Raw genomic sequence first — 131,002 nt, forward strand, 5'->3', positions numbered from 1 at the left:
CTTTTGCACACTTGTTGAATGCCCAAATTGGTAGTTCTTTCTTTGATTCTGTTATGGTTATTATTTTATCAGCATGCCCGGAAGAAAATGAATCTCAGGATTAGATATGTTGATATATATGTACTTTGATAATAAATTAACTTTGAACTTTGATTAACAGCATTTTGTTTACCAACTTGGACAGACATCTTCAATAACTAGAAAGACATCTTTCAGCACTATATTTAACTAATATCTCTTTAGTTATTTCTCCTGAATTTGCAGCTGATAGCGTCAGAGATCATGAGTGAAGCTTCCCAGTCAATTCTAGATGATTGGAATCCTCAGTTATGTCCATGAAGCATGAATTTCAGATAGGAGGTTTGGAAATCTGAGCTGATATTTAGCAGCCTTTATTTCCTTCCAACTCTCCACCAATGATTGTAGGAATTATTTATTATTGTATCTGTTAGGGATTATTTGGGACATCTTCCAAGGAATGAAATAGAAAGGGGGTGACTTAATTCCTCAAAACAGACTGTTCACAACTTAATTTCCATTGATATTGCCATCGAAACTACTTATATGGTGGGGAACATTCTGATTCTGTATCACTGTAAATAATTAATGACAAGGAATATTGAAGTTCTGGTTGGGATAAAGGAGGCATAGGTTGGGTATGGGCAGCAAGATGAACCTATAAGGGATAAAAAAGAACACCTCAGAAGTGAAAACAGGAGATGAAACATCTTTGGTGGATAAAACAGAATTCCAAGAAATTCTATGCAGCCTAAGAGCAAAAGGGTAACTAGGGAGAGAATAGCACCCCCCCCACACCACTTCCTCCCAGGATCAATGTGGCTGTCTATATCTGGAGCCACAAGAGATGGCTGAGGTCTTAATTGAATCACCAAGCAACTTGCTCAGTCTTCAGCTAAATGTGAAATCCATTGGTGGTTCAGTTAATAGAGCTGTTGCCCTACAGCTCCATTGAGTTGGGTTTGATCCTGATATCTGTTTTGTCCAACTGGAATTCGTACGTTCTTCCTGAGACCAAGCACAGTTCCACAGTGTACTCCTGTTTGCTTCCACAATTTACCCTAAAAACCCACGCTACTGGTGGGTTAATTAGCTTCTGTAAATTGATCCTAGTATGTAGGTGAATGTTACAATATGTGGGAACGTTGAAGGAAATGCGTGGATAACTGCAGGAAAACCAGTGGGAATGGGAATTCTCTATGAGCCAGTGTAGACTCAATGGGCCAAAATACTTCTTCTGTATTACAGTATAAGGAAAAACAAAATTATGGAGGAAATATATAGTAAGACAGCCCCTGGTCCTGCCATTTCGCTTGGGAAAACTGCAGTCTCCTGTGTACCCAAGATAACCATTCTAGATACGTCTCCTCTTCGATTCCAGATGGGTCCCACCTTCACTCGAGGCATCCTCCTGTTGTTCATGTATGTGTAGAACACCTTGGTGTTTTCCTTAATCCTATGCACCAAGGCTTCCTCATGGCCCCTTCTGGCTCTAAGTCCATTCTTCAGCTCCTTCCTGGCTACCTTCTAACTCTCTAGAGCCCTGAATGATTCTTGCTTCCTAAACCCAATATAAACTTCCTTCTTCCTCTTGACGAGATGCTCCACATCTCTTGTCAACCATGGTTCCTTCACGCTACCTCCCTTTCTCTGCCTCAATGGGACAAACATATCCTAAAGCCCATGCAAGTGTTCCCTAAACAACATCCACATTTCCATTGTGTGTTTCCCTAGAAACATCCATTCCCAATTTGTGCTCGCAAGTTCCTGCCTAATAGCACCATAATTCTTCCTCCCCCAATGAAATACTTCGCCATACTGTCTAATCCTAACAAGTCTAAGGCCATGGTAAAGGTCAGGGAGTTGTGGTCACTGTTTCAGGAATGCTCACCCAGAGAGAGATCTGCACATTTGACCTGGTTCATTGCCTAATACCAAATCAAGTATTGCTTCTCCTGTACTCGGTCTGTCTATATATTGTGTCATGGATCGTTCCTGGGCACACCAAACAAATATTGCCCCACCTAATCCTTTTGAACTAAGGAGGTGACAATCAATATTAGCAATGTTGAATTCACTCATGGAAACAGCCTTAATGGCCTTTCTGAAATCCTCCTCCCGATCTGTTCCTCACTGTCTTTGTTGCTTTGAGAAGTCTATAGAATCTCCCCAGTTGAGTGGCTTCTTGTTTCTGGATTCCATCATTTTGACTCAGTAGACAATCCCTCTCCAAAGTCTTCCCTTTCTGCAGATGTGATACTATCCCTGATTAGCAATGCTACTCCACACCTCTCTTACCTACCTCCACCTAAACCCCGAAATAGTCAGCAGCCATTGCTACCCTTATGACAGCCAAGTCTCCATAACGACCTCAACATTTGACTCCCGAGTTCAGGCACAACCCGTACTTTTTGTACAAGTCATACCTGCCCTAGAAGATATTTCAATGATCCACTAATCTGAAATCCTGTCCCCTATACCAAATTTTTCAGCCACACAATCAACCTATTCTTACCCTCACTGGTGTGTGGCACAAGCAGCAACCCAGAGATTATCACCCTCGAGGTTTTGCTTTTCAACTTCTTCCCTAACTCTCTATATTTTCTCTTCGGGGCCTCCTCCATTTTCCTACCTATGTCATTGGTACCAATATGTATAATAACATCTGTCTGCTCACCCTCTCTTTTACAATGCTCTGGATCCACTCTGAGACAATCCTGACTCTGGCACATGGGAGACAACATACTATCCAGGTATCTCCTTCATGGCAACAGAATCTCCTGGCTGTTCCCCTAACTATTGAATCCCCTATCACCAGGGCACTCCTCTTCTTCTCCCCCCCTCCCCCCACCCCTTCCTTCTGAGCCGCATAGCTAGACTCAGTGCCAGAGATCTGCAGCTTTTCCCTGGTAGGTCATCCAAAGCAGTGTACAGGTTATTGAGGGAATGGCCACTGAGGTGCTTTACACTATTTCCTTTTCTTCTCCTGACAGGCACACACTACCTGCCTCCTGCAACTTAGAAGCTATAGGAATGTAGTCATAGAGACATAGAAAACCTACGGCACAATACAGGCCTTTCGGCCCACAAAGCTGTGCTGAACGTGTCCTTACTTTAGAAATTACTCAGGGTTACCCACAGCCCTCTATTTTTCTGAGCACCATGTACCTATCCAGGAGTCTCTTAACAGACTCTGTCATATCTGCCTCCACCACCGTCACTGGCAGCCCATTCCATGCACTCACCACTCTCTGCATAAAAAACATACCCTGACACCTCCTCTGTACCTAAGATAGATAGTCATCACTATCTATCACCTCTTCTTTTTCCTGTAGGAGCCAAAGGTCATCCAGCTGCAGCTCCAGTTCCCTAAAATGCCCTGTAAAGATCTGAAGCTGGATGCAATACTCCCATGTCTGACATGAAGAACATACAGTCCCTGGACCTATTTTCACTGCACTAGCAGACAGTAATAGAAAAAGAAAGAAACTTACCAGAAACCTATCAGCCTCCACCTCACCTCAACAAAGCCTCAAACCACTCTAACTGTCCCATTCTCAATGATGTCCTCTCTGCTTAAACCTCTTTTTGTTGGTCCTTGTCAAATGCTTGATTGCTCAACCAAGTTTGCTGAATGACCTGAATGGCTCTACTGTTTATTTTTCAGAACTCAAAATCTTAAGGCCAATAACTCTGCCGATTGCAAGATTACTGAATGACCTGACTAGTCCACTATTTTTTTCAAAGATCACACTCAAAATCCACAGGCCAATGGTTCAGCAAATTTAAAAAGTGCCGAGTAAACCAATTGGCTTGGCTGTCTTTCTTTCAAACCTCGCACTCAAAATTCACAGGCCAACAGCTCTACCGATTGCTATACTTTTGATCAAATATCAAAGCATTGAGGAAAGATGAGAAAGGGGTAAACAGGTAATTTTAAGTAACATTATCATATCAATTTTCTTTGGAGCTATGATTGAGAAGTGATGAGATCCAAACTTACAGAATAAATGAGGGTTTTGGATAGAGTGGACAATTTAACAGATCTGGAAGTTGTAAGATAACTATTGTGAGGGTGAAGAATGTAATTGTTTTCCTCATGTCCTGCCATTAAATAGAAGGAATTTTTAATGAGGAACTTAAAACTGTTTTTAAAAATGAGCCAGAAATCTGTATAATAAAAGTTATTTTGTCTTTTACGTCATTCAATAAGAACTTGGGAAAATAATAAGGTGGGTTGTGAGAAGAGTCGCCCAGCAGGTCGGCTCTCAGCAGGCAAACCAGAGGTAAAGTCAGCGGCATTCAATGGCTAGAGATTACCTTTCACCACACAAGAAGCATTCAGTATTGATTTGTTAAAAAGTGAAATAATTTACCACTTAGGTTATGAAATAAATACTAAAAATCTTGTTTGGAATATTGGTCATAAAGTGAGGGCAGCACAGAATGCAATGAGCAGAGAAACTGCCTTACAGTTCCGGGGATTTCGGTTCAATCCTTACGTCAGGTGTGGAGTTTGCATGACCTCCCTGATACCCTATGAGTTTCTCTGGTTTCCTCCCGCACCTCAAAGATGTGCAGATTGGCAGGCTGCTTTGTAACACTCTTCTGAAGACCCTGTATAAGTGAGAGAGAGTTTGAGAGAGTGAGAGCGAGAGAGAGTGTGTGCAGAAGATAAATAGTTTTTTTAAGTTCTCAGTCTTCTTAAGTACAAATTCTTCACAACAAAAGTCTGTAGAACCTGAGGAATCTGAAAGAAAAACAGAAAATGAAGGCTGCACTCACCCAGTCACATTGATTTGAGGAGTCATAGTTGCTTTAGCACAATGAGACCACCCCAATCATCAAATGACTATGTATGTCAATCCCTCATGAGTCCCATTTTTATTCTCTCCACATACCCTTCGACCCTTTTAGCTACTACTCACCTACACAGTGGAGAATTTACAGTGACCAATTAACCGAGCACCCTGTACGTGATTGGAATGTAGAAGGAAACGGGAGGAAACCCACGTGATTATAGGAAGAAAGTGTGTCAGAGATAACAGTCTTGTTAAGTTTCCAGTCTTCTTTGGTACAAATTCTTCACAACAAAAAAAATCAGCAAACGGTAAAATTCTGAAAGAAAAACAGTAATGATGGATATGCTCAGCAGGTTAGGCAGCTTCTGCAGAGAAACCAAGTTAACATTTCATCAGATCTATGAAATGCTAGAAATCAATTTTGTTTTTAAGTTTCAGAGAGGTGGGTGAGGGTGGGGGGTTGTGTGGAAGGAAACAAAGAAACCACCTCGGATAGGGATGAGATCATAAGAACCTAGATGAAAACAGATGGTGGTGCTAATTGAAGGAGAGTGACAGATATTTCTAGGTACAATTGATCTGCCTGGAGGAGTAAATGGAAGGAGATGAATGAGAGCAGAGAGAGAAACAAAGCTGGAACTCTGCAACTCTGCTTTAAATCTAACAATATCCATGTGGCTATCAATCACCACTTTGTTACGGCAGTCTGTAGAATATTAATTCACATCCAGCCTGCTACCATTCTGATGAAACACAACACATGGACAGAATGGACAAGCAGACACAAGATACTGCAGAATCTAAAATTTTGACTATGAAACAGATGGTAGAAGAACCCAGCAGGTCCTGTAGCATCTGTGGAAGCAAAGGTATGAGGGGTAGGGTGAGCAAGGAGCCCAAACAGCTTTTCTTAGATAAGGGGTCCACAGCTGCTCACAATTCTCTATGTGGTCCAACCAAGGCCTTATAAAGCCTCACCAACACATCCTTGTTCTTACAGTGTAGTCCTCTCATGCTAACTTTGCATAAATGCTAACATTGCATTTGCCTTGCCTACCATCGAATCAACCTGCACGTTAACCTTTAGGAAATCCTGCACAAGGACTCCCAAGTCCTTTGTACTTCTGGTTCTTAAATTTCCTCCCATTAGTCTATGCCTTTATTCCTTCTACCAAAGTGCATGACAATATAGCTCTCCACACTATATTCCATCTGCCACTTCTTTAATGATTCTCTTAATCTGTCCAAGACCTTCTGCAGAACCCCTTCTTCCTCAACAGTATTTGCCCCTCTAACTATCATTGTATTGTCTGCAAACTTGGTCACAAAGCCATCAATTCCATATCCAAATCATTGACGTAAAACGTGCAAAGAAGTACTCTCAATATAGACCCCTGCGGAACACCACTAGTCACTGGCAGCCAACCAGAAAAGTATCCATTTATTCCAATTCACTGTAACCTACCAATCAGCCAATGTTCTAGCCATGCTAGTAAATTTCCTGTAATACCATGGGCTCTTTACTTGGTAAGCAGCCTCATGTGTGGCACCTTGTCAAAGACCTTCTGAAAATCCAAATGTACAACATCCACTACATTCCCTTTATCTATCCTACTTGTAATCTCCTCAAAGAATTCCAACAAGTTCATCAGGCAACATTTTCCCTTGAAGAAACCATGCTAACTTTGTCCTATCTTGTCCTGTGTCACCAAGTACTCCATAACCTCATCCTTAACAATTGACTCCAACATCTTCCCAACCACTGAGTTCAGGCTAACCTGTCTATAATTTCCTTTCTGCGGCCTCCCTCCTTTCTTAAAGAATGGTGTGACATTTACAATTTTCATATTTCATCTTTCCCTCCTAATGGTTCTTTTAGTTGCTTTCCGTAGGTTTTTAAAAGTCCTCTGGGACCATGCCAGAGTCCAATGATTCTTTAAAGATCATTACTAATGACTTCACAATCTCTGCCACTACCTCGTTCAGAACCCTAGGGTGCAGTTCATCTGGTACAGGTGACTTATGTACCTTCAGGTCTTTCAGCTTTTTGAACACCTTCTCCCTTGTAATAGTAACTGAACTCCCTTCTCTTCCCTCACACCCTTTAACACCCGGCAGACTGAAAGTGTCTTCCACAGTGAAGACTGATGCCATCTCCTTGTCCCCCATTATTATTTCTCTGGCCTCATTTTCTAGAGGTCCTATATCCACTGTCATCATTTATTTTTTCTGTACTCGAAAAAGGTTTTTCTATCCACCTTGATATTGTTTGCTGGCTTGCTTTCATATTTCATTTTTCCCTCCTAATGATTCCCTCCTAAAGACCCTGGAGAGACTTGTTCTGGAGCTGCTCCAGCCTATGGTCAGGCCACACTTAGATCCCCTCCAGTTCGCCTACCAACCCCGACTAGGAGTTGAGGATGCCATCGTCTACCTGCTGAACCGTGTCTACGCCCACCTGGACAAGCCAGTGAGCACTGTGAGGGTCATGTTTTTTGACTTCTCCAGTGTGTTCAACACCATCCACCCTGCTCCGCTGGGGGAGAAGCTGACAGCGATGCAGGTGGATGCTTCCCTGGTGTCATGGATTCTTGATTACCTGACTGGCAGACCACAGTACGTGTGCTTGCAACACTGTGTGTCCGACAGAGTGATCAGCAGCACTGGGGCTCCATAGGGGACTGTTTTGTCTCCCTTTCTCTTCACCATTTACACCTCGGACTTCAACGATTGCACAGCGTCTTGTCATCTTCAGAAGTTTTCGGATGACTCTGCCATAGTTGGATGCATCAGCAAGGGAGATGAGGCTGAGTGCAGGGCTACGGTAGGAAACTTTGTCACATGGTGTGAGCAGAATTATCTGCAGCTTAATGTGAAAAAGACTAAGGAGCTGGTGGTAGACCTGAGGAGAGCTAAGGTACCGGTGACCCCTGTTTCCATCCAGGGGGTCAGTGTGGACATGGTGGAGGATTACAAATACCTGGGGATACGAATTGACAATAAACTGGACTGGTCAAAGAACACTGAGGCTGTCTACAAGAAGGGTCAGAGCAGTCTCTATTTCCTGAGGAGACTGAGGTCCTTTAACATCTGCCGGATGATGCTGAGGATGTTCTACGAGTCTGTGGTGGCCAGTGCTATCATGTTTGCTGTTGTGTGCTGGGGCAGCAGGCTGAGGGTAGCAGACACCAACAGAATCAACAAACTCATCCGTAAGGTCAGTGATGTTGTGGGGATGGAACTGGACTCTCTCACGGTGGTGTCTGAAAAGAGGATGCTGTCGAAGTTGCATGCCATCTTGGTCAATGTCTCCCGTCCACTACATAATGTACTGGTTGGGCACAGGAGTACATTCAACAAGTGAATCATTCCACCGAGATGCAGCACTGAGCGTCATAGGAAGTCATTCCTGCCTGTGGCCATCAAACTTTACAACTCCTCCCCGGAGGGTCAGACACCCTGAGCCAATAGGCTGGTCCTAGACTTATTTCATAATTTACTGGCATAATTTACATATTACTATTTAACTATTTATGGTTCTATTACTATTTATTATTTATGGAGCAACTGTGACGAAAACCAATTTCCCCCGGGATTAATAAAGTATGACTATACTATACTATACTGTACTATTTTAGTTGCTTTCCATTGGTTTTTAAAAGTGTTGTAATCCTCTATCTTCCTGCTGATTTTTGCTTTATTTTATGCCCTCTCCTTTGCTTTTATATGAGGTTTTACCTCCCTTGCTTACGAGGACAATTGCACCTGACAGTGACTCCTCTGTTTGCATCTTCAGGGTACTAACATTCAACCGTCATTCATCCTTTGGGGCACTCCTGTGTTTCCATAGATGTTTGTGAAGAAAAAGAATTTCAATATGTGATATTGTATACATTTCTCTTGACATTAAATGTACCTATTGAAACCTTGACAGCCACAGTTGTACTATTTTGTAATTTGAGTATTTCTGTTTTTGAAATACATCTATCCTGCACCGTTCTCATTTTTCCCAGAAAGTCAAGCCATTGCTGCTCTGCTGTCATCCCTGCCGGCATCTCCTTCCAATTTACCTTGGCCAATTCCTCTCTCATACCACTGTAATTTCCTTTACTCCACTGAAATACAGCTATGACATCTCCTTATCAAATTTCAAGCTGAACTCAATCATATCGTGATCACTGGCTTCTAAGGGCTCTTTTACCCTAAGCTCCCAAATCGTCTCCGGTTCATTACATAACACTCAATCCAGTATAGTTGATCCCCTAGTAGGCTCAATGACAAACTGCTCTAAAAAGCTATCTCTTAAGGATTCAACAAATCCACTCTCTTGAGATCCATTACCAACATGATTTCCCCAGTCTACCTGCTTGTTAAAATCTCCCACGACTATCATTCCGGTTGTAATCTGTAATACACATCCCAGCTACTGTTGGGAGGCCTGTATATAACTGCCATCAGGGTCCTTTTACCCTTGCAATTTCTTAACTCAACCCACAAGGATTCAACATCTTCCAATCCTATGTCACATCTTTCTAATGATTTGATTTCATTCTTTACCAGCAGAGCCCCTTTGCCTGACTTCCTATCCCTCTGATACAATATGTAACATTGGACATTCGGCTCCCAACCACAACCATCCTTCAGCCACGATTCAGTGATGGCCACAACATTATATCTGATGATCTGTAAATATGCAACGAGATCATCCACCTTATTTGTTATACTCCGTGCATTGAGATCTAACACTTCGAGTACTGTATTTGCTACCCCTTTTGATTCTGCATCCATAATGCACTGATAATCATCCTGCTGGCTGCAATTTTGTCCTATCGTCTGCCTGCCCTTCCAAAAGTCTGACTGCATGCTAACTTTGCTTTTTCACTATCCATCCAAGTACCCCAAAACTTCTCTCTATACTAATGGACAGCAACATCTTCCCAGCCACTGAAGTTAGGCCTATTGGCCTACAATTTCCTTTGTTCTGCCTCCCTCCCTTCTTAAACAGTGGAGTGACATTTGCAACTTTCCAGTCCTCTGCAATGATTCCAGAACCCAGTAATTCTTGAAAGATCATCACTAACGCCTCCACAATCTCTTCAGCTACTTCTTTCCATCTGATCCAGGTGACCTATCTACCTTCAGAGCTTTCAGCTTCCTAAACTACTTCTCTTTAGTAATTGCAACTAAACTTACTTTTTCCTCCTGATGTTCTTGAATTTCTGGCATACTACTAGTGTCTCCCACAGCGAAGACTGTTGCTTAATAAGTTCATCCGACATTACGTTGTCCCCATTACAACCATTCCAATGTCATTTTCCAATGGTCTAATATCCAATCTCACCTATTACTTTTTATATATCTGAAAAAGCTTTTGGTACCCTCTGATATTATTGGCTAGCATATTTTCACAGGTGCCATGGTAGTATAACAGTTAGCAGACTCTATTACAGCTGGAGATTGGAGGTCAATCACAGCGTCCTCTCTGTGGAATGTGTGGGTTTTCCCCAGGTGCTCCGGATTCCTGCCAGTCCAAAGACATACCGCATAGGTTAACTGGTTGATTTAAGTTATCCTGCGATCAGGTTAGGTTATAATTGGAGCTGTCGGGGGTTGCTGAGGCGGTGCAACACAAAGGGCGGCAAGGGCCTACTCTGCACTGCAGCACTAAGTAAATAAATATTTCATCTTTTCTCTCCTTACGGGTTTTTTAGTTTTCTTCTGTTAATTTTAAAAGTTTCCCAATCCTCTAACTTCCTACTAATTTCATTGCTTTTGCCTTTAGGCTGTCTTTGATTTCCTTTGTCAGCCATGGTTTGCCTCATCCTCCCTTTAGAATACTTGTTCACTTTTCTGATGTATCTATCCTTTGCCTTCATAACTGCTCCCAGGAACTCCAGCCATTGCTGTTCTGCCATCATCCCTACCAGTGTCCCATTCCAATTAACTTTGGCCAGTTTCTCTCTCATGCCTCGGTGATTCCTTTTAATCCACTGTAATACTGATACAGCTGATTTATCTCCTCCCTCTCAAACTGCATGGTGATTTCCATCATATTATGATCACCTTCTCCTAAAGGTTCCTTTACTGTAAGTTCCCTAATAAAATAAGATTCATTACACAACACCCAATCCAGAATTGTGATTCCCCCATTGAGCTCTACCAAAAGCTGTTCTAAAAAGCTATCCTGTAGGCATTCTACAAATTCCAGCACCAACCCAATTTTCTCAATCTACCTGCATCTTGAAATCCCCAATGACCATTGTAACATTGCCCTTATTACATGGCTTTTCTATTTCTATTTCCCATTGAAATTTATATCCCACATCATGGCTAAAGCTTGGGGGCTTGTATATAACTCCCATCAGGGTCTTTTTACCCTTGCAGTTTCTTAACTCTTCTGACAAGAACTCCACATCTTCTGATCCTAAGTCACCTCTCTCCAGGGATTTGATTTCATTTTTTTTACCATCAGATCGACCTCACCCTCTAGCTACCTGCCTGTCTTTTAGAACAATAGTGTATCTTTGGATGATGAGCTCCCAACTATGGCCTCCTTTCACCCACAACTCAGGGATGCCCACATCACATCTGCCACTCTCTAACTGCACTGCAAAATCATGTACTTTATACAGAATGCATTCAAATATATCACCTTCAGTCCTGTATTCATCACCCTCTTTGGTTTTTGCCTCCATGTCACACTTCAATTCATCCCACTGACTACAATTTTGCCCTATCTTCTGCCTCACAGTCCCACAATACACTGTATCAACTTGGTATGTCAATTGTCTTATCCTCAGCCCTATCACTCTGGTTCCCATATCCCTCCCAACTTAGTTTAAACCCTCCCAACAGCTCTAGCAAACCTACTGGCAAGGATTTCAATCCTACTCAGGTTCAGGTGTAACCAGTCTTTTTTATACAGGTCATATCTTCTCCAGAGGAGATCCCAATGATCCAGAAATCTGAAACCTTGCCCCATGCACCACTCCCTCAGCCACTCATTTATCTGTACTATCTCCTCCTGCCCTGACTAGCATGCAATACTGGCAGTAAACCAGATACAGTATTACTACCTTAGAGGTCCTGCTCTTCATCCTTTTCTGTAACTCCCTAAACACACTGTGCAGGACCTCTTCTCCCTTTCTAGCTACGTCATTAGTGCCAACGTGCACCACGACCTCTGGCTTTTTACCTTCTGTCTTAAAAATCTTCTGCAGCCATCTGAGTCAGCTAGGATGCTCACACCTGGGAGGCGACACACCATCTTGGCTTCTTTCTCATGGCCTCAAAATCTGCAGGCCATACCCCTTATCATTATCCCTTTGCTTGACTTTACCCTTTCCTACTGAGCCTCAGACACAGTCACAATGCCACTGGCCTAGCTGCTGCTGCTGTGCCCTGATAGGTCATCTTCCCCCACCCCACCCCATCAATATTATCCAAAAATGTATACACTCCTGAGGGGAATGGCCACAGAGGCACCCTGCACTGACTGCTTACAGTCTCCTGGTGTTCACTCATTTACTATCAGAAGCCTGCACTCTGGGTGTGACCACCTCAGTAAAAGTCTCATCTATGAAGTTTTCAGCATCCTAGATAGTCGAGTACATCCAGCTCCAGTTCCTTGGCACTGCCAGTAGGAGCTGTTGTTGGGTGCACTTCCTGCTGATGTAGTCATTAGAGAAATGTTAGGGTCCCTGAAATCCAACAAGAGCATTCTTTTGCCTGAACTACCACCCTGCCTACACTTGTTATACCACTAACTTCTCAAGCTTAAGTTTTAGCCTGTGCCTGTTCTCACCCAAAGCCTGACCACCCTAACACTGTGCGGTCATACAATGGCTGCTCTGCTTAAACCTCACTTCATTTTATTGGCCCTTGCTAAGTTACTTTAATCCAAACAATCTCCTGCTCCATAGAGAAGATCCAACTGGACCCATTCGCTTTTTAAAACTGCCACATAAGTTCCACAGGGAATGATGTCCAATTCACTCTGAAATCTTCCACTTCGCAGGCCACCCTCTGTATAAAAAAGTTACCCCTTAATTTCCTATTGACTCTTTCTCCTTTCATCTTAAACATATGCCCTCCCGACTGTGATTCCCCATCACAGGGAAAAAGACTGTGCGCATTACAATGGTTACAAGCAGAATTTGTGATGTCTTTTTCCATTACTTCATTTACGAAACAACTGAGAGCAATTAATCTGTGCCCCTCATGATTTTATACACCTCTATAAGATTAGCTTTCAATATGTCATGCAAGCAAGGAAAATAATCATAGCCTATGTAAACTCTCCCAAAACACAATCCTTCAAGTCCTGGCAAGATCCTTTTAAAACTTCTACAGCTTTTCCAGCTCAATAACATCTTGCCTATAATAGGGTGACCAAAAGTGCGTTGCTGGGAAAAGTAGTTTGTTGGAGAGAGGGTTGGAAATAGTGACAGGGGCCAGTAAGTTTCATGTGGAGACAACAAAAGGCCGCAATGGTGGATTCTGATAAGAGAACAAGATATGAATGGAAGCAGATAAGGGAGAGATGGTAGGAACAGACGGGGTAGGAGATAGGAGACAAAATATGTTGAGCATGTTGGTAACAGCAGATGGAAGTAGGTGGAGGGATGGGAAAATGAATGGCAGTAATGAAAAGCATTCAGGACACACAAGGTATAAGGGATTATATGGGGACAGCAGTGATACTCTGAGGCAATGGATCAATGATTGCATTGACAGAGTATAGTAGCAAAGGGCCAAATGGCTCTTATGATTCAGTTATTTCTATGTTTCTAGAAACAGTTTGGCATTTAGTTTAATAGTGCAATTCTGCAGATAACCAAACCTTGACAGGCTCCACTCTGGTTTCTGCAGTTTTGATTTTAAAAGAAATGTTGACCACCACCCTTACCTGCCCCCAGATTCTATAGCAATGGAGACACTGGGGACAGCAGAAGCCGGAATTTGGAGCAACAAGGGAAGTCTGGAGGAATTTAGTGGGTCGGGCAAAATCCTTAGATGGAATTGGATAGTCAATATTTTGGGTCAAGAGACTAACTATGATTTCAGTTTGAAGGGCATGGCTTTGGAGATGAAGGCAAACCAATGATATTTCTCATAAAGCTCCCTCTAGCCTTAGGTATGAACATGACTTTAGGTTACCAGTTAACCCATAATGTCCTCTGAGTTAACTGATAACTGGAAATCTAAGACCAGTGCTGTCCAAGAGTGTGAGTATTTAACAGGACAAAATGCCAGCACAGAGCAAGGCATTGCCATGTAATAAGAATATTTAATGACATGTCAGCCACCTTACAAAGATATTCCCAACCATGGGTACAGTAAAATGAAACACAATTATCAGAGACAAACCCCGACCTACAGTACATCCATAATTTGTGTATCCAATGATCAACTCTCTGCAAGCCAGCTGCAGAGCAACTCCCCGATATCCTGTGAAGATACCTGATATCGGGCAGACATGAGGTAAAATTACGTGTTCTCACAGCTAGAATGGATCTGAGCTTGCACATTTAACAGCCAAGACTCCTGTTCACACCTGTGTTGCTGTGATTTGCAGGTTAGTTTGACCTATTGGCCAAATAAAATAACTGAGAGACCAAGGGCTGACTAGTTCCTTCACATTGCCCAAAAATTAATCATTAAACGAGATGAAGTAAAGAGGACATGATCAAGTATTTGAGCTCTCCTTAGCCTTGGCGTCCCATAGCTTCAGCCTGGCTCAGGAGTCTTCAGCAGGTCAGAGGTCAGAGTTAGAGACTCTGCGATGTCAAATCAAAGCATGATAAAAACGCAACTCTGAAGCACTTACACAGAGTGCTGTGACAAGACCATGGACGGGTTTGGAATTAAACAGTTACCATTTGAGAACTAAGTAACAAACACAGCTTGTAAATAGGCAAAGCCCTGTGCTAAGCTGCTTACTTGACTGGTCCAAGAACGAACACAAAGGTCTCAATCGTATGCAGTTCTTACCCCAAGGCCACCCTGTTCTCTCCCACAGGTTATGCCAATCTTTGATGTGGCTCCTAAGGCAGAAAATCTGACTGTTGAAAGCCCAGCCATCAGTCAAGATGACTGTTGCAGACATGCAATGTGGCAGTGCTCTGCACTGTCAACTAAATTCCATGGATGTGGTCAGCTAAAATACGATGGCGTGATTCTCTTAGAGAACCTTTGATGCCAGGAAGAACAATCATGCAAATGAGCTGGTTAATGCAGCATGTTGGTGACTGATTTATTGCTGTTCACTAAAGCAGGACCAGAATGCGAGAGTTCCCTCAAGTCCTGAATCTAAACGAACTTCAAAAGGAGCATTAATTGCCCAAATAACAATAGCATTTATAGCAGATACACACTATCCAAATTTCTCACAGCACTCTTCCAGATCCCAGCTCTCTATGATCCAGTGGATGCTCCCAAGATGTACAAACACCATTATAACTACTGCCTGTGCGCACACTACAAACTAGCCTCACCCTGCTAAAATACCAGAGGGAACAGATTACAAAGGCATTGTAGTCAGGGCTCTTTACTCCAAGATTCAATGCAGAACTCCCCGAATAACTAGTCTTCCTTTGGCGTTGGTGGTGGGTGGTGTGTACTATTAGCCTGACCCTGGAAGAGATACCATGGGACTGGGTGAAAAGATTATTTTGCTTATAAATGAACCATTGATCTAGCAGAGTGTGAATCAGCTTTATTTTTGATGCAGTCAGTTTCTAAACAGGTGAAGTTTATTCTCATTTATTAAGATTCTTAGGAATTTCAGCCAGAAACTTGGATCTTTAACAGTTGTTCAAGACAGAACACTTATTCCAGTAACATTTAAGATTGCTGTTGGAAGGTTGTGGGTGATGCCTGTCGCCTTGCGTAGGTGTGAAAGAAGGGTAAGCAAAAGGGTTAATGAACTAAGTAGTTGCATTTTTCAATTTGAACGTTGTAGCCCAATGAACTTTTGTAAACCAATGTCCTAAACTTAGACCTGCAGACAGCAGACAAGTCTTCCAGAATCAGGATTCGGGCACTGGGTGTAGATGGCCGAAAAGAGGGTCACACACTCATGTGATTTAGTCACTTGTCTATTCTATGGTTAAAAATTACTTGCTCCTGGTCATAAATATATGCTTATTCATCAGTATGATATATGCCAAAATTGCTCTGTAACTACAGGCTTTCCATGATATCAATGTGAATAAAGGTATCACCACTTGAAGTCTGGTCTTTAGAGTCATTTTACTTCAATAGTACGGCTTCTAGCACTTTCTCTTGACCCACAGGGTGTAGTCATCTGCATTTAATCCACTACAAACCTAATTGAAATCTTGAGAATGAAATGGGATTGTAAGTAACCAAAATGTCTTGTCAATGTGGCTGTGCAGAAATTCATTCTTGGACCAGCATAAGCTCCTCTGCATAGATTACAATAGCATGTCAATTTGAATAAAAGATCTAAGAGAAGTTATTCAAGAGGTGGAAATAAAGAAGGAATCAAATCTCATATTCCCACTAACAAAAGAATTGTTTTACACCAAATGTCTACAATACATCTCTAAAACTTTGAGCATTTATCTAGCCATCACATTCACTCACCCTTCAAATTTAGTCTCAAATTTAGGCTCAATATCTAGTCAAAAATATAATATTTGTCCTAAAGGTATCTCTAAAATTGGGTGAAAAATAAGCCCTGAAATTCTATAAAAAGAATTTCTATAATTTAAAATCAAAAATAAATTCACATCCCCTATAATTTGATTTTTCACCCTAAAGTCTAAATTCAGTAAAAATAGGATTAAGGTCCTTTGTAACCCTGTCACCCCACCTAGCCTCAACACCATGCTAAATCTTTATAAAATCAAGTCATAAAAATAATCTTTCCTTTAATAAATAAATCCCTCATGTGTGTGCATAATATATGTGTTTCCATTATTATCTGTACTCAGGCAACTGCTCTGTCCTTGTCATGCCTAATAAGGCCATTGCACATCCATCCAGGAGATGTTAAATTTACTTAACGCTTCTGAAGAAGGTCCAAGAACCTTCAAGCTTTATCTCTGACAATAAACTGTATTCCTTCAGTGACTGGAAGACAATCAAAATTTCTCCCTAAATTAGGTTATTCAGAAGTTTCTGTTCTCGAGCAGGCTGGCGGATCTGTTGGCAAGTGTTGCTGCGTCTTTGACAAACTTGTAGCCAAACAATTTCATCGCTGGCTCGCACACTTGCTGGACAACTCTGGCAATCTTGAATGGCAGACCGAGTCGCCATTTCTCGAACTGCTCTGAAGAGTTTTTGTGCGTTGAGTAAACATTGTCACTGGCCTTGGAAGCTTGGGTGTTTTCGTAAATCCACTTCTTGACCTCAGGAGTGAAGGGAATGCCAGCAAAGCGGTACATCTCCTGTGCTCTCTTCACGGGTTCTAGGGCAATGTCCTCGTAGCGCATCAGCATGAAGCGATCCTTGAGCCAGGGCGGTTGGCTGATACCAAGTTGTGCTGAGGCACGGAGGTTCTCGCAGTTCCCTCGGAGTTTACCCACCTCCTCGTCATCAGGCACTTCTCCTTCATTGGCCCACTTCTTCCACGCTTCGTACTTACTGGGGAAGGCCACCATCCGAGAAGCTAGCACAGCCCTGGGATCCCTCACCAGCTGAATGATCCTAAGGTTAATCCTAAGGTCCTCCACCAGCGGCCGAAGAAACTCCAGCTGCCTTAGCCGGACAGTCTTCATGGCCACATGCTGCTTCTGGAGGCATGCTTGAGCAGCCAAGGTCATGTTGAGGAGCCCACAATGACGTAAACGACAGGGGAACCTCTCCGTCCCCCCTCTCTTGGCCGGAGTGCAGACTGCTCCCTCACACAAGGACTTGCTTGAGCCTCGCCGGAACAAGAAGCCTGTAATATGGCGGTCGGGCATTGGGAACAGGAAGCTCTCTAACGCGTACAGGTCACACAGCATTAACTGCTGCACCACGTCACGATATATGATGGACGTGGCCACACCATTCATTCCACCTGGTTCAAATGTCACCGTCTTCTCCACGTGCCACAGTGGTTCAAACAGGTAGAATATATTGTTGTTCTGGTTGAAGAATTCACCAACAAAGGAAGAGCCTGTCCTTGTCGTCGCCATCAACAGCAAGTGCTTTCTCTCTACCAAGTCCTTTCTTTCCTCCCTTCTTGGCACAGCCTGCGATGAGGAGCAGTTTCTCTGTGCTTTCAGCAGCTGCCAGAGGGCAGTGTTTGAGCTCGAGAGAAGGGAGTTATTCTCAGTCAAGGCTCTGGCCGAAATTGTGTTGTTTGGCCCCACCAATTCCACGTGAGGTAATTTCAGCGTAAACTTGTCTGACACCCTGAAGAGGAAGAAGGTAACATATTAATAGAATTATCCTCAGTAAATCTAGACTTTAGATTTAATCAGCGGATGTTAGAAGAAAATATGGAAAACATATCAGAAATCGGCATTACAATTTTACCAACAGATCAAAATTGTAAAGAGTAGTTATTGCTGGATGGACACTATGAACTACTATTAATATAAACAATTTGTCAAGGTATAGATACCATAAATGGGGCCAGCAATGGATGGACTTTATACACAGAATCTATTAATGAATCCACCTTATCAGTGGGATCTGTCAATGGATCAACATCATACATAGAACGGACTGTCAACAGACTGACATTCTAATCACAGTCAACTGATGGCTGAGGAGAATAAACAAACTTATATATTTACTCAATAAATCCACATTATAAATAGGATGCGTCCGTGCATTATTACACTGAGAGTTTATCAGTCTGTTTATGCTAAAGAACTAAATGTATAAATCAATCAGGATTAAGTATTATTTATAACACCAGTTTCACTCGCTGCTGGATGGATATCTGGCAGTATTACAGCATTATAATATGTTTCTGGTGCAGTAACTAACCAAAATGAGATCAATCCCAGCAGAGTGTGAAAAGATGGAAACAGAAAACAAAGGAGGCCACATCCACAGGGTGAGAGGCCAGTCTCTACCATGGCTCCCATACTGGTTCACAGCTAATCAGGACCTGCGCTGAAGCAACACACAATAGGAACTTAGCCAGACAAGCAGCATATATGGAGGAGAATAAACATAAGCACTTTGAGCCAAGACCTTGCTTTTGGACCTGCAATGAAACAACCTGTACACTGTGGATACCAAAACACTTCACAAGTTTGGTATATGGTAGCACATATTCCATTTCCTGACAGACTAAACCCTTCCACCACCAATGCAAAAAAAAACAGCACAATTGAATACTACAAACCAGAGAAAATCTGCTGACGCTGGAAATCCAAGCAACACACACAAAAAATGCTGGAGGAACTCAGCAGGCCAGGCAGCATCTATGGAAAAGAGTGCGGTTGATGTTTCAGGCCGAGACCATTCATCAGGACTCTTTTCCATAGATGCTGCCTGGCCTGCCGAGGTACTGGCACCCTGGATAACTACAGAAGGTGCTTTGGAACACCAGTGGATTCAAGGACCCCTGCAACTAAAAATGTCCCTTTATCATCTCGGGGCCAGATCCTTACACTCCCAACACAATCTCTGGAGTATGAGGGTTAGTTAACCCTTGCTGCAGTTTAAGGAAGTGACCATCTATCACGGTTTATTTGCACAATAAATGCTGAGCTTGCTGGTAACAGCCAAATCTCAGTTTATTTATTAAGGAAGTATACAAATAGAACACATCAACAGTTTGGGATTTAAAAACAGAAATGTAGGCAGGATTTATTGAAGGAACAAAGAGTGGAATTGCCATGGACCCAACCTGCTTCCTGAAATCACTGCCCATGCTCCTGCCTGCCCATACCACCCACACTGAGCCAGACGTAACAAACAATAACAGAACATATAGCTACAGCAGTAGACTACTCACCCCATCAAACATAGTCATAGTCATAGTCATACTTTATTGATCCCAGGGGAAACTGGTTTTCATTTCAGTTGCACCATAAATAATAAATAGTAATAGAACCATAAATAGTTAAATAGTAATATGTAAATTATGCCAGTAAATTATTAAATAAGTCCAGGACCAGCCTATTGGCTCAAGGTGGCTGACCCTCCGAAGGAGGAGTCGTAAAGTTTGATGGCCACAGACAGGAATGACTTCCTATGACGCTCTGTGCTGCATCTGAGTGGAATGAGTCTCTGGCTGAATGTACTCCTGTGCCCAGCCAGCAGATTATGCAGTGGATAGGAGACATTGACCAAGATGGCATGCAACTTAGACAGCATCCTCTTTCCAGACATCACCATGAGAGAGTCCAGTTCCATCCCCACAACATCACTAGCCTTACGAATGAGTTTGTTGATTTTGTTGGTGTCTGCTACCCTCAGCCCGCTGCCCCAGCACACAACAGCAAACATAATAGCACTGGCCACCACAGACTTGCAGAACGTCCTCAGTATCGTCCCAGCAAATGTTAAAGGACCTCAGTCTCCTCAGGAAATAGAGACGGCTCTGACCCTTCTTGTACACAGCCTCAGTGTTCTTTGACCAGTCCAGTTTATTGTCAATTCGTATCCCCAGGTATTTGTAATCCTCCACCATGTCCACACTGACCCCCTGGATGGAAACAGGGGTCACCGGTACCTTAGCTCTCCTCAGGTCTACCACCAGCTCCTTAGTCTTTTTCACATTAAGCTGCAGATAATTCTGCTCACACCATGTGACAAAGTTTCCTACTGTAGCCCTGTACTCAGCCTCATCTCCCTTGCTGATGCATCCAACTATGGCAGAGTCATCCGAAAACTTCTGAAGATGACAAGACGCTGTGCAGCAGTCGAAGTCCGAGGTGTAAATGGTGAAGAGAAAGGGAGACAAGACAGCCCCCTGTGGAGCCCCAGTGCTGCTGATCACTCTGTCGGACACACAGTGTTGCAAGCACACGTACTGTGGTCTGCCAGTCAGGTAATCAAGAATCCATGACACCAGGAAAGCATCCACCTGCATCGCTGTCAGCTTCTCCCCCAGCAGAGCAGGGTGGATGGTTTTGAATGCACTGGAGAAGTCAAAAAACATGACCCTCACAGTGCTCGCTGGCTTGACCAGGTGGGCGTAGACACAGTTCAGCAGGTAGACGATGGCATCCTCAACTCCTAGTTGGGGCTGGTAGGCGAACTGGAGGGGATCTAAGTGTGGCCTGACCAGAGGCCGCAGCAGCTCCAGAACAAGTCTCTCCAGGGTCTTCATGACGTGGGAGGTCAATGCCACCGGTCTGTAGTCATTGAGGCCGCTGGGGCGCGGCGTCTTTGGCACAGGGACGAGGCAGGACGTCTTCCACAGCACAGGATCCCTCCAGAGCCTCAGGCTCAGGTTGAAGACATGGCGAAGTACTCCACATAGCTGAGGGGCACAGGCTTTGAGCACCCTGGTACTGACACCATCCGGTCCCGCAGCCATGCTTGGGTTGAGACATTTCAGCTGTCTTCTCACCTGTTCAGCTGTGAAGCTCACCGTGGTGGCTTCATGTGGGGAAGGGGTATAGTCATGAGAGCAGGGTTGGGGACTGTGAGGAGGGGTTGGAGGGGAGAGTGGAATATGTGTTGGTTGGGGGCCGACAACAGATGGCTCATGTGGGGTATGGGCAGGGGCCACAATGTCAACCTTACCCCACCATTCAATATGATGATGGCTGAACTGCCCCAGGTCTTATGAAATCTTCTGTGCCAACACCTTATGGTCATGAAAAAGTTATCTTCCTTCACTTTACATACTCATAAAGATCTAGCCCCCTTGGGGAAGGTAAATCCAGATATTCATCATTCTGCACAGCCTACTTCTGAATGTCCACCCCCTGAACTTCTGGCTAAGTCCCTCATTTGAAACTCATCTCAAGAAATTTTTTTGCCGCCTCTACATCTTGCATGTTTAAATACAATTGTTCATCATTTCTTTGAACTCTGGAAAATGCAGATCTTCTTTAGAAAGGCTAATTAATCTGACACTGCACATGGGACATATGAGGTCTCATGAGGCATCAGCAGAGAGGGGACCTTTGTAGAGCATGCTACTGAGACGACATCCTGAAAGGCTTTGGCAAGGTTTTGAATGCAATTGTGCGGCAGAACACTGTCCCCTCTTAAAATGGGGATTCATGCAGAAGTGAATTATCTCTGCTATTTAAGACTGCAATAAATGTAAATTATTTTAAATTAATAAAATTAATTCAAAACTTGTAAACATTAAGAAATAATTTTAAATGTTACTATAAAATAATTAAAAGATAAATAACATCCCTTTATTTTTCTTATCCTGTGGACAGGAATCCACATCCTGCAAAACAGGGATTCTCTCATCACGGTGCCCAGCAGCTGAGGGAACAACAAATAGAGTCTATTTGTGGAGGTACACAGCATTTCAGCCCACTGAATCCATCCCACGTTGACAGTAATCCCACTGTTTTATCCTTTCCTCACTCTCACCAGTATCCCCCAGTTTCTACCACTCAACCCCGTGCTAGGGACAATTTACAGAGGCCAGTTAATCTGCCAACCTGCACCTTGTTGGGATGAGGGAAGAAAGCAGAGCACTTGACGAAATGCATGTGGTCACAAGAAACTCCACACTGACAGCACCCAAGGTTAGGATTGAAACCAGGTCTTCAGCACTGTGGCAAACATGTTCACTCTCTGATGACGCAGATCTGTGCAAGGCTGGGTTTAAGAGGAGTGACTAAACACTCACAGCTCCCCACTCTCTCCGGAAACAGGCAGCATGGGTTGTTGGTCCAGTTTTATTAACGGAAGGAGTCGTGGATGAACTGGGATTGCATTTGTAAGTGATCCCTAGTTTTGCTTCCTTAAAGAATTTAAACGAGAAGAAATTTGAAACCATGAGCATTTATTAAAGGAAAGAAACAGTCAAGGTTTCAATAGATTTGTAACAGATTAACAATTGACATAGTCTTTCACTTCAGCACAGTTAGTGTGAACTAAAATTATTAAAGCAAAAGTTCTCATGTTCTTTGTCATAAATTTGATGACAATAAACTTGGGATCTTTTATTTTGATGAGCTTCATTCTCCCTCGCCCTGCTGAAGCGAAAGGAAATGCAAATTATTTAGATTAGATTAGATTATTAAATTAGATAATGAGGACACGCAGTCCTCGTTTATTGTCATTTAGTAATGCATGCATAAAGAAATGATGCAATGTTCCTCCAGAATGATATCACAGAAACACAAGACAAACCAAGACTGAAAAAACTGACAGAAACCACATAATTATAACATATAGTTACAACAGTGCAAAGCAATACCGTAATTTGATAAAGAACAGACCATGGGCGCGGTAAACAAAAAATTTCAAAGTCTCGGAAGTCCCATCATCTCACGCAGACGGTAGAAGGAAGAAAAACTCTCCCTGCCATGAACCTCCAGTGCCACAAACTTGCCAATGCAGCACCCTGGAAGCACCCGACCACAGCCAACCCTTGAGTCCGTCCGAAAACTTCGAGCCTCTGACCAGCCCTCTGAAACCGAGCACTGAGCACCATCTCTGCCGAGCACTTTGATCACGGCACCGGCCGCCAAGCAACAGGCAAAGCCGAGGATTCAGGGCCTTCCCCTCCGGAGATTCTCGATTGCACAGTAGCAGCAGCAGCGAAGCAGGCATTTCAATAGTTTCTCCAGATGTTCCTTCGCGCTTCTCACGTCTGTCTCCATCAAATCAGGGTTGTGCACGGCATCCTACTTGACAAATACAGATATCATTCACTGGAGAGGCCGCACTCGCTGTGTCACGCCGCCATCTTCTCCTCCCCTCTTCTGCTATTTATCTGCATTCGCTTAAATTGGAGATGCCGTTTATGGCTGGAAAAGGAGAGAGATGTACCATAGATTCACTGCAGGCTGCAGTCAGCGTAATGTCCACTTGCAAATTAATACAGAAACAGGGAAGAGTATTCAGCCGCTTGAGTACTATCATGAGTGTTTGTACTACCATGGAGGTCTTTGTGTCCTTTTTTTTGGCTCTAAGGCCTTGCTTTTACACAGTCTATTTTATTCAATGTATGGTATTATTTTATGTATAAATTATATTCCACGTCTGGTCTGTACCTACATGCCTGTGATGCTACAAGAGGTCTTTCACCATACTTGTGCACATGACAAGAAGCTCAGCTTGAGTGTGGCCGTAATTTAATTAGATGATTTGCACCTTAACACCATTAATGTAACTGTCCATAATTGGGTAAAACTCCATAGAGCTATTTGTCCAGAGCTGCACCATCCAAATCAAATGGTTAGTGCCAGACCAGACAAGTTTATTTTCATCAAGGTTTAACTCAATAGTTTAACCCAACTATTTGGAGAAGTAGCTTACCTTGAAATTATGTTGTTTTCTTTCTCAATGATCACAAGAGCAACAACAAAAAATAGAATAATTGCATATTTGCTCCTCATTCTCATCGCTACTGGCTTTGAGTCTGGAATGCTGACACAGTCCTGCACGGGAAGTCCCTACGCACTGAAGCGTTCTTCTCAGTGGTCCCTCAGAGATCCTGTCAAACCAGCTTCCGTGCCAGTGCAAGGCCAGTTTGCCAGTGAAGGCATGGGTCACATTAGCATTCTCCTCTTCCCCAGTCGCACCAAACTGTGCTGCAAAGACAAAACAGAGAACGGGTTTATTATTGAGCACACGATTCTCCCTACACAAAACCTGCCCCAGTACTTCCATCAATTCAAGAATGCATTCTTGAAAGGTTAATCTCCTGACCTCTTGCTCACCCTACATACTGACCTATACCTCTCTCAGTGAACATCTGCACCCCCCCCCCACTGAACACATGTACCAAACTCACATCAGTATATCTGGTACTGAGGATCAGTCTTTTACCCCACCATTGGAGACACGTTGGTCGTAATCTTAAACCCCTCCAATTCTTAGTGTCTGTGCTCTCATATGATTATTGCAAAGATATTTGCATCTTTTTCCATCACTTTATAACCACAGAGACATCAAAATGACACCTAATTTTTCAAATGCCATTAACGAAGTCCATGTGAACTGAATACAATTTTTTTTCCTTTTCACATTTGGTCATCGTAGAAATGAACCCCAGGGTGGTCATTGCCTTTTTTTTGTGTTTATTACCTTGGTTAATATACATTGCTATTTTTATTTAAACATTTGGCAATTGGTTATCGGAAGATTGACTGTTGGTACAGGACCCGTCGCTGAGAAAGCAAAAAGAATGGGCAACTAGTGAACGTTTGGGAAAGTTCGGAGAGGCCAGTTGTATACTGGGTAAGAATCGTTATAAGAAGTTTGTGCCCTCAGCTTAGACGTGATCACAGAATTCAGCCTGACTCCACTGTGGTCTACAAATCACCTGAACAATTAACACCCACCGTGTTCCTCCTCTGCTTCCCCAGAACTTGGAGCACACTTTGCGTCCAACCACTCCAGTACCTCTGCATTTTTTAACAATTGTTTCAAGCTTTACAGAGAGCCCGTTTCACCCAGTGCCAACAGCATCACCACAGGGAGGAAGAGCTTTCATTATTGGAGTCTTCTTCCACAATCTCAGGATTTCCCAAATTCTTGCCAGACCAGCAAAGTTCTAGTCCAGTGGTTCCCAAAAAGGGTGGGTGATATTGCCCCCATGGGGGCAGAGGAAGTTTCTAATGGGTGGTGGGAAGCCCTCAGTAGAAAGGGGAGCAGTAGAGAGATTACAGTCTTAAATGAAGAAATGAATTGCTTCTTCTGAGCATTTGATCCTCAGTGCCTCATAATTGATTATGCTGTTTACATAATAATTTGCTAAGCATGCTCTTAAACTTTGCTCGAAGCATGTTATATTACTTATACTTGTCAAAAAGCAACTTTATACTTATACTTTATACTTGTCAAAAAGCAGTGTGACACTTCTGTATTTGGCATATCATGAGAAATATGGGCAGAAGAAACTGTGTTATTTCCAAGTCCAGGCCGAGCATTATTGCTGTTCACTACTGTAGTACACTGTTAGCTAATATGATCCCCATACTCTAATCATGCAGTGACGCAATTCCTGTGTATTGGGGTATGGTGATCAATGGGGTAAAGTTTAGAATATGCCCACTCGAATGGTCTTGAACGCAATTCTCTAGACCACAGCCCAACCAAGATATCACTGCTCCACTTAATGTACCTTCAGGCAGAGAGGTCATAGGGTTCCCCTTTATTGATTGCCGCACTTGAGGTCGGACAAACAATAAGCGATTGACCATGCTTGCCTATTCATAATGGAAATGGCAGAAGCAGACTAAATGAAAAAGTATACTGTGGAGAATCTGAAATATAGAATTATACCAGCACCAAGCAACCGACAGAAGCCAATGGGTCTGCTCTGTGAAAAAGTTTTTTTTCCAAATGAGGCAATGAAACTATCCAGGCTTCTTAACATTTGGAGAGAATATATATTCTGATAAAGCAAACAAGTACTTGGTTTATTTTCAGTCACTTTGTGAAAACTTTCAGAAATGGAAAGCACTTCAAAGTATGTTTGCCAGCTAATAGTGATACGAGGCTGCACATAAGGTGACTACAAGAAATAATAAAGTAAGGTGGAATCTTACTGATTTGGGGAAAAGTAACTGTTTTTGGGTCTGGAGATCCTGGTGTGGATGCTATGTAAAAACAGATATGAAGGGTGGAGGTCAATATTTCAGGTGGTTGAGCAATTTTTCAAAGAGAAGGACATTCCGCTCACCAACATTCTTGCTTGTACAACAGACGGGGCACCATCAATGACAAGACACACCACGGGGTTATTACTTTCTTGAAAAAAGCAGTGCTAACGTATTTACTACTCACTGTGTAATTCACTGAAAACATCTTATTGCAGAAAACCTAAGTGATCGGCAGCACAAATCATTAAATACTGTTACCACAGCAGTAAATAAAATCAAGTCCCATGCTCTCAGTTCTTGACTATTTCAAGAGCTCGGTATTGAGAATGATTAACAGTTTGGACGCTTGCTGTTGCACAGAGAAGTCAAATAGCTCTCAAAAAAGAAACTGCCTCAGATGCTCTTATCCATTCCTGAACACTTGAAATAGGGAATTAACAGGAAGGATGGAAGAAGAACTGATCTCACCACAAAATGACTTTGAGCTGAAGGCAAAGATCATTTTATTGCAGAAATAGATCTCTGAATGCTATCCTGCACTGTGGAAAAAGGTTAAGGTGCTCTTTATTGACCTTCGAACACACTTAGTGGAACGCCTTTTCAGTGCAGTCGCCCAACTTCTTTCAAAGCAACGAAACAGTCTGCAAGTTACTGATCGTGGGGATCTAAGGCTCCTTCTGAGTGACATTCAGCCTGATGTTGAGAAGCTGATATCACTGCACCAAGCCCATCCATCTCATTGAGATGAGAAAAGGCAATGAAGTAGTCAATAGTTAGACCACTCAAGTACTGTCAAAATTGTTGATGAAAATTGTTTTCACTGTAATTACAGAAATAATTTTATTTATAGCTTTAAATAGATTTGAATAACTTTTGCAATTATTTGTCACTGCTTTGAATTTGAAGTTCCTTTTTTTCTTTCACTATGTATCATAAAGCAAAATTACTTATAGTTTTTATGCAATGGCTGGAACGGGAGAGAGATCACTGGGGATGTGGTCTGGAAGCCAAGGGGATAGTAACTCAAACACATTTGTGAATCACTGATCTCATCACTATTGTGCAGAATATGACATTGGGTACAGACAGACCCCAACCAAGGAACATGATAATGAACGATAATAATTATCCCATTATTCTCTCAACAGACTGGAGATATGCACTACCCCTAGATATTCCAGCAGCTGGATTTCCAGCAGGGAGCTGGCAATTCTGCGCAAGTTCTCCTGCGCAGTTGGATTCCATGAGTCATCCCGTGATAGAATGCTCTTCTGTCCATATCCTTTGTGCTGGGATTCCGTAGATGAAGGATACTGCATGAGCCATCAGATGCTTACAGATGTTGGCAGAACATCTGCCTGCTGAAATTTGGGCAGATGTTCATAGTTTAGGGGTTACAAGAGGCTACTTGACATATTTAGCACTGCAGAACTTACGCAAGCTGTTAAACAGGGAGGCAGTTTTCCTACTGCTTACACAGTAACGTGCATTGAGAATCAGACAATACTTACCACCAAGAGAAGTCTAAGAGCGCAATCTCAGAGGAAGATTTCCTGGGCTTCGAACAGTGGCAGCACTGAAGCAGACCAGCACTTGCATAAACAAATACCTTACTGACAGTCAAGTGTAATAGGACACCCTTTCCTAAGATTAATGAGATGAACGGATACGGTGATTGTGAAGCACCATCTCCCAAGGGAGCCTTTAACCCTTCCTTGTTCCCTACAGAGTCCTGAGGCTGTGACGTGATGGAACATATAAGCAGTATGTTGCCTTGCATCTTGGGTCCTGAACTGCCCACCAGAATCAGCTTTATTATCTCTGACATATGTCATGAAATTTGCTGTTTTATTGCAGCAATATAGTGCAAGATGTAAGTCACATAAATAAATAGATAGACAGATGCATAAGTGGTACAAAAATACTGTACGTGGTTTCATAGACCATTCAGAAATCTGATGGCAGAGGGGAAGAAACTGTTCATATAATGTTGAGTGTGTATCTTTACCCCTTCCTTGATGGTAGCAGTGAGAAGGGGGCACATCCTGGATGGTGAGCAACATCCAGGTTGATGCAGCCCGGTTAGATTTAATGCAAAACTCTCTCCCTATAATCTCATCAATGATGGATTAGTTGTCACATTACTCAGCACCTAACCTCTGCCCTGCCTGCCCTGCCTGCCCTGCCAGATTCTATATATTATGGGAAGAAAGTAGTGGTGTGCCTTATTTAACCCTCATCAGCTCCGCAGGGGAAGGGAGAAATGAATCAACTTCAGATTGAGCACTGGGCCTACCTAACACTTCAGATACAGTTTGGCAATCCAGATCCCGTACATAGAAACGATATCCAATTTCAGCCATTTTAATTAGCTTTCTACTTTGTAAGCTTCTAACACTGCTAGCTAGATTTCCAGACAAGTATTTGTGTTTATATTTGTGCTTATGTCAGAATTTAGTTACCATACTAAACAAGTTCTATTTGTTTCAGCTTTAACCATTTTCTCAAGTCAGCACTCTAACAGATACCAACTGCAGTGGAGTTAACAATTTCAGGGAGGCTTCCATTTCCCATTTCAGGTTCCATATCAACTTGAATCACAAATTCTGTAAAGGAGGCATTGTTTGTCCAGCATCTTCCACATTTTCAACCATAGCTTCCTGGAGTTGGGAAATGGGGACGAGACCATTTTTTGTGGTGTTCTGAAGAAATTCTCCACTGGTTTGTCCAGTGTCCAGCCCCAACTCCCATGCACAACAGAACAGCATAAAGAGGCAGACATTTGTAAATGAAAGCACTTTTCAAAATACCCCATCAGCTTGGAACTCACTGGGGGGTATCCCAATGCCTCAAGGACAGCAGCAGTCCAAGAAGGCAGCTCACTACCATCTTTTAATGGGCAACTAAGGATGGGAAATTAAATATTGGTTCAGCCTGTGAAGCTGACACACCTTCAGCAAATAAGTATATATAAAACTGAAGCCTAATACAGTTTGAGAAGTGTCAGTTCTTCAATTAACTGTACAGCTTCTTCAGTAGCAAAACATGGAACTTTGGGAACTGAAATTCAATATCCTCTGTTAGAAACGTCAGCTACGTCCATCAGGGAAGAGGTACAGGGGCCTAAAGATCCATTCCCAATAATTCAGTAACAGCTTCTTCCTCTCTGCCACCAGATTTCTGAACAGTCTTTGAACACTACCTCATTAATCTTTTCTTTGCCTAGCTAACTATTTAGTTTGTAATTTATAGTAATTTTATCTCTTTATACTGTGCTGCTTCCACAGCAAATAAGACAGTGATAATAAATCTGATTTTGAGTGTTTTGAGGCACGGAAGCAAGAGGTTGTTCAGTCCCTCTCACACTGTTCCATCATTCAAATTACTTCAGGGACAACTTGTATCGATCACATTCAAACTGTACTTCTGGCTTAGCACCCAAAGACCCAACACTGCCTTCTGCTGTATCTGGCAGGGATGAAGACCTCATTATTGTCCATTCATGAAGTCTATAATCTAAACCACAAATGTGGAAACTCATTCATCATTAGACCCCTGAGGCACCTTCAGAGTGCTGCGGGTAGCAGGAAAGTTGCTTTCAGATATTAGGGCCTGCTTAACCAGGACAGGTAGTGTGCTAAGTATGTCAAGCTAGACATCGGGTGGTCTCCAGGTGACTTGTGACTACATTCCATCGTTTGCGACTCTCCCACATGTGAAAAGACCTCAACGTCAACCCTGCCAAGACTCCTGAGAATCTTAGATGTTTCAATAAGATCATTCGTCATACTTCAAAACAGCAAATAATACAGACCCAACCTCTTTGGGCTACCTTGATAGTACAATCTTCAACAGGAATCAGCCTGCTATATCTCCTTTGGATTTCCTCCAATGCTACTATATCCTTTCTTTGATAAGGGGACCAAAACTGTTCATGACACTCCAGGCGTGACTCCCTTCAACAACTGTATACTGACAACAATCTTCCTGATTTCTAAACTTCAGCTCTTTTTCCATAAAGCCCTATGTGCCATTTCCCTTCCTACGATCTTGCTGCACCTGCCTGCTAATGTTTTGTTATTCATGCACTAGAACACCTAGATCCCTCTAAACTTCACTTATCTGCTCACTCCCCCCAATTAGACTATAATGTGCCTTTTGATTCCTCTTACCAATGTGCTGAACCTCACACTTCCCCACATTATTCTCGATTTCCTATACTTTTACTCCATCATTCTATCTGTGTCCTGTTGCACAATCACAATGGCCTCATTGCAACATGCCCTTCCGGTCATTGCAGACTCAAATGCCTTAGATTTCATTTCCTTCTGTACAAATAAGAGCCAAGTCATGATGAACTCTGTTACATCCGTCAGAGCTGAACAGCCAGTTATTCCAGCTGTTTGCTTTTTGAGTGGTAATCAATTTTCAGCTCAAGCCAAAAACATGAGTTTTTAAATTTGTGAATCAAAGTATGGCACCGTGTGAAATGCCTTTCAGAAATCTAAATACAACACACATACAGCTAGCTCTTCATTGACGCTTAGTTTAAATAACTCAAGCAAGTTTGCCCAACATGACAAATTTGGACATGTTTGTTCATATGCTATCTTCATGCTTGTCATTTATCATTGATTTATTGCGACCCATCTGTTTTCCTATCTGTCCATTCAGCTCCCTAGCTGCGCCAGGGACTGGAACGCTTTGCTACAGCACGTGTTGGTGAAAATTACTGTAGAAATGCAAGTTCTTTTGTTTCATTGTGCTGTCTAGTCACCCTAACAGAGATTAATTCATAAACAAAAGAGGTAAAAAGAGGAAATAATTAATGGAGATGCATAGAGCTTGGACAGATAAATTTTCAGTTTCTAGTACTTAACTTGATGTCAGGAGGTAGGTAATTCAGCCCTGTACCTTGTTTGATCTTTCTGCTATCCAATCTGCTTTGTTATCTTTCTCTCTGTATATAAGTGATACAATTCTCATTTGAAGCTAATTATTGACCCTGTCTCCATCACCTTTTTGAGTAGCAGGTTCTTGAACATTCTCCACTCCGGACCTTCCTGCTGATTAATTAATTCTTTGTCCCCAGTTGCTGATTCTCCTGTTGGTGGATGCAGCTTCTCCTTAATTACCCCACTGAAACCCACCATGATTCTGAATGCCCCTATTGAAGCCCTGCTCTTGAGGGCAATTGACATCAGTTCCACTCAAAGCATTTTTGTTCCAATGAAAATCAAACCAGTTTGCTGTCAACTGAAGTAAGCATAATAGCAAGCCATTGACATCAATCCAAATAGTCATAGTCATAGTCATAGTAGTCATAGTCATACTTTATTGATCCCATATGCAGCAACTTTAAAGAGGACCCTATGAAAGTTGAATAGACAAGTACATCGTTGAGCTCCTTCAACTGCCATAGCTTGGAGGTCTTCCTAAAAGCAACGATACAAGCACTTCTTAGAATGAATTAGAATGACCAGCATGTGGTCTCCTCTGCTTCTGGAGTTTCTCTGAAATGGACAGTATTCTCATTGAAGCCAGTACTTCTGCATGTCCGGGGAAAACTGGAATTGCTGGTAAATGACACCAAGTATTGCTATTTTAAGAGTCAAATGGAGAAACAAGGCGACATTGAGTTTGATTTATATGCAACCTCTACTCTAACGGTCATACGTGAGAAATCTAGTCCATCATTGGCCTGGTGACACGTGTTAATCATTAGCATTATTTAAGCACCTTTGATAGCTCTTTGTTTGGTGCAGTTTGTCTGTAACCATCTGTAGTGATTTAAAAAAATCTTTTTACTACGCTAATTGCTGCAGAGGCAAACCAGAAGATCTGCTGAGACTGAATAAGTACCACATGTTCTCCTAAATTAAATTGTGCATTTACATCACATTCCCAACAGTCAAACATCCTTGTAACTATGACTTTCATTTTTATGGTTTTTTTTTTACACACTATCCCAAAGCAGTTTGCAGCAAATTAAGTATTCAGGTGTCCCCCGCTTTTCAAACGTTCGCTTTACAAAACCTCACTGTTACAAAAGACCTACATTAGGTACCTGTTTTCGCTAACAGAAGGTGTTCTCACTATTACGGAAAAAATCAGCGTGCGAAAAAAAGCAGCGCATGCCCCGAGCAGCCACTCTACCCCGGATTTGGAAGATGAGTTCTAAGGTAACGGAAAAGCATTAAAGAGCTCATAAGGGTGTTACACTTAGCGTAAGACTAGACAGAATTAAGCGTTTCGATCATGGTGAACGAAGGAAGGACAAAGTGCGTTTGGCTTGTGGAAGTTGATGAAGATGATATTGAAGAGGTTTGGCATCCCATGAACAAGAACTGATAGATAAAGAGCTGATGCAATTGGAAGAGGAAAGGATAACAATCGAAACCGAATGCAGTAGCGAAGTTGTCCAAGAACTGAACGTGAAGCAACTGCGTGAGATTTTCGCTGCAATGATAAAGTACGACTTTAATTTTGAAAAGGTACGTCAGTTTAGGGCATACTTGCAGGATGGTTTGAGTGCTTACAAAGAACAGTATGATCTAAAAATGCGCGAGGCTAATCAGTCAAGCAAGCCTTCCACATCAGCCACTGCAGACAACGAATCTCGACCTTCGACATCGAAGCAGGCAGACATAGAAGAAGATGACCTGCCTGCCCTGATGGACGATGAGATGACACCCCAGTGTCCCACCACCCCAACCCCCGGGCCCCAGACAGATACCGATTCGCGGAGAATGCAGCGGTAGCCGGGAGGCACCCTGCACATCTTTAAGAAAAAAGCCGAAATAAGCAAGCTAATTAATTAGGTGCCGCCCAGCACGTAAATGTCGGGCGGCACCTAATTAATTAGCTTGTTTGTTTCGGCTTTTTTCTTAAAGATGTGCTGGGTGCATCCCGACGGCCGCTGGACCCCTGCATTCTCCGCGGATCGGTATCGGTTCGCTGCCCGGAGGGTGGGGGCCACTGCACCACCCCAACCTCTGACGACTCAGTCTGACACACCATCATCAGTGTGCTTGGTGCTGAACCAATTCCAGTAAGTGAAACTACACTGTACATACATTATTTCTACTTTATATTGGCTGTGTATTTTTACGTGTTATTTGGTATGATTTGGCAGCTTCATAGCTTAAAGGTTACTGGAGAACGTTTACGCTGTCTTTTTGCCGACGGCGCTTGCATGAGATTTTCGCCGAGAACAGTGCAGCAATGATTGTGGAAAAGTATTTCTACTTTATATAGGCTGTGTGTTTATCATATCCATTCCTGCTTTTACTATATGTTACTGTTATTTTAGGTTTTATGTGTTATTTGGCATGATTTGGTAGGTTATTTTTGGGTCTGCAAACACTCACAAATTTTTCCCATATAAATTAATGGTAATTGTTTCTTCACTTTACGACTTTCCGGCTTACGAACCGTTTCATAGGAATGCTCTACCTTTGGATGGTAGGGGAAACCTGTATCTGAAGTATTGTCACCGATGTGTCATGTTGTAAACACAGCAGCCATTTTGTGCTTTGCAAGTTCCCGCATACAGCAATGTGATCACGCCCAGATAATTACTTTCTAAAAATGTTCACTGAGTGATAAGTATTGGCCAACCCACCAAGGGTACAACTAATGCTTGCTGGCCTTCAAATGGTGCCATAGAGGTTTGTATCCAATTGGGAGAGCACGTGGTGCCCGATCTAAGACTCCATGTAAAAGGTATCTCTACCAACAATGTAGCATCCACTCAGTACTGCACTGGAGCAGACTGGTGTACTTGTGAAATTTAGACCGCAATGCAGTTCCAGAGACTGCATTTTACTGCTGCAACCGCAGTCTGGACGTCAGGTTAAACTGAAACCCTACATTTGGAAGTAAAATATTCCAAAAAGACTGTGCAGGTCTCTCCCTGCAACCCGCCCAATATTTACTCTCCAACAACCGATGCTAAAAGGCTACTGCAATCTGGACAAGTGACCAGACATCACAGATGCTTGAATGAAGTAAGAAGAGCTTTTATCAATCTACATATTTGATCATCAGGAAACACAATCTACTTCAGGTTTACAGAAGAGGTTTAGCAGGATGTTGCCTGGTTTAGAGGGCATGGGCTATAAGAAGAGGTTGGATAAACTTGGGTTGTTTTGTCTGAAATGGTAGAAATGGACAAGATGGTGCCAGAAACCAATGGTGACAGTTTGCAGACAGCTCACAAAACTGCTAGATACTCTAGCATCTGAAAGTGATTTCTGTAGTCTGCAGCCTATAACTTCCCTTTTAAGGATATTCCAACTAAACAATCTGGCGCTTTTGTGATTTTCTGGGAGATTTGGCAAGCTGGACTCTCGAGAGTGCAGGTACGGCTGGGTGGGCCATCACTGAGGATGGACATTCTATCAAGACCTGACGGCAAAAGACTAACCCGTGGTCAGCTCCATTACTTTGCACCAATTAAAGAATCGAACAAGATTAAAATAATCGAGGACAAGGATGAAAAATGAACAGGTGTTCAGCGCCATCTGCCTGCATTTGACCGGTCTCCCTCTCTTCCCACTACTGGTGGGAGGTTCATGAGCCTTTGGTCCCACACTGCCAGGTTCAGAAGCAGTTGTTGCCGTGTGACCATCCGGCTCCAGGGCGGCTTCATTTGCCTTAGCGCTTAACGTGCTCCACAGCTGTGGACTCTGCAGGTAATGTCCATTATGTTATTTGTTTACTTTTTTAATGTTTGCATGCTTTGCTCTTTTATTGTACATTATATGTTTGAGTTTTTATGTGTTTTTTTGTTTCTTTGTTTTGTGGCTGCCTGCAAGAAGATGAATCTCAAAGTTGTACACAGTATACATACCTTGATAATAAATGTACTTTAAACTTTGAGGGGAAACTTGAATGGAGTTAATAAGATTATGAGGGGCATAGATAGAGAACTAATATCTTTTTCTTAGGATCAAAATACCTAACAGAAGGTGAGCAGTGGTAAGTCCAAAGGAGATATGTGGGGCCAGATTTTTTTTACAGAGTGATAGGTGCCTGTAATGCACTGCCAGGGATGGTGCCGGAGCCAAACACAATATGCAGAGAATGCTGGAATATGGACCCATCTAGGCAAAAAGACTACTTTAGCAGGCTTTTAATAGCAAGTTTACTTAGTTTGCCTCAACATTGTGGACTGCATGGCCTGCTTCTGTACCACACAGTTCTCTCTTCTGTGTGGAATCCTTTTTGTAAAGTTGGCAGCAACTTGCAAGAAAGAAATTGGCAATCTTTAGAATTAGCAGCTCCCTAAATGTAAATGTCATTATTACCATCCTGATCAAGGGTCTCAGCCTAAAATGTCGCCTGTTCATTCATTTCCATAGATGTTTCCTGACTTGTTGAGCTCCTCCAGAATTTTGGATGTGTTGCTCTAGATTTCTACAGGACCTCTTGTGGTCATTATCACCTTGCCACCTGTACATTCAACCATTCTCACACATTTTGTTTGGTATGGTTTACAATCCCAACCCACCATCCCTAACTACACAACCCCCCAAACACCGGCACCTCAAGGAACTTCTGTACATTATGAAACCACATGAAACATTTAGTAGTCTAGCAGAATGAGTTCATTGCTGCCAACAACTGAGGATGTTATGTTTCTCTCACTGGTGTTGAAGTTGCTGGAGGGTGTGAGCGGGAAGTGTGACAGTAGGTCACTGATGACCCACCTAGGAATACATTTTCATATATTTGCACAGTGTCCCTGTCAGCACGTGCTCATGGACTGACATTGGCACAGTCCAGCATATTAGAGCTCAGTCAACATATAAGCCCTGCTTTGGTGGAGTAATCCTTTCCTCAACCTCAAACATTCTCCTGGAGTTCCTGTCCTTCCACCGTTGCTGTCCCATTTATCTTCCCCAGTCTTCCAAGATCTACAAACTCTTCCAACTGTATCTGCACTCCTTATTTCCCTCACTGCACCTGTGATAACTGTCCCTTCAGCTGCCTTTGTCTTGAGCTCTCAAATTCTATCATTAACACTCTATTTCAACAATCGCTTTAACAATAATTCTATAAAATAGTGTATACCACCAACAAAATTTTGGTCGCCAGTCATATTACAGCTTGTGAAGCTGTATCTTTGTCCCTTTGAGCCTTTGGACATCTTATAGAATTGAAAGCACTAGATATATGTAGGCTGTTTAGGCATGAGCCAGAAAAGAACATTGGGCAAAACCTAAAGGATAAAACCAAATTCCGCTAAGACCTCTTCAGTCAGTGCCACTGTGCAGTGGTCAGAGGCTCATGTTCAAACTGTTGAATCTTTTCAGCAGCACCTGGCATTCTCTAGAATCTTCTCTCCCTAAATCAGGAACACCACTAATGCTGCTGGCTAAATCCTGCTCCTTGTCAGTCGAGCTGCATATTAGATCATATGTCAACAAACGATGCTACTAATCAACCAGGACAGTCCCTCAGTGAGTTTACCATCATTTAAAGTTTTTCATACCCTATGTCTGATAGTGAAAGGAGGCAACAATGTTTTCCTATTTTTGGGTCCCATTGCTAATACAGGTCCAGTGGAGTGATACCTGCACACAAACTAAAATACCAGGTTATCTTCTCTTAACTTGATTCCAGCAAAGTGCCCCTAACACAAGTTTATATCAAGCAGTAGTAAATTAAGGGAACAGGACCTGCTGTGCTGTCTATAAGACATTTTGCCACTTACCCGAGAGGCTTCTCCAGTTCTGATCCAGGGTGGGTAGTTTTCCAGCTTAGAAACTCTGTGAGTTGTTTAAAGGGATCGCAATCACATGTGAGTCGTTAAGAGCTGTGGCAGTAATGAGAGGGTCATTAGTCTTACCTTTGCATGAACGGAACTGTTGTGGAGACGCCGGGGTAGAGATGTTAGGACTGCATTGCAAGTAGCTGATAGGTGGTGTTGTACTCCACCCCCTCTGTTCAGGGATGGGTTTTCTAGTTCTTTAACCCCTCTTTCAAACCACCTGTGCTCCCTGACCAAAGTGTGCCTGTTGTTATCATCAAAGGAGTGTCCCTTGTCCTTTAGGTGTAGATATACAGCCAAGTCTCGACCTGAGATGTTAGCCCTCCTATGCTGGGCCATCTGTTTGTGAAGTGATTGTTTTGTCTCACGGATACACAAATCTGTGCAGTTCTCATTGCCTTTGAACATCTCACAGAGTTTACAAGCTGGAAAGCTACCTGAGGGATCAGAACTGAAGAAGCCTCTCAGATGAGTGGCGAAGCGACTTCTAGACAACACAAGTCCAGCTGCCCTGATTTACTACTGCTTGATATACAATGACCTGGATGATTGAGACCTAACCACATCTGTGTCACTCTTCCTTTCAGATTAATCGACACTAACTTCGTCATTTTGTGTCAAAGAATGTCCATTTTCTGTTGCAGTTCACTGCCCATAGACACTGATTCAAAGTTACTATGATGTTGTAAATTTTTGATTTAAGAGAATTCAGACATCATCTCCCTGGCATGGAAGCGAAGCTCGTTCACTAATTGAAAGGCTGTTAATTAAACTAGACCTTAAAGTTACAGCTCGAAGGTTGAAGCTTGAATGCACTCCATTGTTCACTGTGGTGTCAAGTTACCCATTAATAAAGTTTACTATGCTGACAGCTTCCCCTTAGTGGAATGGAAGAGTACTGGAATGTTAGATATTTCATTTGTCTCACTCTTCACACTATGGAGATCTGTTTTACAATTTGTTACCAATGCAAGATCTTCCATAAGAGACTGGATCTTGTCATGAGTCATGAAATGTCTTGGGGGATTGCTAATATATTTATAAGTGGGGTATTTTAGTGGTTGCTGGTTGAATATCTCCTGCCTACAATGCAGCTCTTACAATGGAATCGTCAGCCAGATTCAGCATACAACAGTTCATGCTAAAGATTCCCATACAGCCAGTCATAGAATCATAGTACAAGTAAACAGGCCCTTCGTTGCACCAAGTCCACACGGACCATCAATGCTACACAAGTCTCATCTTATTCTTCACATGTTCTCATCAATTTCCCCCTCATTTGACCACTCCCCTGTACATAGGGGAGAGTAATTTACAGTGGCCAAAGTGTTTGTGGAAGGAAACTGGAGCACCCAGAGGAAACCCACACAGTCATAGGGAGAATGTGCAATTTTCGAAGAGGCAGACCCCAAGGTCAACACTGAACCTGGGTCACTGGAGCGGGGAGGCTGTGTCACTGTGCTGCTCACTCCCAAACTGATTCAGAAGCATCAGATTTCTCACTGCCCCTCCTCTATGACTGCGCTGAATCCAACCAGTATCAGGTTTAGCAAACTGGGTCACTGAAGCTGAGAGGCCATGAAAGATGGAACTTTAGAAACAAATGTGTTAGATGGCTCCCCTCACCTTGTAACATACACCAGTTTTGAAGTGTTCGGTCTCCCATTGTTGAAGGCTACCTTTTGTATCACATGTAAAAGCAATAAGCTGGACAATACAGCAAGTCTGTGCATGATACAGTATTGTGCAAAAGTTGTAGGTATATATTTCTATACACAGACATATGTAGCCAGGGTGCTTAAGACCTTTGTACAGTATTGTAGGAATTTTATGTATTGCACTGTACTGCTGCCATAAAAAGAACTAATTTCATGACATATGTGAGTGATGATAAACCTGATTCTGATATGGGTCTTTACTGCGGACTGAAAGTGGGAAGGGGGCAGGGAGAGGGGAATCATGGTCAGGGAAAGGGGAAAGGAGAAGGGAGAGAGTGAGAAGCCACCAGAGAGGCATTGTGTAATGATCAATAAATCAATTGCTTGGAATCAAATGACCTTAACCTGGTGTCCCAGGGCTGGGTGAGTCTGCATTCGCTCCACACCCCCGCCCCTGGCACCTCTCCCTCCTCTCCCACACCCCTCCTGCAGCACTCCCTCAGCGCCGTTTTCAACAGACTTTGCTCCCACCGGATTTACAAACTTGCTCTTCAATCCGCAATAAAAATATAGTACTGCGGAAAAGTCTGAGGTACCTTAGCTATATATATGCACCTCAAACTTTTGCACAGTACTGTACCTGCTAGTGAAGTTTCTTAGAGAGACTTACAGTTATTGCGAGCACTGAGGTATCTTAACTTATATGATATGTTGAGACAGGCATTTTGGTACATCACATGATGAGACAGCAAAACATATGAACTTATCAGAAAACTAATGAATACACAGCCCAATACTTTTGTTTGTTGACGTCCTATTCTTGAAGCTCCACTTTCCTTCACCCCGCATGCAGTCAACAAACACAGCTTCTCTCAGAGATTTCCTTTTGATCTACATCTCTCTCACACTGCACCAGACTTTGTTTTCCTATCTGATGAAACAGTCCATTCCATCCCATAATCCCATGGCCACCAGTCCCACCAATTCTGGGATACAAAGAATGAATCACATTCCTGCGTATTCTCCCAAGACCATTAGCCCTTGAGCTGCCTGTGTGGAGTTTGCACGTTCTATGAGGGTTTGCTCCCACATCCCAAAGAAATGTAGACAGATCCGTTAATTAATCATTGTAAATTGCCTCCAGTATGTAGGTGAGGAGGTAGAGTTGATGGGAATGTGGGGAGAACAGAGTGGGATGAGTGTAGGATCGATGTACATGGGTGATTGACATTCAGCATGCATTTGATGAACAAAAGGCCTTTTTGTGTGCTCTACCTCTCGGAGACTGTGGTCAGCTTTAGCATGCAAACTTTATTAAAGCAAGTCTATGACTCTGACCTACTAGAGATCATTTACAGCAGACAACTATCTTACCAGCCAGCAGTTCTTTGGAATATGGGAGAAACTGGAAAACCCCGAAGAAACCCAATGGATCACAGGAAGAATGTGCAATCTCGATGCAGACGGCACCAGAAGTCAGGATTTAGCCCCTAGCCAGTGGAGCTGGGAGGAAGCAGCTCTTCTAGCTTTTTCATTGTATCACCCATAGCAGTCAATATTAACACATCTAACACAAGATAACCTCCCAGGCCTTGGCTGCCTCAATAATAGATGCTGACAGATAATTCTATGTTCCAGCTATTCCCTGTTAAGATTTAAAGCTTTCTCTTTATTAACTAGTGGTTATCTTCTCATCAATCTGCAGCTGCAATCTTTCATTACCTATCCTTTTTATAACCATTCTTAATTTTAAGGTTCTTTGTCAGATCCGATTTAACCTTCTCATCTCTATAATGTCTGTATAATTAGGGGTCGCATATCTGGCAATATCCTCTTCCACTGCTTCCTTATAATGCAGTGCCCAAAACTTCATATAATGTATCTGAGACAGGACCTTATGTAAATTCAGTCTCTTCTCTGTTCTTTTAGATTTCATGTACAGTATTTTACATTTTCTTATCAGAAAGGAGGAAGTTATTTGGCCCATCACATCCATGCTAGTCTAGGCCAAATATTATAGAGTAATAGAAAAATGCAGCACAGAAACAGGCCCTTCGGCCCATCTATCCTGTGCCCAACCATTACCCTACTCCCATTGACCTGCACCCGGACCATAGCCCTCTATATCCCTACCATCCATGTAACTATCCAAGCTTCTCTTAATTGTTAAAGTTGAGCTTGCTTGCTCCACTTCTGCTGGTACCCCATTTCACATTCTCACGACTTTTTGAGTGAAGAAGTTTTCCCTCATATTCCCTTTAAACTTTTCACCTTTCACCCTTAACCCATGACCTCTAACTGTAATCCCACCCAACCTCAGTGAAAAAGCCTTCTTGCATTTACCCAATTGATATACCCTTCATAATTTTGTATACCACTATCAAATCTCTCAATCTTCTACGTTCCAAGGAATAAGGTCCTAACCTATTCATCTTTCCTTATAATTCAGATCCTCCAGTCCTGGCAACTTCCTTCTAATTTTTTTCTGCATTCTTTCAATCTCATTTACATCTTTCCTGCAGGTAGGTGACCCAAACTGCACACAACACTCTAAATTAGATCTCACCAAAGTCTGAGACATCTTCAGCAGAACATTCCACCTCCTGTACTCAATACTTTGATTTATGAAGGCCAATGTGCCAAAAGTTTTCTTTATGACATTATCTACATGTGCTGCCACTTTCAATGAATTATGGGCCTGTATTCCTAGATCTCTTTGTCCTACTACACTCCTCCGTCCTCTACCACTCAGCGTGTAAGACCTACCCAGGTTGGTTCTACAGAAGGGCAACACCTTGTCTGCATTAAAATCCATCTGCTATTTTTTAGCCCATTTTTCCAGCTGTTCCAGATCCCACTGCAAGTTCAGGTAAATCCTCCATGCTACACCCCCAAACACTGGACAACAAAGATGTTGCTTTCTTAATATTTTCAAGTGTATCTTATGGATTTTTGGCTACTGATCATGAAACTCACAATGAAATTTCTCTATCATGCACCATTTGTTTAAATCGCCTATATTTGTTATTTTACTTCACAATTCAAGTCTGAATAATTCTGCCAAGATTAAGGAAGGTATTTTTGTTGGTCTGCAAACCAAACAGGTCATCAATGACAGGCAAGTCAAAGAACTTCTAGTGGGACTGGAGAAAATTGCATGGAAGGCATTCAAGGATGTTGTTGAAAATTTTCTTGGCATCTACAGAGCACCAAGCTATATGCAGGTGTTGACAACATTCTTCAAGCATACAAATCCAAGAACATGTTACTGAAGGTTCATGATCTGCATTCCCATTTCGAATCTTTCCCTGCAAATCTCAGCACTGTCACAAGCATGGTGAAAGGTTTCACCAGGACATTGCGGTCATGGAGAATCGGTATCAGGACGACTGGTATCCATCAGTGTTGGCTGATTGTTGTTGCACACTAAAGCAAGAAGCTTCAGATACTGAATACAAATGAAAATTATCAAAAAAACATTTTTAGCTTAGTTGAACTTCAGCACCGTCATGAAATTAAATGCATTATATTTAATTTAAGTTAATTTCTTGTTTCCCCAAATTCCTATGTGATGCAGGTAGTCTGAATTTTCATTTGTGTTCAGATTCAAGCAGTCTACCCTGATCAAAACACAAACTGGTGGAAGCAACACTTTTGAAAACATTTGTTGTCCAGTGAAATTTGCTGATCTAGTTAACCACATTATCATCCCGATCATTGAAACAGATTACACACAACAATGGCCCCAGCACTGATACCTGTGGCACTCCACTAGTCACAAGCCTCCAGTTAGAGAGGCAATCACCTAATGCCACTCTCTGACTTCTCCCACAAAGCTAATATTTAATCCAATTTAATACCTCATCTTGAGTGCCAAGCGACTGAACCTTCTTGACCAATCTCCCATATGGGACCTTGTCAAATGCCTTGCTAAAGTCCATGCAGGCAACATCCACTGCCTTGCTCTCATCAACTTTCCTGGTAACTTCCTTGAAAAACTCTATGAAGACTGGTTAGACACAATTTACCAGGCACAAAGCCAAGCTAACTATCCCTGCAACGCACAAAATGCTGGAGGAACTGAGCGGGCCAGGCAGCATCTATGGAAAAAAGTACAGTCAACGTTTTGGGCCAAGACCCTTCGGCAGGACTGTAAAAAGAAGATAAGGAGTAGATTTTACAAGTGGGGGAGGGGAGAGAGAAGCACAAGGTGAAAGGTGAAACCAGGAGGGGGAGGAGTTATATAAAGAGCTGGGAAGTTGATTGGTGAAGGAGATACAGGGCTGGAGAAGGGGGAGTCTGATAGGAGAGAACAGAAGGCCATGGAAGAAAATAAACAGGGGAAAAACAGGGGAAGAGCACCAGAGGGAGGCAATGGGCAGGCAAGGAGATAGGGTGAGAGAGTGAAAAGGGGATAGGGAATGGTGAAGAAGGGTGAGAATGTTACCGCGTTTGAGAAATCGACGTTCATGCCATCAGGTTGGAGACTACCGAGACAGAATATAAGATGTTGTTCCTCCAACCTAAGTGTGGCCTCATTGCAACAGTAGAGGAGGCAATGGACTGACATGTTGGAATGAGAATGGGAGGTGGAATCAAAATTGGTGGCCACTGGGAGATCCCACTTCAGCTGGTGGACGGAGCACAGGTGCTCAGTGAAATGGTCTCCCAACCTACATTGGATCTCACCGATACACAGGAGGCCACACTGGGAGCACCAGACACAGTATATGACCCCAACAGACTCACAGGTGAAGTGTTGCCTCACCTGGAAGGACTGTTTGGGGCCCTAAATGGTAGTGAGGGAGGAGGTGCAAGGGCAGGTGTAGCACTTGTTCTGCTTGCGAGGACAAGTGCCAGGAGGGAGACCAGTGGGGAGGGATGAATGGACAAGAGATTCCCATAGGGAGCGATCCCTGTGGAGAGGAGGGAAAGATGTGTTTGGTGGTGGGATCCCATTGAAGATGGCAGAAGTTCTGGAGAACTATGTGCTTGACATGGAGGCTGGTGGGGTGATAAGTGAGGACAACAGGAACTCTCTCCCTGGTGGGGTGGTGGGAGGATGGGGTAAGTGCAGATGTACATGAAAGGGAAGAGATGTGGTTGAGAGCAGCATTGATGGTGGTGGAAGGGAAGCCTCTTTCTTTGAAAAAGGAAGACATCTCCTTCGTTCTAGAATGAAAATCCTCATCCTGAGAGCAATTGCATGGGGATGGAGGAATTGAGAGAAGGGGATGGTCTTTTTACAAGTAACAGGGTGGGAAGGGGTAGCTGTGAGAGACTATCCCTAATCAGTCCATGTCTATTCAAATACTCATATATCTGGTCCCTTAGAATACCTTCCAATAATTTTTCCACTGCTGGTGTCAGGCTCACCAGCCTATAATTTTCTTGTTTATTTTTAGAGCCTTTCTCAAACAGCGGAAAAACATTAGCAATCCTCCCATTCTCTGGTACCTCACTTGTCACTAAGGATATTTTAAATATTCCTGCTAGGGCCCCTGCAATTTCTGTACTTGCTCCCAAAGGAAGCAAGGGAACACCATGTCAGCCCCAGTGGATTTACCTACCCTAATTTGCCTCAAAACAGCAAACACCTCTTCATCTGTAATCTGTTTGGGGTCTACGACCTCGATGCTGCTTTGCCTCACCGTTGTAGATCCTGTGTGTCTTCTGCGTAAATAGAGATGCAAAAGAATCCTTTTAAGACTATGCATAGATTCCATTCTGATCTTCCAGAGAATAAATTTTGTCCCTTAAAATCCTTTTGCTCTAATGTATCCTCATGCATTTGATTTTTTATGGACCTCTAAAATGGCATTACCAATAGAAAATGATGTGGTTGAAGCTTGTGGCTTCAAAATGCAAAACACTGCAGTTGTGCCAGAGAACAGTGTTCAATAACAGAACACAGCTATTTGTTGCAGTCATATAGTTATGAAAATCATAAAAACTGATTATGAAACAAGAAGCCACCATGTTTATAACCAGGCCACAAGTTTTTGGCAAACAGGGAAAGTAAGATTGCTTGAGGGATACTGATATCCAAAATGAGTCATGGAGTTAAACTGTAAAGATAAAGTTGCAGCTTGGACAGAGGGCAGAAGATCAGGATACAGAAGGCCAGGTCATCAGGCTGACTGCAACACGAATTGTGCAGGGATTTAATAGGTTAATATTTTGTAATCGGTTCCTGGAGAGAGACATATTTAAGTTAGATATATATAGAAAATGCAATGGCATGAGTAGGACTGATCCAGTGCTGCCATTTCTTTCCTTCTGCACATAAGGTGTGTATGTCACTGAATACTGCTCGTCCTATCTCATTATCGTTAGAAATAAATGCTATTGGATTAAAGTCTTTACCGATAACACGAGTCTGCTCTGCAATCCTTAGCATGCAAACCACAGAGTTGGCCCGTAACTTCAATAGTCGAAGTAAAGGAATGAGGAATGCTCGCAAGTAGCTCTGTACAGTGATTTCTTTGAAAACCAGCAAGCAATACTCGATTAATAGTGAGGTAGATTAATTTTGAACAAGTCAAGCAGAGGAGGTGAGGGAAAAGAGAGAAAAAAGTTTCAGAATCCTACCCATTTACTATAGCATGGAAAACAACTGGAAGCAAGGTCCACCACAATTTCAGATCCTCTGTATTCTTTTCCAAAGTCGCAATTGCCCTTTTTGGGATTCGGGGAAAACTTCAGTGAACTGTTAAATAGAAAGGCTGTAAATGGCCAGATTCACACAGAACACGGTCCTGTATTCCTTCACGGTGTTTCTCAGCAACAGCAACAACAACATCATACGCCTATCAATGCACATTCAACAAAGCAAATTCCATCAAATATGCTTCAGAAGCAAGTTGTACACAAAGGGATGGCAAAGAAAGTTAGGAAGTACTAAGGGACAGATTTCTTATATTTTCTCCTTCTGGCATGAGTGCCCTTCAGCCCACCATTCTGGACTGGATCAGAGAGAAGTTAAACTTCCCATTCCTCCACCTAATTCCCTGTAACCTGCTCTCTTTCACATGGTCAGAATGGGGTTGGTGCCAGGATTCAAAGGAGGAAAGAGCAAAATCAGGATGATTTAGGAAGGGAACTCCAAAATTCAGGGGTTTGGCAGCTGAACTGACTGCTGGTGCCACAATTAAATGCAATAATAAGCCACAAGCCAAGAATGAGAGGAGCTCAGACATAGGTTTTCAGCAGCCTTCAGTCATCGCAAGCAGTTGCAAAGGCCAATAAAAAAGAAGTGAGGTGTAAGCAGAGAGGCCATTGTGTGAGAAGGCCAGTGTTAGCAAGTGGTTAGGCTTTGGCTCAAGAGACTTAGGTGAGAAGGGAGGGTGAAGACTCTAAGTAAGTTTCTAGTAAGTTTTTCTTTCTTTGTCTATTAGTACACAGCTAATACAGAATGAACGAGCCCATTGTTAGTCAAATGTTCTTTGTGCGAGATATGGGAACTCCATGATAAAAGCATCTGCACAAGGTGCATCCAGTTGAGGCTCCTTAAGAGACATGTTAAGGAACTGGAGCCGCAGCTGAATGACCTTTGGCTTCTATTGGAGAACGAGGTGGTAGTTAGGATCTATAGGGAGGTAGACACCCCGAAGCTGCAGGAGGCAGATACCCAGATGACTGTCAGGAGAGGGAAAAGGAATAGGCAGCCAGTGTAGAGTACTCCTGTGGCTCTTCCCTTCAATAATAAGTATGCCACTTTGGATACTGTTTGGGGGAGCCACAGTGACTGGCTCTCTGGCACTGGGTCTAGCTCTGTGGCTCAGAAGGGAAGTGGGAAAAAGAGAAGTGTAGTATTGATTGAAGATTCCATTGTGAAGAGACACCCGAATAGTACATTGCCTTCCAAGTGCCAGGGTCATGGATGTCTCAGAATGAGTCCTCAGAATTCTAAAGAGGGAGAGCAAACAGCCTGAAGTAGTGGTACATATTGGTACCAACGACTCAGGTAGGAAAATTGATGGGGTCCTGAAGAGGGAATATGGGGAGTTAGGTAGAAAGCTGAACAGCAGGACCTCAAGGGTAGTAATCTCTGGATTACTAACTGTACCATGAACCAGTGAGGGTAAAAAAGTATGATTTGGCAAAAGAATGTGTGGCTGAGGAATTAGTGCAGGATTTCAGATTTCTGGATCATTGAGATCTCTTCTAGGAAAGGTATGATATGTACATAAGAGTCTCTGTTGGTAAAAAATGAAATCAAATCCTTAGAAAAAGGTGAAATGGGATCGGAAGATGGAGAATCCTTGTGGGTAGAGTTTAGAAAGTGCAAGATTAAGAAGACCCTGCTAGCAGTTATATACAGATATCTGAACAGTAGCTAGGATGTGGGGTACAAGTGGGGAATTGAAAAGACATGTAAAACAGTCAATGTTGTCATGGGGGATTTCAATATGAAAGGAGATTGAGAAAATCAAGTTGATGCTAGATCCCAAAAGAGGGAATTTGTAGAATGCCTGCGATATGGCTTTTTAGATCAGCTTGAGGTCAAGCCCACTAGGGGACAGGCAATTCTGGATTGGGTGTTGTGCTTAAGGAGTGTAAGGTAAAGGAACACTCAGTGATCATAATATAGAATTCACCTTGCAGTTTGACATGAAAAAGATAAAATCAGCTGTATTGGAGCAAAAGGAATTATAGAGGCATGAGAGAGAAACTGGCCAAAGTTGATGGAGGGGGACACTAGCAGGGATGATGGCAGAACAGCAATGGCCGGAGTTTCTAGGAGCAAATCGGAAGACACAGAAGACTTGGAAGATATATCTCAAAGAAGTATTCTAAAGGGAAAATGAAGTAATAGTCACAAGGGAAATCAATGCAAAAGAGGGGGCAAAAATTAGTGGGAATTTAAGCAATGAGAAGCTTTTAAAAGCTAACAGAAGGCAACTTAAAAAGCCATAAGGACAGAAAAGATAAAATATGAAGATAAACTAGCCAATAATATAAAAGAGGATACCAAAAAAAAAAGAGGGAGGAGTAGATATCAGACCACTGGAAAATGACTCTGGAGAGGTAGTAATAGGGACAAAGAAATGGCAGACAAACTTAAGAAATATTTTGCAACAGTCTTCACTGTGGAAGACAACAGAGTATGCCGGAAATTCGAGAGTGGCAGGGAACAGAAGTGAGTGTAGTTCTCACTTCTCAGTGATTTGGATGTCAGAGCTGACAGCTTTGTGGCCAGGTCTGCAGAAACACAAAGGTCATTAGAGGAGCAGGTAGTGTTGAGGAAGCTGGGAATCAGCAAAAGGGCTCAAGGCAGATTAGGAGAATGGCGAAAGAAGCGGCAGGTGGAATACTCTGTAGTGTAGGGAACTGTGTGGTCATGCACTTTGGTAGAAGGAATAAAGACATAGGCTATTGTCTAAATGGTGAGACAATTCAAAAATCAGAGGTGCAAAGGATTTTGGAGTCCCCGTGAAGGTTCCCTAAAAGTTAACTTGCAGGTTGGTAAGGCAGGTAAATGCAATGTTAGCACTCATTTTGAGAGGACTAAAATATAAAAGCAAGGATGTAATGCTGAGGCTTTATAAGCAGTTTGGGGCCCCTTAATCTAAGAAAAGATGTGCTGGCATTGGAGAGGGTCCAGAGGAGGTTCACAAGAATGATTCTGGAAATGAAAGGGTTAATGTATGAGGAGCATTGATGGCTCTGGGCCTGTTCTCACTGTAGCTTAGAGGAATGAGGGGGAATCTCATTGAAACCTATGAAAGACCTAGACAGAGTGGATGTGGAGAGGATATTTCCTATAGTGGGGACTCTCGGACCAGAGGGCACAGCCTCAGAATTGAGGGGTGTCCCTTTACAGCGTAAGGGGTTTCTTCTTTTATGTTACTGCTAAGGCTAATAGAAATGGCTTCTTTGTTATGTTAGAATAAAATAGCTTCTTTGTTATGTTAACTGCTGAGAAAGTGCTTCTCTCTAGCAGCTTGTTTGGGTTATAATTACTGATAACGAGAATTATATTCATTTGCTAACCAATTGGGATAGATGTTATTCTTTCTTGTTGTCTGTAAGCTATTGTTTTTGTGGGCTTTGGGGGAGATGGCGCGATGGGGACAGAGAGAGGAGGCATGATGCTGTAAATTGGGCGACGGAACGGACCCCGAGTGAGAGTCCAAGGCCCAGGGTCTTCGGTGAGGAGAGGAGATGAGGACAGATTCGTGTGGAGCGTCTGGTCAACCACCGTGGTTGGTCCCAGGCGGCGGGTCGAGGAGGTCAGAGGAGATCGAATGGTGGAAAGAAGACTTTGTTAATTGAGCTCCAACGGTTATGTATAGTGTGGCACCTTTTACTTTTCCTTTTATATTGTATCTCTATTAATTACATAGTTCCAGTAAGATTTATAAAGTGTAATCATTTAATCGCATATGGTGTACTGTCTGTTATTTGGCGTAACATCACACAGCACCTACACAAACTGATTACCCAGTCTGGCGGGGCTGAAGGCTGCTCCCCCTAGACGGTAGCGAGCTGAATGAGCCTAAGGCTTACCGGGGGCTGCAACAGCAAAGATAAGGAGGAACCTCTTTAGACAGAGGATGGTGAACCTGTGGTATTCAATGTCATGGATGGCTTTGGAGGCTAAGTCATTGGGTATATTTAAAGCAGAGGTTGATTGGTAAGGATGTCAAAGGTTACAGGAAGAAGGCAGGAGAACTGGATTGAGAGGGATAATAAATCAGCCATGGTGGAATTGCGGAGAAGACTTGATTGTCTTATGGCCTTAATAGAATTTCTGCCAGGATTCTGTACTCCTGCATGCTACAGGCCAGATAACATCACCCACAAGGCAAACCTGCCCCTAACTCACAGCCACCAACACATCTCTGAGATGCACTACCCAGAACACACAGACCCACCAGTTCTGCCCAAGAGGACTAACTCCGCCCAAGATGTGATGATGCATGGATTTTATACCCATCTTTGAGCATATTAATTACCTCTAAACTGCATATTCCTGATGGAACTAACCACTCATTTATTGTAATTTTGGTCTGAATTATCTTTGTTCTCATACTGAAAGCAATAATTTCTACTTTTGGGGTCATGGCCCAATTTGCAAAGATGAGATAATCAGTTAATAGCAAAGTAATACTTTAAGCACCTTTTACTTGAGAATCTAACTGATTCCCAATCAGTACAACAGGATTTCTTTGAGTCAATCTCTTTATTACACAAATAAACAATATTAAAGGGTACAATAGTGTAATGAGTGCTTATAAAAATTTGCTGATATAAAATGATTCTGGTGTCTAAGTGTAATCCTCTTAAGGAAAAGATTGAGATGCACAATCATCTCAGGCACCGGGACGTGGCAGTATTGGTACCTTCCCATGAGCGTAGGTAGCTACTGACTGCAGTCGTGTGTCTATCTAGATTCCCATTACTAACCCAGTACTTTACACCAGCAGGACAGAGTTTCATTCTCTCAAAGCACAGGTCATCTGAAAATCCCCCTGGTGATAACCTCGCTTACAAGAAGGCAAGTGCTCCTCCTGGGAGGACTGCACAGCTGGAGATGTTTAGTAGCTGGCAATGGAGCCTGGGTAACAAGCTCAACCATTAACTTCCCTGGCTCCCTATACCCGTGCACACTCTAACAACAGCAGCTGAGCTCAGATGCGACTCCCACCTTTAACGACATATCGCAGGAGACGTCCCATCTGGACGCATCACGTTTGGTAAAGGCAACTTCTGTGCCCGTGACTGCACGGAACTGCAGAGGGCTGCGGAGACAGCTCAGCGCAGCATGGAAGCCAGCTTGCCGCCCACGGACACTGTCCACACTCCTTCCTACCTCAGTAAAGCAGCTAGTATCAGGGCACCAGGCCCAAGCGCAACCTTTATCCTGCTGTAGTAAGGTTCTTGAACAGACCTCTTAGTCAATAAAACTTACACAATCGACCTTGTCATGGCCTTGGATATTATTGTCTTCCTTCATTATACTGCCCTGCAACTGTAACATTCATTCTGCATTCATTCTATAAGTGCTTGTCCTTTCTTCTAACTTAATGCACTGATACAGTGAATGATCAGTGTGGATGGCACATTTTCCATGATACCTCAGTACATGTGACCATCATAAACTAATAATCAACACAATTGAGCATTTACGGTTTACATTTCGGGAAACGGTGACATAGTTTATTCCCTCCATACTTGCTGCCTGATTTGCTGAGTTCCTCCAGCATGTTGTGTGCGTTGAACAGATGAAGAGCAGCAAGGAGCCCTGGAACCCAATGGATGGAGGAGCCTGGAGAACAAGAGATAGTAAGGGAAAAAAATAATGTCCGGCCTTGGATGTCCCGCTCAACATCTACAACCTCATCTCCCCGCACAGCATGCAAGACAAGCCAGGCTGCACAGGTGATAGGGGATTCACTAACAGGAAATATTCATAAGGACCCTGTACAATACTATTCCCAACACAAACCCAGTGATCCTCACACGGTACGCCCACAATAGCCCCGTGTCTTGTCTGTCTCCAATTCACGACAGGACACGTGTCAGCAGGTATTCAGATCGTCTATATCTGAATAAATGCTAAAGGCACCTTGCGGGCATGTGAAAAGCTGCTACAGTGTACCACATATAATATCTGGCCTTTAGACATGTCAGCCTTGCAAGTTGAGATGCAATTAGAACTAATGAATAATTAAACATGCAGGAGGGCTTCAAATTACCAGTAAGCAGGAAGCCTTTCAGCTGCATAGGCAGATTCACTGAATTGAGTTGCATGGTAATTACATACATTTCAAGCTGATAATGTATTAAGTTGCATGACTGGTCTTGTTAAATGAGAAGGTGGCTAATGAAGGGGTTGCACTTACATCCGAGTCTCACTGAACAAGCACAAAAATTAGCACAGTACGTTCAGTTTTAATCCACCAATCAACCCTACATCACCATGAAACCCCACTGTGACATGGGAATCACGCAGCGCAGCCAATACACTTGGGTATCATTAGAATCTGGAATTATTAGAAGTCTCTATCAGAAAGAAAAAAAAGTTGCATTTACATAGCATTTTCAGAGTGCCTCACAAAAATTTTAAAGTGATTTGCTGTGAAAAGCCAGGAAGCATTTGCACACATTAGGCCTCTGCAATCAGCAACATCAGCCATTTGGACCGAGCGACAAAGATCTCTGTGTCAGTCTGCTCTTTAAGATACTGCCATTGGCCTTTAATCACAGACAGCTTTACTGATCGGATCAGTTTATTATTGTCATGGGTACTGAGATACAGTGAAAAATTGCCTTGTGGGCAGACCAGCAGATTATGCTGCATGTGAGGCAGTAAAACAAATGTAGAATATAGTGTTACAGTGACACAGAAAGTGCAGTAAGGTAGACAAACCAAGTGTGAAGGTGACCAGGTAGAAACCAAGAATTCACCTTGAGTGTATGAAAGATCTGTTGCAGAGTCTGACATCAGTGGAATAAAAGCTGTCCTGGAACTCGATGATACATGCTTTCGTAGTCCAATGGTGGTGGGGTGTGCAGAGCAGAGGGTGAATGAGCTGGGTGAGAAGATTTCTTGATTACATTGTTTTCTTTCCTGAGGCAGTGGGCGTCAATGGAGTGATGAAGTCCGTAGAGAAGAGGCGTGTCGGGTTTGTGTAATGGGCAGGGCTCTGCAATTTTTTTGCAGATCTGAGTAGAGCAAGCTGTAGTGCATCCAGATAGGATTCACATCAGCTCTCTGGATCACATTTTAAACAACCTTCTAATTAAGGGAATCAGATTTCATCCCTCTGGGCCACAGCTGATACTATGTGTTAGAATTTAACAGGCTTCATGGAGAAAGGCTGGAGATTAGTGTTGAAGGTTCTGAGTGGGTACTGTTCATTCGCTGCATGCCTTGGCAAATCATCGACAAGCTGGCTCTCAATCAGCGGTGTTTAATTTGAATGATACAGGGTGAGTTACAATGAGTATTAGAGAAAGGGAATTATATAAGGGAGCAAATTCCCAGGGAAATGGGGAGGATGGGTTAGATCTGGCACAGATACTATGGGTCATCTGGTCTCCTATTATACGACTGGTTCCACTAATCTATGCTTCAACGTCAGGCTTGTTGAGGGTTAGTTTTTCATTATGCGCTGCCGATATGAACCTGACACCCCGAAAGGAGATGTCTGATATTCCGATTTGCATGAACATGGATTTTCCCATGTATGTTCCCAATCGGCCACACTTCCACCGGAACTGCACACTTCAGGAATTATTTCTATATTCTGTCTGGTTTAGTGCAGCATCCTCACACAATACAGGTTGAGCACCCTTTATCCGAAATTACAAGATCCAAACTTTATTTTTGAGCACTAACATGACGTCACAGTAGAAAATTCCACAAGGTGCCGGGAAGTTTCCTGGGTGAAGCTCAGGTCTCTGTGCACCACAGGCAGTTCTGAGAAGTGACCTCACACATGTAATGAACAAAAGTTAATGAAAAATAGAAAAACACTGCATAAAGTGAGAAATAAAGATCTCGACTGTGCATCATCAGCGTCAGAGTGAACATACGCCGCTTTAACGGTATGCTGGTCGTGCAACCGTGTATCACAAGAAAGTGAAAATGGAAAGCAATTGTGAATCTTCAGCAGGCTGGTTGCAGAAATTTAAGAAAAGGCACTGTATTAAATTTTTAAAGAGCCTGCTGATCATGAAAATCTATCACCAAAAATGTCTACAATGCTGATTGCTTTTGTGCCTTACATAACAGCACTAAATTTTTAAAGCATCACTGATGAAAATCTAGCACCAGAGCAAGTCTATAATGCTGATTGTTTTTATAGCTTACGTAAACCTAAAAAAAGTAGCATACAAATACAGTGTACTGAAACCTTTTCATCAAAATACGGCAGCGTAGGTGGAGACTGAAGGCCGGCTGTTGTTTGTTGTCATTCAACAGCTGATTCAGGTATTCTCCTGATGCTGCTATGCTGCTTTTGTTACCCTGCATACATTCTATTTTCATTATATTAATGGCATGTAATAATTTTTACTGTGACTACAAAGGTGTGATGAACAAGTGCAGGACAAAAGACTGCTTACCGCTAGCACAAAAATTCAGTGTCAGAAATGATGGCGATCCCAAGCAATCTCATTATATATTCCAAAATCTGAAAAAAATCCAAAATACAAAACTCTTCTGGCCCCAAGTATTTTGGATAAGGGGTACTCAAACTGTGCACGAAAACTAGAGCAAACTGTCAGGTCAGCAGGACCTGTGTCGCAGACAAAGAAACGGCCAGGAAAATCATTGCGGACGCGACCCATCCTGCAAACTGCCTTTTCCAAATGTTCCCTTCTGGAAAGTGCTATAGAGTCGTAGAGTCATAGAAAAGTACAGCTCATGAAATGGCCCTTCAGCCCATCTATTCCAAGCTGAACCACTTGAACTGCCTACCTTTAATAGGGCTATTAAAAAAAACTTCACTTCACCTTAAAAGTTTCTCCCCCCCACCGTCCCCGAGGCAGTTAATCTAATGAACAATTCTAGGTAGCTCCCCCTAACCCCATCTACCTATTACACACATCCCTGCCCTGCACTATAGACACTTGAAAACACTTTTGCTGTTTACTTTGTAAATACATGCTGGTATTTATGTAGTTGTGCACATTTTATTCTATACCCGTCCTTTAATCTCTAACCTTATTCTATCTATAATTCTTTATAACTGTTGAAAGTTGTTTTTCATTGCACATCACACTCTGACCAACGCACCACAGCAAATCCCTCATGCATGTAAATGTATCTGATGAATAAAGTTGATCTTTGATCCTTGATTCATAAGTAGCTGTTTGGAGGGAGACCTCCCTTGACATGTTATGCACAGCACGAACACAAAAGCTACTGTAAATTAAACCAAAAGCTGTGAAGATGGAAATTTCATGTCAAAATAACAATGAAACATGCTGGCGCAAGATCTGCTTAAAAGTTGGCAGATCATGAGACAAGTTTCTCAGAGACTGTAAGAGTCTTCCTTCCTTCCTTTTAGTATTCTGTGTGGAAGATGAAGAGAGAAGGCGAGATTGACTCATTACTACTGTCTCACAGTTAATTATTGTAGAGTCCTACAGAATGGAAACAGGCCCTTCTGCCCAACACATTCATGCTGACCAAGATGCCCATCTCAGCTAGTCTCACTGGCCAGCATTTGTCCCATATCCAACTGCACTTTTCTTATCCATGTACCTGTCCAAATCTCCTTTAAGTATTATTATACCCGCCTCAACCACTTTGTCTGGCAGCTTATTCCATCTACGCACCACACTCTGTGTGGAGAACTTGCCCCTCAGGTCCCCTTTATATCTTTCCCCTTTCACATTAAATCTATCCCCACTAGTTTATGATTCCTTTTTCCTGAGAAAAAGTCTGTGTGCATTCACCCTATCTATGCCCCCCCCATTAATGATACTCTCCTGAAAGGGCACCCCCTCAGTCTTCTATGCAAGGAAGAAAGCCCATCTTCTCTCCGTAACTCAGGCCTTCGCAACCTGGCAATAATGTTCATCACTTAGACATTTATGGGAACATGTTTGCCAGCACTCTCTTTGTGGCAGAATGGAGAAAGGAAGAGAGTGAGGAGAATTAGGGGCTTGTCTTGTACTGCTGGTAACCATAGAGGTCAGAATATCATTTTGCTCCACTCAGCCATGGCCTCTGGTCTTGAAGGAGCTTAATTTCGTCCACACTCCCTAGGTAGGTTTAATGTTTTACCAGCTATAAGTACTATTGTGATGTGAGTCAGTGTTCAACTGCCAGCAAGACCAGGAATGCCCAGTTACTTCTCTAGAGCAGTGGTCCTCAACCTCCGGGCCACGGAGCATGCAGGGGTGCAGCGGTGGCCAAAACGCACCCAGCACATTTTTAAGAAAAAAGCCGATATAACAAGCTAATTGATTAGGTGCCGCCCGGCACGTAAATGCCAGCCCAGATCAGAGGCGATCGCCAATATTGGTCCGCGGCCCGGAGGTTGGGGACCACTGCTCCAGAGTCTCTTGCAGAGAATTTTTTATTAACATAACTGAAACACAATCCAGGAGCAGAGGATAACAGAGGAATCTTAACTAACATCACTACAGCTTTTCTTTCACCACTCCTGCACTACACTTTAAGCAATAGGTGAAGAGAAGGGAAGACAGTTATTGAGATGATGAGACGCTTCAACTGAACGTGATGGCATAAGCATTGATTTCTCCAGCTTCCGGACCCCACTTCCCCCTGTCCCCCTACTGCCCCGGTTCTTTCTTTTTCCATTCCCCAATTTGGTGGTCCCTGCCTACCAATTCTCTTCCCTTCTCCTGCTCTCATGACTTCCCATCACTTCCCTTTGGGTCCCCACCTCCTCTCCTTCCCTTTATTCTATGGTCTACAGTCCTTTCCCATTAGATTGCTTCTTCTTCAACCTATCCCCTCCCAGATTCTCATATCATTCACAACTGCCCCCCACCCATATACATTCCCCCCATTAAGTAACCATCTCAGGCTGGGGAACTGTCAGAAGCACCAACATGGAATGTGACCAGAGGTGCCCAGTCTGATTTTGCACTTGGTGCAATTTCACTAAGAAATGAACAGTGATGAGATTTATTCATGACAAAGTTGACTTTGGATTGCATGCCCAGGAGAAAAGCACTACTCAAAACAACTCCTGGGCTAACTTGTCAAACTACGCTGAGCTTCATCCAAAGAGCTAAGTCAGAGGCAGCAGCAGTAGAATATAAATGAGAGGAAGTGTAGTTGGGGTGTCCAGTGCTCTGGCCTAGCCGCTCCAGGAATACTGTCTCAATGTCCAGACTGCATACAAAATGAGAAGCTGCTGAAAGCAGAACAAAGGCAGCTCATGACTGGGCTCCTGGGCCAAGAGACTGGGTTATAAAGAAAAGTGGAGCAACTTGGACTTTTCATTCTGAAGGGGAGAACTTTATAATGAAGAGCAGCATCGGAATACTGAAAAATAAATTCAGGTTTAAAGTTGACAGGTTCTTCTTAACATGCAGAGTTTTGAACAGATGCAATTGTTCCTTGCTCGGAAGGGCTGAGACAAAGCACAGAAGAATCGATGTAATCATGTAATGAAGTAAGAACAGAGATATATTTTTACGACGTGATGGTGTTTGGAGATCTGAAGGGGAATTGGGAGGTGATGTGATCTCAATAACTTATAGCTCTTGCATTTCCAACTAAAGGAGATCCTGTGTGTGCGTGAGGTCACACTTTGCAAATTATGCAGTGGATCTGTCAGACTGGATACAGCTCAGAATTGTTGAGGGTGCTGTGTGTGACTGAGCGTTTAAGGTGGTGAACTACCTAATGGAAAGACAGTGAGACAAACAAAGTCTTGTGTCACCAAGCAGTAAATAGTCTTCTTGGACCACTGATCACAGAGGACAGGGAAAGAAAATGCAAAATAAGTGCAGGTGCCAAAAATCTGAAACAAAAACAGAAAATGATGGAAAAGTTTAGCATGTCACTGACCCAAAAATTGACTGTTTCTCTTTCCGCAGTTGCTGCCTGTCGCCTGCTAAGTTTTTCCAGCTCTTTATTTTTGTTTCTGCAAAGGATGAACCCTTGGCCATGAGTTCTCTTCCCAAAGTTAGCCCTGGTCAAAATCCATATGAGTGCCCCTGGAGTTTTTCCTGTTATGGGGCAGCACAGAGTACCAGCAGGCAGTGCTGCTGTCTCTCAGCTCCACTGGCTGTTATTAAAAAGTTACTTGGACTCCACTTGGTAGGCTGATCCAGAAGATTAAGATACACAGGATCAACAGTGACTTGATAGTTTAGATTCAGAATTGTTTGCAATTGAAAAAATATGGTGAAAGGCATCAACAGCTGGGGAGGAGAAAGTGGGCATCAGAGACAAGTGATCACAGTGAGGCAATGATGATGTTTTGGAACATTGTTCGGATATGGAATTGTGCATTCCTTTATGATTTTGTGTCTTTGTACCTGTCCTTTAGAAGCTGTAGCAGAATGGATGCGCCTTTTAAAAAAAACTGGGTGTAGGCTATCAAGCATCCACGTTTTTATTCCATTGTTTAACTTGTTTCCTTGCCAAGGACACAGGTGGAGACCACAACCATTCACAGCTGCACAAATCCACAAACTGGGTCTCAAAGGGAACACACTATACATACGGTCAGCAGCAATGTATTTGCATGGTGCACAGCTGTGACAGCATCTGATTTTAATAGGAGACCCATAAAATGCCATGACAAGTTGCAAACAGTTTTACATCATTAATAAATGAGGCAATGTCACAGTCCCAGATAGAATCCACCTTAAAAGGTTTACTGAACTCTAAATGGTAGGCTGATCCAGAAGATTAAGATGTACGGGATCAACAGTGACTTCGTAATTTGGATTTAGAATTGGTTTGCCTATAGATAAAACAGTGGTGGAAGCTTATTATTCTGGCTGGAGGTCTATGACCAGTGGTGTTCTGTAGGGATCAGTGCTGGGACCTTTGTTGTTTGTAAACTACATACATAACTGATCTGGATGGAAATGTAGACAGGTCGGTTAACAAGTCTGCAGGCTTCACAAAAATTGGTGGAGTTGCAGATAGTAAAGAAGATCGTCAAAATATTCAGCAGGATATACAGTAGGTCAGTTAAAAGCATGGACAAAGAAATGACAGATGCTTATGAAGAGGCATGGACAGAGAAACAGCAGGTGGAGTTGAATACAGGCAAGTTTGAAGTATAGAGTTTGGGAAGTTAAATGCAAGGCAATAGTTTGCAACTAATGGGTGGATCCTTGCAGCACCAATGTACAGATGGATCTTAGAGTCCATCCATAGCTCCCTGAAAGTGCCACCACAGGTTGATGAAGTGAGAATGAAGTAGTATGGCATACTTACCTCCATCAGTCAAGGCACTGAGTATAGGAGTCAGACAATAATGTCACAGCTATGAAACATCAACAATTCCTTTCCTCTCAGAGATGCTGCTTGATCCGTCAAGTTTCTCCAGCAGACTGTCTGATGCATGAAACTTTGGCTAGGCTGCAGTTGGAGTATTGTGTGTGCAGTTCTGGTCACACAGTTACAGAAATGATGTGGACACTTTGGATTGGGTACAGAAGACGTATAAACCTCTATAGTGGGTTGAGGAATTTCATCTATTAAATTAAACCACAAAATTGATGGTGTTCTTAAAAACATAGAAACATAAAAACCCTACAGCACAATACAGGCTCTTCGGCCCACAATGTTGTGCCGAACATGTACTTACTTTAGAAATTACTTAGGGTTACCAATAGCACTCTACTTTTCTGAGCTCCATGTATCTATCCAGGAGCCTCTTAAAAGACCCTATCGTATCCCCCTCCACCAGCATCGCCGGCAGCCCATTCCACGCACTCACCACTCTCTGTGAGAAAAAAACTTACCCCTGACATCTCCCCTGTACCTACAAACGTTTGTACTTCCAAGCACGTTAAAACTGTGCCCACTTGCGTTAGCTATTTCAGCCCTGGGAAAAAGCCTCTGACTATCCACACAATCAATGCCTCTCATTATCTTGTACACCTCTGTCAGGTCACCTTCTCATCGTCCATCGCTCCAAGGAAAAAAGGCTGAGTTCACTCAACTTATTCTCAGAAGGCATGCTTGCCAATCCAGGCAACATCCTTGTAAATCTCCTCTGCATCCTTTCTATAGTTTCCACATCCTTCCTGTAGTGAGGTGACCAGAACTGAGCACAGTACTCCAAGTGGGATCTGACCAGGGTCCTATATAGATGTAACATTACCTCTTGGCTCTTAAACTAAGTCCCACGATTGGTGAAGGCCAATGCACCGTATGCCTTCTTAACCACACAGTCAACCTGTACAGCAGCTTTGAGTGTCCTTTGGACTCGGAGCCTAAGATCCCTCTGATCCTCCACACTGACAAGAGTCTTACCATTAATACTATATTCTGCCATCATGTTTGACCTACCAAAATGAACCACCTCCCACTCACCTGGGTTGAACTCCATCTGCCACTTCTCAGTCCAGTTTTGCATCCTATCGATGTCCCGCTGTAACCTCTGTCAGCCCTCCATACACTATCCACAACACTTCCAACCTTTGTGTTATCAGCAAATTTACTAACCCATCCCTCCACTTTCTCATCCAGGTCATCTATAAAAATCACAAAAAGAAGGGGTCCCAGAACAGATTCCTGAGGCACACCACTGGTCACCAATCTCCGTGCAGAATATGACCCGTCTACAACCACTCTTTGCCTTCTGTGTGCAAGCCAATTCTGAATCAACAAAGCAATGTCCCCCTGGATCCCATGCCTCCTTACTTTCTCAATAAGCCTTGCATGGGGTACCTTATCAAATGCCTTGCTGAAATCCATATACGCTAAATCTACTGCTCTTCCTTCATCAATGTGTTCAGTCACATCTTCAAAAAATTCAATCAGGCTCATAAGGCACGACCTGCCTTTGACAAAGCCATGCTGACTATTCCTACTCATATTATGCCTCTCCGAATGTTCATAAATCCTGCCTCTCAGGATCTTCTCCATCAACTTACTGTTACGTACCCCATAACTGGGTTGCCAAACCAGCAGAAATGGACCACTCTTTGGAGTCTGGATTACTAGGAACTAATAAAGTTTTATTAAAGAACTAAGTAATACAGTACTCTAGTCGTAAGGATATGTGACAGGTTAGCAATGATAATACACACATATACACAGAACTAGGGTAATAGGAATCAACCAAGCTCTATCGCAGTCTAGGGGTAAAATGATCAGTCTCAAGCGACGCAGAGTTCAGTTCAGTTTAGTGCAGTTCGCAGTAATCACTGTTGTACCGTTGTGGGGGGGGGGGATGCAATTTGGTTCAGGCAGACCTTTGATGTCTTCTATCCCGCTGTGGTCACCAACTGTGACCCCTCCGTTCCGGATACGATCGTTCTTCCACGGTGAACCTGGCACCCAGGCAAGGGCAGACACACACACCAGGTTCCCACCAATCGTACCTTTACACCCTGTGAGCCAATGGTCGGTTCCCGCGAACCGGACCTCCAAACTCTCACCACTTGTGGGGGCACACCGCTGTTTCCAGGGTCTCATTGTCTTGTGGTCTCGTGGTGTCCCGTGTCTTAGCGAACCCGCTCTTTTTATCTCCCTGCTGGGGTATCACCTGTCCATCAAACTTCAAACAGTTCAGGTTCAAAGCAACCGGTCTGTCAATATTCTGAATTGTGTTTCTTTTCCGTTAATCCCTCTCTCCTTTCTTATTAGCATTTTGAATGTTTCTCCATTGTCTCTTTTATCTCTCTCATTAGCATCAATCGTCCGATAGCTTGGTTTGGCGTCACATTACCAACCATTGAAATAAGACTCGTTGGTCTATAATTTCCTGGGCTATCTCTACTTCCTTTCTTGAATAAGGGAACAGCATCTACAACCCTCCAATCCTCCGGAACCTCCCCCGTCCCCACTGATGATGATCATTGCCAGAGGCTCAGCAATCTGCTCCCTCACCTCCCGCAGTAGCCTGGGACACATCTCCTCCAGTCCCGGTGACTTACCCAACTTGATGCTTTCCAAAAGCTCCAGCACATCCTCTTTCTTAATGTCTATATGCTCAAGCTTTTCAGTCCACTGCAAGTCATACCTACAATTGCCAAGATCCTTTTCCATAGTGGATACTGAAGCAAAATATTCATTAAGTTCCTCTGCTATTTCCTCCAGTTCCATACACATTTTTCCACTGTCACACTTGATTGGTCCTATTCTCTCATATCTTATCCTCTTGCTCTTCACACACTTGTATAATGCCTTGGGGTTTTCCGTAATCCTGCTTGCAAAGGCCTTCTCATGGCCCCTTCTGGCTCTCCTAATTTCATTTTTAAGCTCCTTCCTGCTAGCCTTATAATTTTCTAGGTCTCCATCATTACCTAGTTCTTTGAACCATTCATAAGCTTTTCTTTTCTTCTTGACTAGATATTCAACTGCCTTTGTACACCACGTTTCCTGTACCCTATCATCCTTTCCCTGGCTCATTGGAATGTACCTATGCAGAATGTCATGCAAATGTCCCCTGAGCATTTGCCACATTTCTGCCATACATTTCACTGAGAACATCTGTTCCCAATTTATGCTTCCAAGTTCCTGTCTGATAGCCTCATATTTCCCCTTACTCCAATTAAACACTTTCCTAACTTGTCTGTTCCTATCTCTCTCCAAAGCTATGGTAAAGAGATAGAATTATGATCACTATCTCCAAAATGCTCTCCCACTGAAAAGACCTGACAACTGACCAGGTTCATTTCCCAATACCAGATCAAGTACAGCCTCTCCTCTTGTAGGTTTATCTGCCTACTGTGTCAGGAAACCTTCCTGAACACACCTAACAAAATTCACCCCATCAAAACCCCTCACTCTAGGGAAATGCCAATCAATATTTCTGCATCATCCCAGAATCTGTCTCCCTATCTGCTCCACGATCTCCCTGTTACTATTGGGTGGTCTATAAAAAACACCCAGTAGAGTTATTGACCCCTTCCTGTTTCTAACTTCCACCCACAGAGACTCAGTAAACAATCCCCCCATGACTTCTTCCTTTTCGACAGCCGTGACACATCTCTGATCAGCAGTGCCACTCCCCTACCTCTTTTGCCTCCTCCCTGTCCTTTCTGAAACATCTAAAGCCTGGCACTCTAAGTAGCCATTCCTGCCCCTGAATCATCCAAGTCTCTGTAATGGCCACAACATCAAGTACTGATCCACACTCTAAGCTCATCCGCTTTGTTCATGATGCTTCTTGCATTAAAATAGACACATCTCAAACCATCAGTCTGAGCTTATACCTTCTCTTTTGTCATTGGAAATTAACCAATTTCCCCCTGGGATCAATAAAGTATGACTATGACTATGACTATGACTCTATCACCTGCCTATCCTCCCTCTCACACTACCTACAAGCTCTCTCTTTATTGTGAGCTAACTGCCCCTTTTTCCATCTCTTCAGTTTGGTTCCCACCCACCAGCAATTCTAGTATAAATTCTCCCCAATAGCCTTAGCAAACCTCCCTTTGGATTCAAGTGCAACCCATTCTTTTTGTACCAGTCATGCCTGCCCCAAAAGAGATCCCAATGATCCAGAAATCTGAATCTCTGCCCCCTGCTCCAATCTCTCAGCCACGCATCTATCCTCCACCTCACTCTATTCCTATACTCACTATCACATGGCACAGGCAGTAATTCCGAGACTACTACCTTTGAGGCCCTGCTTCTCTGCTTCTTTCCTAACTCCCTCTAGTCTGTTTTTAGGACCTCCTCCCTTTTCCTACCTATGTCGTTGGTACCAGGGAAGTGAAGTTTGTGCAGTGAAAATTACAACTGAGAAGGAGCACAGGAGCTTAATGGTCTGAGGGTGGATAAATCTCCTGGACCTGATGGAATGCACCTTCGAGTTTTGAAGGAAGTAGCTGGAGAGATTGCGGAGGCATTAACAATGATCTTTCAAGATTCAATAGACTCTGGCATTGTACCGGATGACTAGAAAATTGCAAATGTTACTCCGCTATTTAAGGATGGGAGGCAGCAGAAAGGAAGCTTTCGACCTGTTAGCTTGACATCAGTGGTTGAGAAGTTGTTGGAATCGATTGTTAGGGACGAGGTTACAGAGTACCTGGAGACACATGACAAGATAGGCCAAAGCCAGCATGGTTTCCTGAAAGGAAAATCCTGCCTGACAAACCTACTGCAATTCTTTGAGGAAATTACAAGCAGATTAGACCAAAGGAGATGCAGTAGACATGGTGTACTTGGATTTTCAGAAGGCCTTTGACAAGGTGCCACACGTGAGGCTGCTTAGCATGATAAGAGCCCATGGAATTACAGGGAAGTTACAAGCATGGGTGGAGCATTGGCTGGATGGCAGAAAACAGAGTGGGAATAAAGGGATTCTATTCTGGCTGGCTGCCGGTTACCAGTGGAGTTTCAAAGGGGTTGGTGTTAGGACCGCTGTTTTTTACGATGTATGTGAATGATTTGGACTACGGTATTAATGGATTTGTGGCTAAATTTGCCGATAATACAAAGATAGGTGGAGTAGCCGATAGTGTTGAGGAAATAGAGAGCCTGCAGAGAGACTTAGATAGAACATACAATAGTACAGCACATTACAGGCCCTTCGGCCCACAATGTTGTGCCGACCCTCAAATCCTGCCTCCCATATAACCCTCCACCTTAAATTCCTCCATATACCTGTCTAGTAGTCTCTTAAACTTCACTAGTGTATCTGCCTCCACCACTGACTCAGGCAGTGCATTCCACGCACCAACCACTCTCTGAGTAAAAAACCTTCCTCTAATATCCCCCTTGAACTTCCCACCCCCTACCTTAAAGCCAAGTCCTCTTGTATTGAGCAGTGGTGCCCTGGGGAAGAGGCGCTGGCTATCCACTCTATCTATTCCTCTTATTATCTTGTACACTTCTATCATGTCTCCTCTCATCCTCCTTCTCTCCAAAGAGTAAAGCCCTAGCTCCCTTAATCTCTGATCATAATGCATACTCTCTAAACCAGGCAGCATCCTGGTAAATTTCCTCTGTACCTTTTCCAATGCTTCCACATCCTTCCTATAGTGAGGGGAATAGTTTAGGGGAATGGGCAAAGAAGTGGCAGATGAAATACGATGTTGGAAAGTGTATAGTCATGAATTTTGGTGGAAAAAATAAACGGCAGACTATTATTTAGATGAGGAAAGAATTCAAAATGCAGAGATGCAAAGGGACTTGGGAGTCCTTGCACAAGATACCCTAAAGGTTAACTTTCAGGTTGGGTCAGTTGTAAAGAATGTGAATGCAATATTGGCATTCATCTTAGAGGTATAGAATATAAGAGCAGGGATGTGATGTTGAGGCTCTATAAGGCACTCGTGAGACCATACGTGGAATATTGTGTGCAGTTTTGAGCTCCTTATTTTAGAAAGGATACTGACATTGGAGAGGGTTCAGAGAAGATTCACGAGAATTATTCCAGGAATGAAAGGTTTACCATATGAGGAACATCTAGCAGCTCTTGGGCTGTATTCCCTGGAGTTCAGGAGAATGAGGGGGGATCTCATAGAAACACTCCGTATGTTAAAAAGCCTGAACAGATTAGATATGGCAAAGTTATTTCCCATGGTAGCGGATTCTAGGACAAGACGGCACGACTTCAGGATTGAAGGACTTTTTTTAGAACTTAAATGCAGAGGAATTACTTCAGTTAGAGGGTGGTAAATTTATGGAATTGCCACGAGCAGCTGTGGAGGTCAAGTCATTGGGTGCATTTAAGGTTGAGGTAGACAGGTACTTGATTAGCCAGAGCATCAAAGGGTATGGGGTCAAAGCAGGGGATTGGGGACGACTGGAAGAATTGGATCAGCCCATGATTGAAGCAGGGAGTTCAGTTGCAATGAAAGTCAAAACAACTGCAAATGCTGGGAATCAGAAACAAAAGCAGGAAATGAATGTCAGAGACTATTGGTGGAAAGCAAAACAGTCATTGTTTCTGGTAACAGCACCCAGCATTAACAACTAGCCTAGACTCAGGAACAGCACATCTGAAACAAGGGGATTTCTCAGAGGGCAGCAATCAGCATGAGAAAACATTCAATGGTGACACAGATGGAGGCTTAAAAAGTGCTCAGGTACATTTCCTTTTCAGTATTTTTCTTGGCGGGGTGCAAGAGGTTGTTTGTTGTTAATGCAGTGCATGGTTTAAAAAGAGATTGGGTATTTTTCAGGTTTTTTTCCCCTTGGCAGAGCCCAAAAAAAAGAAAGGAGTATGGCCATGGTAGGAAGTGGGGCATTGTTATAATGGTCCGGCTTAACTCTACAGGCTTGGGCAAGCGCAGACACAGGCTCTAAGTAGGTAAGCATGAAAGTCTTCTAGTAAGTTTTTTTTTCTCTTTGCACTCAGGTAGTGCGCTGAGAACAGAACCAGAGGTAGGAGGATGTTCCTTGTGTGAGATGTGGGAACTTTGGGAGACCTCCAGTCTCCCTGATAACCACATTTGCATGCAGTGCATGGAGCTGCAGCTCCTTAAGATACTGTGCTAAGGAACTGGAGCTGTAGGTCGATGACCTCCAGTTAATATGGGAAACTCAGGAGGTGATAGATCAGAGCTAGAGGGAGATTGTCACTCACGTGTTGCAGTTGGCAGGTCCCCAGGTGACTGTCAGGAGAAGGAAATAGAGAAGATAGCCAGTGCAGAGTACCCTTGTGGACATTCCCCTCAATAATAAGTGTACCACTTGGCTACTGTTGGGGGGTGGGGAGCACTTGAACTATCAGGGGGAAGTCGCAGCGATCACGTCTCTGGCACTGAATCTGTCTCTGTGGCTCAGAAGGGGAGAGAAGAGGTGTGCGGTAATGGTAGGGGATTCCATAAATGAGAGGAACAGAAAGCGATTTTGTAGACATGAAAGAGACGCCCAGATGGTATGCCTCCCAGATGCCAGGGCCGGGGATGTCTCAAATCAGGTCCATGGCATTCTAAAGGGGGAGGGTGAACTGTGGGAAGTTTTGGTACATAATGGTGCCAACGACGAAGGTACAAAAAGGGAGGAGATTGGGAGTTAGGCAGAAAGCTGAAAAGCAGGACTTCTGAGGCAGTAATCTCCAGATTGTTGGCTGTGCCATGTGCCATGGAGAGTAAGAATACAATGATTTGGCATCTGAATATGTGGCTGAGGAATCCGTGCAGAAGGCAGGGTTTCAGATTTCTGGATCATTGGGATCTCTTTTGGGGAAGGTATGACCTGTACAGGAAAGGCAGGCTATACCTGAACCCAAGGGCGACCAATATCATTGCGGGTTGGTTTACTACAGACGATGGTGAGGGTTTAATTTGGCCAGGGAATGGAACTGAAATGATAGGGCTGTGGATGGGGCAGTTGATATACAAGTAGATACAGAGTGTAGAGAGACTATAAAGAAGGACAGGCAAATGCTAGGACAAAATTGCAATCAGTGAGATTAATTGAAGAGTAGCAAGGGAGTCAAAATCAAAAGGGGTGATGAATACCGGGCTGAAGGTGTTTTATTTGAATGCACACATAAGATTAATTAATCATGTGGCCCAGTTAGAAATTGACAGGTATGATGGTGTGGGTAACTTCAAGTTATGGCTTTAAAAAGTTCATAGTTGGAGCTTAATATCCAAGGATACACATTGTATGAAAAGGACAGATAGGTAGGTGGGGTGATGTGGCCACTTTAGTAAAAAATGAAATCAAATCCTTAGAAAGAGGTGACATAGGATCAGAAGGTGTAGAATTCTTGTGAGTAGAGATGATCAACTGCAAGGATAAAAAGACCCTCATAGCACTTATCTACAGGCCCCATACAGTAGTCAGGATGTGGGCGGTAAATTACAATGGGAGATAGAAAAAGCATATAAGAAGGGCAGTGTTACGATCATCATGAAGGATTTCAATATGCAGGTCGATAGGGAAAAATCCAGCTTGAGCTGGATCCCAAGAGGGAATTTGTAGAATGGATATGAGATGACTTTTTAAGACCAGTTAGTGGTTCATAGGGGAATGGTAATTCTGGATTGAGTGTTATGTAATGAACCAGAGTTAATTAGGAAGCTTAAGATAAAGAAACCCTTGGCAGGCAGTGATCATTATATGATATAATTCACCCTGCAGTTTGACAAGGAGAAGATAAAATCAAATGTATCAGTATTACAGTGGAGTGAACGCAATTACAGAGGCATGAGAGAGGAGCTAGCCAAAGTTGATTTAAGGGGACATTGGCAGGGATGATGGCAGAACAGCAATAGCTGGTGTTTCTGCAGGGAAATTCAGAAGCCGCAGGAAAGAGACATTCTAAAGGTGAAGAAGTGTTCGAAAGGGTGGGTGAGGCAACCATGGCTGACAAGGGAAGTCAAAGACAGCATGAAACCAAAAGAGAGGGCATATAATATTACAAAAAATAGTGGGAAGGTAGATGATAGATAAACCTTTAAGAACCAACAGAAGGCAACTAAAAAAGCCATATGGAGTGATAAGATTAAATATGAATGTAAGCAAGCCAATAATAACAAAGAGGATACCAAAAGTTTTATCAGAAATATAAAGAGTAAAAGAGAGGCAAGAGTAGGTATTGGACTGCTGGAAAATTACACTGGAGAGGTAGTAATGGGGACAAAGAAATGGCAAAGGAATTTAATAAGTATTTTGCATCATTCTTCACCATGGAAGACCCTAACAGAATGCCAAAAATGCGAGAGTGTCAGGGGGTAGAAGGCGAGGGTGTCAGGGGGCAGAAGGCGAGAGTGTCAGGGGACAGAAGGCGTGAGTGTCAGGGGGCAGAAGGCGAGAGTGTCAGGGGGCAGAAGGCGAGCATGTCAGGGGGCAGAAGGCGAGGGTGTCAGGGGGCAGAAGGCATGAGTGTCAGGGGGCAGAAGGCGAGAGTGTCAGGGGGTAGAAGGCGAGAGTGTCAGGGGGTAGAAGGCGTGAGTGTCAGGGGGTAGAAGTGAGTGTCATTGCTGTTTCTAAGGGCAAGTTGCTTGGGAAGCCTAAAACACTAAGGGTAGATAAGTCACCTGAACCAGATGGACTACATACAGGATTCTGAAAGAAGTAGGTGAATAGAGCATGGAGGCATTGATAATGATCTTTCAAGAGTCACTGGATTCTGGAATATTTCTGAGAAATGGAAAATTGCAAGTGTCACTCTGCTCGTTAAGAAGGCAGAAGAAAGGAAATTATAGGCCAGTTAGCCTGACTTTAGTGGTTGGAGACATGTTGGAACCTATTATTCAGGATGAGGTTGGGTACCTGGAAGCACATGATGAAATCGGCCAGCATGGTTTTCTAAAGGGGAAATGCTGCCTGACAAATCTGTTGGAATTCTTTGAGGAAATAACAGGCAGGAAAGACAAAGGAGAGTCAGGGGATGTTGTTTACTTGGATTTTCAAATGGCTGCACATGAGGCTGCTTAACAAATTAAGAGCCTATGGAATAACAAGAAAGACACTAGTATGGACAGAAGATTGGCTAAATGGCAGGAAGCAGAGTGTGGGAATAGAGGGAACCTTTTCTGGTTGACTGACCATGACATGTGGTGTGCCACAGGGGTTGGTGTTGGGACTGCTTCCTTTCACATTGTATGCCAATGATTTGAATAAAGGAATTAATGGCTTTTTGGCAAACTTTGCAGACAATATGAAGATCGGTGGAAGGACAGATAATGTTGAGGAAGCAGGGAGTTTGCAGAAAGATGTAGACAGACTGAGGGAATGGGCAAAGAAATGGCAGACAGAATATAATGTAGGGAAATGCACTTTGGCAGAAGGTATAAAGGCATAGACTATTTTGTAAATGGGGTGAGAATTCAAAAATTAAGAGGTGCAGGGGGACTTGGGAGACCTCGTGAAGGATTCCCTAAAGATTACCTTGAACACTAAGTCAGTGTGTATAGAAGGCAAATGCAATGTTAGACTTCATTTCGAGAGGACCAGAATACAAAAGCAAGGATGTAATGCCAAGGCTTTATAAAACATTGGTCAGACCATACTTGGAGTATTGTGAGTAGTTTTGGGCCAATTATTTAAGAAAGGATATGCAGGCATTGGAGAAAGTCCAGAGGATGTTCACGAGAATTATCCCAGAACTGAAAGGGTAAATATATGAGGAGCATTTGATGGCTCTGGACCTATACATACTAGAGTTTAGAAGAACAAGGGGGGACCTTATTGAAACCTATCGAATATCAGAGCATCAGTGGTTATAGGGAGAAGGCAGGAGAATAGCTGAGAGGGATAATAAATCAGCCACGATGGAATGCCGAAGTGGAATCATTGAGCCAAATGGCCTAGCTCTGAACCTAGGTCTTATGGTCTTATAGCAAGAACTCGTTTAGTTCACCCAACATCCTTAATAAAAAGAAATCTGCTCTCCTTTCCCAGCCTGTCGTAAGTGTGACTTCATATCCACCATTAGGAGTGGGACAGAAGCACAGAGGGTATAGCTGCTGTGGAAAAGCTCCAGCACCCAAGTTCAACCCTGACTTAGGGTGCTTTCTAAGGAGTTTGTATGTTCTTTCTGTGACAACACTTAATCTTTTTCACCCACTTACTTCTGTTTCCTCCCACATAAGACCATAAGACGTAGGAGCAGAATTACTCCATTCACCCCTCTCAGTCTGCTTGCAATTCCTGCATGGTTGAGTTATTATCCCTCTCAACCCTGTCCTCCTGCCTCCTCTCCATAACCTTTAACGCCCTTACTAATCAAAAACCCATCAATCTCCACTTTAAATATACCCATCGACTTGGCCTCGACAGCCCTTTGTGGCAATCAAATCCACAGGTTTACCACCATTGGGCTAAAGAAATTCCTCCTCATCTCCATTCTAAATGAATATCCCTCTGTTCTGAGGCTGTGCCCCCTGGTCTTAGACTCACCTACTATAGGAAACATCCTCTCCACAGGTTTCAATGAGACCCCCCTCTTTCTTCTAAACTCCAGCAAGTACAAGCCCAGAGATATCAAACACTCCTCACAAGGTAACCCTTTCATTCCCAGAATGAAGAATAATGATCATCATGAAGCCTGAAGCAGCTGTACTTTCCACTACAAGACACTTTTGGCTGACATACAGCAAGGCAATGTTGCAAGAAACAAGAGTACCAAGGAGTTAGAAATGGTAGCAAGCTTCCAACACAGCTACACTCTATGACACAAGCTGAAAACCCAGCTGCCAAAGCCAACTATCAGTGCCAAGCACAAGATGGAATGGAGTCAAGAACTTATTATTCCAGAAATTGGGACTAAGTTAAGATATTTAACAGTGCAGGAGATGATCTTCACTACACAAATGCAGAATTGGATCCTAGACTGAGGATTAAATATCCAGTTTCAATTTATTTCTGTTCCAGGAAGGGATTCAATCGTGCCACGACTGCACGACCTATATATAGATATTTCAGAGTTGAACTGCACACATCATTGAACAAATGTTGGTCTTTTGGTAAACATGAAAGTGTTTCAGCTCAGGCATTTTGTGCTAGTTTTGAGATTTAAGCTGGAGAGGGACACCTTACCTATATTGAGGTTCATCTGCTCCACAAAGCATGGTCTACACACCTCATCAAATCCTACATGAACACACCTTTACACAACCCACTCTAGTCCACCTAGGTCCTCCTCTACTGGAGATCTCCGAAGCTGCAGAAGGTCCCTCGTCATCTGGCACTCTATCCCAAGGCCACTTTACTGTTCTCTGCAGAACAATCGTTCACTCCGTCTTCACCTGTGACTTCAGTATGACTGAAAACCTTTTCAATCTTTTGCAAATCTAGCACCCAATCACTTGTGTCGACAGCACTCCCTTTTTTCACATGTACACGCTTCCTCCGGTAAGCTCTTTGCCCAGAGAATTATTTTGGGTTCCAGCACAGAAAATGAAATCAAATTTCTGCAGATGCTGAAAATCTGAAATAAAACTAAACATGCTGGAAGCACTCAGCAGGTCAGGCAGCATCTATGGACAGAGAGTTTTTGACCTGAAATATTAACCATTTATCTTTCCACTGACAGATCCAGTATGTGTTTCATTGAATAGTGATAAAAGAGGAAAGAGGAAGTGAATTGGCAAGTGTTTGCACATGTGCCCCTTGCAGGGTCAGATGTCAGGATCAGCGATGAGGGATGAATGCCTAACGGAATTTAGGAGTACGTGATCCCTGCAGAAAGGGAGAGTGGGGAGTTAAAGATGTGTTTGGTGGTAGGATCCCATTAAAGATGGCTGGTGTTGTGGGGAATGATGTGCTGGATGCACAGGCTCATGAGGTGGCAAGTGAGGACAAGAGGAACCCTATCCCTGTTATATCAACGGGAAGATGGGAGTGAGGGTGATGTCTGATAAACGGAGGAGTCGTGGGTGAGGGCAACATCAATAGTGGAGGAAGGGAAACACCTTTATTTGAAAAAGAAGGGCACTTCAGATGTTCTGGAAAGGAAAGACATACCGGAAACAGATGTGGCAGAGACAGAGGAACTGAGAAAGGGGGATAGCACTTTTACAAGTGACGGGGTAGGAAGAGGTATAATTATGATAGCTCTAAGAGTCAGTAGGCTTATAAAAGTTATCAGAAGACAGTTTGTCTCCATAGATGGAGACAGAACCTTCAAGAAAAGGGACAGAGGTGTCAGAAATGTACCAGGTGAATTTAAGGGAGGGTGGAAGTTGGAGGCAAATTTGATGAAATTGCCAAGCTCAGCATAGGTTCTGATGTACAGTATTTTGATAGGTGCTTCAGTGCTATAGAAATACAGTCTAGTGCTGCTTGTAAGTTTCTCTATTCATTTAAAAACATGTGCAAAGGTCACAGCGACAATGATCTTTACAATAATTACACTGAAAAATAATTCAAAATCCAATCAGGCTCCTTATTGCCTATACATATCACATCCCAACAATTCATCCATCAGCACGTCTGGCAAACTCCAGCTCAGCAGAAGTGCTGGCTACACCCAACGTCGGGGTGTTGACAGCATTTTTTATAAGAAGTGGCAGAGACATCATTGTGATGGCAGTGTGGAAATCCCAGGTGGTAGCAGTCCAAGTGAAAACGAGAGGGCAGAGGGCCAGAGGTACCTTTAGATTTTTATTCATATATTCATTTACTGAGATGCAGCCTGGAATAGATCCTTCCAGGCAGCTACACTACTATTACCTCAGCGATCCCAGCCATCAAGTTTGGGCTCCAGCGTTCCTCCTCAGCCGCCAATAAACTTTCAGTGTGGAATTCATTGCCTCAAATTGAGTGGGATTAACCCATGGATGGATGATGGACATAAAAATAACTGGCAGTTGGGAATGATGGGATGGGTGAAGGGAGAGCCAAAAGACTGGAGACTAGAGGCCCGATGTCTGCGAGTCTGGGACCCGGAGACAACCTGTCCTGGGATTGAAGGCTCGTCTCTGTGTGTGCGGGTGGAGATGGGTGGGGAAGGGGCTTGCTTTGCTGCTGTCATTTTATTCTGTCGGTGTTATTGCTGCTTGTGTTGTTCTGCTGAACACTGTGGGCATGCTACGGGATGCTGTGGGATATTTGCCGTCTGCCCCCAGTACATCCCTGGGTATAGTGGTTGTTAACACCAGTGATGCATTTCACTACATGTTTTGATGTACATGTGATAAATAAATGAATCTGAATCTGAGATGAGACGAGCCGGTTAGATTATTGTCCCCCCCCCACCCCCCCAATCTCTAAACAGTGAAGTGGAGGCAAACAAGAACATCTCCAGGGCTGATGTATTTTAGTTGGACTGCATGTCAGTAGAACAGAATGGCACAGTCTCTATGAAACACCTTCCTGCTGACCCCGCCCCCCCCGCCCCGCCCAACAGTCCAGTGAATGCTATTTACCATCTAGGTAGTCTTCAGCCTCTTGGTATGAACATAGAATTCTCCAACTTCCGGTAATTCCCTCCCCCTCACTTCCCCTATCCCTATTTCACTCCGCCCCCTCCCCCAGCTGCCTACTACCTCCCTCATGGTTCCGCCTCCTTCTACTACCCATTGTGTTTTCCCCTATTCCTTCTTCACCTTTCTTGCCTATCACCTCCCTACTTCCCCTCACTGGTTTTTCACCTGGAACCTACCAGCCTTCTCCTTCCCACCCTCCCTCCACCTTCTTCATAGGGCCTCTGCCCCTTCTCTCTTCAGTCCTGACGAAGGGTTCCGGCCTGAAACGTTGACTGATAGCTTCCACAGATGCTGCCCAACCTGCTGAGTTCCTCCAGCATGTTGTGAGTAATGCTATTCACTTGGTCCTTTTCCTTTTATTGGTAGTGTAGCAGTTAGCATGGCGCGGGCGGAGTCCAGAGGTCAATTCCGACGTCATCTGTGAGGAGTCTGCATCCTCACCATACAATGAATGGCTTTCTCCGGGTGCTCCTGTTTCCTTCCACTGTCCAAAGTAGTAGATTAATTAGTCAATGTAAATTGTCCTGCGATTAGGCTGCAGCTAACTTGCAGGTTGCTGGGCAGCACAGTTCGAAAGGCCACGCTGTATCTCAATAAATTAAAAAAAAAGACTGGTTCATTTCAGCTCAAATACTCTAGTGACCCACATCATCAGCCTCCTGTGACTTACAAACTCAATGCACCTCGGGGAGATGCCATTCATTGATTCATTCAAGAGGGCCTGAGATCTTGTGCTCCATTCCCAAAATTTCTGTACAGTTAATTTGAATCGGACAAAATGGTTTGGCGATTCCCAGAAAGTGAAAAGTTGCAGTAAGCCTGGCTGAAGGCTAGAAAACTGGAGGGTAGTTAAAATTGTGACTTTACTTAAGAAGGGCTCCAAAGAAAAACATGGAGCTGTACATCAGTCAGCCTAACATCTGTGGTTAGTCAGTTACTGAGGAACAAGGTATACAAACATTTGGAAAAGCAGGAATTGATGAGGGGTTGCTTTGTGCATGGGAGATCATTCTCAGAAATATGATCAAGTGTTTTTTTTCAAGAAATAACCAAGGTTGTTGATGAGGGCTGGGTGGTAGAAGTGGTCTCTATAGACTTCGGTAAGGCCTTTAATAAGGTTCCACGTGATAGGATGCTATGGAAAGTTAGACCGACTGATATCCAGGGAGAGCTGGCTGATTGGAATCACAACTGTCCTGATGGCAGAGGATGATGGTTGGGTTTGGGTATTTGATCTTCCACAATATTCCACGTGGGAATTTCAACTGGAGGTGGCAGTGTTTTTTTAACAAGGTTGAGTTGCGAGCTCGACATCAACACGGTACGGATGGAGAGCGTACTCAGGAGCGGTCTGTCACTGGATCGAACTTGGGAACCACTGTTACCCCTCGGTACTCGGGATACCCCTTGCCCATCCTCTGGGTTCCCCCCCGCCTTGTCTTTCTCCCTGGGCCTCCTGTCCCATGATCCTCTATACCCGCTTTGCCAATCACCTGCCCAGCTCTTGGCTCCATCCCTCCCCCTCCTGTCTTCTCCTATCATTGTGGATCTCCCCCTCCCCCTCCCACTTTCAAATCTCTTACTATCTCTTCTTTCACTTAGTCCTGACGAAGGGTCTCAGCCCGAAACGTCGACTGTACTTCTTCCTAGAGATGCTGCCTGGCCTGCTGCGTTCACCAGCAACTTAGATGTAGAATTAAGTGTAGCAGCTGCAGAGAAAGTACAGCGCTGGTAGCAGTTCATAGGAGAATGGAATTTAGATTTAAGAGAATAGAATGGTTATAATGGAAGTAATGAGAGGGTTTGCAAAGAGCACTACAGTCTGGCACCATCTTGCGATACCAGTATCAATGAAAGGATTATTAGGGAATGCAGGACACTTCAAATTTAGTATCCAATAACGAATGGACCAATGAAAAGGAAATATCGTTTGCTGAAGCTGGTAGAACCTGAGCTTATAATTAGCGAAATGGATAAGGAGAAACATTTGGATGTGGTGTGGTTGGACTTAAATACAATGCAGAGTAGAATCACCAAAAAGTTATCTGGACCGGAGTACCTCCGTTATAGAGACAGACTGGATAGGCTAGATTTGCTTTCCATTGAGTGAAGGAGGTTGAGGAATGACCTTAAAAAGGTAAACAAGATTAAGAGGGATAGTCGAAATCATTTTCTCATGGTTAGGGTATGAAAAACAGCAGGGCATAGATGTAAAATGAAAGGAAACAGTTTACGAAGTATATGGGAGAAACGTTTTATTTTTATACACAGTGTGGGTGATAGCTGGAATGTGCTGCCGGAGGAGGTGGTGAAATCAGATACAAATCACTGCAGAGAAAAGGTATTTAGATAGAGACATAAAAAGGCAGGGCATAAAAAGAATATGGACCTAATATGAACAAATATGACTAGAGTGGATGGACAAAAGGTCAACATGGATAGTGGGCCTGATTTCTTTGTTCTACAACAGAAGAAAGTCACTGAAGTTGCTACTCGCCCCTCAGGGAAATAAACAGATAGATAAGCTTTGGGAAATAAATACATAGATTGGAAGGGCAGCTCTCTTTTTAGAAATAGCACAAACGCTGGATGTTGAGCAAGTTTTCAGTCTTTTAGGAAGAAAAAGAACTGTCTGGCATTTCCTACTCCCTTGAAAGTTCTGTATGATCCACTGCCCCAGAAACTGTCCCACCGTACCAGCCAGCAGAACAAACGGGTGATTTTGTAATCAAAAGGAGAATGATTCCAAACTCCTTCAGTTCACATGTTCTAATTGGAGAGTCCAGAGATTACACTGGACAACAAAGATTTTGCATCCTGAATACTTTTGGGTATATCTTTTGAATTTTGAGCTGCTGATCATGAAAATCACCATGATATTTTCCTATCATGCACCATTTTTTGAAATCTCCTATATTTGTTATTTCAATTCATGATTCTGTCAATTAAAATGTTGCCCAGAAAATAAGCTGTCAAGGTTTTGTTTCTTGCCCAGGCATGCCTGGGCAGGGGTGATGCTGCATGGCAGGACAAGTTTTAGAAAGGCTATAAAAGCATCACACACACACAGAGCGTTCTATACATTATGTTTATATGTATATCGGTTTACAATCATATTGAAATGCATGCTTTACGCGCATAGCATATCGTGTGAACTCATCAAAATAAAGTAATTGTATTTTCAGGAGTATTTGTGACATAAAACGTCCCAACAATGTTGCAACAGCCATGACACTTCCTGTCATATTTGTGGAAAGCATATGCTTAATCTCAAAGACGGAGCATGACTCATCTTGTTAAGAAAGCCAACAAGCTCTACTTTGGGTGTAATTGGCAACCAAGATAAAGCCTGGTTTCCTCACCTTCATTGCGCAATGTACGCTGTCAATTTTAGAGCTTGGCTCAGAGATACCGGGAAGTCAATGCCATTCTCTGTCCTGACGATATGGCGAGAGCAGAAGGAGCATGTGACAGACTGCCACTTCTGTATGACCAGTGTGTCTGGTTTCTACGCTAAAACAAGAAATCCATTGAATACCCCGATCTCCCTTCAGTCAGGAGACCTGTGCTGCATGCCAATAGTCTTCCATTACCGAAGCCACCAGAGACATGGAGTCCAGAGAGGCAGATGTAGATGCCATGATGCACAAGCTAGAAATGAAACATGACGCTGATACTAATACAGATTTTGATCTGTTTATGTTGAGTAAGCCTCATCTGATAACTCAATATGAGTTAAATGACCTGGTCAGAGACCTGGGTTTTTCAAAGGCCGTATTAGAATGACTGCAAGGATGGAACCTGCTATAACCAGGCACAAAAATTTTCATGAAGGATCTTGATATTTGAGACAGATGTTTCCCAGAATAACTAATGCCAAGATTAAGGAAGGCGTTTCAGTTAGTCCACATATCAAACAGGTCATTAATGACAGGCAGTTCGAAGAACTTCTCGTGGGACCAGAGATAATTGTATGGAAAGCATTCGAGGATGCTGTTGAAAATTTTCTTGGCAACTACAGAGCACCAAACTACGTGCAGCTGGTTGACAGCATGCTTTCAGAATACGAAACCACGAAGTGCAATATGACAGTAAAGATTCATTTTCTGCATTCCCATTTAGAATTCTTCTCTGTAAATGTTGGTGCTGTCAGTGTCGAGCATGGTGAAAGGTTTCACCAGGACATTGCGATCGTGGAGAAAAAATATCAGGACAACAGGAATCCATCAATACTGGCCGATTATTGTTGGACACTTAAGTGAGAAGCCTCAGACACTGAGTACAAATGAAAATCATCAACGAAACATTTTTAGCTTAGTTGAACTATTGTAATGCATCTGCACCATTATGTAGTTTAATGTATTATATTCAATAAAAGTTAATTTCTTGTTTCTCGAAATTCCTATGTGATACAAGTAGTCTGAAATTATATTTGTGTTCAACTAGAAGCAGTCTATCATAACTAAAGAACAATTCTGAAGAAGCAACACATTCAAGAACATTTGCTATCCAGTGTTATGTGAGATCTCTGCAAGAAGGCAGATGATCATGTTGGCTCATCTCTAAAGCAAAATCTGAGAGATCTACAACTCAAAGCACAGACAAACCAGCAGGGGAAAAGGATGATCTTTACTATAAGCAATGGGTAAACTGGGGTTTTGGAATCACCACTTGGACCTTTACATGCTCAGTTCCACTTGCTATTTCTTTAGGAACAGTAATGAGTTAATTTTTTCCTTGGACTGGTTCCCATAAACCTTCCTTCCAACTGGACAGTGGGTTTGGACCAGACACTGCTTACTTTCCAGACGTTGCATCAGTTTTCTCAAGCTTTTGTGAAGGGGAGATTGGTTTTGCCCACAAAAAAAGACAAGAGGAATCTCAGCAAAATGACAGTAAGGGCAGTGAGCTCATAGATCCATGTCAGCAAATGCATGCTGGTGTGTAGCTGCATGTCATTGTGTGGTGACCGACCACAATAAGACTGTAGGATGTAGGAGCAAAGATTTGGCCAATCAGCCCATCCAGTAGGCTCTGCCATTCAACTAAAGTTCATTTTTCCTCTAACCCTGTTTTCCCACAACCTCCCAATAGCCTTTAACCCCTTTATCAATCACTGCCTTAAATACACCAAATGACTTGGCACCCATAGCCCTCCATGGCAACAAAATACACAGATTCACCACATTCTAGTTGAAGAACTATCTCCTCATCTGTATGAAAAGGTCATACCATTATTCTGAGGCTGCGCCCGCAGATCCTAGACTCCCCTACTAATGAGAACATTCTCTCTGCACCACTCTGACCAGGCCTTTCAGTATCTAGTGGCTGCAGGGCCATGACACAGTGCTGTAATCCAGAGCAGAGTGGTCCAGCACCAATGCCATGTGTGCCTGCTCCATGAGTCACACCCAGCAAGTTCACAGGGCAGGCTTACCCTTGTATGGGGTGTCAGGGAGGGGTAGCACCTCTGGTGGGGGAGCATATCGCGTCCTTTTCAAGGCGGTTAGTCCACCTTTGGTCCCCACCTGGCGCTCAGCTCTCACCTGTGGCTCCCCGTAGCTGTTTGCATGCGACAGCAGCCACACCCCGGGCAACTGCTTCGACAAGCTGGCTAAACCAGGTGAGGGTAGCCGACGGGTTTCAAACCCTCGGTGTGATAGGGAGTTGTCTATTCCAGCATGTGAAGACAGACTCCGGCGGATTGAGTGGACGAGACTAATGGAAGGTCCAACGGTCAAGAAGGCGGTCTCTGCAAGCGTCGTGGAAAGTGTAGAGCAGGACAAGACACAGAAGACGTCCTGGTCATCCACTGCGCCTAGTCCCATCTCCAGCCATCTCGACTCTGTCTTGCCACTGGATCCAGATGGCAATTGGGAAGAGAGAGTGAGGCTGACGCTGCGCAACTCTCCCTCACTTAAATCCAAATTGCGCGCTAGTCTCGACACCATCATAATGGTGTTGAGGTCCTCATCGACGTCGACGATGGACGAACATATTTACTTACTATTTTAACTGGATCTAGAGAGGGCACGCCAGTCAGGGCATTGAGTATAGAAGTTCACCTGTTATGATGTAGTTGTACAAGATGATAGTGACAGAACACCGCTATCCAGACTGGGATGAAAAGGAAACTTCAGCAGAAAGCTTCATTGTTGTAACAACAAGTGAGATTCCATGCCTGTAATTTTACAATCCACTCATCACTTGGCCTGCGGCTATTGATTTTGGCTCAGATCAGTTTCTATCTGCACTGCAGCCCAGCGATTCAACAACGTAATGGAAATGGACAGTAAGCGTACTGTGGCCAGCTGTGGCAACCGGAAATCTGGGGCAGGCAAACTTGCAACAGGTCCATAGCATTGCTCAAACACAGCAAAGAGGAGGCTCTAGAATCAGTTATTATCACTGACTTACATTATGAAATCTGTTGTTTTGCACAGCACTACAGTGCAAAAGCATAAAAATCACTAAAACATACTAAGTAAATAAATAGTGCAAAGATTAGTGAAGTAATGTTCACGCACTTATGTACCATTCAGAAACCTGATGGAAGATTTTACAATTCTTCTGTCATTCTAAGACTGGGAACCATACTATCTCAAGTGTGTGTAAAATGAGTCGGATAATGTTGCAACTCTGGAACCTTTTGTCAGAACAGGGATTCTCCCTTTCCCAGTTCTAAGAAGGGGTCCCAGACCTGAAACGTAACTGTTCCTCTCTCTCCACAGATGCTGCCTGACCTGCCGGGACTTCTCAGCATTTTCTGCTGTTTTTATTTCGGATTTCCAGCAGCTGCAGTACTTCTATCCCATACCTCACCACCACCATTTATGTAGCTTAGCTTGTGTTGAACGAATTTCTGTAGTACCTTTCACAACCTCACAATGTCTCATGAGCTTCCGAGACAGTTGTCACTTAGTAACAACGTTCACTGTACCCAGGGCATAGGAAAGTGGGGAAACATTAAATTTTATTTAATATTTTATCCAAAAGACACTGCCCCTGACAATGTTCCAGTCCTACATTGGGGTCTGCTCTGGTTATTCTGCTCAAAATCTCTGGGATAAGAGTCAAACCCATTACATTCTGACTCAGAAATAAGAATGTTACCCACTGAGTCACCGAGGAGCACCACCGAGAGCCAGCAAACATATCTTTCCAAGAGCATACAGTAAGTCAGTCTTGGACTTCCACACTGCAGAGCCAGGCACTAATAAAGCCTTATTCATTCACTAGAGACGCTGAAACATTTTAATTGGCGACACACATCCCTTGATCATGTGTAGCATGATGCTGGCTGAAGGGAGTACAAGCAGCCTAAGTTGCAATATCTGTTATGTATGTTTGGTTTAGCCAGACCAGTATGACCCCAACTACATAAACAGTGACAGAAACAAGTTATTATAAAGAATAGCCACAGCCGTCAGGGTATTCTGCATCCTTTTCGTAAATTTTCCAGCAGTGGCAATCACAAATTTTAAAATCTTAGCTATTAATGCAAAATCAATAGACCATTAGGGAAAAATGAATTGATACAACTTCCTTTGTCACCTGAGGACATCCAAAGTTTCCTCATCAATGGCTATGGTGTAGGAAACACTACTGAGATTGTGCATAGGTATCCAAGTAAAAGTCAAGAAATGATATGAAGAAGAGCTGAGATTACAGCATATAACAAGAACCAGATAGCATTCTGGTATGTTTAGATCTAGAGACCTGCACTTCAGAGCTAGACTAACCAAGCTATTCCAACACAGTTATAATACTGGAATGTATGTGACAATATGTGAAACTGCCCAGATAGATTCCATTTAGGTGTGGGTGGTAACTAGTGAATCGAAAATTTCCTGCAAGGCATATTCAATCCACTAATTACTACCCAGACAGACAACTCATCAGCAAAGTGATGAAATGTCTCTTGAATGGTACATTTGCTCACCAATGCCAGCTATTTGGGACAGAGGTTAGATTTCACCAGGACTATCTTGCCCCAGGTTCATCGCAGCCCTGGTCCAAACATAAGCCAAAGAACTGATTTCCAGGGAGACATGCTTTGACAATGAAGCAGCTTTTGACTGTGTGTGAAATCAAGGAGACCTGGGAAAACACTTCAGTGACTGGTTACCCCTCATACAAAGGAAGATGGTTGTGGTTGTGGTTGCTAGAGGCCGATCATCCCGAACTTCACAACCGGAGTTATTCAGGGCAGGGTCCTGGACCCCACAGCAGGCGCAGAGGAACAACACCACTACAGGCCTCCTGCAAATTGCACACCATCCTTGCTGGTTCCAATGGCAGCACAGTGGTGCATCTGGTGGAACCGCTGTCTCAGGGCTCCAGTAATCCCGATCCTGATCTCCTCTGACGTTGGACTGGAGTTTGCACATTCGCCCTGTGACCCCCTGGGAGCTCTGGTTTCATCCAACATCCCAGCGACATGCTGGCTGGTGGGTAAACAGGCCACTATAGATCACACCCCCTGCACGTGCATGGCACGAGAATCAAAGGGAAGTTGATGGCTATGCGAGAGAGAGAAACAGCAGGCTAAAGGGATGAATAAGAATGTTCTGAGTGCCATTATGGACTGAATGTGCCAAATTAACTGCTTCGAAGTCATAAGAAAATATGGGAAATCTCTGAACTCCCTCTCAGGACTGTAAATGGTTATCTTATCTACTGTACATCCCTATAATTTTGTATCCCTCGAAAAGATATCCCTTCATTCTCCTGCACTCCAGGGAATAAAGCTCTAATCTATTCAACCTATCCCTTTAACTCAGGTTCTCAAGTCCTGGCAACATCCGTGTAAACGTTCGCTGTACTCTTTCAAGCTTATTGATACCTTTCCTGTACGTAGGTAACCAGAAGGTGGTAACAAAACACCAATTTAAGGACAATTTTAGATGGGCAATAAATACAGACCTCACCACATATCCCAAGAAAATAATGAATTTTTAGGAAAATGTAGAGGTAGAGAATGCCTGGCTTCAATTGCCCATCTGGAACTGCCTCGAGACAGAGCAAATTATTAACCTATATCACATGTGGTCTGGGTTGGGCAAGGCTGGCAGATTGTCTCCATTAAACAACACAGGTGAAGACGAGAGGCCTTAATAACCACCTGGTGGTTTCAAAAGTCAAATTTTTGTAATCCCAGATTTATTTCATTATTTTTAATTTAAATCTGCAGCTGCCGTAGTGAATTCAAACTTATGTCCCTGGATCTAGATTTCAGGCTGTGATCTTCAAAACTGAAATCATTACTTTTCTATATATCCAACATACCGGTTGCAATCCAGATGAGACTGGTTAGGTTCTGGTCCTGTACAGCAACTTGAATGCACAATTAGAACACTGGCTGATACATCACTGGCACAATCCTCCCTGTTACAAACAGTATCTACAGGGGGCATTGCCTCAAGATGGCAACATTCATCAAAGATCCCTACCATCTTGGCCATTCCATCTTCCCGCTGCTACCACTGGGCAGGAGGTACACAAGTCTGAAATCCCACACCAGTAAGTTCAAGAACAAGCTACTTCACTTCAGCCATTTGGTTCTTGAACTCATGATCACTACAGCTTAGCAATTAACATCACTGCATTAAATTGACTTTGGGTGTTTTTGGTTCCATTTGCGTTCTTTCTTGAAGATATCATGTTTTTCTTGGATATGCTGCATCTCTAATGCTGGGTGCCTGTAATGCTATTGCAAGCAAGTTTTTCATTGTATCTGTGCATGCATGCACTTGTGCAGATTACATGACAATCAACTTCTATCTTAACAACTCCACTTTGAATTGTGCGCTTTTACAAATCAATTTAAGAAGAATAAAATAATTCTCCCAGGCTTTTCAGGCCAGATTTTAATCTGTGAACCAACACAAATATGCAACTATCTTATCATTAATTCAGTAATGTCTTTGGTAGCTTCCTGTGTATGGATTGGCTAGCATATTCTCTCAAAAATTGTCTACACTTCAGTTATTCCATCAGCTGGAAAGCATTTTAAATATTCTTAAAATCTATAAGTACATGGGGGGGTGGTGTTAGTTTCCACAAGTAAATCAGTAACTTGTTGGGTATCCACTAACCACAAACCAGTCATAGGTCAATTTGCACCCAACATTTGAACAGGCCCAGCAAGACTCAGGGCAGCTATTCTGGGAAATGGGTTTTAACTCAGTGAAGTGGATGGGATCGGACTGGTGATATTGGTTAGAAAGCCGTAAAAATGGATGGGAACATTTCTAATTGCTGAATTTGGCACTGGTAGACAAGCAACATGGAGTCCTAGCGGTGGCCTGGCTAACATACCCCTTTCATCCAAGGACAGCAATAGGTGCTCTGACCTACATTCACCTGGTCAGCCTTGTTGTGTGCAATTTTGTTGGTGTCCATGAGTGAAGTCTATGCTATAAAACATAGGAACAGAATTATACCATTTAGCTCATCAAGTCTGCTCTGCTATCATGGCTGATTCATTATCCCCCTCAACCCCATTCTTCAGCCTTCTCCCCATAACCTTTGATGCCCTTACTAATCAAGAATCCATCAACCTCTGCTTTAAATGTGCTCAATAAGTTGCCCTCCACAACCATCTGTTGTAATGAATTCCACAGATTCACCACCCTCTGGTTAAAGAAATTCCTCCTCATTTCTCTTGTTAAAGGACATCCTTGTATTCTGAGGCTGTGCCCTCTAGTCTTTGACTGTCCCACTATAGGAAACATCCTCTCCACATCCACTCTATCTAAGCCTTTCAACATTTGATAGATAACCCATTCTTCTACACTCCAATGAGTACAGGCCCAGAGCCATCAAGTGCTCCTCATATGTCAACTGTTTCATTTCTAGGATCATTCTTATTAATCTCCTCTGGACCCTCTCCAATGCCAGCACATCCTTTCTTAGATAAGGCACCTAAATCTGCACACAATTCTGGAAGTGCAATCTGACCCACCCCTTACAAAACCTCAGCATCACATCCTTGTTTTTATATTCTAGCCTTCTTAAAATTAAAGCTAACATTGCATTTGTCTTCCTTACCTCTAATGCAACCTGAAAGTTGACAGTTAGGGAGTCCAACATGAGGACTCCCAAGTCCCTTTGCACCTCTAATTTCCGAATTTGCTCCCTGTTTAGAAAATAGACTATGTTTTTACTACCACAAGTATATGACCATACATTTCCTAACACTACATTCCATCTGCCACTCTTGCCCATTCTGCTAATAGTCCTTCTGTAGACTCCCTGCTTCCTCAACAATACCTGCCCCTCCACCTATCCTGTATCATCCACAAGCCATCAATTCCATCATCCACATCATTGACACAGCATGAAAAGAAGCAGTCCCGACACTGACCCCTGTGTAATACCACTCGTCACTGACCAGAACTAACCAGAAAAGGCCTCCTGTATTCTCAGCAAGACCTCTGGTTGATGAAGGGAAGTTCTGAGTGGTGTGAGCAGAATTATCTGCAGCTTAATGTGAAAAAGACTAAGGAGCTGGTGGTAGACCTCAGGAGGGCTAAGGTACCGGTGACCCCTGTTTCCATCCAGGGGGTCAGTGTGGACATGGTGGAGGATTACAAATACCTGGGGATACGAATTGACAATAAACTGGACTGGTCAAAGAACACTGAGGCTGTCTACAAGAAGGGTCAGAGCCGTCTCTATTTCCTGAGGAGACTGAGGTCCTTTAACATCTGTTGGACAATGCTGAAGATGTTCTACGAGTCTGTGGTGGCCAGTGCTCTCATGTTTGCTGTTGTGTGCTGGGGCAGCAGGCTGAGGGTAGCAGACACCAACAGAATCCACAAACTCTTTCGTAAGGCCAGTGATGTTGTGGGGATGGAACTGGACTCTCTGACGGTGGTGTCTGAAAAGAGGATGCTGTTCAAGTTGCATGCCATCCTGGACAATGTCTCCCATCCACTACATAATGGACTGGTTGGGAACAGGAGTACATTCAGCCAGAGACTCATTCCACTGAGATGCAACACTGAGCGTCATAGGAAGTCATTCCTGCCTGTGGCCATCAAACTTTATAACTCCTCCCTTGCAGGGTCAGACACCCTGAGCCAATAGGCTGGTTCTGGACTTAATTCCTGGCATAATTTACATATTACATATTTATGGTTTTATTACTATTTAATTATTTATGGTGCAACTGTAACAAAAACCAATTTCCCCCGGGATCAATAAAGTATGGCTAAATGGACATTTCCTCAGAGTGAATATAGGTAATTGTTTCCTACACAACATCAACAAGATTATACAAATTAGTCCACAGCTTGTAAATTAGGCTGTGAAATCCTGAGGATGCAACAGCCGCTACAGAAATGCAAACATTTCTTTACTGGTTTGGAGAATGGAAAGAAACAAAGAAATCTCGGGCATCTGGACCCAATGAGCACCAAAGGCAGCTTGGGCGTGAGTGGAAGCAAGACTGGATTGAAGGGAATTTCACTGGGAAAATGAAGAAGGAGGCATTATTCAAGCAGAAACCTCCTTTCAATATTCAGGATGGACAGAGTGGCAAAAAGGCTGTTTTTTCAATTATCATTAAATTACAAGTAAGAATTTTATATTTTCCCCAAATCAGCACTGTTATTGTTTGGATGGTGCATACAGGTGAAAATAGGTCTGGGATTGTGCAATATCATGGTCTTGACTCCACTCTAATGGAAAGTACAGCAGTTTGTTGACAGCAGCTAGAGTCTTCCATTGATTCATCTACACATTTTAATAATTAGTGTATTTGATGATTAATGAGGTTAGTGGGACTGAATACAATGGCTTCAGCCTTCTCAATATTGCTTATGCAGAATATTTTGCTCATCCAGTGCTAGACATTGAACAAGAGGGTTAGGGATGGGACAGATGGTGTTGAGACAGTGTTCAACACCAGTAGAGTTCGGGACAGCAGGAGGATGAGAAATAGAAAGGCAGGGGGAGATCAAAGTCAGATGTCCACTTCTATCCTCTTCTTTGCCTTATGATATTCCAAGATAATTTCCCTCCACTCACTGTCCTAAATAATTTGCTTTGGTTACCTTTCAGTACCTTTCTGTATTCACAACACAAGACATTCTAATAATGACCCTCTCCAACAAATGTCAACTCAGTGTCACCCAGCTCCAGCATCCTGGGTGATATTGCTGATCAGAAATCTATCTTGATGGTCACAACACTGGGGCTACAAAAGTAGTTCATAGTCATAGAGTCATAGAATAGTACAGCCCAGTACAGGCCCTTCGGCCCACAATGTTGTGCCGACCCTCAAACCCTGCCTCACATATAAGCCCCCACCTTAAATTCCTCCAGGGTGCTCTGCTGTGAGTCTCACTTTTAGCTCGCTAAAGACACTCCACCAATATACAAGCTAGTGTAGTGATGGCATACATGTCTCAGCAAATGGAGTTCCATCGACACCATATAAACTCAACACGATCCACGCTGTCTCAGTAATCAGCAACTAAACTCCATTCTAACCATTTCCTTTTGCCACCACTATGGCTGCTGTGTGGACGACCTACAGAAATGCACTGGGAGAAATAGCCAAGCTTCTTGGAAAGCACCTCCAAAGAACACAACTCCATTCTAACCATTCCCCTTCTCGACACCAAAGACCACATCTTCTACCATTTAAAAGCACAAGGACAACAGGGGCATGGAAATCCCCTAGTTGCAAGATCCTTTACAATATGAACTGCCCTGCACTTCACTGTTTATTGTTGTTAAGGTCCAAATGCTGGACCTAGCAACAATTTCATCCAACTTACCCTGGAAGCACATTTTCAAACTAACCACAACAGCTAAAGGCAATAGCTCATCACAAACAAGGATAACCAGGGACTGACTAAAACATGCCTGCAGTGACTCAGTCCAGGCATGAATAAAAATATCTTTAATTAGTCCATGTCTATCAAAATACTGAAATATTCGGTCCCTTAGAATACCTTCCAATAACTTTCCCGTTACTAATGTCAGGCACACTGGCCTATAATTTCTTAATTGGCGGAACAATATTAGCTATCCTCCAATCCTCTAGCACTTCACCCGTGGCTAACGATGTTTCAAATATCTCTGCTAGGGCTCCTGCAATTTCTGCACTAGTTTCCCACAGTATCCCAGGGAACACTTTGTCAGGCCTTGGGATTTATCTGCCCTCAATCCCTCAAGACATCAAGCTCATCCTCCTCTGTAGTATGTCAGGGTCCATGACCTTGTTGTTGCATTGCCTGCCTCACTTCTATGGACTCTCCTGAGTCCATCTCCCAAGTAAAATTCCATTTAAGACCACTCCCATATCTTTTAGCTCCACATATTGATTACTTCTCTGATCTTACAGTGGACCAATTTTGTTTGTTGCTATCCTTTTACTTAAAATATATCTGCAAATTCTCCTTCACCTTGTGCCTTAGCCTTCCTGATTTCCTTCTTAAATGTTCCCTTACATTTCTTATATTCCTCAAGCACTTCATTTGTTCCTGAATGCCTATACCTGCTATGCACCTCCTTTTCCTGAACTAATGCCTCAATATCTCTTGAAAAGCAAGACTCCCTAAATCTGTTATCCTTGCCATTTATTCTAACAGGCACATATAAACTTGGTACTCTTAAAATCTCACTTTTGAATGACCCCCACTTAGCAAGTGCACCTTTGCTAGAAAACAGTCTATCCCAATCCACACTTGCCAGATCCTTTCTCACACCATCAAAATGAGCCTATCTCCAATTCAGAATCTCAACCCAAAGACCAGACTTATTCTTTTCCATATTTATCTTCAAACTAATGGTATTATGATCACTGGATGCAAAGTGCTCCCTGAGACACTCTTCTACCACCTGCTCTGACTCATTTCCAAACAGGAGATCTAGTGTTGTACACTCTCCAGTCAGAACTTCTATTAACTGATTAATAAGGAAACTTTCCTGAACGCATGACACATTCTTTCCTATCCATCCCTTTTACAGTACGGGAGTCCCAGTCAGTATGTGGAAAGTTAAAATCACCTACTATGTCTCAAACAACAATCAGCGATTTTGCTACAAATTTACTCCTCCAAATCCCACCGACTGTTGAACGGTCTATAATATAATCCCATTGACATGATCGTACTTTTCTTGTTCCCCACTAGATAAGCTCTCCAGTCTCTCCTGACTGAGCATTGCCTGAGCATTGACATTTTCCCTGAGTAGTAATGTCTCCCCTCCCCCTTTAAATCCTCCTGCTCTATCACATCTAAAACAGTGGAATCCCAGAACACTGAGCTGCCAGTCTTGCCCCTCCTGCAACCAAGTTTCACTAATGACTACAATGTCACAAGTCCATGCCTTAAGTTCATCCGCCTTTCCTACAATACTCCATGCATTGAAATATACGCAACTTAGAACATTAGCCCCACCATGCTCAGCCCTTTTATTCCTAACTTGGTATGTAGGCTCAGCAACATCTTTCCCCATAACCACTCCACTATTTGTTCTGGCACAGGTGTTTCCATCCCCCTGCAACTGTAGTTTAAATCACATCCCACTCCTCCCCCCGCAGCACTGACAAACCTTCCCACTAGGATAGTAGTCTAGTAGTCCCCTCAGGTGCAAACTATCGCTTCTGTTCAAATCTCACCTCCCCTGGACACGAACCCAATGATCCAAAGCTTTCCCTCCTGCACCAACTCTTCAGCCACATGTTAAACTAAATGTCCGTCCTATTTCTGGCGTCGCTAGCATGTAGCACAGGTAGCAATTATGAGATCACAGCCCTGGAGATCCTGCTCTTTAACTTAGCATCTAACTCCCTGAATTCACGTTGCAGAACCTCTCCACGCCTCCTACCCATGTCAGTGGCACAGACGTGGACCATGAACACTGGCAGTTCAACCTCCTACTTAAGAATACCGTGAACCTGACCTGAGATGTCTCTGACTCTGGCACCTGGGAGGCAACAAACCATCTAGGAATCTCATTATCATCAACAGAGTCTCCTTTCTGGTCCCCTAACCAATGAATCCCCGAGCACTACAGCTCACCTCTTCCCCTCCCTTCCCTTCTGAGCCACAGAGACAGACTCAGTGACAGAGCCCTGACCTCTGTTGTTGTCCTCTGCTGGATCATGCCCACCAACAATGTCCAAAGCAGTATAATTGTTGTTGAGGGGAGCAGCCACAGGTGTGCTCTGTACTGGTTGCCCAGCCCCTTTCCCCCTCCTGACAGTCACCCAGGTACTTGTGTTTTGTACCTTCGGTGGAACTGCCTCCCTGTATATCCTGTCCTACCAACCCCTCAGCCTCCCAAGTAATCTGGAATTCATCCAGTTCCAGCCCCAACTCCTGAGCATGGTTTGTTAGAAACTGCTGTTGGATGCACTTCTTGCAGGTGTAGTTATCAGGGACACTGGAGGTCTCCCTACCTTCCCACATCCCGTAAATGGAGTATTCCAGTGTTCTCTCTGATGTCCCCACAGCTCTAACTGTGCAATTAGAAATAACATAAGAATAAATAACAAAAAAAATATGACAACGGCCTTGCCTCTCCTCACCAAACCCTCAAGTCCCCATTCCAGCACTGGTCCGCTCACACAATGGCCGCTCCCACAACAGACCCTCCACTTAAACCTAACTTTTCTTTATTGGTCCGAGCCAAGTGCCTAATTATGCACAACCCAATATTGCCTTGGGACCGTGGCACGCAAAATGTGCTAACTGCCCCTGCTCGCTTCCTTTAACTCCCTCTCCTTTCAAGCAATCCAGTGACTCTTCGGGACTGTGGATAAAGAAATAAAAACTGCAAATGCGCCATTTCACAAAAACCCTGTCCAATCTGAGACATACATCCTTATACTCACAATAGGTCTCATGCTGTACATAACCTTTCTGATTGTTTGTTGTACCTTCTGCCTAGCTTCAGAAACCGATAAAGCCAGATCTCTCTGTACACTAAGTTTCAAGAGTATTCACCTTACCACTGTGTACAAACTCACACTGTCTTATTTTGTGGTCTAAATCTGACTACCATGCCCTTAACACCTCTGTAACACTGAATCCTTCTCACTGCTTACTTTCCCACTGTACTTTACATCATTGGCAACCCACAATCATTAACACAGCTGGTGAATAGTTCAGGGCCAAGGGCTGATCCATTTTGTCTTCTTCTCAAGCAGTTCTTTCAGATTAATGATAACTTGCTTCCACTTGCCTGTGTAGGAATCCGAGGCGGATGATGAGGCTAATGCGGGAACCGCAGACTCTGCAAAAGGAGCTGCCTGCCTTAGTTTTGAGGGGTCATGCTTCTTCTGATGTTTAGAGAGTTTTTGTGCCCCTGGCACATGGCCTCAAAGCTCTCGATACTATCCCAAATGCTCCCCTGTCACTCTGAGCAGTTGTAGGCCGGAGATTTCCACGGGTCAGTGTGGATGTTACATCTCTCCAAAGATGTTTCTGCTCTGCCCACCTGGCAATGTCCTCCAGCAGAGATCAGAATAGAGGCTCTTTTGTACCCCTGCAGAACAGTCTGTTAATCCAAAAATGACTCTATTGTTACTACACTCTGCTTGTTCTTCTTTACCCTGTCTGCTGTCCATGCTGAGGCACTATCCTAAATCAGTGAGCTCATATTTTAGACAATAACCTTTTTACAGAGAAACATAGAAACATAGAAAATAGGTGCAGGAGTAGGCCATTCGGTCCTTCGGCCTGCACCGCCATTCAGTATGATCATGGTTGATCATCCAACTCAGAAGCCTGTACCAGCCTTCCCTCCATACCCCCTGATCCCTTTAGCCACAAGGGCCATATCTAACTCCCTCTTAAATATAGCCAATGAACTGGCCTCAACTGTTTCCTGTGGCAGTGAATTCCACAGATTCACCACTCTCTGTGTGAAGAAGGTTTTCCTAATCTCGGTCCTAAAAGGCTTCCCCTTTATCCTCAAACTGTGACCCCTCATTCTGGACTTCCCCAACATCGGGAACAATCTTCCTGCATCTAGCCTGTCCAATCCCTTTAGAATTTTATATGTTTCAATAAGATCCCCCCTCAATCTTCTAAATTCCAATGAATATAAGCCTAGTTCATCCAGTCTTTCATCATATGAAAGTCCTGCCATCCCAGGAATCAATCTGGTGAACCTTCTTTGTACCCCCTCTATGGCAAGGATGTCTTTCCTCAGGTTAGGGGGCCAAAACTGCACACAATACTCCAGGTGTGGTCTCACCAAGGCCTTTTGAAACCTTATAAATCCTGAAATGCTCCATCTAATTGTCACCCTTTTGATTACATTTAATAAAACACAATTCCCTATATACAAACATATTAAATCATGTTACAGTTTTCTAAGTGCCCAGTTTATATATCTCTAACAATAGTCTGACAACAGACCAATTGGCATCCAGCCCTTCAGTTTATTTGTTTCTTTGAATTGCATGTTATATTTGCTACCCTGTGTTCTCCTGGGGCAGCTCTAGTACCAATGAGATTTAAAAAGACCATCCTAATTCTCCCAGTAATTCTGCAGTCATTCATGTTAGGATGCAAACTTTCAGGCCCAGGGAATCTGCATGGTGTTAGTCCTCTAACTTTTTCAGATACTTCATCTTTCATGATATTGACGATTTTTTTAGTTCCATAAGTGTGCTGAACATAAAGTATATTGTACTGATGTAAGGGGTGCATTACTACTTATTTCTGCATAATATGCTTTAAGTTCAAAACTCATTTCAGATCAATTTGCATCTCCATTGAGCTGAATTTTTCTGATTGTAATCAGTTATCCCTGGAGAATTGCCTTACTGTGAACTCACTAAATGATGCCCGCAGACATAAAGTGAACCTCCTCTTCTCCGTTCCAAAATGAGCCTCAGAATTATGCTTTTCTGTCAACCTAATGACTTACTGTATCACCCACCCCACGCACATGTTCCAGATTCGGTGGCAATTGGAGGCTGGTTTGATTTACATCTCTCTAGCCAGAAACAGCTAGTTTAATATTAGTTAAACATTTCCTATAAAGCTATGATCATGGAGAAAAGGGCATTAATTTATCACTTTTCACAATTTAATAATTTGCAAGATGAGAATTCATAACAAAAAGAAGCTCTCAAGCTAGTTTATACTGCAAGGCAGCTAGAGTTACACAAAAGATTGTAAAAAAACTCTCTTAGCTTCAAATTTTCACTACGCATCTAATCTATTAGCAAAGAACAACAAACAAATTAAAGTGCAGATTGCTATCTTTTGATCCATTACAGGAAGTTATAGCATTTAGGAAACGTTCTGCCATTTTTTTTAAACAGTACAAAAATTATGTAAACTTGCAAATGAAAAACTTAGAATCTATAGTAAAAGTCTTTGCCACAGTGACTGCGATGAATGATTAGAACTGAGCTTTATTAATAAAGCACAGCTGCAAGAGAGAAAATGTATGTCTCACAGGCAAAGGTTAATTGAATCTCATGAATGTTTTGTTTCAAACCCAAACTTCCTTGCCCTCCAAACTAAAACGCAAAATGAGAAAATGGCTTGCTGTAAAATTCAGACAGATGTTACTCAGGAAAATGTTAGAAACAGGAATTTCTCTGGATGCAAATAAATCAAAAATCTTTCACCAGGTTCAATACTGCATGAAAGTACTGACTTCTCAGGCTACATAAGATGACCATTGTGCTAATGTTCCCACTGTACAGCACTGCCTTGCCAAAGATTCACACAAGTAAAAGAGAAATGCAACAGAAACAAGAATACTAGTGCTATGGAAATGGACAGCCTAATTGTCCAACAATTTAACCACTCCTGAACTTAACCAAGATAACTCTCCTTTGTAGCATTCTTCACCATCCATTGTACTCCACCAGCAATAATCCTCTCTGTATATTCCCACTGAAAAATGTACTTTTGATTCGGAGTGCTCAATTGTTTGCATGATTTGTATTTTTTTTTCTTTTGTGCATCGAGGGTTGGTCTTTTTTTTAATTTTTTATTCTTTTGTTTCTTTCATTGGGGTCTTTCGGGTTTCTTGCTGTGTGAACAAGCAAATCTCAAGGTTGTATAATTTATGCATTCTTTGACAATAAATTAATCTTGAATCTCAAATTTAACATCGCGGTCTTTAATTCTTCTACATTGAACATGATGATGTTGCAGAAAGGATTTGTTTGTTTGTTCAATATTCTGACTGTACAGAAATGCCACAGCTGGAAGTGGTTGACATATCCAATGGAACTGCATCCCTCTTGGTTCCTATTCAACAAGCAAACCATCCTACAACCCTGGTTTTCAGTCATTAAAAATCCGGCCGTAAAATGGCCCAAACACCAGCAAAATGAAAACTAGCCCCAAGAGTAAAATATCCACAACCCCTCTCCCCTCAAAAATAAGGGGTGGCACAGCAGCATAGTGGTTAGCTCAACGCTTTACAGTACAGGCGACCCGGGTTCAATTCCCACGATAAGGAGTTTGTGCGTTCTCCCCATGACCATGGCTTCCTCCGGGTGCTCCGGTTTCCTCCCACAATCCAAACAAGTACTGGTTAGTAGGCTAATGGACCATTGTAAATTGTCTCATCATTGTAAATTGGCTAGGATTAAATCAGGGGCTGCTGGGTGGCTTGGGCTGAAGAGCCAGAAGGATCTACTCCGAAATGTATGTCAGTAAATAAATAAATACAAGTTGGAGCATGAAGCGGGGAGAAAAGGAGCTTTAACATGGAATAAAAGGGAGAAATCAAGGTGCAGGATTGGTTTAAAGATCTTCTGGCAGCCAGATGCAATATTTGAATTATCTAAAACTAGCTGAACATGGCAGGGAAAGTTAAAGCAAAAAGTTTTTTCTCTCTAAATTTATTTGCTTGTTATGTAAGTGTTTAATCATTATCCTAGTGAACAGTAGTCTCTAAAGGCTCTCATTGCTGTCACTATTTTAATAAAGAAAATGCAGCCACAATTTAATTGGTGAACAACTCATCTGTTCTTTGAAGTGTTCAGTGGGATACTTCACATCTATCCAAGATGGGCCCTTGGTTTAATTTCTTATGGCAAGACATCCCTATCCTCACACCCATCCCATTACCCCTGGAGTCAACAATGAAATGCTTTCACCCTGTTGGAAAGTCCCATTGTGTGATATCATCCCATGATCCATGTGAATGCTCAGTCTATCTTGTCACTAGCACCCCAACCCCTTTCATATTACACTCATGCTTCCATACGACACAAAAGTAGGCCATTTGGCCCATACAGCTCCTACTGGCTCTCTGACCAGTACCATAAATTTCCCACATTTCTCTGTAATTTGTCTGTCCATATGTGCCCATCAACTTTCCGAATCCAAATTCTCTGATCTACACTAGGCGTAGCTTACAGTGGCCAGTTAAACAACTAGCACCTCGTTGGGATGTGGGAAGAAACTGGAACAGCGAAAGGAAACTCACACTATCACAGGGAGAAAGTGCAAATTCCACACAGACAGCACCAGATGTCGGGACTGAACCTGAATCACTGCAGTTAAGAGGCAACAGTACTACCCAAGGGGCTGCTATGCTTCCTTCCCTCTGGGCTCTGATATTTTTACTGCTTCCAAACATCGAGCTGCATGAGAAGAAATTTCTTGTGACCACACCACAAGGATATGAGAGGACAGTCTGTGGTTTCCACCATTCCTATCCATTGACTCATTCAGCCTTGTTTGGACACTGTAACCAAATTGGGATCTAAGCCACAGGGCCTCTGGCAGCCCCCTCCCCAACACTTCCTATTTTTGTTTTAAAAGCACAATAAACACAGACTACATGGAATTTTATCACTACATTTTGAGAAATTCTCCATCCCTGTTTGGATATTGCCCACCTTCTCCAACCTTGCCTTTGACCTCACTCTAGGTCCCAGAAATTCAACAGATATCAGAATCAGGTTTATTATCATCGTCTTATATAAGATGAAGTTTGTTGTTTAGTGGTAGCAGTACAGTGCAGAGAAATAAAATTACCTTCTCCTGACTTCTCCTTCCTGAAGTCCGGTTCATTCCTTGGTCCTACTAATGTTGAGTGTGCGGTTGTTGTTGTGACACCACTCAACCATCTTGCTCCTGTAAGCCTCCCTATCACCATCTGAGAGCATTCACACCCACTCACCCCAGTCAACACTGAGCCAAGCCTTGATTTATGATCCACATCACAAATCCCATTCACATCCATCTCTGTGTATCATTGGTCGCTGTTCCCCTCAACTACTCCACTCCTGAAACCTCTGTGTCCACCAGTGCTCATACGAGCGTGTACATTTTTCAGAAACACTATGTTGAGATGTCTTGTACCCGTTGATCCTAATGCTCTTCAAATTTTCCATCACCCGCCTCTCTACACTCACCGAGCTACAGTACCGCCGCCCCTGAACATTTGCTCCTGACATTTAATATAAAAACTGGGATGTCATGTTACAGCTGTACAAGACATTGGTATAGTTCCGGATGCCACTCTGTAGGAAAGATGTGATTAAACTAGAGAGAGTGCAGAAATTATTCATAATGATGTTTCCAGAACTGGAGGGCTTGAGTAATGATTTTATAAAATCATGGGGGTGGGTAGGTACGATAGATTGTTGCAGTTATTTTCCCAGGGTAGGGGAGTCTGAAACTAGAGGGCATGGAATTAAGGGGAAAGATTTCAAAGGGACATGAGGGGCAGGTTTTTCAGAGGGTGTTATAACAAACTACCAGAGGAAGTGGTAAAGGTGGGTACTATTGTCAGGTTTAAGACATGGAGAGCTACACATGAAGGAAAAGTTTAAAGGGGTGTAAGCCAAACATAGTCAAATAAGATTAGCTGAGGAAGATACATTGGTCAGCATGGAGATGTTGGGATAAAGGGGCCTCTTTCCACTGGGCTGTACAGGGGCTGTACCACACTAGGACAACTAATCAATGACACTTTAGCATTCTCATTCTTGCTTTCCGGTCTATAGGCATCTCCCTATATCCCCTACACCCCCACCCCACACATGCACTCAAACGCTCCACATTATTCTGTCACTCTTCTGGCTCAGGCTATAAGGCATTTATTCTCTGTGGTTTCTTGACTCCTGCACATTCAAGAACCTAATCATTCCACCTTCTGGTTGCCAAGCTCTGGAATTCCCTTCCTAAACCCTTCTATTAACTTGATCAAATTCTTGGTCATTTTTCATAACTGCACCTTCTGTAGCACAGGTTCAGATAATATCCTCCGAGGTGAAACAGGACACCTTGCACCATTAAAGTCTCTGCAAGACTGCAAGTTATTGACACACCCATTGTTGATTTAAAAACATAGCCAGCATTCCAGCAACTATGTGTAGACTGCACTCTGCAGGATAACAGCATTGCTTTAAATAAAGTCGTGGTCTGCAACTGGACCTGTTGGATAAAGGGTCCATTAAGCACACCACTCTCCTCTCTCCTGAAAATCCAATGGGAATATGAGGCTATGAGGATAGATCTGTACTGAGCCACTGTGCAAAGATGAAAAGGCTGTTTGCTACAGGCAAGAGAAGCTCTGCGCTCACCCTGCAGGGACCTTAGCATTGAAAATGTAATATTGCCCAGTACAGCAAACACCATCAACCCTGGGAGATCATCTTCAAGATGAGCTGTACTGAATGCAACTGCCAAGCGATTGTGGTTAATCCAGATCCACTCCCTACTGAAACCAAGTCAGACCTGTCACCACACTGCCTGTAGTATTTGGATAGATTTTTTCTCTGCCTCCTGAATGTCCAGTAAGAGAAACAATTCTCTGTGTCTCTTTCCCTGCACTGATCACTTTCACTAAACACCGAATCCCGCTGACACAAATGAAGAAGGACCAAATCTATGCAGCGTTGAAATTGGTGCCAAGGATGTCAATACGAGCCACGCATCTGCTCTGAAGCAACAGTGATGAAGGATCTGTCCCACATGACACGAATGAGGCTGAGGAACCAACAGCAAAAATGAATAGGCACAGACATCCAGCACACTAATTGATCTAGTTGTTTCCCACCAGAAGAATTAGGATAAATATTCAGTCCAACCCAGCTGATTTGACTCCCTATGTTATTGAGTCTGCCGCTCTGACTGGAACCTACTCTGCCTACTACCCCGTTAATACAACACAGTTTATCAAACCTCCTTGGCAATTGAGACAGGATTTAATAAGCATAAATCACTCATTGGCAAAGTCTTGTTGCCTACTCTGGTAACACAACTTGCATCATACAATTTACCAATAAGCATTTTCCCACTCATTATATTATCAATCAGTGAGCTAACTGCAATGAAGCAGATTCATTTGGGCATGGTTCAGACCATTCGGCCTGTCTAATTCACACTGATCTTCACAGAGACTGTATGAATATGCATTTCCTGGATGTACCATGTTCCATCTTGGATGCCTTCTTAAATCATTTTTGCACCAACACCAATGACAATCTTTCATTTAAGTGGACCACACTCATGGGTTATGGTAGCATAAAGGCTGAGTTTTGGGACCAGCAGCTAGTGCTCTGGACAATTAATCCAGAAGCAGGAATTCAAGTCCCACCTCAGTGGCGGGAAATTTACATACATGCAGCTAAATAAATATGGAATTTGTAAAATAGCTGATTTTTGGTAATAATAACCACATTTGATTTTGTTAAAACCTATGTGGTTCACTGAAATCCTTTGGTGAAGGAAATTTATCAGCCTTACCCAGTCTGACCTGCATGCGACTCAAAGCCCACCAACGCGTCTGCCTCCGAAGTTCAATGGCAACTAAGGACAGGCAACAAATGTCAACAACTTCAGTGAAATCCACGTGAATAAAACTTCTACATAATTGACTTTGAGCTCATAATAAATTATAACTTATTATTATCAAAATGTTATGTATCAAAATAAAAAAATATATTCTTTCTCAACAAAAGAACCAACCAGTTCCCCTCCACCGCCACCCTCCCCCGTAAGGTAGAACCAGTCCTCACCCTCACCAATTTTTCCTTCGGCTCCTCCCACTTTCTCCTGATTCAACAGGTAGCCATGGGCACACACATAGGTCCCAACTATGCCTGCAACTACACTGGCTACGTAGAACAGTCCATGTTCCAGGACTTCCCTGGTAATGTTTCGCAATTTTTCCTCCAATACATTGGCGACTGCATTTGTGCTGCTTCACATACCCATGCTGAGCTCAACAATTTCATCAACTTTGTCCTAACTTCCACCCTGCCCTTAAATTCACTTAATCCATTTCTGACACCTCCCACCACTTTCTTGATCTCTCTGTCTCTATCTCTGGAGACAAATTGTCGACTGACATCTTTTCTAAACCTGCCAATCCCCATGGTTATCTTGCCTACACCTCTTCCACCCTGTCTCCTTTAAAAATGCTATTCTCTTTTCTCAGTTCCTTCATCTCCAGCACAACTCTTCCCAGGATATGGCTTTCCTTTCCAGGACATCAGAGATGTCCTCCTTCAATGAATGCATTTCCCTTCCTCCACCACTGACACTGCCCTCACCCACATCTCTCCATTTCCTGAACATCCATGTTCACTCCAGCTTCCAGCCGCCTCAACGGTAATAGAATTCCTCTTGTCCTCACCTACCCATCCATAAGCCGCTGCAAAATCCACCTTCTCCAAAGAGATCCTACCACCAAGCGTATCTTTACCTTTCCCTCTCTCTCTGCTATCCACAGAAATCGCTCCCTCTGTGATTCCCTTGTTTATTCATCTCACCACACTAATCACTCTCCTGGCAAAGTGTTACACTCACCCATTCACCTCCTCCCTCACCTCCATTCAGAGCTACAAACAGTCCTTCCAGGTGAGACAACATTTCACCTGCAAAACTGCGAGAGTCGTCTATTGTGTCCGGTGATCCTAATGCAGCCTCCTCTGCGCTGGTGAGCCTTGTGGTAAACTGGGAGACCACTTCGTCAAGCAACTCAGCTCCATTTGCCGAAAAGGGAACTTCGCCATGGCCAAACATTTTAATTCTGCTTCCTATTCCCATTCCGAAATGTGCCATGATAAGGCCACCCTCAGGGTAGAGCAGCAACATCTTATATTCTGTCTGCGTAGCCTCCAAACTGATGGCATGTCTATCAATTTCTCCATTCAGTTAAAAAAAAATCCCCTTCCTCTTCTTCTATTCCCTTCTCTGGCCTCTTACCTCTTCTCGCCTGCCTATCACCTCCCCCTAAGTCTCCTCCTCCTTCCCTTTCTCCAATGGTCCACTTTCCTCTTCTCTCTGATTCCTTCTTCTCCAACTTTTTACCTTTCCTACCCACCTGGCTTTATCTATCACCTTCTAGCTCGTTCTCCTTCCCCTCCCCCAATCTTTTTATTCTAGTATCTTCCCCGGTCCTTTCCAGTTCTGAAGAAAAGTGACTGGTTATTCATTTCTATAGATGCTGCCTGGCTTGCTGAGTTGTGTGTGTTACTATCAAAATGAACCAGTTGTGAAAGATTGGCAATTGGCTCATCCAATGTTGCCCAATGGATGACAGTATCAGGAATTCACTCCCAATAACTGACTCATTCAAAACACTGAGAGTAATTGATCATCAATCAAGAATCATGGAATAAAGGATGGATTAATGAAATAAAGGGACAAATTAATGATAGTGTAGCAGCCTTAGAAGACACGAAAGGTACAGAAGGTGACCAAGAATATAATCATGTATCCTTATTGATGGGTTGCTTTTTGGGAACACATACAATCCAATAAATTAATAAAAACAGGGACTGGGAATCGGTTAACATCCTTCCAATAGCAATCACTCAAGCAAGCCCTACATTTCTGAAGGCAATGCACCCCAGTCAAGAGGCTGCAGTCATCCAATATGAGTTTCGTCATGCAATTTTAGATTGTAGAATCTGATAGAGTCAGTTTTGTCCAACAATATATATTAATACTTCACCATTTTCAAGTCAATATGTAAACATGAGAAGTAAACTAAAATTGCAAGACAATAATGGAAAAACAGTCACTGAGCCATTAACATCAAACAAATCTAAGGAATGATTTTGCAGGCTGTTTCCTCTTGTCCCTCTGATCATGAGATTTTGGGCTTGTCATTTTAGTGCTCATTTGTGAAGCCAAACAATGCAGATTGGTCCCGCATACTGACCAAACCAACAGTGTCCTCAGCTCTGACTCAGTCTTTTGTCTCTGAGTTAGAAGATTATGGGCTTAAATGTAAATCGTGTCACCTGTGCAGCACTCTAGAAGGCATCAAACAATGCCCAAACTAATCTGTCAGGGGGATACAGAATATTCTAAAAGTGTTTGGCAGCTCCTCTGTGTCCTGGAAATATTCCTCTGCTGTCAGCATTACCGAACAAAAAAACACATAATCTGATCAATAAGACATCCCTGCTTATTAACCTTGCTGTATGCAAACAGGCTGTGAGATGTGGCTATGAAATGAAACACTATGATTGAAAGAATTGTACAAACTACAAGTTCTTCCTTTCCCACGATATTTTACAAGGATAAAAAAGGTGCAGAGTTATGGTGACATTTCTCTAATGAAGACGCTCTCAGGAAGTGAGCAAAAGGACTAAAACAAAAGCCACAGCTTACTCATAAACTGCTGTGGTATTTGGGATTCTTGAAACAATTTGCCATTTCCGCTGAAAACTGTGGTGCCCATCTACAAACGAAACTGAATGGAAAGTTGCATATAATCCACAACCTGAACTGACAACTCTGCTGGTCTAGGCGGGCATGACGGTCATCTGTTCATCCTGTGGTGAAACACCAACTGCTGTTGGAAGCTCTGTATTTCTGTCTATATTTCTGCAGTCCCAGTGAAGCAGCCAGCATAATCAAATATCCCCACCTACCCTAATCATTCTCCCTTTTCCAACTCCCATCAGACAGAAGATACAAAAGCATGAAAGCACATACCAACCAACCGGTTCAAGGACTATTTCTACACCGCTGTTATAGACTACTGATTAGTTCCCCAGTGCAATAAGATGGACTCTTAACCTCACTATCTAGTTCATTATAATCCTGCCATTTACTGTTCACCTGCACTGTATATTCTCTGTAGTTGTTACACTTCCTTCTGCATTCTGTAATTGTTTGGCCTTGTGCTACCTCCATGCACTGTGCAATGAATGCAAGACAAGCCTTTCACGGTACCTTGGTACATGTGATCGTAATAAATCAAAAACAATTCCAATTGCAAGGCTATCCCAATGGTGACAATACCCTCTAGACTGCTCAAAACTCACTGGGCTTCCAGTGCACAGTATCTACGACTGACTGCTGCTGGATGCCACCTTACTGGTCTAGAAGTATGTGTCAAGGGATGTGCTAATATTGTTGACACCAAGGTTCCAAAGGGAAAGGGCAGTTTATGGCCTTCTTGTCACTGCACATTGAAGGGGGTTTAAAACACCAAATCTGTCAGACTCGTCCTAGGACTAGAAAGACCTAGGTAGAGTGGATGCAGAGAGGATGTTTCCTATAGTGGGGAGAGGAACTGTACCCATTTTTGAAATTCCCTCCCCAAGAACCAGAGGGCACAGCCTCATAACAAAGGGGCATCCATTTAGAACAGAGATGAAGAAAAATTCTTTAGCCAGAAGGCAGTGAGTCTGTGAAATTCATTGCCACAGATGACAGGAAGGTACAAGGTATAAAAGTATGAGCTAATAGAAGAGTGACAACTCCAGTCAATGAAGGGAGCCTTCAGTGTCCTTTTCAGTGCTGGCTAGGTAACAGAATCTTTGTGCACATCCTTTCTATTGGCACCACCACACACTGCCCTCTAAGCATCTCCCTTTCATTGAGACATGGTACAACTGTTGGCATTGAAATCACCGTTGATTTCAATAATGTCAGAAAAACTTGTGTTTCCTCTGATCTAATACCAGTCCTGTGTTCAGGATTGCACAGATCCAGCAGTATGCTTTTCTTTCTGTTCTGTTGTCTTTCATCCCCCTCAACTCAGACCTCCTCCAGACAGATTAATTAAGAAATCTTCACCACCTTCCCTAAACTGGAAGTACCACCATACCAGTCATTCAATCTCTTGTTCTGCGCCCAATCATTGTTTTGTCTTCCTGCCCATTCTCCTGGTCTTACAATCTAAAATCATACATGTTTCTGGCTTTAGCCCCAGTTCATATAAAAGGCCACCTCCCCAAAATTAACTTGGTTTCTCTCTCCACAGATGCTGCTCGGCCTGTTGAGCAGTATTTGTTTTTTTAATACATCAGACCAGTATCTGCCGTTGTTTTCCCCCCCTGTGCTATGTATAGAGGAATGTTTCTGTGAGGAGAGGCCAAAGCTTGGGGCCTCCGGTTCATGGCGGCATGGCAGCGTAGTGGTTAGCACAACGCTTCACAGTACAGCTGACCCGGGTTCAATTCCCGCGCTAAGGAGTTTGTATGTTCTCCCCGTGACCATGCCGGTTTCCTCCGTCAGTAAAATTGTATCCTAATTAGCGCAGGATTAAATCGGGGAGTGGGGGGGGGTTACTGGGCGGTGCGGCTCAAAGGGCCTGTCCGCGCTGCAATTCCAATAAATAAATATGCAGGAGGTGGTGCAAATGGAATGAAGGCAAAGGTTTAATCTGCTTTATTTACAAGTAAAATATTTTGCGATTAAAAACACTTGGTCTCTTCCCATGCTATCAGATTTCTAAACAAGTCACAATTTTCACACACCGTTCCAGGTGGGGTTGCCATAATCTTTACCTCACTCAGTTTTCCATTATTGTCACTTTAACACTTCTTGTTATACACTTCAAACTGCTTAACAGTCACAACAATGCGTTATTCTGTGCTCTTCGATGTATCATTACCGTTTACTCTGTGAGCGAAAGGAAATTTCATTGCAACCCAGGTAAATAAACTTACCTGAATCGGTATGATACTGAACATCTCACACGAAAGATCAACCAATAGCGTAACACTTCTCCACTACACCCCTGTCAGCAACATACATTCAAGTATCATTTACCACGTAAAGCCCCACAAGCTGATCAACAGTAAACGAGCCCAAGTCGGAATGGCCCTGAGCCCAGTGGAGGTTTGAATGGATTTCCGGAACCTGTGCAGTACCGGACTCCGAGCACTCTCACTGGGCATGGCTCGGCCAAAATTCGTTAACGCACCTCTGATCGCCACAAGCCGCGATTCAGATCCCATCCCTCCCGAGACAGAGTCAGGAATTCAGCCAAAAGTTCCCTCCTCGTGGTAAACATTTTTTCCCCACAAGATTCGAATGTGCAACGGAGCGAGCGTGCGGTAAATTGCAAGACGTTAACCTTAAATTGGTTTTACTTAAGTTTCGTCTTATTTCGGTGTATTGCCGGGAGTCTCTGATCCATTCACCGGAGATTGATATGACCATTAAATACAAATACTGGTAAAAGTCCAGGAATTTCATGTGACATAAAAAGGATTTGACAACAACTATCACAATCCGGTCTGACTGTAAAATAAGTAAATCAGAAAATGAGCCACGATTTCTAACATTTGATGAACTATCTTTAAAACTCTACTGGGTACCCGAGACGATATACAGCTCAGTCCGCTTACTGAGACATACAGACGGCCGAATGAACTGAGAGCCTTCTCTGAACAGATTCAGACCTGGAATGGGGTTTCAGGGAAAATGACTCAGTGTGGAACCAAGCGTTAAAAAAAAACTGGACAACCAGACGGTTTCTGGTCTGTTAAACAGTCCATAAAACAGAGTCCAACGCAGCCCATGCGCTTTACATTTGGAAACCGTTGCTGGTGTAAATCAACTTAGATCAAACGAATCTGGCCTCTACACGGAAATCCATCCAGTGCAAAAAGCAAGTGATCTTTAAAAAAGCGGCATTTTAGAACATCTCCTCCACCTTTAACCAATGTCCCACAAAGAGCGAGGTACCATGCACTGGGTCTGAATGGTTTCTTAAAGATGCAGAAAATAATATGAAGTGTTCCAATGTGATTAATAAGAGCGAACCAGCCCATCCCCCTTGCAATAAAAGCATCCCTTTGAAAGCTTCTAACTTTTTTTTACAAACTTCCACCCACCACCACCAACTTCTTCCCCCCGCAACCCCCCCCCCCCCCCACGCTCTGGAAACGCCAGCTCTGCCAGCTAGTTTCTCATTGAAGTGCCAACGATTTTTTAAAAAAAAACACTGAGAAATCTGCATACTACATTGTGGAAAAAAATGTCTTTACAATAAAGAATGGAACCATAAAGAACGAAGCAGAGTTGCGAACAACTTTGGCTTTGCAGCGAAAAAAAGACGGTTGCCGCGCCGTGTATTTTCTGGAGCCGGGTGGAGAGTGTGAGACAAGGCGGGTATCGATCCGGAGCCACCGTCTTTGCAGTGCAAACACGGTGCTCCCCAGAACCGATCTCTGTGTATGGTAAATACACAGAATTTAAAAGCGTACCTTGGAAGTGTGAAGGCGGACGGAACTGGCTTCACATCACCAGGCTAACCCTCGTCGCTGATGAAGGCTTTGGACAGCCTTCTTTTCCGCAGGCATCGTGGCGACTGGGAGCAGTCCCGGACGAGGAGGTCCACAGTGGGACGGAACGTGCCGACTCACTCGCTGCCCCTCAACAAGTAATAAATGAAACTCGTTCTGGCCTCACTTCCAGTGGCGCTGCATTAAATACGGCGGGCGGTCGCTTGGTCCAACCCCTCTCGGGCAATCTGGGACGAGACAGTTGGAAGCATCCTGGAGTTGGAGGGGAGCCCCGCCTCCGGCCAGCCACATCATCCAGAAACGGCTGCAAAGCAGTGAAAACCATCCCGGGCACCTCTGACCAAAAGGTCCCGATCTTCTCCAGCTAAGTGGGTGGGAGCTCGCTTCCCTGCCCTGCCGTCTGCAGCCGCTAACACGCTGGAGGCGCAGAGACAGAAACTCTCATCAGCACTTCTTCAAAACCCGGGAACGTGCCTTGAGAAAGCATAGCTTTACGGGCACAGACACGACGGGCCAAGTGGTCTTGATCAGATTAATATTTTATTGTAGTTTAGTTTATTAAGGTCGCATGATTTAACGGTATACGTGGGAATAATTCTGTGTATAGAGTATTAAAAATAACAACCAAATACAATGTTAATAGAGATAGGTACAATCAATGTGATAGTAAGAAATACAGCTACTGTATAAATACAATACCTAGTGCATAAATGGTTCCCAGCCACAGCGGGGTAGCTGAGCTGATTCAGCATTAGGCTGTCTCCTCTCTCAGATCAAATTCGTCCTGACAGTGGGCTGTGGTACAACAAAGGCCCCATCCTTCAGAAGTGTTGAAAACACACCCATGTTCTCCCAGTTGATTGCATCCTACCCTCCCAAAGAACAGAGAACCTGAAATGTCAACTTCCCAATTCCCTCCACAGACGCTAACTTACTGTGTTCCTCCAACATTCCCAGTCCTGGTAAAGGGTCTTGGCCTGAAACACCAACTGTCCATTTCCCTCCACAGATGCTTCCTGACCTACTGAGTTCCTCCAACATTGTGTGTGTTGATGCATATCCCAGTATCTACAGACTCTTGCGTCTTCATCTCTGGGAATTTATCCTTAGGGCTGGCTGTCATACCTATCCCCACAACCAACACAGTTTAATAGATTACTTTATCACACAGCTGGTTGTGGCCATTTGCTATGCATAGATGCATTATCACATTAAGTATACATCCTGGGTGCCTCTGACAGGAAAACATTGGGGTGTCCTCAGGTACAAAGGACATTTCCCCTGGACTTGTTTTATTTGCCTCATTTTTTTTTTTTTTGCAGTGTCCAGTGATTCCTGTTCCACTAGTATGGGCAATCTCTGGTGCATTTAATGTTCTCATTATTGAGATCTGGATGTCAGAGCCAAGACCAGCATTTATTGCCCATCCCTAATTGAGAATGTTTTGGTGAGCCTCCTTCTTGAACCCCAGCAGTCCTTCTAGTGAAGGTGTAGAGCTGTCTGGAAGCGTGTTTGCAGAATTTAGGCCCAGAGAGTGTGAAGGACTGATTATATATTTCCTGGAGTCGCCCCCCTGGCCTGCCTCAGGGTCGCTCGGCTCGCTGTCATCTAGGGAAACAGCCCTCAGCCCTGCCAAACTGGGTAATTAGTTTGTGAGGATGCTGTGTGATGTACCCCACCCAGCCCAAATAACAGACTATATACCAGATACGATTAAATGAATTACAGTTTATAGATGTTACTAAAACTATATAATTAATAGAGATAAAATATGAAAAGAAAATAAAAGGCGCTACACTTATCAAAGTTCAATCTTTTCATGCACAAACAGTTGGAGCTCGGGACCCTCCTTCTTCACCCTGCGATCCTCTCGAACCACCTTGACCTGCCGCCTGGGACCAACAACGGTGGTCAACCAGACGCTTCACACGAGTCCGTCTCCATCTCCTCTCCTTGCCGAACACCCTGGACCTCGGACTCGTGATCGGGGTCCGACCCCGTTCGCCGACTCGCAGCACCTTGTCCATCCTCTTTCTCTCTCTCGTGCCCTCTGTCCAAAACCCGCGCATCACAATAACTTGCAGACACACAGAAAGAATAACATCTATCCCAATTGGTTCGTTCATCCTCTTATCAGTAACATAATCCAAACAACTGCTAGCAGGACAACTTTCTCAGCAGTTAACATAACAAAGAAGCCATTTTAATTAGCCTATGCAGTAACATAAAAGAAGAAACCCCTTACACTAGTCACACTGGTGTGCAACTTGGAGGGGATCCTGTTGTGTGTGGTATTGCTATGCACTTGTTGCCCTTGCCCCTTCTCAGTGGTAATAGTTGTGGTTGGCAGGTACTGTTGGTGTATCTGGAGTGCATTTCATTGATATTAAGTACATAGTAAGGGAGTGGATATTTAAGCTGGTTTGTCCCAGATGCTGTTGAGCTTCCTGAGTTGTTGACATTGCATTCATCCAGGCAAGTAGAGAATGTTCCATTGTGCTCCTGAAAGGCTGCTTCAATGCTGTATTACTCTATAACTCTATTCATTGTCCCTTCTATATGTGGAAGAGATGTCAAGTTTCAGGTGAGTCACTGGTCACAGGATACCATGATCTACTCTTGGACTCACAGTATTTATTATGGTCCAACTAAGTTTCAGGTCAACCATGATTCTCAAGGATGTTGATTGTAGGATACGAGTAAGGAAAAGGCGATGCCATGGAATGTCAATGATATAGCAAACAGAATTACACATTGTAATATTCTGACCTTAGGATGGAAAGAAGACCATTACTGAAACAACAGGAGAGGTTTGGTAGGTCCTAGTCGCAGACATTACTGTTCGAGTTCCTTATCATAGTCTCTAGGATATGGTACTAAGGAACTGTAGTAGTAATGTCCTGGGGCTCATGTGATTGGTTAGTAGTAATGTCCTGGGGCTCATGTGATTGGCTAGTAGTAACATCCTGGGGGTCATGTGATTGGCTAGTAGTAATGTCCTGGGGCTCATGTGATTGGCTAGTAGTAATGTCCTGGGGCTCATGTGATTGGCCTTCAACAACTTTAGCCACCTTTGTTTATAGGAGTTATGACTAAAACTATAAGAGCTTTTTCTTTGATATTTATTTATTTCAATTTTACCCAGACTCCTTGGTACTACATTTAGTTGAGTGCAATTGGAAGTATCATGGTAGCTTTGCACTCACGGATTTGGTATAATTTCTCAGTTACTCTCAGATATTTGGACACAGTGGACCCTGCAATGAAGACAAGTTGTTCTGTCATTCCCCAGTCTGATTGCAGTACAGGCACCTCATTGTCTGTAACAGTAGTCATTGATTATTAGCCCATTTAATTCATTGTCTGCATCTTCAAGGATAATGGTAGACTTGAACTTTCCCCTCCCTTCCATGCACAGGCCATGACCTCACCACCAGACTCCTCTTCCTCACGTTTGGACTTCTTCCCCCGCCCCCCCCAACACCTTGATGCATAACTCCTCCAGAAAGCCTCTTCCCTAACCCTTTCTCCCACACTCAGTATCTGACACCCCTCCTAACATCTTCCTTGCTCCTACCACAAAAATATATACTGTCCCTTAACCCCACCTCTTCACCTCTTTTCTCGCATCCTGTACCCACCCCCACCTACAACTCACAACTTCTTCCTTACTTCCACTTCACTGCCATTGTAGTGTGCCATCATCTTTGGCCAGCTCCACCTTTGAGGTCTTGGTTGGATCATTCTTTGTCTGGACCTCTCTGCCATGGGTGACCTACCAGGAGCTAAGCTCCAGTCAGCATCACTCTCAGGAGCTCAGTAGCTCTTCACCACAACAAGATGACGATCCTCGGAGAAGATGGATGCTTCTTTCAAGCAGAGACTAACAGAGTCCTGCTACACTTTGCAAGAAATTATTTTTTGAGACCAAGAAAAATATATAACAGTACAGAACAGGAACAGGCCCTCTGACCTTTGGCCCACAATGTATGTGCCAACCGTGATGCCATTTCATGCTAGTCCCATCTGCCTGCACACGTCTGTATCTGCCGTACCCTGTAAGTTCATGTGCCTGTCTAAATGACTCTTAAATGTTGTTGTTATATCTGCTTCCACAACTTCTGCAAGTGCATTCCTACCACTCTCTGTCTTAAAACAAAACTTGGTATATCAATCTCCTTTAAAAGTTCCTTCTCTCACCTTATGACTATGTTTTCTAATATTCAGTATTTGCACTATGGAAAAAATATGCTGACTAACTATCCTCTCTATGCTTCTGAGGGGATTTTATATAATTCCATCAGGTTACCCCTCAACCTCTAATGTTAATATACTCTAATCCACGCAACCCCCAATGAACTTTTCCTCTTTAAAGTCCCTATGTCCTTCCTGTAGTGCAGTGACCAGAGATGCGCACAATAATCCTAATGTAGCCTAACCAATTTTTGTACAACTGCAACATGCATTGGCTACTCTCCAGTTTTCTAGGACCTTGCCTAAAGGGGATACAAAGATCTCTGTCAAAGCTCCAGCATTCTCTTCTCTTGGCTCACTCAATAACCTGGGATAGATCCCATCAGGCCTTTGGGAATTTTCCATCTTAATGTTCTTCAAGAGCTCCAACTCTTTCTCTTCATTGATGATAATATGCCCTAGATCAGGGGTCCAGGGCATATTATCCCTACGGCCCCCGAACAAATATTGGGATACGATGCTTATCCGGCCAGCGAGCCATTTTTCCTTATTCTGAGTGTTTCACGCGACCTCACTGATGGACATGCATGGAGTCTTGTTACACTGACCCCAGGTTCCGTTTTGTTCCAAACCTAACACTGGTATGTACGAAAGACGGGAAGGCAGACTAACTTATTAATATAAATTAGATACTCTCCGTGCACGCGCAGGTTTCAAATGGGATCGTTCAAATTTGTAAACAGAAACAGCGGCACTGTGTTTTAACAAGAAATCCACGCTAAATATCCAGATATTTACATGTGCTACGATACTTGTTGAATAACTCCCGCTTCGAAATAAAATCGGAGAAAAAAATTCCAATGGCAATGAATGCAAAACGCAGGAAGGTAGACGCAGAATGCCGAAATTTCCAAGACACATGGACACTAGATTTCTTTTTTTATCGAGCAAACTGGGAAACCAGTCTGTCTCATTTGCCTAAAAAAATGTTGCTGTGAAGAAGGTGGCAAATATCAGGTGACATTACGAGACCTGCCATACTGGAAATTTGAACAAGTTTACTGGACAAGCAAAGAAAGATGAAGTTGAGCGAATGAAGGCTAGTTTCGGAAAACAAACGTCATTTTTTTTGCCAAGAGAGGCAGTGAAAATAAAGGAAATACCCGTGCCGGCTACGAAGTCTCAAAACGCATTGCAGAAAAGATGAAGCTTTTTACAGATGGAGAGTTTGTCAAAGAATGTTTACTGGCAGTGGTGGATATTGTTTGTCCTGAAAAGAAATCTTTATTTGCATCTATCAGCCTGTCAGCAAGAACGATCATACGGCGAGTTGAAGAAATGCAGCAGATGTTAAAAGTTGTTTAAGGGATGCCTGCAACGAATTGCAATTTTTTTCCGTTGCGCTTGATGAGAGCTTGATCGTTTTGCTGATTTTCGTTTGCATGCAAATAAGTTCACGTTGCTTGCTACTCCATTTGATGTGACAGCGGACACTACATCAGATATTTTTCAAATGGAATTGATTGAGATGCAGTATGATGACATATTGAGATCGAAATTTCATTCTGAAGATGTATCAGTGCTTGACTTCTATAGAAAATATATTATCCAAGTGGGAGGTATCCTAACTTAGTGGACCATGCAAAAAAGATGGCATCATTGCTTGCCAGCAGTTAACTGTGTGAGCAATTATTTTCAAAAATGCAGCACACCAAGAACTATTTGAAAACAAGATTGACCAATGCCCATCTGGATAATGTCTTGCTCTTGGCACAACAAGTTTGACACCCAATATTGAGAAGTTTTCAAGCAACAAATAGCATCAACTTTCACATTGATTTATCGACTGCATTAAAATTTTCTTTTTTATTATACTTAATTTACCACCATTCAATGCATCATGTTCATACATTTTATTCTTTGTGTCCTTTTAATAGATTCATAAGATGCCTTGATGGAAATAAATTACAACTAAACTGAGTTATTTGATTATTAATTGGCATCCTTGGTTAAGCACAAATGATTTTCTAGCATGCGTTATTCATTAATTTGAGGGAAACCATAACTAGATGTATTTAAATGGATAATTCCCATATTCTAAGTTTTTATGGCATTTAGCAGGCCCACCGTCCACTCATTAATAAGCGATCCAGCCCACAGGGGCAAAAAGGTTGCCTACCCCTGCCCTAGATTATTAGCATATCCCTCCTTGTTCTTGCTCTCCTCCATATCCCTCTGCTTTATGAATACCAATGCAAAGTACTCATTTAATATCTTGCTCATTTCCTCTGATCCAGGCCTAAATTCCCTCGGTTCTCCTTGGGTGGTCTGTCTGCTCCTTTGTTATCTTCTTGTTTTTAATGCAAGTATAAATTGTCATTGAATTATCTTTAATCCTACTTGCCAAAGACATTTCATGCCCCCTTTTAGCCCACTGCCCTCAGTTTCCTGTTTCTGTCCTGTTCTGTCCCTTTTCCTTTATATTCCTCAATGGATCGATCCTATTTTAGCTTCCCAAACATTGTGTATGGCTATTTTCCTTTTTGCAAACTTAGCAACATACCTCACCCAAGGATCCAAACCTTGCCATTCTTCATTTTTTTCCTCACAGGAATATGTTGATCCTGAATTCTGAATAAATAGCTTTTGACACATATCAGTTGAGGACTTACCCAACAACAACCACTCACACTCGCCTCACCCCCCTCAGCTTCAGCCCAATAATGTTGCAATTTGCCTTTCACCAGTTTAGCACTTTTGCCCAAGGTACAGTCTTATCCTTATCAATGACCACCTGAAGTTATAATCACTGCCACAGTTCATGTGCATGGTACTCTCTTCTTTTCCATTTGTATGGTGCTAATATGAAAACCCTTTTCCTACAGCTAATGTTTCTTCCAATGAAGATGATATTATGAATCCTTTAACTACCTCAACTACCCAACCTACTAACCCTGTGGATCTGTGTACACCATGGGTTCACAGCCTGGGGTCCACGAACCCCTTGCTTAATGGTATTGGTCCATGGCACATAAAAGACTTGGAATCCCTGCTGTACATCCACCTACTGTATGTTGCTATGTATTCTTTATTTACTTACCAGTCACTGTGCTTTCCTTGTCATGCATGCCCTTCCATCTTCCTAAACTCAACAGTTTTGTGGACTGATTCCAATTTCCTCACTTTCCGACAGTTCTCTGACATCTTCATGCCCCATACGCCTTTATTACTTCATAATTCCTATCAACTATATTGTAAATATTTGCACCACCTGCAATGCTACTCCTTGCATTGAAGTTTAAATCACTGATCCATACCATAGAAACCAGGGAGATCTGCTGCAATGTCTAACCTATCATCCACTCACCTTTGCCTCCTGCCACTCAACCAGTTTTGGATTCAAACTGCCCCTCTTCCCTGGATCCTATTTTACAGTTTAAGGTTTGGTGAAAATTGTCACAGATCATGTCAAAAGCACCATCCTCATCAATCCTTGCTATTGCCTCAGAAATATTCTATAAATATAGGTAGGTGTGCCCTTGCCTGATGAAATCCATGGGGCAGTCCTTGATGACTTTTGCAGATGATGGAGGGGTAGTTGAGGGGGCAGGTAGTGTTGAGGAAGCATGGAATCTGCACAAGGACTTAAATTTGGAGAATAGCAATGAAGTGGCAGATGGAATACAGTTCAAGACATTGTATGTTCATGCACATTGGTAGAAGGAATAAAAGCATAAACTATTTTCTAAATGGGAAGAAAATTCTGAAATCAGAGGCACAAAAGGACTTGTGAATCCCTATCCAGGATTCCCTACAGGTTAACATGTTGGTTGAGTCAGTTGAAAGGAAAGCAAATGTAAAGTTATCATTCATTTTGAGAGGACTAGAATACAAAAGCAAAGTTGTAATGTTGAGGTTTTATTGAGCATTGGTCAGAGCTCACCTGCAGTATTGTGAGCAGTTCAGTGCACCTTATCTAAGAGAAGGTGTGCTGGCATTGGAGGAAGTCCGGAGGAGGTTCACAAGAGGAATGATCCCAGGAATGAAACAGCTCATGTATGAGGAGCATTTCACGGCTCTGAAGCTGTACCTGGTGTAGTTTAGAAGAATGAAGGGGATGGGGAGCCTAGGACCAGAGGGCACAGCCTCAGAATAAAGGGAGGCCATTTAGAACAGAGATGAGAAGGAATTTCTTTAGCCAGAGGGTGGTGAACCTGTGGAATTCATTGCCACAGATGACGGTGGAGGCCAAGTCATTGAGTATATTTAAAGCAGAGGTTGAGGGTTTCTTTGTTAGCCAGGGCATCAAAGGTTACAGAGAGAAGGCAGGAAATTGGGGTTGAGAGAAATAATATACCAGTCATGATAGAATGCTAGAATAGACTCAATGGGCCAAATGGCCTAATTCTGCTCCTATGCCTTATGATCACTACTACCAAAAAATTCTCTGCCCTTTAGCACAAATCTGCATTTCCTAAAACCGAGACCAGAGATACTCAAGCCTAATTATGGCAGTGCTGCATTAAAAGAGAGCTCTAATCTTGTTGCACATCATGCCAACTATTACTTCAGTTGTGTGGATTCACAGGAGACTACAGATGCTGGAACCTGGAGCAAAGGAAGAGGTGCCGGAGAAACTCAACAGGTCAGATGGTATCTTGGGAGGGAAATAGATTGTCAATTTTTTGGGGTGGAAATCCTACAGTTCGGACGAAGGGTTTCATTCTGAAATGTTGACCATCCATTTGAATATTGCCTGAGCACTGAATTCCTGTAGCATCTTGTTTGTAGCTGAAGTTAATGCTCATGGAGGCAATCATGACTAGGGCATACCTGAGTTCTTCGGTGAAATTCATGGAACACATCCTCTTTGGTGTGGACTGTCTTGATATGTCTTATTTTAGATTATTGGACACCACACTCTAGGAGCTCATTGGTAAAGTTAACCCTTTATCTGTTATCTTATATTGATAAGATGCAGCCACTGGGCAGGATAGAAACACATAGTCCTGGGGAATAGATGGCAGTAATAGTGAACTGAAGGTAAGCAATAACATTCAGCGTTCATTGCTATAAGCATGGTTATGAGAAACCATGAAACAGGCACTTGGCTTCCCTAGCTAGCTCCACCATTCAAGGTGACTATGACAGATCTGACTGTAACATCAACTCCACATTTCCACGTTAATCTTCACCCCGTATCAATTATATATATAGATCTTTCTTCTTTGTCATTGGGTCTAAATCCTGGAGCTCCACATTCAACACTGAAGAAGTATCTTCACCTGAAGGACTTCAATGATTCCAGAGGCAAATCAATCCACTACCTCAGCAACAAACTGCCTTGCTTTACCAGCAACATCCAGATCCTCAAAACAAAACTAGATAATGGAAAACTTTCCATCCCAAGTGGAACTGGTGCAGTCACCTCAAGTATTATAAATAACAAGGTTACTGTCATGGGTGACTTCAACTTCCCTAAGGAAGTTGGGACCTCCTTAGTGCAAAAGGTTTAGATGGGGCATAATTTGTTAGGTGTGTCCAGGAAGGGCTCCTGTCACAATAAGTAGTCAGACTGACTAGAGGAAAAGTCATACTGAATCTGAAGCTGGGCAATGAACCAGTTAGGTGTCAAAACTCTTAATGGGTGAGCATTTCAGAGATAATGGCCACAACTCCCTGACCTTTGCTAGGGATAGGAGCAGACAGTATTGGAAAGTTTTTAATCGGTGAGGGGGAATTATGATGCTATTAGGCAGGAACCTGGGAGCATAAATTGGGAACAGAACTGTGCTTATGGAAATGCACAACAAAAATGTGGATGTTACTTATGGAGTACTTGCACGGTGTTCTGGATAGGCTTGTTCCATTTGGCAGGGAAAGGATTGTTGTACTCGATCGGACCCGATGCAATAACAACTGTACCACAAATACACTGGCACACGTAATTCTTTTCAAACCTTTATTCTCTACTCATAGCATGCTATGGGGGAAGCTACAGACTGATCTCCCAAAAGAGCCAGTCCAGAAAATGCCCCGGAATTATACAATTCTCCACAATTTATAACATCGATCAGGTAGCAGGAAATCTTACGATTACAAGTTTAGACAATATTAGAATCATTTCAATCACATGCTAAGATACAATTAGATGTAAGATAATCATTGGTCAGGTAGTTATAACTATCTTAAGCCAAAGCTAGCCCATCAGTTCCTCTTTCAGACCCTTCCCCTTTTCTCCAGAACATTCTAGCCCCTGCACTATACTTCCCATATTTAGCTATACCTTGAGATACTTCTACAAGGTCATATAGTTCCTTATCTGAGCCTTTGCCCATCTTTAGACAACAATGACTAGTACGTCATCCATTGCTGAGTGAAACTTCTTTCTGACTTGTCCAAACTTATCCAAAACAGTAAACTAAGGCATTTACAAGGTGATTGATTATAAGTTAATCATTGTGCTCTGTTTTCCCCCTATTTACCTATCCCTTCATTCTATCAGGATGATAGGGTGAAGGACCCAGGATTGACAAGAGATCTGAATAACCTGTCACGAAGAAGAAAAGCTTGCCCTAGGAATAGACCACTGAGTCTTATTTCTATGGTGTGCAAATTAATTATTGGAGAAAATTCTTAGAGCAGGGCTTGCGAGCATTTTGACAAGCATATAGTAATCTGATTAGGGATAGTCAACATGGCTTCATGAAGAGCAGGACATGCCCTATGAGTTTGATTGGATTTTTTGAGGATATGACAAAGCATATTGATGAAGGTAGAGCAGTGACTGTGACTTATATGGATTTTAGAAAGGCCTTCGTTAAGACTCTTATGATAGGCTCATTTAGAAAGTCAGGAGGCATGGGATCCAGGGAAACTTGGCTGTGTGGATTCAGAATTGGTTTGCTTATAGAAGGCAAAGGGTGATTGTAGGTGGAGTGTATTCTGTCTGGAGGTTGGTGACCAGTGGTTTTCCACAAGGATCTGTTCAGGGACCATTGCACTTTTTGTTGTTTCATAAATGACTTGAATGAGGAAGTGGAGGTGTGGGAAAGTAAGTTTGCAGATGACAAAACAGGTCGGTAGAGCTGCAGATAGTGTATGAGGTTGTTGTAGTTTACAATGTGACATTAACAGAATGCAAGGTGGGCTGAGAAATGGCAGGTGGAGTTTAAGCTGAAGAAGTGAGAAGGGGGCAGCGAGAGGGAAGGCTAGGTAGGAGTGAAGGGTTCGATAGATCTTAGAGTAGTTTAAAACTTCGGCACAATACTGTAGGCCGAAGGATCTGTACTGTGTTGTCGTGTTCTATATTCTCTGCCCTATGTTCTCTATAACTTCCCTTCACTCATCCCCAGCATTTCTCCCACAGTCGCCAACCTGACTGTAATCTTCATTTCACTCCCCCCCACCAAGGTTTCCCCTCAGCTTCCATGATCCACGATTTTTTTTCTACAATAATCACAGATGAGAAGTATTCATTTAAGACCTCATCCTCCCATCTCCAGTGGCTCCACACACAGATGACCACACTGATCCTTATGGGGACCTATTGTCTCCCTAGTTATCCTTAACACATGCAAAAAAATTCTTAGAATTCTCCTTGTCATACTGTATCTTCCAAAGATATCTTATAAATCTTATTTTCTTCCTAAATGTACTGCTACATTCCTCATAATCCTCAAGGAATTCACTTGATTCCAGCTGCCTATACCTGACATATGCCTTCATTTTTCAGACCAAGCCACAATATTTTCCATCTCTCCCAGAATTATAAAACATGAACATCAAGTCTATTCAACAACTCTCCCATGTAATGAGTAAGTGAAACATTTTTCCATGAGTTCCAGTTAAGGGCAGATTCCATCCCACTCAGCTGGGGTAGTGTACTGGGAACTGGATCTAGGATTTTACATCATTGAAGGAAAAATGAAAATCCAGGTTAAAGAAATGACCCCAATATCAAAAACATTCTATCACATCCTGTGTCGGACAGCAAAAGCTTAATTATATGATATCAAAGCTTAATGGACAAACTTTTTGAATTTATTGTGTTTTTGTTGTGACAGAAACCAGTCAATGCAACTCTCTCAGAACATATCCTGTTCATTCTAAAATATCAAGTCTATTAACCAGTAAGTAGATAATGAGATGTCCCTGAGGGATAATTGTGGAAAAAACTTAAATGTAATGATGACTTTTTGGATCTTGTTTCATCCCTTTTCACTTGGCTTCAATGCTCTGATATTCTCTCTTCAGTCTTCTTAACTTCTGTACATGTGCTCTCAGATTTCTAGTCTGACTCAATCATGTTGTCCTTCTACCCATTTACCTGTTCTCTGAGCCAAACCCCCTTGTGTTACTGTTGTCTCTTCAAAGGAATTGCTTTTCTCCATTATTAAGTTACATCTTGCACTTAGAACCTTCCTTTTCATTCAAAACTGAAGTCCAACTACTTCTTTATCTTTGTCCTACTTTTGCTCTAAATGTATTTTATGTTTTGTCTTTCCTGATTTCTCGGTTACAGTCCTGTTAAACCACTTAATATATTCTTTATGCATTTACTGCTACAAAGCCTATTTTGTTTTCCTCAAACAAGGGTTGCTTGCTTCTCCAACTCTTCATTAAAGTAATCCAGGCAAATCAATTTATATGTTCTATTTCTACATTCTTTAATGTTTTCTTCATCGATCTTATTCCATCTTGACTGTTGAAGCCAAATTAATCGGAACTATATTTGCTATCTGCAGGGCTCACCAGCTTTGAAAGTGGGGGGTAAGATGCCTACTCTTTTGTACCTGGGAGGGATGGGGTAATGTGTTACAAAGGTTCAGCAGTAAAGAGAACACAAACACATTCCACTGTGTCTCTGGCCCAGGAAGCCTTGGTGGCTTTTGACAGAAGGCGGGCTAGGTGTAAGAATTTGCATAGGGTCTCTGTAAGGCTTTCTCTTACAAGATCATGATAGAGATATTTCAAAACCACTAAAATCACTGCATAGATTTTTCAAAGTTTGTTATTTTAATTAAAAAAAAGCATTAAAATATTAAGAAGTAATTAAACAAAATAGAATAATTAACAATGTACTGCTTTCCTCTGGATCTCCTGTCTGGATATTCCCCTTCAAATGAATAGGGACACCATAGACACTTTGAGCCTGGCTACTTTGGATGATAGAAGCAAATTCCTGGGCATAAAGTGGAGGAGTTTACAGCATGAGGGTGCTTTCACCTTCTTCCCACAACGATTTTATTCCAGGCTCCCTGCTGCAAGAGTGCAAACACCCCCCATATCACCACAATAATCAGTCAAAACTGAAATTTCTTTATTCAACAGTCTATTCCTGAATAAGGAATGAAGTCTCCCAGATACATTAATACACGAAGACATCAACATGGCGATTATACTCTGTGTGTAATTACCGATGAGCTGTATCATCCAATTCCAAATTGATGCATCATAGATAAATAATTTCTTGGTCAATCCTCAAACATTTAACTATTACCCAGTGACCAACCAGAAGTGAGACCCCTAGCCCTGATCAGTATTGTTTTTACTGGCTGGCTGGAATCAGTGCAAGAAGTCATTCATCGGTGACGTAGCATGAAGTTTAAAAAGAGATTGGCAGCTTTCAGCTTTCTTACAGTGGGCTAAAATCGGCACGAGAGTTCATTCACTGGCGACGCAGTGTGAAGTTTAAAAAGAGCTTGAGAGCTTTCCACTGCTTTCAGGCGGTCGAAATCAGTGCGGGGTCAATAAGAAGAAAGCAGGTGTAAGCAGAACCTCAATGCCATTGTGTGAGTGGGCCAGTGTTAGAGTGGACCAGCTTCGGCTCAACAGGAAAATGAGTAGGTGATAGATCGGAGGTACAGGGAGGTAGTCACAGTTATATTGAAGGAGGCAGGTACCCAGTTGATTACCTCTGTGACCGTTCCCCTAAGTAAAAAGTATACCACTTTGGATACTGTCGGAGGTGGGGTAGCTTCCAGAGATCAGGCCTCTGGCACTGAGCCTGGCATTGAGACTCAAAAGGGAAGGGGGTGGAAGGGGAGTGCAGCAGTGATAAGGGATTCCACAGTTAGAGGAGCAAGGAGCAGATTCTGAGGATGTGGAGACACCCATAAGGTAAGTTGCCTCCCAGATGCCAGAGTCATGGATATCTTGGATCGGGTCCGTGGCCATCTATAAGGGAAGGTTGAGCAGCCACAGTCATGGCACATATTGGTACCAATGACATACAGCAGGTAGCAAAAGGGAGGAGGTCCTGAAGAGAGAATATAGGGAGTTAGGCAGAAACCGAAAAGCAGCACCTCCAGGATAGTAATCTCTGGATTGCTGCCTGTGCCATGTGCCAGTAAGGGTAAGATTCGGATGATTTGTGTAGCTGAGGAATTGGTGCAGGGGACAAGGTTTCAGATTTCTGGATCATTGGTGTTTCTTCTGGGAAAGGTATAACCTGTACAAAACGGATGGGTTACACTGAGCATGAGGAGGACCAATATCCTTGCAGGCAGGTTTACTAGAGCTATTGGGGAGGGTTAAAATTAATTTGGCACAGGGATGGGAACTAAAGTGACAGGGCTGAGGATGGAGCAGTTGGTGTACAACTAGATGCAGTGTGGAGTAAGGCTGTAAGGAAGAACAGGCAGATGATAAGGCAAAATTGCAATCATAGGGACGAGTTAAAGTGTAACAGGAAGCCAAAATCAAAAAGGGTGACGAATACAAGGTTGAAAATGCTGTACTTGAATGCAGGCAGCATATGGAATAAGGTAGATGATCTTGAGGTGCAATCAGAGATTGGCAAGTACGATGTTGTGAGTATCTCTGAGTCATGGCTGAAAGAAGAACATAGTTAGGAGCTTAACATCCAAGTATACGCATTGTATCGGAAGCACAGGCAGGTAGGCAAAGAGGGTGGGGTGGCTCAGTTGGTTAAAAAAATAAAATCAAATCCTTGGAAAGAAAAGTCCAAGAATCAGAAGATGTAGAATTCTTGTGGGTAGAGTTAAGAAACTGCAATGGTAAAATAACCCTGATGGATGTTATATACAGGCCTCCGAACATAGCCAGGATACAGGCTAAATTACAGTCGGAGATAGAAAAGGCATGTAAAAAGAGCAATGTTGCGATAATCATGGGAGATTTAAATATGCAAGTAGATTGGGAAAACATGGTTGGTGCTGGATCTCAAGAGAGGGAATTTGTAGAATGCCTATGAGATGGCTTTTTGAAGCAGCTTGTGGTTGAGCCCATTGGGGGTATAGCAGTTCTGGATTGGGTGAAATGTAATAACCCAGATTTGATTAGGAAGCTTAAGGTAAAGAAACTATGAGATAGTGATCATAATATGTTAGAACTCACTGTGCGGTTTGAGAAGGAGAAGATAAAATAGAATGTATCAGTATTACAGTGGAGTAAAGGGAATTACAGAGGCATGAGAGAGTACCCGGCCAAAGTTTACTGGAAAGGGACACTAACCAAGATGACAGCAGAACAGCAATGGGTGGTGTTTACGGGGGAAATTTGAAATGTGCAGGAAAATATATATCGCAAAGATGAAGAAGTATTCGAAAGGGAGAATGAGACAGCCATGGCTGACAGGGAAGTCAAAGACAGCATAAAAGCAAATGAGACGGCATATAATAGAGCAAAAACTAGTAGGAACCCAGAAGCTTTTAAAAATGAACAGACAGCAACCAAAACAAGCCATAAAGTGAAAAAAAGATGAAATATGAAGGAAATCTTGCTAATGATATAAGAGAAGATATGAAAAGTGTTCTCAGATATACAGAGTAAGGAGTAAAAGAAAGACAAGAATGGATATCAGAATGCTGAAAAATTACTCTGGAGAGGAAGTAATGGAGGATCAAGTAATGACAGAGGAACTTAATAAATATTTTGTGACAGTCTTAACTGTAGAAGAGACCAGCAGAATGCCAGAAATGCAAGAGTGTCTGCGGGCAGAAGTGAGTATCATTGCTGTTAATAAGGAGAAGGTGCTTGGGAACTGAAAAGCCTGAAGGTAGATTAATTACCTGGACCAGATGGACTACCCCCAGGAAAAAGAGGCTGAAGAAATTGTGGAAGGACTAGTAATGAATTTCTAAGAATCACTAAATTCTGAAATGGTTCCGGAGGACTGGAACTTTTCAAATATCACTCCATTTTTTTAGAAGGTGGGGGAGAGTCAGAAAAAAGGAAATTATAGACCAGTTAGCCTGACTTCAGTGGCTGAAAAGATATTGAAGTCTGTTATTAAGGATGAGGTTACAGGGTTCTTGAGGCACGTGATAACATAGGCTAAAGCCAGCATGTTTTTTAAAGGGGAATTCTCACCTGATACATCTGTTGGAATTCTTTGAAGAAACAACAGGTAGGATGCACAAAGAAGAGTCAGTGGATGTTACTTATTTGGATTTTTGGAAGGTCTTCGACAAGGTGCCACACATGAGACTATTTAACAAGATAAGAGCCCATGGTATCACAGTAAAGATGCTGGTTGAGATAGAAGATTGGTTGACGTGGTGTGCCACAGAGGGTGGTGTCGGGACCACTTCTTTTCAAATTGTGTGTCAAGTGATTTTGGATGAAGGAATTGATGGCTTTGTGGCCAAGTTTGCAGATAGTGTGAAGATAGGTGGCGGGTTGTGCTGAGGAAATATGGTGTCTGCAGAAGGACTTGAACAGATTGAGGGGAATGGGCAAAGAAATGGGAGATGGAATATAATGTAGGGTCATATACTTTGGCAAAAGGAATAAAGGCATGAACTATTTTCTAAACAGGAAGAAATTTCAAAAGTCAGACATGCACCAGGACTTGGGAGAGTCCTTGTCCATGATTCCCTAGATGTTAACTTACACTTCGAGTTGGTGGTAAAGAAGCCAAATGCAATGTCAACATTCACTTTGAGAGGACTAGAATAGAAAAGCAAGGATGTAATGCTAAGGCTTTATAAAGTATTTGTCAGACCACACGAAGTAATGTGAGCAGTTTTGGCCCTTTATCTCAAAAAGATGTGCTGGCATAGGAGAGGCTCTTGTGAAGGTTCACCAGAGTGATCCCAGGAATGAAAGGGTTAACATATGAGGAATATTTGATAGCTCTAGGCCTGTACTTATTGAGTTTAGAAGAATGAGGGGTGGGGGGGTAGAAATCTTATTTGAACCTATTGAATATTGAAAGGTCTAGATAAAATGGATATGGAGAGGTTGTTTGCTATAGTGGGGAATTCTAGGACCAGAGGGCACAGCGTCAGGCATGAGGGACGTCCATTTAGAACAGAGATGAGGAAAAAATCCTTTAGCCAGAGGGTGGAGAATCTGTAGAATTCACTGTCACAGACAGCTGTGCAGGGCAATCCATTGTGTATACTTAAGCTGGAGGTTAATAGGTTCTTGATTAAACAGGATGTCAAAGATTATGAGGAAATGGCAGGAGAATGGGCTTGAGAATAATAATAAATCAGCCATGATGGAATGGTGGAGTAGACTTGATGGACGGGATAGCCTAATTCTGCTCCTTTTTTTAATGGTCTTATCATAACCAAACACCCTTGACCCAACCAATGGGTGCCGTTCTTAGCATGTCTTTATTAGTTTTATATTCCATTCGCCAGTTGTTCCTAAAGCTATCATTTCTGTCACATTCCTACAGAAGTTAATTGCTGTAACCTATGGCCCCTTTGAAATAATTTCCTTTGAAGCCAACATATCAATTAAGCCCTTATAAATCCCTTATTTATTAGTTCTTACTTGAGCTAGAAGCTTTTTGTTCTTTTACAACTTCTTTTACCAGCTGCACCAATATTCCTGGTGTCACTAAAAGTTACATTCCTGCTTTCCCATTTTCTCTGGCTCCACTGCATTTCTTCTGACAATGCTACTTTCTAATCGAGAACTTCTCAGACACCTTCCTTTTGCCTTATACGGGGTCTCCCCACACTAGAGCTCAGGTGAACGAGCTCTCGGACTATATATCCGCATTCTGTCTCCCAAAACATGGATTTTCCTTGATCTATTCAACACCAGCCTCTGTGTTGAATGGATCATTTGATCTGCCACTTTCCTCTCCTCTATTGGAATTACAAATAGATCAATCCATCTTCTTTCATCTCCACCAACATCTGTTTCTCATCTCACCGCACCTTCTAATGCAAACAACAGATGCAATATCTGCCCTCTTAACTCTTCTTTTTCCATCATCCAGGAAACCAAACAGACCTTTGGGAAGAAACAATAATTTATCTGGACCACTTCCAATTTAGCGAACAGCATTCGGTGCCTATGGTGTAGACTCTTCTACACTAGACAACCCAAATTCAGTTTGGGTGGTCACTTTAGAGAGCTCCTCCATCAGTCCACAAGGTTGATCCAGAGATCCCAATCACCTGTTACTTCTGTTACTGGTATTACCTCCCACTCTGACCTCTTCGTCTTTGGCATCTTCTGTTGCTTATCCAGATCTTTTCCTGATTGTGTAGCCTGACAGCATTAGTTGGGAGAAAATTTTTACTATAGAGCTCTGTTTCACAGATATTCTTAAGCTTTGAAGTAAAATCTGTCAAAAGCTTTCCATTTATTGCAGTACAAATGATTTTCTTTGCTTATCAATGTCCCTAATACTTACATGGTTTATATTCATCTGTATTCGATCCTGTTGCTGTTTTATATCCTGTTACCTCTATTGCACCTTTCTCTACGTTTAATATCCAGCTCTTATCTAGTCCAAAGTTCATGGTTATATTTTTCATAAATAGTTCACTATTTGAATTAATTGCTGATGGAGTGTATAATTTCAAATTGTCCACGTATAGAAGGTGTGTCAAGGAATAATTCATTTGCTTGTCGCGATTTGATACCCTATTTTTGAATGACTCATTAAATTAGAGAGCAGATTTAAAGCTAGACAAAACAATAGTGGACTCAGAGAGTTACACTGAAAAATGCCTTGGTTTATTTTGATTACGGAAGTTGCTATTTTTGGTTGTTGATAGATTCATCAAATGTAGGAAATTCACAAGTATTGGGTGTAGTTTATATACATTAAGAACTTCAATTAATAGACAATAGACAATAGACAATAGGTGCAGGAGTAGGCCATTCAGCCCTTCGAGCCAGCACCACCATTCACTGTGATCATGGCTGATTTCCTCATGAGAAAATTGATTTCCTCATAAGAAAACCTTGCCTGACAAATCTGTTGGAACTCTTTGAGGAAATAACAAGCAGGATAGACAAAGGAAAATTGGTTGATGTTGTGTACTTGGATTTTCAGAAGGCTTTTAACAAGGTGCTACACATAAGGCTGCTTAACATGTTAAGAGCCTATGGTATTACAGGAAAGATTCTAGCATGGATAAAGCAATGGTTGATTGGCAGGAGGCAAAGAGTGGGAATAAAGGGAGCCTTTTCTGGTTGGCTGCCAGTGACTAGTGGTGCTCCACAAGGGTCGTGCTAGGACCGCTTCTTTTTACATTATATGTCAATGACTTGGATGATGGAATTGATGGCTTTATTGTGAAGTTTATGGATGAAAAAGAATTTCAGGATGTATATTGTATACATTTCTCTGACTTAAAATCTACCTATTGAAACTTATTGATACAAAGATATGTGGAGGGGCAGGTAGTTCTGAGGAAGTAGAGAAGCTACAGAAGGACTTAGACAGATTAGGAGAATGGGCAAATAAGTGCAGTGTCGAGAAGTGTATGGCCATGAACTTTGGAAGAAGAAATAAAAGTGTAGACTATTTTCTAAGTAGAGAGAAAATACAAAATCTGAGGTGGAGGATCCCCAACATTAAATTTAAAGATTGAATCTGTGGTGAGGAAGGCAAATGTGATGTTAGCATTCATTTCAAGAGGACCCGAATATAAAAGCAAGGATGTAATGTTGAGACTTTATAAAGCACTCGTGAGTCCTCACTTACATTGTAAGCAGTTTTGAGCCCCTTATCTTAGAAAGAATGTGCTGAAACTGGAGAGGGTTCAAAGGAGGTTCACAAAAATGATTCCAGAATTGAATAGCTTGTCATATGAAGAGTGTTTGATGGCTCTGGGCCTGCATTCATTAGAATTCAGAAGAATGAAGGGTAATCTAATTGAAACCTATCCAATGGTGAAAGCCTTAATAAAGTGGATGTGGAAAGGATGTTTCCTATGTTGGGAAAATCTAGGATCAGAGGACAAGTTTCAGAATAAATGAATTTCTTTAGCCAGAGAGTGGTGAATCTGTGGAATTCTTTGCCACTGGCAGCTACAGTATGTAGGCCAAGTCATTATGTATATTTAAGGCAGAGGTTGATAGATTTTTGACTGGTCGGTCATGAAGGGATACCACATGAAAACGGAAGATTTGGGCTGAGAGGAAAAATGGATCAACCAGACTCAATGGGCCAAATGGCCTAATTCTGCTCCTATATCTTATGGTTTTATTATGCCATCTGCAAGTAAGCTTTTCATTGCACCTACACATGTACTTGTGCATATGACAATAAACTCAAATTTGATTTTGATTTTAACATTGCAGCATCTGAGAGTTCTATACTCCAAGATAAATAATGGGAACTTTGACAAGATTGAGATTTGATCAGAAATTTTTGCCATTGACCAGTAAGATTTGGCTGCCATATTTAGATCTGAAACTTACCCAATATTTCCTGATTAGGAATGGAACATTTCTTAATACTTAATGCCGATTTTTATGAACAAGGTAAACTGGATATTGATCTTCACAATGGTATATTCTTCCAACCATACATCAAAAGTGAAAAAGATCAAGTTTTGATTTTCATTCTGCTAATTCTGCTGTAGGTATCTTAAACAAATCTTTACTCTGCTCTGAGGAACCATGCCACATTATTCAAAGATTGGTTTGTAGAATTAAGTTTCCTGGCAATTGCCCATACTGATTGACTTAAATATAAATGGAGCTGTTCTTAAAAAAAAAAATGACACCTTGGGAAATACTGTGAGAAATTTTTATTACTCCAAGGGGTACTGACTGATGTGGAAAATGCGTACAGTTTGTAACCCTCACAGCAGAGCTGATGTACAAACTCAGTTCGTTAGCTAACTCTGCTAACAGCCACGTGACTCAGCAGTGAGAAGGTCACCTTTCATAAACAATACACACCTAAGTTTGGTATGATATGGGGTTCAACCAAACATTGTAATGTTCTGATTAAAGGAACCTCGATTTGAGCAAGTACTGTGTAAATACTACCTATATACAATTAACAGTTGGCAAGAAATGATAGATCACACCCTTCATAAAATATATAAAGAAAGCATATTTACCAATTTCAGCTTTAACAAACAGTTAATAGGAAAAAGAAAAGGAAAGAAAATAACAGGGCCCATTATAGTTAAACTAATCCAATGTGCACATGACTGTTGGAGTTCCTACCGGAGTATTCCGGAGTGTATCTCTTGGAGTTCATCTTGAACAAACTGGCTCTCCCTCAGGAGCATTGGCCCTTCCACCTCGGAGCCGTTCATACGTACAAAGCATTTCTTTCAACGGGGACTCTCCATCCAACGGCATTCTGCAGCAATGTACCTTATTCCTTGCTCCACAGCCCCCGCCAAGAATACCCCAAATCAGGCAAGTATCCTTCAGAAAACTCTTCCCCACAGTCCTCTAGAACCTTCTCTTACATTCCACAATCCTGATTGGCTGACTCAGATTCCCAAGCTGGACAACATAGGTCCTTACTTTAGCCGAAGCCAAAACACACTTTCCAGCATGGAACACTGCTTTTACAGAAAACTACTAATGTAACGTCTCTCCCAGCATAGTATTGGTATTAAACAGGGCATTACACTCTACCCGCACCAAAAATAGTCATGTTCTCATTATGCTGGAACATATTAACCCGTTATTAATGATGTAATATTCAAATGAATTTTGTGATTTCAGAACCCCCAATCCATTTGTAAAAAGAAGTAACATATCTCACTATTGGGATGGATGCAACACTCTGTTTCCCCAGTACATCATATGCCAGCCTATCTGGGGGTTTCCTGACTCTCTGAGACCTTCTTCTCATCATCAGCTTCTTCAGGCTCTGGTACTTCATGTGGCCTTTCCTGCCTACTAGAGGGTGCCTCCCCCTGTTTATCACTTGTACCTCCTGGCAGCTCAGGTCTCCCTGCCCCATGTCTGAACTTAGCTTCCTAGAGTTTAAGCAAGTGATGCCAAACATCTTCAACCTCCAATGGTGCTAACCGGAAAGACTTCTCCTGGAAAGATGTGTTCTCTGTCATTCTCATTGTCATTCTGTTTGCGTAGACAGCCAAAGATTTCCAGTCTCACCCAGCACATCTGCAGCTAAGCGTGAGCCTTCTTCCCGATCATCGGGAGCATCCACCTGGATGGTCAAGGCAATGGACATTCTGGCGAATTCGGAGGTCCCTGTCACTAGCTACACCTCCAGGATGTAACATGTTAGGTTTAGACTGGATGTACCACACTGTTTCTTGTTGCTGTTCATCATCCTGCTTAGGAGGAACTTGCACCTTCTCAAAAGCAGCTCTGAACACAGGGAGAATGGACAAGGTTTTCAAAAAGTTCTCTCCATTTCACGCCATGCATGCTCCCATGAGCCTTCTCACAATGGAAGTATTCATTCCCACAAGAATAGAAGTTTCACCCTTTTCAACCAGATCCGGGCAGACCAACACTGGTGTGTCGATAGTCTCAGTTACTCTAATGTCTGCTTCTGAAAACTCCAGTTTCAATGACAAGAAACCATTGTACGGGTACTCATCAGCACTAAATCCCCAAATCTCAAGGGCACCGAGTGGCATCAATGGTAAATGTGTCTCATACCAGTTGTAAAAAAATCTATAAAGAAAAGTAACTTGAGAATCTGTGTCAAGTATGGCTCTAGCATAAACACCTTCAATCCGTATGGATACATTAGAGCTTGGTCCCACTAAACCTTCATGAGTAGTGTTTAGCACTTTGTTATTTCCCTTGATAAGTTGATAGGAACGTATTCTCTTCGAGATGCCAGCCCATTCCTTTACTGAGTCCCTCCGTAGTTTCGTCTCTTTTCCTCTCTGTTTGATTAACCGCTAGCTTACTTTTCAAAGATTTTCCTGTCCCTCACAGTTTCGCTTGAGATGTCCATCTTTGCCACAGAAAATATCAATCAGCTCTGTAGTCAAGAGACCCTTTTCAGCAGCATTCCTCTGAGTCGTAAGTCCTATAGGTGCTCAGGATTCCCAATTAACGTGTCACATTTCGCTGAAACATTAGCAGACATCTATCACATCAGCTCAGCTCAAAGGTGCTCCACCTCCTTTCTCAAAAGCTCTATCTCTGTGACATCAGGGGTCACCTTAGCAGCACAGGAGACCACTGAAGACACTACTTCGCTTTTGGAAATGTTACACCTCTCAATCATGCTTTCCTCCTCTCTAACTTCTCTGAGTAACTCAGTAAAAGATGGAGGAGGGCACACCTTGCTGGTCATTCAAATACATAGAGCAATCACGTCATGTGACAGTGCGCCCTTCACAACTTGCTCCATCTTCAAACAATTGCTCTCAGACAATTGAATGCCCCTTTGTGGCACGAACAATGCAGCAGTTTCTCCAACCTGAAAGGCAGGCAGACAGCGTCTCCCCTTCCTCCTGGAATGTGTGCCTAAACTTTATCCCGAGATCAGCTGCACTTTCAGCAGTGCCAAAAGCATCTTCCAGAGCTTGCAGGTAATTAGCTGACATGGCTAATGGGTTGTCTGCCTTTAGGAACCTTGCTATATCAGCCACCGGACCCTTTACATGTCTCTATCAGTCTCTGTTTTTTCATATTATCTGAGCACTGCCACTCATCTATTAACTGAGTTGTCTCTTCTGCCCAAGCCTGGTACTCTTCTTCCCCATCAGGTGTGGGCTTAACCCCAGAGAACACTCGCAGCCTCCAATAACTTTGGCATTTATCAACCCACTGGTATTAGCCGAAACCAACTCGGAATTTCCATCAGCTGCTGAAGGACCCATTTGATCTTTCACATCAGCCTACTCTTCCCCCTCATTTTGAAGAAACAAGAGCAACTTGTCTTTAAAGTCTTCACCCTCAGCTACATGCCTCCTTCTCTAAAAGTAAGGACCGGCCATGATCCTGCCTCTCCAGGGTCTCCCAACTTATCAGGCAGCGCAATTTCAGTTATGTCACTGCCGGTCTGGACTAACCAGACAATCTTCCCTGCTGATTGGTCAAAATGCTGTTCAATCAGTGTAATTTTTCCAACACTTTTGCAGAACTCAGCACGCTCAACAGCAGTTTGTCGGGAATTTGGACATCTACTCTGCTCAGAACACAAGCATAATTTGTGGATAACGGGTTTGAATTGCACCAACCTTTTATCCCTGTGGCATCCATAATAAAGTACTTAATCACTTTGCCCAACACTAGCCTAACCACCGGTTGAAACACACGAGCTGCTTAATTAAAACAACAGGAATTCTGCAGATGTTGGAAATTCAAGCAACACACATCAAAGTTGCTGGTGAACGCAGCAGGCCAGGCAGCATCTGTAGGAAGAGGTGCAGTCGACGTTCCAGGCCAGACAGCATCCAAAATCCACAGAGGATGGCCCTCACACATGTAACCCTCTCACTGGGCTTGTATGCAACTTGGCTCAATAGCTAACTCAGCTTCAGCTTCGACACCCTGTTAACTCTCTATAAAATCAAGTCATAAAAATTAGATTAGATTAGATTGGATTATGAGGACACGCAGTCCTCTTTTATTGTCATTTAGTAATGCATGCATTAAGAAATTATACAATTTGTTCCTCCAGAATGATATCACAGAAACACAAGACAAACCAAGACTAAAAAAAACTGACAAAAACCACATAATTATAACATATAGTTACAACAGTACAAAGCAATACTGTAATTTGATAAGAACAGACCATGGCACAGTAAAAGTCTCGAAGTCTCTTGAAAGTCCCACCATCTCACGCAGACGGTGAACCTCCAGTGCCGCCAACTGGAGGAACATTGTATCATTTCTTAATGCATGCATGCATTTCTAAATGACAATAAATGAGGACTGAGTGTCCTCATAATCTAATCTAATCTAATCTAATTCAATCTAACGTTAACCGATTCTCAGTCCCTGTTTTTATTAATTTATTGGATTATATGTGTTTCCAAAAAGCAACCCATGAATAAAGATAAACAATTATATTCTTGGTCACCTTCTGTATCTTTCGTGTCTTCTAAGGCTGCTACACCATCATTAATCCATCCCTTTAGATTAGATTATGAGGACATGCAGTCCTCTTTTATTGTTATTTAGTAATGCATGCATTAAGAAATAATACAATGTTTTTCCAGAATGATATCACAGAAACACAAGACAAACCAAGACTGAAAAACTGACAAAAACCACATAATTATAACATATAGTTACAACAGTGCAAAGCAATACCGTAATTTGATAAAGAACAGACTATGGGCACAGTAAAAAAAAGTCTTGAAATCTCTCGAAAGTCCCATAATCTCACGCAGACGGTAGAAGGAAGAAAAACTCTCCCTGCCATGAGCTTCCAGTGCCGCAAACTTGCCGATGCAACACCCTGGAAGCACCTGACCACAGCCGACTCTTGAGTCTGTCCGAAAACTTCAAGCCTCCTACCAGCCCTCCGACACCAAGCACCCAGCACCATCTCTGCTGAGCGCTTCAACCCCGGTCCCGGCAACAAGCAATAGGCAAAGCCGAGGATTTGGGGCCTTCCCCTCTGGAGATCCTCGATCGCACAGTAGCAGCGGCAGCGAAGCGGACATTTCAGAAGCTTCTCCAGATGTTCCTCCGTGCTTCTTACGTCTGCCTCCATCAAATCAGGATTGTGCACGGTACCTACTTACAAATACGATATCATTTCGGAGTGGGTACACGCGCTGCGTCACGACACCATCTTCTCCTCC

General features: G+C 42.9%; 1 protein-coding gene across 6 annotated transcripts; it reads right to left on the reverse strand.

Moving 5' to 3' along the window:
* Positions 1-14,128: 14,128 nt before the first annotated feature.
* Positions 14,129-105,019, reverse strand: LOC140211824 (carbohydrate sulfotransferase 3). 6 transcript variants are annotated; one of them, XM_072281989.1, is made up of 7 exons: positions 104,823-105,019; positions 51,107-51,200; positions 45,518-45,635; positions 44,497-44,599; positions 37,212-37,313; positions 24,201-24,475; positions 14,129-18,188 (listed from the first exon to the last, which is right to left on the reverse strand). In XM_072281989.1, the coding sequence occupies exons 6-7, from the start codon at positions 24,284-24,286 to the stop codon at positions 16,958-16,960; spliced, it is 1,317 nt and encodes a 438-aa protein (XP_072138090.1). In that variant the 5' UTR covers positions 24,287-24,475; positions 37,212-37,313; positions 44,497-44,599; positions 45,518-45,635; positions 51,107-51,200; positions 104,823-105,019; the 3' UTR covers positions 14,129-16,957. The 6 variants fall into 6 exon arrangements, with proteins under 6 accessions (XP_072138090.1, XP_072138088.1, XP_072138089.1 ...); XM_072281987.1 differs by lacking the exon at positions 37,212-37,313; XM_072281988.1 differs by lacking the exons at positions 37,212-37,313; positions 45,518-45,635.
* Positions 105,020-131,002: the final 25,983 nt, after the last annotated feature.

The sequence above is a fragment of the Mobula birostris genome, chromosome 18 (assembly GCF_030028105.1).
Source record: "Mobula birostris isolate sMobBir1 chromosome 18, sMobBir1.hap1, whole genome shotgun sequence".
Classification (NCBI taxonomy): domain Eukaryota; kingdom Metazoa; phylum Chordata; class Chondrichthyes; order Myliobatiformes; family Myliobatidae; genus Mobula; species Mobula birostris.

Excerpts from the sequence above, each read along its gene's own strand:
- LOC140211824 (XM_072281993.1), bottom strand. The coding sequence starts at position 24,286 with ATGAGAATGAGGAGCAAATATGCAATTATTCTATTTTTTGTTGTTGCT. Across the intron at positions 18,189-24,200 it reads GAAAACAACATAATTTCAAG|GGTGTCAGACAAGTTTACGC; the intron begins GTAAGCTACTTC and ends CTTCCTCTTCAG.